Source organism: Camelus bactrianus, chromosome 26, assembly GCF_048773025.1.
Source record: "Camelus bactrianus isolate YW-2024 breed Bactrian camel chromosome 26, ASM4877302v1, whole genome shotgun sequence".
Taxonomy (NCBI): Eukaryota; Metazoa; Chordata; class Mammalia; order Artiodactyla; family Camelidae; genus Camelus; species Camelus bactrianus.
Window position 1 is genome coordinate 23700080 of NC_133564.1, and position 144179 is coordinate 23844258.

General features: G+C 42.7%; 3 long non-coding RNA genes across 5 annotated transcripts; 2 read left to right on the forward strand and 1 right to left on the reverse strand.

Annotated features, from left to right (window-relative positions):
• Positions 1–10277: 10277 nt before the first annotated feature.
• LOC141575108 (uncharacterized) lies at positions 10278–38447 on the reverse strand. Of its 3 annotated transcripts, XR_012502462.1 has the most exons (6): positions 38236–38447; positions 19880–20006; positions 19221–19329; positions 17337–17493; positions 16616–16683; positions 10278–16022 (listed from the first exon to the last, which is right to left on the reverse strand). It is a non-coding gene; the product is annotated as an uncharacterized LOC141575108 (long non-coding RNA). The 3 variants fall into 3 exon arrangements; XR_012502460.1 differs by having other exon boundaries at positions 10278–10759; positions 10869–17493; XR_012502461.1 differs by lacking the exon at positions 10278–16022 and having other exon boundaries at positions 16051–16683.
• Positions 30417–97398, forward strand: LOC141575109 (uncharacterized). Its single transcript, XR_012502463.1, has 5 exons — positions 30417–30490; positions 31210–31371; positions 70026–70177; positions 92367–92433; positions 97215–97398. It is a non-coding gene; the product is annotated as an uncharacterized LOC141575109 (long non-coding RNA).
• On the forward strand, positions 72629–75202 carry LOC141575133 (uncharacterized). The gene is made up of 3 exons (XR_012502490.1): positions 72629–72704; positions 73472–73657; positions 74156–75202. It is a non-coding gene; the product is annotated as an uncharacterized LOC141575133 (long non-coding RNA).
• Positions 97399–144179: the final 46781 nt, after the last annotated feature.

Below are 144179 nucleotides of genomic sequence, written 5' to 3' on the forward strand. Positions count from 1 at the left end.
ATGTTTACACTATACTGTAGTCTGTTAGTGTATGATAGCACTGTATCTTAAAAAATGTGTATACCTTAATTAAAAATACCTTATTGCTGAAAAATGCTAACCATCATCTGAACCTTCCGCAAGTCATAATCTTTTCACTGGCAGAGGGTTGAAATATTGAAACAATTACCAAAATATGACATAGAGACACAAAATGAGAAAATGCTATTGGAAAATGGCACTGATAGATTTCCTTGATGCAAGTTCAATTTATAAAAGTACAGTATCTGTGAAGTACAATAAAATAAAGCGTGATAAAACAAGTAACGCCTCTAGAACATTCAACCTTGATTCTCATGGGACAGACCTACAACCAACTTGCAGCTTGTGCAGAGCCATAGTCTGGAGCTAACCCACAGCTGATGCATAACACATGTGAGAAACAATTCTTTGTTATTGTAATCTACCAATTCACACTCATGTTTCTCCTCATGCTTGTGTGAAACTTTCTCTTACTAAATGTTATTGTAATGTACCAAGATTTAGAGCCTAGGGTTGTTTGTAATCATAGTATAATCTAGCAAAATCTTACTAGTAAAATACCGAAATAATTATCCTTCTGTATTGGGAAGGATTACTTCCCTTCTCTGAGCCTCCTCTCATTACATGTGAAGTTGATTGGTTGGGCCACATGATATCTTAGGTTCTTTCTAGTTCTAATCTGCTAGAATTCTACATCAATATGACCAGGGTCCACAGGATTCATCCATGAGGCATCTGCTCACCTCTTGCCCTCTACTTGCCCTCTTCTCTACTACAATCTTCGTTCTAACCCTGATATATATGACACAGCAGGGAGCCAGCATTGCAGTGTAGAAAGAACTGTGGTTTAGGACACATGCAGACTCAGTTCTAATCCCAGTAACCAATTCCTATCTGTTTGACTGTCAGTAAGAGTTAAGTTTACCTAAACTCTGAGCTTTCATTTTCCCATCTGTAAAATGGGAATAATGATAGGATCATGAACAAGAAATAGGATAACACATGTAAAGTTTCTAATACAGAACTTGTCAGACGTTAGGTATGAGTAATTGTTAATTCCCTTCTTTAAGGGTTTTCTTCACCCAAGAAGATTTGCAACTTAATGTAAATCAAGTCTAAGAAAAAAGGGAGAAATTCTGAAAATTCATTTCAGATATCAGCTGTAGACAGAGGAGGTGATATTAGGAACTCCTTTTTCCCACACATTAAACATATGGAAGGATGGAGCCTCTGTCGTTTCACTTACTTTCCATGGTCAAGCTTGTTGTAACTAGGGCGAGGAGATAGAGTTCTCTCACAGGGATAAGTAGTGAACACTTGGAATAATGGTACACCTACCTCAAGGGGTCCACACCTCTTTCTTAAGGAAGCCTAGGGAACAAACCCAAGAAATAGAGGGTGGTAAGCTAGATCCAATGCTGCTGAGAGGCTGAATGAGAGGAGGTCAGAGAAGTGACCACTGGGTTTGGAAATACAGTGGTCTTTTGTTTCATCAGTAAGTCATTCTTCTAAGCTGACGTATTAAGTACTTACTATTGTGTACTTTCTGTGCTAGAAGCACATGATGGTAATACTCTTGTCATCACTACTTCTGTACTCTGAAAATAGAGCTGATTAAGGGTCAGTGATACCCTGGAGCAGCTTGTGGGTCCAATAATCAAAGGTATTTGACCACAAAAGTAGAAAGTGTTAATAAGAGAAGAAGGCCATTAGACAGAGGTGGTTTTAATACCTTAGCAGCCTGTGTAAGCAAACCAGAACCTGACCCTGCAAATGCCACAAGTTATCCAACTACAAACAGCCAACTAGGCTTTTCCACAGAAGACACACAGTTAAGCTACAGCCAATCAAACAATTTCCTCCCTTTGCTTCCACCTTTTCTCGATAGAAGTCTTGCCCCCTACCTTGTTATCATGGAGTGCTCAGGACACTTCTTCTTTGGCATTGTCGATTTCAGTAGATGTTTGCTCAAAAAAACTCTTAAAATTTTAATACGCCTGTTTATCTTTTAACAAAGATAACCTGAATTTTGATTTGTTCATAGTTACGTGCATTTTTGGAGAGGAATCTTTGGCTAAACAAACAGCAACTAGTATACCTTCTGACCAAATTAGCTTAAGGGGTTTTTCTGAAGACAGAAGAAAGCACTGACCAATAAGTTTGCGTTTCCTGGAAGATTCTCTACAATCCTTCTTATTAGTTAGATGTGCCTGGCTCATCCCTCACATTTCCCCCAGACCTAACTCTCTGCTTGTTGGAGAGGAATCTGCAGGAGTTTACAGAGTTGGGGGTGGGGACTGTGTTGGTGAAGCAATAGCAGTGATGTGGGACTGAAATGCTGACTCTATGTGTTTTTCTCCTCAACCTGCTTGTGGTTGAACACAACCCCTGCTGTCATTTTGATATTTGGCAAGGGCCTGAAAAACCTGAAATTTCGCCATGTGATCTGTATCTACTTTGACATTTTAAAAGAATTGCTTTTTTAAAATGTAAATCCTAACTCTGTGATTTTTTTCCTTTAATAGTTGAGAATATTATGGTTGGTAAAGAGATCTCCAAGTTTTGAGGCTTAAACTATTAAAAAAAAAAAAAGTGAGAATCTCTACAACCCTGACAAATTTAGCCTCTCCTCTGTGTATATCTGGAGATGAGGGAGCTCATTGTCTCACTACCCAAGGGACAAAACCAATTTTCAACTAATGGGATTCTAATTTTGAGGAAATCGTTTCTGATGCTTAATTAAAACTTGCCTCCTTGTAATTTCCATCAAGTAATTTATGCTGGGGATAATGTAAGTGTGCATATTAGTCAAGCTTTTCTATAAACTGAAACAATAGGATATATATAGATATATATGTAAGAGAAGATTTATTATAGGAACTACCTCGTACAATTTTGGAGGCTGAGAAGTACCCCCATCTACCTTCTGCAAATTGGAAAACCAGGAAAGCCAGTGGTTTAATTCAGTCCATGTCCAAAGGTCTGAGAACCAGGAGTCTGCTGGTGTAAGTCCCAGAGTCTAAAGCCTCAAGAACAGGAGCTCTGATATCTGAGGGCCAGAGAGGATGGACTTCCCTGATCAAGAAGATAGAGTGAGAATTCTCCATTCCTCCACCTTTTTATTCTGTTTGGGTCCTTGATGGATTGGATAATGCCAGCCCACAATGGTGAGGGTGGATCTTCTTTACTCAGTCTACTGATTCAAATAATTCTCTTCTAGAAACATCCTCATAGACACACCCAGAAATAATATTTTACCAGCAACCTGAGCATCCCATAGCCCAGTCAGATGGACACATAAAATTAACCATGACAGCATGGTACAATAAGAAATATATTTGTTGTGGGAGGGTATAGCTCAGTGGTAGAGTGCATGCCTAGCATGTATGAGGTCCTGGGTTCAAGCTCCAGTACCTCCATTAAATAAATAGATGAATAAACCTAATTACCTCCCCCACCAACACCCCTCAAAAAAAGAAATATATTTGGCCTTTGGACCTGGTACCCAGGTACAGAGCTCCAGAAACTCCTGGAATTTCCTGATTGATAGGAGTGTCTTTTGTTATTCATAATGAGCCCCTTCTGTCACACCTGAGTTTATGCTAATCAGGTGACTTAAGGTGGGACCTCTGGATAGCTTCAGGATGGGGGTCAGTCAAAAACCAAGCCAACATTAGAGGGTTGGACTTTCGGCTCTACCACCCTGGCCTCTGAGGAAGGGAGAGTGGATGGAGATTGAGTTCAGTCACCAAAGGCCAATGATTAATTAATCATGCCAAGTAATGAAACCTCTATAAACACCCATAAATGACAGGGGTTGGGGAGATACCAAGTAGATAAGCACATCCATGTGCTGGGAGGCTGGGGCAACCCAACTCCACAGAGACAGAGGCTTCTGCACTCAGGACAATTTCAGACATCACCCTATGTACCTCTTCATCCAGCTATTCAACTGTGTCCTTTATAATAAGTTGTTATAGTACGTATAGCATTTCCCTGGGTTCTGTGAATCATTCTAGCAAATTATGGAGTCTGAGGCTGGGTAGGTGTGGGAACTTCTGAATTTTCAACCAAGTCAGAAATGCGGGTCTGATATTGGTGTCTGAAGTGAGTGAGGAATGTTTTGTGGGAACTGAAATCCTTTAACTTGTAGGAGAATCTAACTCCTGGTAGTTAGTATGAAAATTGGACTGAATTGTTGGACACCCAATTGGTATCCAGAGAATGAGAGAATAAGACAAATCTACTCCATCTTTTATATAAAAATCCTTTGGCTATTCCTTAGTCTTCTCTTATGTCAAACATCTTTAATTCTTCAAACTCTCGCATGAGGTAACTGACCAACTGCTCATCACCCATGTCAACCTTCTCTACTACTCATCAGAAACTCTAGTTTGTAAAAGTCCATCTTACAATGCTATACTTAAACTTCAGCACGCTTCTCTAGACATGGCCTTAAGAGGACATCACAGGTGCCCTAGGCAAGTTAATAATTTTATGCCCTTTCAAATGGACATGCCCCAAATACGCGTCTATTATTTGGAGTGGGGCTAGGAGGGTTGGCCAGCAGAAATCCTGGACCTCTTTATTGTCCTGACCAGTTCAGGTTTTGCCCAATCACAAGCACCCTACCCAGCAAACACCAGTTTTAAAGATAACAAAACCCATCTCCTTGAAAACCCATTAGTAACCCTCAGCTATAACTCGGACGTGTCTTCAGAGAACTCATCTCTAATGCCAGTGAGCTTATCAGAAAGTATCAAGTTCAACCAAGAAATCTAGGAAATGACATTTTCTCCATCTTCTTACACATCCTATGATACTGAGCATCTTATAGTTTGGAACCCTGGACACCAGCATGGCTGACATGCTCCTTAATTCAGCACTAGATGTGACCAATTATTTCCTGTATTCTGGGTTACTATGTTGACTGTATCAACATTTAAAAAATCCTATGACAGTACAGCTTTTAGGAGATTGTGGCTAACTTTAAAAGGAGTTTTTCTTTTCTTACATGAATTGCCAAGCCAGTCTCCTCCTCCTATATTTATATGTTTGACTTTTACAAGCCTGAATATAGAATTTTACATGTAGCCTGGTTGATATTCACTTTGTAAGATTCAGTGAACCATTTTAATTTGTCAAAAACATTTTTAATTTTATTCAGATATGTCAGTATGGGATATTTTAGGCAATTGGATTGTCTCATTAACAAAAATTTGGAGATGAAAATTTGATCACTAAATTAGGGAAATTTTTTTCTTTATATTCTAGAGATGTGCTATCTTAACAGTAGTCACTACCCTCATATGACTTTTGAACTCTTGAAATGTGTGCAAATTGAGTTGTGCTCTAAGTGTAAAATGCACACCAGATTTCAAAGGCTGAGTATTAAAAAATGAAATATTTCATTAACAATTTTTTAAAATGTCGATTACGTGTAGAAATGATATTTGGGTATATTGAATTAAATAAAATGTTATTAGTTTTTTTGCCTATTTCTTTTAACATGTTAAAATGTGGCTAGTTGAAAATTTAAAGTTACATTTGTGACTTGCATTTGTGGCTCGCATAATATTTCTACTAGATAGTGTTACTCTAGAGGTTGAAGTGACTTCTAGCTTCCCTCTCCTAGAATTAGATAATTCGAGCAAACTTGAGTTGGGCAGTGGAAACTTGGACAGAAGGCAGTGGAAATTTTGATGCAAGTACCAATGTGTTGGTATGTGAGTGGAGGTAGTAGTATCGGGCAGTCAGAGAGCAGCATGTATGTATGTGGTGTGTAAGTAGGAGGCTTGAAAAGGGGCAGGAGATGAGAGACAGTGTCTAGCAAGGCAGGGAGAAGACACCCAAACTGACCAGCAATTTTCTACAATTCCCATGTAATATATCATCCCTGCTGATGTCTTGGTTGTATGAGAGTTTATCCATATGGCTCACCCCACAGCCTTTCCCCCAGTCCACCCAATCAGGGAAGTCTAGGCTGCTCAGTCTAGCCTGGTACCTCTTTAACTAAGCCCATCCATGTTTTGCCAGCAGAGGAAGAGAAGAAGTGGAGATTCATACCCTGCTATATTTCCTCCTCTCCATCCACGCAGAGCAGACAGTCACCATCTGTGAGCCCAACGTGTGGAGACCATGCTGTCTCTTGTATAAACACAAAATGCAAAGCCAAGCTAGCTAACACCAGTCCATGTAGCTAACAGCAGTACCCACACCTCTGTGTTGAATTTTTGAATTATGAAGGCAACTGGGTAGGCCTTCATACTGAATGCTCCACATGTTCCCATTAACTGTCAATTCCTATGTAAACAGGAGGTACTAGTCCCATCCAAGATGGTAGAAGTCTCACATTGGCAGCCTGAAGTCTGAACATTGCCCTCAGATATATTTTGTTTGGCTTACACAAGGTTTTAAAAAGTTGAACCAACTTTGGAAAATCAAAACATCTCCCATTAAACTCTAGAGTTTGAGCTTCCCTTGAAAATTCCTAAGAGAATATTGGGTCAGTGTTCCCACAGAGTAGAAGTGGGCTGGAGTAGAGTAACAGTAACCTCATTACCCCAGGCCTGTGATCACCCTGCCAGGATCCCTGGGCACGTGCACAGACACCGCCAAATCTACACAGTGGAGTTGTCCAGCCAGTCCATGGATTCATCTGTGTTCACTCCCCTTTGGTCTTCCTGATCGGAGAGCCAGAAAGAAAATGCCATCAAGAAAGTGGCATGACGCAGTTTTATCGTGATGGTTTTATTGCCAGGGAGGTGTAAGAGTTAGGTGAAGGTGGAGGTTCTAGAAGGGAGAGATTAGGAGCCTGGATACGGCTTCTAACTGGATGTGTTTCCAGTAGAGTGGGAACAAGGAAGTCTAGTTAGCCACTAGCCAAAACCCATGCAACTGTTTCTGCTTCCTTACACTAGTGGACTTACATTTAGAAGGGTAGCTTTTCCCTCCTAATAAAAGGAAAAGACAGTGTAGCAATTGCATGGGGTCCATGTGGGTGGAACAGATTGCATAATGGTTTGCTGGCCTAGCCAGCTGGATGGAGGAACACCCTGCTCTCCGAGTGATAAAGGGCCGTGTGCTCACACTTCTGAGGTCCAAAGAGCAGGTCAGTCCCATGCCCCTGTGTGGAGGCTGGGACAGAGGGTCGAGAAAAAAGGCTGCCTTGTTTAAAACAGTCGTCTCCTGTGATATTCCACATACTAGGTTTTTATTTTAAAGTAACAGAATTAAAAAAATAAAAACAAAAACAGAAAAGGGATGGTAACCCAAACACAACAGCACCTTTTTTTTTTTTTAAAGCATATTGGATAGAAAGATATTGCTTAAGAAAGACCTGAGTTTCTTTCACATTCCTGAGGTGAATCTAGATAGCTTTTATAAACTTAAGTCCACTCTGCTTGCTGATTTTGGCCTCATTTCCTTTTAGAGAAAGAAAAGACTTTTGACAAGCCCTCAACCCATGGTGTGTTTTCACTCCTTAGTGATGTCTAATTCAGGAGGCCAATTTTAGCCACATTGGGCAGCTTCCTGAAGGAGGGTCAGGTCTCACATGTTCTGTAGTGACCAGTTTATATTGAGGACCAAACTGGCCTCTTTTAAATGACCGTGCCCTTAGCCAAGATCTAGTTTCCTACTGACAGTGATCGTAGTGTGAGCTGGTCATTAAGTCATATGTTTGTTTGCCTATTTGTTTGGAGTAGGGATGGGGCTGAAAGAAAGACCTGTTAGAAGCTGAGAGATTGACTGAAATTTGACTTGCATTTTATTATAAATGTGTTCAGTGATTTTCTCCTGAATCCAGTTCTGATCCATGCAATCTAACACAAACCAGTAAAAAAACAAACAAAAATGGCTACTCCACTTTATCCCTACTCTTGTATTCTCAAAGTTTCTTCTATTTTCCTTACTCTGAGTCCAGCCTACCAGGATAGCTCTGAATTCACATCTCTTACTGCAGCCTTTAGTTTTTAAAGGATTGGATTTTTTTTCCTTTATAGCACTACAGGTACATTTATAAATCATCACCCTATGATAGCCTTTGCATTACTCCGTAAGTTTCATGGTGTTGTTTATCTTTGAACTTCTGTATGCATTGTCTGCTCAACTAAACTATGAGCTCATTGACAGTAGTGTAAGTATCTTGTACCTTTTTGTGTTGGTCCTGGCTCTCTGGAGAGTGCTATGTGCAGGATAGGTTCTCAGAAACAATTTGCTGAAGAAATGGCACCCTGATTGATTTGGAGCATAGAATTTGCACAAAATGGTGATTATCTTTGCTCTTAGTTGTAGGTAAAGTCAAGAGATTGGGAGATTCATTCAAACAGGGACTCAGAATCAGAATATCACCTGTCTAGGGGCAGGTATTCTAACTCCACACCCTAGTGGATGGTCTCCTCCATGATGGTGCCAAGGTTTACATTTGGCTTTTCTGGGTTTTATGTTCCCTTATCTGTGCACCCCTCACACACCACACACACACACACACACACACACACACACACACGCACACACACACACACACATGCAGAGACATCACACACCACATGTACCTCTCTGTTTTGCTTCTGCATTCTTCCTCATCTTCTATTCTCTAGAAATATTCAATTTTTTAAAAGCTACACTGAGTGCCTAAGGTAAAACCCATTGAGGTGGTATTTCTCAGGAACCACAAATTTAGGGAATGGATTATTAAGATCAAAAATTATTTTTTAGAATTTTAACTAAACCAGTCCAGAATTCAAGAGCACCATGGCTTCATGCGTTGTATAGATTGCTTTACCTTTTATCCAAATATAAATTTTATCAGCATTTGAAGAGCTAAGAAAGGAGAGACCTCTTGGGAAGGGAAAGTCTATTATAGCACGCTCTTACACCACCCTAGGCTGTCTGGGCCATTCTGAACAATGCAGGCAATTGAAGAATTCAAATGAGTAGGTGATCCTTTCCATCTTTACAAGGCATCTCTGGAATACCCCAGCACTGGGGTTTCAGTGGATCCTGAGACTTCCTTCCTCTGGCACAATCTTCCTATCATGATGGGCCATGTTTCAAGGTCTTTATATTACACATGCCCAGGCAACTTTTGAGTTTATTCTAAACGTCTTTTTTTTTTTAATTAACTTGTTTTAAAAAGGAATTTTTCATCCCCTCCGACCAAAAAAAGAAAAATCTACTTCACTTCAAAGTGCCTGTTATGGGCTGAATTGTGTCTGCCCCAACCCCCACCCCACCCCAACCACCAAATTCATATGTTCAGATTCTAACCCCACTACTTCAGAAGGTGACTGTATTCGGAGATAGGGTCTAATGAGATAATTAAGGTAAAATAAGGTTATATGAGTGGACCCTAATCCAATATGACTGGTGTCCTTACAAGAAGAGAAGATTGAGACACAGAGATGTATACAGGGAAGAGCATGTGAAGACACAAGCCAAGGAGAGAGGCCCCAGAAGAAACTGAAACTTCTGACACCTTGACCTTGGACTTCCAGCCTCCAGAACTATAAGAAAACAAATTTCTGTTATTTAAGCTACGCAGTCTGTGGTGCTTTGTTATGGCAACCTGGGCAGACTAATACAGTGCCCCAGCTCATTTTCTCAACAGCGCTGAGAAAAATTCATTTTGAGGATAAAAATTACCCCATGAAGGAATCTGTCCAAAGCCATGAAGCTAAACAGGATCGTAACAATCAGGTTTTTCAAAGCCCTATATACCTTTTTTTTTTTTTTTTCCAGTCTACGGTTTTAAAAACAGTTATCCTAAACAATAAGCTTGATTCCTGTGGAAGAGCAGTTCTCACCCCAGCTTCACACCACAATGAACTAGAGAGATTTGAAGGAAAATTACCCATCTCTGGGCTCTACCTCCAGAGTTTCTGGATGGTTGGTTTGCAGTCAGCACTAATACCCCACCCCAGTTGATTTTAATGTGTAGCAAGGGATGAGAAAAACTGCTCTAAAAACCAGTTGATTAGAAAACCCCTGAAAATTTCCATCACTCTATTTCTGCCTTTTAAAAGACTCAGATTTCAAAAATTCATTGTATATTGTTCCACCAATGTAAAATAGATTTTTTTCCTCCAAATATCTCTCCATCCTTTCAGTCCCCAAATCATTTTAGAGTTGATATTGCACCATTTAGTGAGAACAAACTATTTAGTAATTTCCTCACCACTGATCAATGCAAGTTACAAAATGGCAGCTAGCCTTTTAGGGAGCATTTTTAAATCCTCAAGTTTCAGCAAGCGTTTATGTCTAGAAGAAACTCCATTTGGATAGGGGTGCTCTGTATCACCCTAATTAGCAGCACAGCAACGCAAGCCCTGTAGAGAACTGGCCTAATTTGGTGGAACTGGGTTGAGAGCCAGGTTTCTGGAACTTGGCAGCGAGTGAAAGCACTACGGGCACCAATTAGCCAGCGTTGCCTTCAACCCCTAGCTGCTTAGTGGCAGCCTTTTAATGTTTGTTGGTTTTTCATTAAAGATTGATCTGACTCTGCGGATTTCTAATGTCCTTTTATTTGGTAAGTCAATGCCAGTCTGGCAGTAGCACATACACAAGATGTTAAAAAAAAAAAAAAAGTCTTGGCAGAAACTGACTTTCAAAGTTCAGCTCTATAATTCCAGAAGAAAAGAGATGAAAAAAAAAAAAATGGTGGTGGAGTGAGATGCAAGCCCCTCCCTCAAGGCAGTGGGACATCTAAGGGGCTGAGAGGCACAGCTGCTCCTGGGCCCTGGAGTTGGGGGGAGTGGAGAGGAGTGAGAGGTTATCTTGAGCAGTTTTTCCCAAAGGATAAAAATCTTAATGCTGTCTGTTTCCTACAATAGCTTTCAGGTTATTACCTTGGGTCTTAAGAAAGGAAAGTAGGTAAGTAAGAGGTTAGTTTGGCCTGTGGGAGAAAGAAAAAGAAGTTTTAATAGTACATTCAAGCTTCATTGCCAGAAGCCATTGCAGCGGCCAGGGTAGACAAAATTGCTTCAATACTGAATTTTCTGCCTCTTGAATATACTGATTGGCTGGGTGATGTAACCTGCCTAACCAATCAGATCGAGCCTCTCTGGGGCAACTCCAGACTAGCTGGAAACTGAACCTCATAATTGGCAAGATTCCCATCGCCAATTTATCTTGCATCTAACGAAGTATCCTGACTATAATTTCTGGCAGGAGCTCATGATGAGAGTACTTGTTAACAGCCTCATTGATAATTTGCCCTAAGTGGTTAGGACCACTGTTGTTTCTGCTGTGGCAAACTGGGCTTTCCTAGGGTTGGTGGTCTAAGGAGTTGTGTCACCTGCAATATGGCCAAGGGCACAGAAGAGTTTAAGACTGGTAGTCTTATCCTCTAAGGGCTGGCTAGAGCTTTGTTTAATATGGCTTATGTTCTTACAGCTTGAAAAGTCCTGCTTCCAGGGGTTCAACAATAGTGTCTGTTGATGCCAGCCTATCATATCATATCATATCATATCATATCATATCATATCATATCATATATGATATATATCTTGATATATACCTATACACTCATATATATATACTTCAGAAGTTAACAACAGTGTCTGTTAATGCCAGCCTTACTATATATATATTATATGTAATAAGCCAGACTTTTCCAGTTAATATATTTCAGCTGGAAAATTCCTGTTTCCAGGGGTTTAACAACAATGTCTGTTAATGCCATTATTAACAGGGTCTTTGCTTGCTGTTCTCTCTGCCTGAAATGTGTTTTCCCAGATCTCTGTATGCTTCACTCACTGACCTCTTCAGGGCTTCACTCAAAAATCACCTTTTCCTTGACCATACAATTTAAAATTTCAAAGCTTCCCCCACTGCCCACATTTCATATGTTGTCATTTTTTCTCCTTAGCTCACACTTTCTAAGGTACTATATATTTTATTTATTTGTCTTTTATTGCCTGCCTTCCCCCACTAGGCTGTACACTCCACGAGGGCAGAGATTGTGTAGAAGTGACACATAATGAGCAGTTAATAAATATTTGCTCAATGAATAAAATAGTCATATTTATTGAGAGTACACTGAGTTCAAGGCCCCATGCTCTTTGCTATGGAGGATACAAAACCATCTAAGACAGCCTGTGTCTTCCAGGAGGTCACCAACCAGTTGGCAAGGAAATGAGAGCTAACAGTATAAAACACTATGGTAAGTGCCAAATGAATGATCTGGATAATAATATGAGCAGATGTCAGAGGAGGGAGAGACCAGAAAGGGACCATGTGGTCAGGGTGGGCCCTATGGGTAAGGTGAGCCTTGAACATGACCTTAGAAGAGGAAGGCATTGGGTAAGTGTAGAAGAAGGGAGAGGGTGTTGTAGGTGGAGGCTTTGCCTCCTTCAGTGACTTTGCTGATAAGACACTTAGCCCTGGTAGTGCAAAAGCCACAAGGGATGCTCTGATTCGCACCTTAGCCTCCACCTTGGTCTTGTTGCCATCTGGACATCCTCAGATAAAAATGCTCAGGCACCTTCCAAGTGATCTGGTCACCTCTAGGCTGGGCAAGCTGTAGGACTGCTTCCTTGAGCTAATGACCCTAATTACCTAAACTCCCCTAATGAATAAGGGGAACACTCATGCTTCCCTAGCACTGGCTTCTTGGAACTTATAACTTACTTGTCTTATAACCGGAAGTTTATATCTTTTGGTCACCTTCATACATTTTTGCCCACCTGCCCCCCGCCCCTGGCAACCACCAATCTGTTCTCTGTATATATCAGTTTATTTTTTTAAATCATACAATATTTGTCTTTCTCTGTCTGACTTACTTCATTTAGCATAATGCCCTCAAGATCCATCCATGTTGTTGCAAAAGGCAGGACTTCCTTCTTTTTTATGGCTGAATAATATTCCTGTGTGTGTGTGTGTGTGTGTGTGTGTGTGTGTGTGTGTGTGTGTGTGTGTGTGTATCATATCTTCTTTATCCACTCATCTGCCAGTGGATACTTAGATTTTTTCCACATCTTGGCTATTGTAAATAATGCTGCAGTAAATATGAGCGTGCAGGTATCTTTTCAAGATAGTGTTTTGTTTTCTTCAGATGAATACCCAGAAGTAATCTTTCTAGATTATATGATAGTTCTCTTTTTGATGTTTTGAGGAACCTCCATACTGGCTGTACAATTTACATTCCCACCAGCAGTGCACAAATTTTGCTCATTCTCCACAACTCCATCAACAGTTGTTATTTCTCATCTTTTTGATCATAGCCATTCTGACAGGTGTGAGGTGATATCTCATTGTGGCTTTGATTTGCATTTCCTTGATGATTCGTGATGTATCTGTTTGCCATCTGTATGTCTTGCCTGGAAAAATTTCTACTCATTTTCTCTGCCCACTTGTAAATAGGATTTTTTTTTCCTATTGCGCTGTATGAGTTTCTTATATATTTTGGATATTAACCCTGTATCAGATATGTGCTGCAAACATTTCTTCCATTATGTAGGTTTTCTTTTCATTTTGTTGGTGGTTCCTTTGTTGTGCAGAAGCTTTTTAGTTTGATGGGGTCCCCTTTGTTTATTTTTATTTTGTTGCCTAGTTTTTATTTTTTATTGCCTGCTTTCACCACATTGTAACTGGCTCTTCTTTTGTCCAAAAGACAGGACACTAGCTGGTTAATTATGAAAGTAAGAGCCACAACACAAACCCAGCAGAAAGTCTGTGGGGAAAACTATTTCAGTTTAAGTTTAGACCCACCAGTTAACACTTCTCTTCACTTGCAACTAAACGCACATTAATGTTTTGATGGATATTTAAAAAGGGTATGATGATAGTTGGAGATTCCTTCCATACAAACCCAGTCTCCCCTGGATTTGGAATCTCAATTAGAAAAATAGACTTCAAAAAAAATAGTTTACCAAAAACATTTAAATTCTTAGGCAAAAGAGGCTTTCTTACTCTTTCCTTTTTTTCTAGACTCTGACCCTGTGGAAGAAAAGATATCCTATTTGGAGACAGTCCTATAGCCCAAAAGAGTCTCTCTTTTCTTTGGTGGGCTCTCAGAAACCACTGGGTTACTTGAATCTCAAATTAACCCATGTGTAACATGAAATCAATCAGGGAGATTTTTTCCATGGAAATTATACAATTTTGTAGGAGTTAGTTTACGCTTTTTTCCTTTCTAATCCAATACAATTCAATAGCTCCACTCAGTCCTCTTCTAACACACACACTCACAAATAGGAGGTTCCAAATCATTTGCCATTTAGCAAGTGTTTCCTCCTATCCTTTGATTTACTTCTTTTACATTTAAAGTAGACACTGCACTTGGTTGGAAGGTATGACTCTAATTCAAACTCAGCCCTCCTGGCCTGTTCACAAGGGAAGTTTTGCTGTAAAAGATGAATTGCGAAGTACTAGCTGAGTAGAACGAAAACAGTCAATGCAATTGGCCTTTGGTGCATTTTGGAGCTAATGATACTGAAGTCAATATGACTGGAAAAGAAAAATAAATGTCAATCCAAATACCAAAAAAGGAATAATCTACTGCAAGACTGCAAGAATCCTAAGCAGTTCCCAGTGCTCTAAGACTGCTCTGAGAACCATATCAATACACTAGACTCACGGTAATTAAAAAATCTAAAAAGCCGATACTTATTTTGTCCAAGGCTCAAGTGGAAATCCAACCTGGACTATGAACAAATTAACACAAAGTTCTGATCGTGCTTAAGCTGGGGCAGTTAGAAATTATTCTTGAAAGAGTATTTCTATCAAGAACTTTTCTTCTAAAGCTCAAAATACTAGATAATCATAAAAGTTGGAAGGGACTTAAGAAACTATCTACTTGCTTCATTTCATCGATTTGGAAGCTGTGTCTCAGAAAGCCAGACAGAGAGTGACACGTGATGAAGTCAGAAAGGTGGGCTGCGTCCAGAACCCTGCAAGCTATGACAATGAGTTTGAGTTTTATTTCATGTGCCATCAGGAGACTTTGGAGGGCATTAAACAGTATAGTCACCAGATCCAATACGTGTTTTCAAAGGGTAACTCTGGCTGTTGTGTGGAGAATATATGTGGAGCAGAGAGCATTAAGGAGACCAGTTAGGCTGGTGGGAGGGTGCAGGAGAAGGGGTTGGTGGCATGGACATCGGACGTGGGAGGCAGAAATGGAGGTGGAGGTAGATGGAAGGATTTAGGGTATATGTTAGAAGTGGCACCCACAGGACCTGCTGATGGGGTGTGAAGGAAAAAGAGAAATCAAGGAAGCCAGCAGCTGCAAAGACTGGCAGCAAACAGGTGTTTTAGCTGGAAATGACAAGTTGAGTTTTAAATATAGGACATTTAGGTTGCTTGTGAGACACATATTTCTTTAAACATTCTCTGATTTAGTCTAACGTTTGCCCCTATGTGCCTGAATTAAATGAGCTTCCTGTGTCATGCTCTAGAAACTTCACTCAAGTTCTTGCCTCTGGTTCTTGGACAAGAGTCAGTTGTTCTTCAATGACAACAATGATGTCATAGACTTGAGAAGATGTCCTAATTTCCCATCTAGAGATGCCCCTCCTGGTTTCTTGTTGTGTTCAGCTTTTCTTTCCCTTTATAGACTGCCCTGGGGCATCTGCATTGCGGGTGGGAGAGGCAGTGGGGCAGGTAGACCAAGGAGACCCAGAAGGCAGAGAGACAACTGGGTCATAGGCACCACCAGGTGACCCTCAGTAGCCCTGGATTGAGTGGTTGGCATTTCTGTTTAGGTTGGGGCAAACAGTGGGTAGTCGAAGAAAATGAAATTGTATAGAAGATGTTTAGTTTGGAGAAAACTGAAATGAGGAAAGGAAGCCAGCAACTTGTCAAGGGAGAGGAGAGGGGACCAGAATTGCCTGTGTATCCGATGGAAAGAACCCAGAGGAGGGTCTTGATGAACCAAATAGATGAGCTCATTTCCTCAGGGACCAGGAATCTGGAGAGGGGATGCATTCCAAGTTGCGTTGATGGAAGATACTGTGAAGAGAAGTGAGCTTCCCAGATAAACAGGTAGCAGAAGACCTGGGCTGAGGGTAGAGGACAGGTTTCAAGGACTAAACAAAGCAGTCTAGCTTTATTTGCTTTTAGGGTTTTTAGTTTGTTTGTTTGTTTTCTGGGGTATTTTTTAGTGCAAACTAAGGCAATCTGATCTGAATGCTCAAGATTATATATATGATTTTCCCCCCAAGGGTTTTTATATACCTAGTATTCCTACTATCATCATGTAGTTGAAATTTACTATCTGCTCACTAATTTCAGTTTGTAAAATGGTAAAAGACCATGGGCACTGGAGACAGAGCCTGGGTTTGAATCTTGACCCTACCATCTACTAGCTATGAAATTGGACATGTTACTTAAATCCTCTGTGTCTCAACTACCTCATCTTTAAAATGGGAGCAATGACAGTCCCCACCCAGTAGGGCTGTTGTGAGGATAAAAGGAGCTAATAACTGTTATGCCCTTGAAGTAGTTCCTGGCACATATTAAGCCCACTAAAATACCATTTCCTAGAGGGAAAAGAACAGAGGAGAAAACGGGGCAACAATTGTAGCTTCTTAGTCCCCCAAGTTTTTGTGAGATTAAGGAGAAGGCCAAAGTGAACACAGGTGACTTTTATCACCTCATCTTGGTATGCTGGCATAAGCGATCTTCTCTGCAAAGACAGAGAGCCACTGGGTCATCTCTTTCCTACAATAGAGGAAAAGGAGGGTGACTACATGAGTCAATTACACAGCATGTGGAAAATATAAAAACAGCAGCACAATGTCTGAATGTGCCTCCTAAAAGCATTGCTAAGTGATTCACCAAGCCTGAGACATAGGCAGATGGTGAGATCCCTTGAAATGCCACAGGGAAACATCTGGAGGCTTTACAGATTAATAGCATTAGAAAGATGCTATTAGGAATATCCTGCATTAGAAACATCCAACGCCTGACTTTTGCCACTATCCCCTTTGGTTTATGCCATTTCTCTCCTGAGGAAACAAACTTTTAAAAATTATTTTTCAATGTTAAAGGAAGAATTATCAATCCATTCAGGAAAACAAAATCATTCTAATTTACCACCTTTCATGGGAAGACAGCCTTTTGCTGCAGGGCTAGATAAATGGCAATCCAAAGCTACAGAAATGGAGCCAGCAACATGGTCAGGTTCAATTATTTCGTCTTCACTCAGCCAAGTAATTGATATCTGATTATTTTGCCTGATGGGTGTTGATGGAGAGGGAGTGATTTCTCCCCAGGCTGGACCAGCATCATGAGCAGCTTCTGGACTGCTGCTCGAGGAACAAAAGAATGTACAGGGCAGGCTCACTGGGGTCTGTGTCCCCAGACCAACCCACCTGGAGAATGGAGACCGGGCAGCAACCTCCCTGAGTTCAGAGCAGAGACCATCCCCAGTCACCTGTCCATCTTCTTGCTGGGAGTTTTTACCCCAAATCAGCCTCTTTGACAGTAAAACCTGTCGGTTCTAGATCCAGAACATGCTGAAGCAACTTTCTGCTTGGCAAAGAGAAGTGAAGTGGTGAATTTTTCCCCCTCCTGTTAACAGAAGTTGTTATGACAATGACAATGAACATGAACATTGCTTTTTTAAAAAAAAAATGAATAAATAAAGTCTATCTTTACATGAGTGCTTCATTTCATTCTGTTTCATAACCTTGGTAGCAAAATGGCTATTTAATGAAGGATTTGTAAGAATCAGGGGAAAGCATCCTTCAGATGCCCATCTCAAGCGTGAAGTGGAGATATTCTGAACAGCGGTTTGAATCATTAGGGAATCTCATCACAGTCCAGGGACGTGGGATTTCAGCACTAACCTGAACAAAGAAGTGAATTAAGCAGCTAATTATCATCACACAGGCAAACAAATTCTAGCCATTCAAATTGACTTCCTTCAAAATTGCTGTTTGTTTAACTTAAATAATGCTGTAAGACTTACTAATATAAACATCCCTATTTGCCAGAAAAGCCTTCATAGAAACAAAGCTCCAAGATTCAAGCCAAGATTGAGACTAAGAAACATCAAAGAAACACCTCATCATATCAAATATTTTCGTGGAGCCTTGCTGGACACCTGGCAACTACGAGGCTGTCTGGCTTTGATGACAGTTCAGCGGGCAGAACTCTTAGATACCTGCCATATCAGCAAACTGTTTTCTCCAAAGAGATAATACCATATATTGGTCAATAGGACCCATACTGTTAGGATGAAAAACAGACTCTTGGGTTTTTTTAGAGTAAAAGGTGATGACCTTCTGGTCCAGCCCAGAGAGGTTAAGGCCCTGTGTGGCCTAGAGCACACAGTGAGTTAGGGGCAGACCCAGGATATGAAGCCATGTTTTCTGGACTGCCAAGTCAGGGCTCTTTCCACTTCAGTGAGCTGCCTCTTAGGGAGCACATTTGAATCACTGGAGTTAAAAAAAATTCAACAGAAATACTCAACTTACTTTACACTTGAGAGAGACAGCTCTCAAGTGCACAGGAAAAAAGCTCCATCTCTCAGAGCCCACCTTGCCCCAGTTCAGATGGAACTGCTGTTTCTGGAGGGGGGTGAGGTAGGTGAAGGGGGCAGGCAGTGATTTTTGGCAAGTCTGAAGGCAAGCTGGACATGGCTCTAAAAGGTCCTAGTGTTCATGACAGTCTCAGGAAGTACTATGCGCTTGTAGCCCACAGACTGCAGGAGCTGAGTGATGAGGAGACATTCTGTTTAGAAGGGACAAGATGGGGGGATATGTTCTCTTCAGGAGGGGAAATTCACAGAAAAGTGAACTCTGTGGGTATGTTTGTTTAACTACATCTTTACTATGAGTCCTTACTATGTGGAACACATTGTACCTTTTCATGAAATTATTATAAAAGGAGATGTGGGTAGATGGAAGTGGGGATTGAAGATTTTGTTGAGAAATGAACTAGTGAATTGGTGAAAGAATGATTAGTCATCTCTCATTTATCTGGACTCTTTGGGGGAATTGGGTTAGATGGTTTTTCCAGTTACTAAGACTTCCTACTATAGATGTGAAGTCACCTGATTTTAACCGTGTTACATGGACATATTTTTTGTGCATGAGCATATTTTATGGAACACAATTTTACCTTTTCACTGATTGTTTTACTATATACAACTGTGACTTTGGGGCTTTGGAAATGTGAGCTATCTGTCCCCACCCCACAGTAATTTTTTTTTTTTTTAATCAGAGCTTCTTCTAGCTCCTTCCTTACCTTACCTATCATCACAAGCGTGTATTACTGTGAGCATGACATCCTCTGGGTACCGGGAAACAACAGTGAACAAGACAGATATGGTTGCTTCCTTTACGGAGTTTCCAGTCTAATCTGGAATTCAAACAAACCAAGCAAATAATTACAATCTGAAGTAAATTCTATGAAGATAACTGCTAAGATAGAGAGTAATGTTAGAAAAGAAGTGAGTATTCCTGTGTGGTGATTCCTGAAGAGCTTGCTGTGAAGGTGATAGTTAAACCACATCCAGAAGGAGGAGGCAAGCCTGGCGTAGGGAGAACTCTTTCCATCCCACTTTCCCCTCCATCTCGTTGCTAAAGTCTGCCAGCAAATATCAAAAACACATGTCTGTTAAATCATTAATCTTATGTTTGCAGAAAAATAGAGATGTTGCTCTTAAGGGGATTTCCGCCTTTCCTTAGGTGAAAATATATAAAGTTTATGACAGCTATTTTATTCACTTTTCATCTCACTTTGGAAAGATGTGCAAAGCACTGAGCCCCAGGGGAATAAAAAATGAATCATGCATGGTCGCTTCTACCTTAGGAATTGTATTAGTCAAGGTAAGCGAGGCTATGTTGCAATAACAAGTAATCCCCAAATCTTGGTGGCTTAATGTACTAGTAGTATATTTCTCACTCACACAATTTCCAAAGTGGGTCAGCAGCTCTTCTGGCTAGTTCTCCTTCAAGTCATTACTCAGAGATCCAGGCTTCTTTCATCTTGTGATGCTGGCCTCTTTCCGCAGAAAGTGAAGAGTGGGCTGGAGGCTTATCAAATATTTTTAAAGACTAGTTTTACAAGTTGCTTACATTACTTCCACCCCATTCCATCGATTAGAACCCAAGCACATAGCCTCACACTAACTGCAAGAAAGACTGAAAAACGGGGTTTTCTTATGTTCCCAGAAAGAAGAAGTAGGATAGATGAAGATATAGCTGGCCTCCATCACAGAAAGCTCTTAATTTAGTCCAGAAAGTCCAGCAGTCACTACAGTATCTTTATTAGGGGCAACTGTTAAAAAGCATTAAACAGAAATGGAAACAATGATGGGAGTCCACAGAGATGAGATTGATTAATTCTGATTAATCAATAAGGGATAGCTGAGAAGGGAAGTCTGCTAGAGGAACTGGGTTTGATTGGGGTCTTAAAGGATGAATAGGTATTTAAATGGTAGAAATAAAGGAGTGAAGTTAGACAACAGTGCAGAAATGTGAAAGTTCATACCAGCCAGAAGCGGTGAGGGATCTGGGAAGACTGGAGGAAACATGAGTGGGAAAAAAAAGGGACCAGATTCCCAAGGGTCTTAGATGTGAAGTGAAATAGTTTGGATTTTGTTCTGTAGGAAATAGGACATCATGAAAGCTTTTTGAATAGGTGGTTATATCATCAGATCTCTGTTTTAAAAAGATACTTTATTTTCCATGTATTTGATTGTTGGCTGAGGTCAGAGGAGAGCTTAATGACTAATAATCAGGGGTGTCGTTTGTTCGTAACAGGTAGTTTTTCTCTTCCAAGAATTGAAAACACTTTGTATGTGCTGGAGAAGCTCATGGATCCTCAGTTTCTTCAAGAGTAGCGCAGATGAATCAAATATCCTTATATGACCTACACACTTTACTGAACTGAGAAAACCTTGTACTGGTGGCACAAATGACATGTGAAAAATGTTACAGGTTGCATCATTGTAGAGAATTCTGTCCAAATGCTTTTGGGAGAAACAGAATCATGTGCCAACTCCCCAGTGGTGCTAAGAATACTGACACTAAAGTTGAGGGATTTTTGGCAACCTTTTGGGTCTGTTGTCATCAGTACCTTTGGGTTCCAGTTTTCAGCTTGTTTCTGATCAGCTAATAACAGGCATATCTTAAACTTTAACCTGAAAGGTAAATATCAGTCTCTTCATAGATTCTCAGTCCTACTGCTCCTTTGTAGTGTTGATCGTTAAATATATTTCTCCATTACTGCATTTGTCTAGATGCTTGGAAATTTAGTTTAAGTCCTAACATAGTTGAAGTTTCTTTAGTTTCCTCATAGCTCCTCAACCAAAGTCCCAAATTAACCCTTTTCATTCCCACATCCCCAGTCTGGAGAATAGTTGAAAATACAGAAACATAAAAACCTTGATGCTATGTGCTCTTTCTTCAGAGAAACTTAGCACACTTCACTAGAGTAGAAGTCACTGTTGGTTCTCCACCCAATGGTTAGTTGTTTCTTTACTCCCTGCTCTCAAAGCCCCAATTTTTTCCAGATGTCCTTGGCTTTTTCCTAACCTGTCTCAGGAATGAACCCAAATTAGTCTAACCTAATCACAGCAATCTTGTGCCCCTTGTCAGTGATGGATTTAGGAGTGACCCAGTCTGGACAATGGTGCAGTACAGGCCTGCTTGGAGGTTTCTTAGAAACATTGCCTTGATTTTGAAGAGCTCTGATGCCAGTGTTCATTTCTACTCTTCCACTGGATGATGTTGTGTCAAGATATGGTGGCTGGAACAGCAGGGGCCACCTGGTAGCCCTGGAGGAACCCAGCTGGAGCAATGCCAGCACCCTGAGGATGACGGAGTAGGAAGACGAGAGGATCCGAAGGTTCTGGTGGCATTGCAAAGTCACCAGCTTAACCAAGCCCAGAGATGTGCTCCATCAGGACCTATTTTATGTGAGACAGTTCATTTTCCTTACTTTCCTAAGCTGATCAACATGGAGTTTTCTGCTACTTGCCGCAGAAGTGCTGTAACTGGTAACAATGGTAATTCACCTCATTTCTCACCATCCTAGTGAGGAAGGCAGATGGTCAAAGCAAGAGTGTTCACGTTATATCACTGTAGGCTATAACGTGATCAGTGCCCTTGAGGTTGCACAAAGCAGGTTCCAGAAAGCAGGCGGTGAGCAAATGGCTTGATCTGAGTCACAGAGGGGATCAGGAAGAAAGCCAGAAAGAATGCAGCCAAGATAGCGGCTTCCTTCTCAAAGGCTAGCTAGAGCGTGGAACCAGGCACACCCAGCTCTGATTCCTTTTGCCCATAGACTTGGGCCACTTTACTCAGCATCTTGAAGCTTCAGCTTTTCTCATCTGTAAAATCTGTCTCACAGGTTGTTCTGAGAATACAAAATAATGCATGACAATTCACCTAACGTAGTGCTTAGAGCCCATGCAATCTAGGCACTCAGTAAAGGCAACTTTTATTTCAGCTGGGAGATGATGCCCAGGCTCCCAACCATAACATTAGCTGACACCTCCATCACATCATATAATTACTACTTCTTTTTTGTGGTGGGAACATTTAAGATCTAGTCTCTTAGTAACTTTCAAATATATAATACAGCAGTATTTAACTATAATCACTGTGCTATATATTAGATCCCCAGAACTTATTCAACTTCTAACTAGAAGTTTGTATCCTTTAACCAACATCTCTCCATTTTCCCCACCCCTTGGCCCCTGGTAACCGCCATTCTAATCTCTGCTCCTATGAGTTCAGCTTTTTTAGATTCCACATTTGAATGATACCATATAGTATTGTTCTTTCTTTGACTTATTTCACTTGGTGTGATGGTCTCAGGGACTGCCTATGTTGTTAAAAATGGCAGGATTTCCTCCTATTTTATGACTGAATATATGTCTTATCTGTTCATCCATTGATGGACACTTAAGTTGTTTCCATACCTTGGCTATTGTGAATTAACATGCAGTATAAATACCTCTTTGAGATTCTTTTTTCATTTCTTTTGGATATACACCTAGAAGTGAAAGTTCTGGGTCATATGGTAGCTCTATTTTTAATTTTTTAAGGAACCTTCATACTGTTTTCTGTAGTGGTTATACCAATTTACATTCTCACCAATAGAGCACAAATGTCCTCAAAACCCATTTTCTTAAGCTGTATTGTCACCTACGAACAGGAAAACTGGGTTTGTAAGAGGCATTTCGACTGACTGCCATGCTACTTACACAGACGCTGCAATAATTTTTCACAACTACTTGTTAGCTTCTAGTTTGAGAGAAAGAGAACTTAAAAAAAACCTGGAAGATTCTTGCTTAGAATAATTGCTCATTAGAACCCCATTTCATTATAATTGTACAATTCATCATGCTGAGCACTTCATTAGACATATTGTAAAAATCCTGACAACTTGAATATGCTACATTGAATACTGAAATGAATCTGATTTAGAGCTTTACTGTTTCTTGAGGGCATTTTCTATTAATGCATGTCTGAAAAGCCAGAAAAGTGAGGGTCTCCATATTTCCTTCTGGAGGTCATTACTGGAGATGTGTTTTTAAAAAAATTATCTTGAAATAGGAAACTTTCTTTAGCACAGAAGGAAAAAAATAGTCCATAAACCTGAAATAGTCACAGTGAGGCCACATCTGTCTTTACAAATACAAATAGCTCAGAATTATCTGCAATTAATACTTAACCAAATCTTTTTATAGTGCTGTTAGGGACTTTGGGGTGAAGAGAGCAGATTGAACATTTTCATTTATCTCTTTCTCTTTTTGAAAGCCTACTAAAATGACAGCAACGGGGGCTTCAGAAGGGTTTAAACCCACCAAGACAGGAAAAATGAAGGGGGTGAGCAGAGCAACACAGTCCCAGAAGCTGGAGGCAGATGGACAAGGACTGTTGACTTTCCAGACCCAAGAACCAGAATCCCAGGCCAATGGAGTGGAAAGTAAGATGCAAATTCACTGCACCTCAGTATCCCCCAGATACTCAGGAGTCTGCTTGGGAAGCATTTGGATCCCCAGATCTCTTTCCTCACACTGCCCAGTCTCCACTGGCACAAGTCGAGAGGTTTTTACCTCTGGAGAGAGTGGAACAAAGGGTCTCTAGACTGGAGGACTCTAGAAATAGTTGAGGGCAAGTCTACTGTAATACAACAAGGGGATCAAAGGAACATTTCCACACCCACAGGAGACATCTCACCAAGCCCTCTCAGGCTAGGAAAATGCTGGCGGCCGGGTCTAGACCCTAAACACGAGATTGGAAGTTACTTCTTTGAGGAAGGTGGCCATCCTAAGGAGAAATACCAAAAGATATCTATCTTGAAGAGTCCCCAAGGAAACAGCCGGTCAGAGGGGTGGTTCTCAAAGTGTGGTCTCCAAATCCGCAGTAGCAGCATCACCTAGAGAGTTGCTGAAAATACAGATTTTTGCACCCTGCTCCAGACCTGCAGAAGCAGAACCACTGAGGTTGGGGCTCTGAGATCTACTATAAGAAGCACCTCCCCTCCCGCCAAGTGTATACTAAAGTTGAGAACTACTGCTCTTCAGCAAAGTTTAATGTGGCCATAAAATTTCCCTTCCTTGTAAATATGAGCAGACAGTCAAGGATGAGCCGATATCAAAAGAAAAATGGAAGACCAACTAAACTGAAATAAAAAACAATCTTAGGGGGAAACGAGACTATTAGGGAAAAAAAGAATTAAACTTTGAAAACAGCTAACATCAATACCCTCAGAGAGGTGAGAAAAAATACCCATGAAACAAGAGGTTCTGATTTTTTTTAAAAGAAGGGATCCTTTAGAAAACAATAAAAATGAGTTTTTGAAAATTTTAAAATATGATAGTAGAAATGAAGACTTCAACAAAAAACTAAAAAGTGAAGCAAAAAAACAAAAAGATAGAAAACAGTGGGGAAAACGAGGGTAATCTGAGGATTAGTCTAGGAGAGTGATTCAGAACCAGTCTAAGAGGATGAACATCCAAATAATAAGAGATCCAGACAAAAGAAGCAGAGAGGAGGAAATAATGAAATAATTGAGAACAGTTTCTCGGCACTTAAGAACATACAGCCCCAGATTGACAGGACCCACCCCATGTCCAGCCAGTGGATGAACATAGATTCATATCCAGACAAGTCACTGTCAGATTTCAGAATGCAGGAATAAAGAGAAGATCCCGCAAGTTTCCAGAAAGAAAAGGTTAAATTTTGTAATAAGAATTGGATAGTGGTCACTATCAAAGTATCAAGTTCTGATTCTTGGGGACACTTAGCAGAGAGGTACCTAAACCAGGGACTTGTGATGACAACTGTTTCGTCCTCTGCATCTGCTCTCGCCTTTCTTCCATCTGGGCTTCACCTGTGACCAGAAAGTTCTCTCTCCTGAAGACTTGTCTCTCCAGCCTGCGCCTCTATCCTTACCTTACTAAGCAAATCCTTTTGTTCTCAGTGAGGCTTCATCTTACCTCAGCTCTAGAATTTCAGTCTAGAGGGCTTGGGGTAGAAATCTGGGTGGGGGGAGTAGGAGGCCAGCCCTGGGGTCTTGTCTTCAAGCTGCATTCTTAAATAACTTAGATTTCATATCACTTTAAATAACATGTGTCAAGGTGATTTTATTTACTCCAAATGTAAGGTTAAGAAAATATTGCTTGCCCCTATCAAGTGTTATTGTTACTGTTTTTATTTGGGGTGGATTGAAGGACTGATGGAGATTGAGGCCTTGGGCCCAAGGCCCTCCCTCAGCCATCCTTGGCCCTACGTCCTGGGATGACAACAGGAGCAGTCATTCTTCTCAGGAGCTAACTTGGAGGCTGTTTGGATGTGCCTTCTTGTTCCTAGGAATGAATCACCTCAGGTCTGTCCCATTCGAAGTTTCTCTCAGTGAACCTCGCTCTTAGAAGCCGCTCCCATAAGCTGCCCAGCTGGGCTCTTTAGAGCTGTCTTGCTGCAATACTGCTTTCTCAGAGAACTACTCTTAAAGGGATTTATTCAAAAACCCCTACCCAGATTTGCCAGGGGAGGTATTCTGGGTAAGAGAACAAGGATACACTCCTACTTTCTCAGCTTCATTGGGCCGAGCCTTAAGGCAGGACCCAGATCCACTGACTTTTTGAGTAACTTTTTGTTTAGTATGGTGGTTTAAAGCCTGTCTCGGGGTAAGATAAGAATGAATTCAAATCCTGGTTCTGCAAACTCCCTGGAGAATGGGACAAATTAACCTTACTCAACCAATGGTGGCGAGGATTAAACGAGATAATGTATGCAGGGATTAAGCACATTAAATCCTCAATCAGTGATAGTTCATTAGCAACATTAACCAGAACTCTCTTAAGTTTCCTCCGAGGAAAAAGCATGGCAGGAATAGTCCCCTGAGCTTAAGTATCTAGGAAATGAGGCAAAATCCCTATGTCCCTTTATTTATATTCTCCCCTTCTCTTTTCCTTGACACCCCCCCCCCCATACTGGACTAAGTCCAGTCTCAGCACTAGCTCTGAATACCCCACTAACCTGAAATACAGAAAAACAGACATACTAGGTGGTTAAAGAAAATGTAGAAGACAAAATGAAACACAATATACAGTTTTCCTCCCCCACTTTTTTTCTAGAAGTGTGTCTCTGTTTGTCCCTAACTTTTACCAGTGGGTAGAGTGATAATAAAGATAGTTGTCATTCTCAAGTACTCACTATGTGCCAGAGTCTTTTCCTAGCGTTTTTGCTAAGATTATCTTATTCAAGCCTGAAGCCTCATGGGAGTCCTAGGAGATAGGTACCTTTGTTATTCTGTTTTGGCAGATAAGAAACCTGGGGCTTAGAGATGACAGCTAACTTCTGGGGAGGCAGATAGCAGCTCAGTGTGTGGAAGAATACCCTAACAGTTTGGGTTCTCGAAAACATGGTGGTCGGCCTCATACACTAGGGACTTCATGGACTCCACCCATCTTGTCTTTTATGGCTTCTAGGAAAAGTGTACAAATGGTTAGTTTTCTTCTTGGTCCCATGTAGCTGGTAGGAAATTTTCTGTATGCCCAGGGATACGTCTCTGTTCTCTGCCTCAATGTTTAGAGCTATGCAGCACTTAGAGATAGTCCGTGAGAACTTTGAGGCAGGGACTGTCATGCTCAGTAGGACTCACTGACTTGACTTTATTCGTTTCCCCACCCTCCAAGCCCTTCAGAGGCAAGGACTGGGTCTCAGACACTCTTCCCTTCCCCAAAGGGACTGCATAACAAAAGCAACTCTTCTAGCTTTGCTACTCTACATTTATTCACTTTTTTCCCCCAAATCCTTCAGTTCCCTCTTGGTAAAGCTATTCCCAACTGATACATCAGGAGGAAACCTTGGCTAAATGATCTGCAGAGTTTCAACAACTCTGAAATTCTGTGATTCTGTTGTTATATAACTTAGTGTTATATAAAAGATGGAGGTATGCATCACAGGTTTTAAGGGAGTCCAGAAATGTCACTGGATGTTAATGCTTTCTTGGACTCTCTTTTAGGCGTTGACAGCTAGGGTCACATTTCCACTAGGCTGAGGAGAAATCCAAGGGGAAGTGACCTCGAGCTGGTCTCATGCAGGCCACTCTGTGGCCGACTGAGAGCTCCCTTTTGACCACTGCATCCAGCCCAGCCCTGCAGGGTCCGTGAAGAGCGACTGAGGATAGACCACTCTCAGAGGGGATGTCATGGGTAGAGCGTGAGCTTGGATAGCAAACCCTTTGGGGTCCGACTCTCAGCTCTGCTACTGACTTGCAGTGTCATCCTAACACTCAGGGTATTTTCTTTCAGTTTTCTCCTCTGAAAAATGAGAGTGTGGCACCCTCTTCATAGGGCTGTTGTGGGGAATGAAATGATCCACGTACGTGCCAACCCCCGGCATCATGCCCATCTCATGGTTCAGCACTGCACCACTGGTAACTGTTGGTATTAGCATCGCTAACAAAGTCAAGTTGCCCTTCCTGTTTTAAAGGCTCACAGCGTATCATGCAGGGCTTGGGGCTGGTCTCCTAGACATTGGGACTTTGAGTCTCATGACCACTGATTTGCAAGAACTAAACCAGGAATAGTTATGGCCATCCTTACTGTCACTTTTTAAAATCAGATTTAATTTTATAAATTTGAATGTATTATTAATTTGGGCTCTCCATTATTATCAGTGACAAAGAATTTTCTGACTGGTAAAGTTAACCAAAGATGGACTGGCCTCTTCAGTGGTGGGAGGGCTCCTCACCATGGCAGGGGTGGCTTAAGGGTAAGGCAGAGGACCACTTGGTCAAAATGTATTAGAGGACATCGAAGGACTGGTAATGGTTTGTGTTGATGACTTAAAGTTTTCTGTGATTCCAAATGTGCCTCAGAGCTCTCTGAGCAGCCCTGGTAATTTGTCGTTTTTGTTTCAAGTTTCTTTGGTCTTACAGACTACCCATCAAGGAATAGAGAATCTATAAATAAATGTTAGAAGCAAGCCCGTAATTGATCAACTTTCAGGTTTTCCTTGGTGAATTTTCTTGAAACTCATTTCCTGTGTACAGTTTTATTTGTGCATCTCCAGGGGAAAGATCTCTCCCCTGATCTTTGAGGAGGGGTGCAGATGCCTCCTAAACTCAGCCCTGTGGCTACAACGTCAAGGCAAGGAGGCAGCAGTGCTACTTGTAGATAAGAACCAGCACTGGCTGAGCCAACGGCCAAACCTGTGAAATGAATACAGATTCCATGCCAGTAGGAAGGAGGAGGGCAAATGACTGCCAGGCCTGTGCATCAACCAAATCAGCGCCAGTCCCAGGCCACGGAGCACTGTGCTTAGATGCTTCAGTTGGATTGCTTGAGTATTGACATAGCCTTGTAAACTGAGACCCTTCAAAGGAGTGAAAAGAAAAAATAGGTTTAGAGGAACGTTTACATAGAAGTTTCCCTTGGGTTCCAGCTGCCCAACTGAATTAGCATCAAACCGTTGCCCTGGAACAGGGTCATAAGAGTTGGTTTTCCTGGCCTCACACAATGAGTTCAGTCAATATGGAAGCTGTCTGGTTTTCATTTGGAAGAAATTTACATTTGATCCCACCCTCACCCCCATGCTTCTACCCTCCTGTCTGTTTCACTCTATCATTCTGAGGCCCATATATTCGCAAAAATGCCTCCATTGCTCTTTCCCCTGGTGACATGGCTATAGAATTTCTCTCCCTCAGTCTTTCCTCCATCCCAAGCAAAACTTCCGTTTGTGAGATCAGACTGGTATGAATAAGGAGTTTGGAGGGAAAACACTGAGTGAACTAATTCACATTAAAAAGCAAATAGCTGATAAATTCTTAGAGCAGTCCTAACACTTTTTATGAATTCAGTTATCTCAGTTATACAGTGTTTGGCTTTAAAAGTTAATCTCCTGAATGGTAGCATTTCATTCACTAAGACCAAGGGCAAAAAGTTTTAACATTGTAAGAGTTACCTCCTTTCCTCTGTGTTGCTTCATCTGATAATAAGGAAGTGTTGCACCTGGGAATAGCCAAGGATATTGGTAGTCCCCCGATATTCAGAGATCCACAATCAGGATAGATGAGAGTCGTGGAAGCCTCCCTGGACATACAAGAGAGGAACTGCAGCCCCACACAGGGTCCTCTCATTCCTGCTCGCCATCCGGGGGCCTCCTGAGAGAGAGGTTCTCGGGGATGGGCCTCCCACCCCTGTTAGTTCTTCCTTCCCCTTTCCTCCCTACTCGTAGTGCCAAAAAAGGAGTGTCTTTGTCCTTTCAGAGTGCAGAGGGAAGGAGCACCCCCTTGATTTTGGAGTTTTGACATTTGAATAATAAATGTTAAATTTTACCAGTGGCTTACTAGGTGTCGCTACTGTTCTAAATGCTTTAATTCATCCATTCCACAAATATTTACTGAGAGCCTCTTGTGTGCCAGGCACTGATCTAGGCTCTGCATTGGGGAGCCAACCAGAGCCTCTGCCTTTATGGAGATAATATTCTCTTGAGGGTTGCCAGGCAGTGCACACATAAACAAGACAACATACAGTGGATCAGGTGACATTAAGTCCTACAGAGAAAAAAAATCAGTTGAGGGGAGCAGACAGTACACGTGGTAAATGTTGCTATATTTAGGTCTCATTGATGAGGTGGCATTTGAGCAGAGACCTGAAGGCAGTGAAGGAGCAAACATGACAAAATCAGTCAGAGGAAACATCAGTACAGAGACCCTGAGGTGGGAGCATGCTTGGCCCACCTGAGAAAAATCAAGGAAGGAGGGGGTGATGTGAAAAAGAGGGAGAGGGGCGTACGAGGTCAGAGGAGAGAAGCTCCACAGGGCCTCCCTGGGCTCTGGAAGGACACAGGCTTTTGCTCCGAGTTGGATGGAGAACACACTTGAGAGCTTTGACCCTGGGAATGACTTGTTTTAAAAGCATCCTCCAGCTGCTGTGCTAAAAATAGACTATAAAACATCAGGGTGAAAATGGGGGGGCCAATTAAGTGGCTAGTGTAGCAACCCAGGCTGGAGGGGATGGTGGCTGTGGGCTGGGGCAGTGACAGCAGAAGAGGTGAGCCGTGGTCAGTCACTGGTTTTATCTGAAGGTAGAGCCTACAGGATTCGCTGATGGATTGGATATGGTCTGTGAAGGGAAGTAGGAAGCCAAAGACAGTCCCAAGGATTTTGTCCTGAGCAACTTCAAGGACAGAATTGACATTTATTGAGATGGGGGAGCTGTTTAGGGGAAGAGCTGGAATGGGGAGTTCAGTCTGGGATATTATTAAGTTTGAGATGCTCATGACAATCTTAAGTAAAGAACTTGAGGCAGGCATTTCGGTGTTAGTTTGACTTTCGAGGGAGGAGTCTAGGAAAAGAATATAAAAGTGGGCAGACACGGCCTTGAAACTGACAGACAGGTGAACTGAGTGTGGGTGAGTTAGATGGAAGTCCCAGCACTGAGGTCCAGGGCACTCCAGTGTCTAGAAAAGGAGGAGGACCTCAGACCTGAGAGAAAGATGTAACCAGTCAAGTGGAAGGAAAACCAGACTCAACAGATACTCTGGAAGCCAAGCAAGGAGGTACTCAAGAAAGAGGGAAGTGTCAACCACGTCAAGGGCACCGGATAAGTCAAATCAGATGAGTTGTAACCAATACCCATTGGGAAGGTCCCAGAAGTGCTAACCAGAGCTGTTCAGAGGAGTGACGAAGAGGGACGCCCCATCAGGGCATTACAGGTCTTTAGGTGTTTAAGTCCATGAGGGATAGTCTGTTATTATTTCTGTCTTGCAGATGAGAGGACTGAGGCACAAGAGAGGGCTGAACACAGCTGGATTGGAAGCCAGGCAGTCTAGCTCCAGAGGACATGCCCTTCAAAGCTTTGAACCTGAATGCTCTCAAATCACCAGTGGCCATGGACAGTGGGGAGAAGCATCTCAGGACAACAATCACAAGGTAAAGGGGACAGTGGAAGGACAGGGAATATCACCTCACCACCCTCCTCAAATCCATCTTCGCTTTAGGAGAGAAATGCTGGCTGAGATGGGCTGGGCAAGAAAGTTACCCTTTACTTTCTCAATGGTATTTTTAAGGTTCTTAGAAATTAATTTAGAGCATGCTAAATATTCTGATATTTAGAAGATATGGCATTAAATTGCCATTGGTAGAGAAGACGACTGTGGGTAGGGGTTGGTGCTAGCAGAGATGTCTTCTGTGCACTCCGCGCTCACCAAAATCTATCCAAGAACTCACTGCAGTCTCTGTGTGATGAGCAGCAGCAAACTTAACGTTTTCGGTTTTGTTCTGTTTTACTAGATTAATGTTCTTGTTAGCTGTTGTTTCATGTGGTGAACAGAATTCGGGGGCCTCTGAGATAGACCTGCTCCAAGGAGGAAGGGAGTAGGGCAGGTTACTACAGGGGAGCTGAGCTGGAAGGTCAGTGCTCTGAAGGGACTTTGTGGTCACTCCCAGGGTGGAGCAGAGGGACGTACTCCCCTCTGCTTCTTGTTGCTCCGACTTCATAGCTTCTTTCCCTGGGACCTGGCAGGGTGTTTCCAGCAGTCGGTCTGTAAACTGTTATCAGTGAAATTTCACTTACCGTTTACTTGGGATTGAGTTGTGGTGGGGTTGGTGAAGGTAGCCTGGATTCTTGTCCTTAAAGTAAGGAAGACAACTAGGTGGCTGATAGGGGCACCTGGAGGGGGTGTTGAGAGGCAGATGAGAAAGCCCCAAAGACGTGCACCCCAGTTTCACAAGTTCCAGAGAGTTATGCACTTTGCTTCTTTGGAGCCAGGGGAAAGCAGGACCACCCAGCACACAGGTGGCCATTTACCCTTTCCAGGCTTGGAGAAAAATCAGTTGAACGGAGGCCCTAGGCTCTCAGGTCTCATGAGCTGACATTCTGGAATCAGTGAGTTCTCTTTGGTGCTGGACTTTCAGTCTGAGCATTTTGAGCAATTTCAAAAGGGTCTCCCAGTGGTTACAGGGGTTTCTCTTTGCAACTATTTGTTCTACTGTACTCGGTTTTCGATACATGTGTACACACACACACACACACACACACACAAATAAAGTATCTCTCTTTCTGCCTCCTCTTGTCTTCTTCAAGAGAAAACTTCTTTGAAAGGGGCCACAGTTTTCAAAATGAATTATTCAAAGCTGAGTGCGCAGACCATCCTTGTGGTAAGGTCTGTATAAACCCAGGAGCTTCATTTTAGCCAGTAGAGCACTTCTGCCAAGGTTTCCCTTCCTTGTCCTTATCTGCAAAGTCAAAGTATTACCATCCTGCTGAGGAGGGTCTCAACCCCCTTCCAAGCACTTTAACATCCCTAATGTATAAGAAAAAATCACAGTTTTTCTACTAATCCTGTAGCCGTGACACTGAGCTGTAAGTCCAGCCCCTCTATTGGCAAAGAAAGAAGTCAAGGCTCAGAGAGGTAGCATGACTTTCTCTCTATCACACAGCTACTTTGAGGAAAAACCAGTTCTCCTCACTCTAAGAAATTTACTCTTGTGACCATGCCCACCAAGTAATGTCTGACTGTTCCTATGTACTAATTCAAGTGATAGAATTAATGGAAGGGCCAAAGTTCAAGCCACCAACATCAAAGGGATGAGAGCTGACATGTACATCCAGGAAATCTGATATGACCAAGGTCATGTGAAGATTCAGTTTCTGGGGATTGAGAGAACTGAAACGCTTGTTTAAATTATTAAGAAAAATGTGAATCTAATCTTTATCTGCAGTAAGCAGGGTTGGGAGCTAGGGAGCAGAGCCCCAGGATAGGCTCAGTGGTCTGTTTCGGGACAGTGCTCCCCTGACAAAGTGATGCTTGGAGAGAAATCTGCTGCAAGTATGGAATATGTTCCCTCAGTCTAGAATTCCTTGATTATTTCTTCTAAAAGATACGGGTTCTGTGGTAGGTCATACATATTTGGAACTCAGGACATAAATATTCGTTGCTTATGCCATGCCCAGAGTCTCGGAGTCACTCAAGTTCTTGTTGAATGAATGCGAATGATTCGTGCTAGATAAATACACTGATGATACATTTACATTTTTTAAAACTGTTAACCTATGTATTAATCGATAAGTTAGAATATATCAGGAATGAATGTAGAGCCATGTATTCAGTTTCAAATAAATCAACAGGGACAAGAGGGAGGATATTTGTTTCAACAGCAGTTCAAATGAAGTGGATGTGAGAGCTTTAGTTTGGAACTCAGTAAGAGCCAAAGGTCTGAAGCACATACTGAGGAGTTGATTAGACTGTTTTCATAGAAGAGTGGTTTCTAGATCCAGGCTGGACATCTCTACACTGTGCTCTTAGGTGATTAAACCTTACCTGGAGTATTGGAGTTGATAAACAACTGTCACATCTTAAGAGGGACATTGATAAACTTAGACCATGTTCAGAGGACAGAAGGTAAGGGAGGCAAAAAGTCCAAATGCCATGACTTAGATGTATTGAAAGAACTCAAGAAACAACCAAAATTGACACCAAGGTTGATTAGATGATATGTTAAAGTTCATAAAAATGTTACGACTATGAAACAGCATCTATAATTTACCACCAAAGGACCTGGGATAGTTAAAGGTTGCATCCCCAGCATGGAAGTCCCAGCTCCCATCACCCAAAAACTATTTCGGGTATAAATTTAAATGCTGTTAAAAATAAAACCATTGTTCTCTATAAACAAGGGGCTTAATTATCCTTACTCAGAAATAAAGACCATACATATGTCATTTACCCAAATAACCATAGTCTCGTCTGAAAATGTTAGATCATTCCACCAAAAGATTTTTTCTATTGCTTCAAATTATTAATAAGAATTTTGACTGCAATAAAAGCAGTAAAATAAATCAATCCTTAATAAATAATAAAGTGCTCCTCCTCTTTTGACAATGATTTATTAATATCCTCTCATAGAACTGCTTATTCTCTTTCAGTACAGGTTTTTAATCATGTATGAATTTACCAAACCATATTTTATTCAATTAATATATTTCTATCTGTTTTAAGGAACTTATCAAATGCTTTACTCTGTCTCTGATTCCCCTTATGTACTATGAAAAATAATGAGGTTAGTATTGCACGACTGCTTTTGTGAACTCTTAAATCTTTATTTTCTAAGAAGCCTCAGTTCTTCTGTTGAAGTTTCAATGGTTTAATTGTGTCAGGAAACAGCAATTCTCCTGCTCTCACTTTGGAAGTTCACCTTTTTGAAATTTGGAAGATCCTGTTCCCCAAAGGACACCTTATAATGATGACCAGGGTTCTGGGATCCACCTCTAAGTTCTTTCCAGACTGTGAGATCCCATCTGGACTGGGAAGGGGGAAACTAATGGAAAGAGGCAGCTGCATGGGGGCAGACAAGCTCAGTTGGTGGTGATGCCTGAGGCATCGTGCTGGCAGGATTCTTAAACCTTGTCCAGGCTCAGCGGAAAATGGTGTCATCACACTGTAACAGTGCCAGTCATTGGCCCCAGTGAGAAGAGTGGTTGTGTAGGAACTCGGTGTTTCTGATCTAGAGCTAAGTGTTTTCTTAAGATTCCTTTACCAACCTGAGCTTTATTTTCCTTTGATGCATTTTTGTTTCACTTTTTTTCACTTTGAAGACTTTTCCCATTAAGAGATAAAATTGAAGAAACATTGGAGATAATTAGTTCTGTTGTTTATTAGTTGTTGTCACTTTGGACAGGTAGCTCAACCCTACTTTATAGTGTTTGATTTAATTCTTTCTTAGGTTAATTTTATGTAGCTGTGACTATCTATACCATCTTGGTCTTCTTAAGTTGTCTTTCTGTCCATGAATTCAATCAAAGGTACTTACTACCCTTTAAAAAATTTTTTTATTGCCATAGCTTATTTTTTCCCAGTTTTATTGAGATATAATTGACATAAATGTTACATTACAAGGTGTAAAACATAATGATACGATATATGTATATATTGTTGCAACATGATTACCACAATAAGTTTAGTTAACATCAGTCACCTCACATAGATAATGAGTGTTGATGAGGACGTAGAGAAATGGGAACCCTGTGCAGTGTTGGTGAGAACGTAAGTTGGTGCACCTGCTGTGGAAATCAGTATGGAGGTTCCTCAGAAAACTAAAAATAGAACTACCATATGATCCAGCAATTCCACTCCTGGGTATTGATCCAAAGGAAATGAAATCACTATCCCAAAGAGATATTTGCACCCCACTGTATATGGCAGCATTATTCACAATAGCCAAGACGTGGAAACAACCTAGGTATCCATCAGCAGATGAATAGATGCCCCTCAGTTTTTAATTTTAAGGTTTCATTCCTTTAAAAACTTCTCCAGACTCACTTACTCTCACAATCTCATGCGGCCAACCTTTTATTGCAGATCAGATTTTTGCCCCCACCTCACCCTTTGGACTGCAGACCTTAGGTTGTCCTGTGGTTCCCTTGACAGCTTTTGCCAGGAACATGGCTGGGAGCTCCCTGTGCTTTCTGCCGACAGCCTCAGGCCAACCACTGTTCACTCCTGTCCTGACGCTCCCACACCCACACCCACCCAGGCTGGACAACACAGCTTCCTAGAGTGGGAAGATCAGAGGGTGACATTCAACTTGCCATCACTCAACTGAAAAACCTATAAAACCTCAAAACAGCTCTATCAATACAAAATATTCTCAATCCTAAGATGCAGGATATTTGAAGACAGCATCAATTCAAAAAAGTTTTTCAGGGAAAAAAAGTACGAGATATGCACTTGGATTTACAAGGGATTGGATATCAGAAATGTAAGTCTGTCTTAGGATCAGGGAAACGCGGTGTTATTTGTTAGAATTCCACCCCTGCCACCACTTCCTTGTGTGACTGGTTCCTGAACAGGCTGGAAAGAAATCAGGAAAGAGCTTTGTGTTTCCCTCTCCACAGCCGCCCTCAAACCCATCCAGTCAGCTCTCCTACCCCAATGGCTTGGTGTTTGTCTTCGATGTTCTGGTCACTTTCAAGGCTCAGAAAGTCCAGTATCATCCAAATCAAAACTTAACTCCTTCATCCAACAGAAGCTTCTCCCTTCTCCCTCACCCCCCACCTCAGCTCCCGTCAGACCTACTCCTTCTTTCTGCCCCTCCCCTGCTCTCTCTGCTGCTTCTGGTCCCCCTGGGGCCAGTGCCGGGGCAGAGAAGGGGCCTTGTGCTGTAGAACATTCCCTCTCATTGCTGCCGTGCACATATTGGAAAATTCCTCTGGGATCCTTTTGTAGGTTTGTTATGTGAACCTGCCCTCCATCATCACCTGACCTTCACTTGCAACACACAGTCTTCCAGACTCAGGCACGTCGATTCTGCACAAGGACACCAGTCTCCAGCAGGGGCAATGCACTTGGAGATGCCCTCCTCGGAGGCCCCTCAACTCTTCCCCCCTGCACTTTGCTATTCGGCTCCCTTCCCCCAAGCTGGCAGCCCTCTTGGCTGTGGTCTTTTCCAAACTGGGGACTTGCCGGCTTTCCTCCCTCTGCCCTCCCCGCTCTCCCAGTGGGGACTTCAGCCAGCCTCGGTGGAGAGTCAGGCCCCAAATCTCATGACTAGCAAACCCAAGGGCTACATTTCAAGCTTTCCCAGAAACCCTCCTGTTCCTGTCCAGCCACAGCAAGGGGAAAGCCTGAGAGTCTGGGTGGGTCAGCCAGCGAATGGTGTGTCAGTCCCCCTTCCTGAAAACGATTCAAATCTCCACCAGTGGTTCTTTAAGGTCCCTCTTCACTTATCCCAGGAGGCAGTGGGCTGTTGGCTGGAGGGAGGCAGGGAAGCCACAAGGGTCTCTGGTCTCTGGAAATCTTTCTTCTCCCGTAAGAGCCACAAGCCTCCTCATCACATTGGAGGTTGCTGGGTCGCTTGGCCTCCTTTGTCTAAGTTCAGAATGGATGTGGTCCACCCCTCCCTTTAGAACGTGGACTGTACTTATCACCCCTCATCCCTGGTTTGGAAACTTTGGCAAAAATAGGACACAGGAGGGGTCTTGTTCTCTCTGTTACTCTTCCATTCAATTCAACAAACCTGGAGTGTATGTCGCTTGCCAGGCATCGAACTAAATGCTGGGATTACAATGGGAGCAGAATGTAATCCACCCTGAAAGGATCAGAGCTCGCATGGAGCTCAAAGTGGAGGCAGTGGGTGGGGCTTCAGGGCACAGTCTCAGCAGCCAAGGTGCCTGGGTTTGAGTCCTTAATGAGCTGCCCATTCGTTTCCCCACCTGTAAAATGGGGCTAATCATAGTGTAGTTATCATGGTGATCAAGCTAGTTCAAATACAAGTACCGTTGACTCTTCCCCTCCACAGAGCCTAGCACATACATAGTGGAGATATTTGCATTAAACACAGAAGCTTGTGCTGTCCTCACTGTGTCACAAGCTTCAGCTCATGCAGGCCTTTCACTCTCCTTCCACTTGCCTTCCAGGTTCAGGCTACTCCTTTGCATGAGTCTCTGGGCCTGGTCTTCTCCTCCTAGCTCATGGTCGTGTCCTTCTAGCACCTGACTTGACTGCAGCCACACTACGGTCACGTTATAACTCCACGGTGAGCCATGTATCTCACCATGGCTACATTTGAAATACGCACTTCCCCCTTTGAAATCTCCTTTCTAAAAATATAAGGAGCACATCTAATTATGCCTGGCGTTCCCTTCAAAACATGCGTACTAAGTTCAGAGCACTAGTTCTTGTGTTGCTTCCTTGCTCTCCTGAGAAATAAATTCAGGAGTGAAAACAAGTCAACATTTAGCACAATTTGATCTCTAGACACTCTCTAACAAAAAATGACTTTTCAGTGCACTCTTACCTTTATGACGGTTTCCTAAGTAGTAACTGTAATGGGGTATGCACTTGATACTCCTCCGGTATGGAAATTTGGATGAGGCCCCAAAGCTGAGAACTACCGTAAGAGGGTGTTAGGTCATCCGTGTAGGGCTGGCACAGGGGTGGTCCAAAACCTGTTCCGTTACCCATCTCAAGAGTTTAAAAAAGGAAGCTAGGAATTTATTAGGAGGTTGAAGCCGCCAGCAGCAAGGATTAGTTTGAAGAGAGTTGGCAGAAGCTGAGCATTCCCACCACTCCTGCCCCCACCCCACCCACCCTGCTTGGGAGGAAGGGAGTGGATATTTCCCCTCCTCTTAAGCAAAGCGAGAGAGACTTTAGAAACCACTCAGACAGAGCTTTACCCGTGAGGCCCAGAATTGGGTGAGTGCAGACTGGTAGCTGGTCTCCATCTGTAAGTCCAAAGAGAAGATGTGATTGCAGCTGTTGCTGCCAGGGAGAAGAGTAAAGAGGGCTTGGGAGGGAAGATACCCTGACCTATGGGTGTACCAGGGGCTATGGGAACAGGGGGTGAGTGGCCAGCTGGTTACAATTTGGGCTTCTTTAAAAGAGCTGCAGGGGTGGGTATAGCTCAGTGGTAGAGCACATGCTTAGCATGCATTAGGTCCTGGGTTCAATCCCCAGTACCTCCATTAAAAAAAGAAAAAAAAGTTAACTACACGTTGGAGACCACCATGGTATTAGGCGAAGCACCAAGGGAAGACCCCCAAAGAACCCGTGACAGTGCTACAGAGGAGAAAGAAGCAGCCTGCCACCAGATTGCCATGGTCACAGCCAAGTGAACCCTTTCTTGCTCCTGCCCTTTCCTTCACTCTTCTCCAGTTCTGGGAGAGCTTGAATCGAGTTTAAATAGTGATGAAGCCAACTGGCTCCTACATTACCGCCAGCTCCTCATCTTGTATCAGGTGCAACCTGGCAGGAAGAGAGGAGTCTAAATTGTATGACAAATTTGAATTCTGGATTGAACTGGGCATTTTTATTATCCAAAAAATGAGGCTATTTGTTAATTCCATAGGACCTGCCTGAGATTTCATCCAAGAGCAAAGAAGAAGCATTCAGCTTAGCACAGAAAAAAATTATATAATTGTTTTCTGCTTGCCCAGCTCATTTAATGAAATGGTTACTCAGTAATAAGAAAGCAGAAGCCATATCCCTAGATGGTCTGTAGACAGAGAATGATTTGTTTGCAGTCTTGGAAGTATGATCTTCATGTTAAGAAGTTCCTATACATTAGGAACCCACCCCCAGAGTTATGGCCTTTTAATCTGCTCTCCTTTGTTTCATTCATATGCTTTGATCACCCACATCATGAATAAAATATGCTAAGAATCAGGGTGAATTCCTCTTGCCATCCTTAGGAAAGAGCTGAGCACATGGACATAGACAGACATGAGAAATATTTGGCAAGAGACTGGACCCAAGGAATGAGAGGAAAGCTTAGCCATCCAAGGCTGGAATTGGGGCCCTACAGTGAGGGGCACCCTGTCCACAAGTTCTGCACTTCAGGCTGGGTAAGTGTGGGTGGGGGCCACAGAGGCAAGGAGGTGAGCAAGAATGCAGAGGGTATGGGACTCCAGGAAAGTTGAGGATGAAGAGAGGGAGGGAGGACTGGGCAGAGGTGGAGGTCTCAGAACGATAGAAGGGCTCTGGTAGAGGTTTGCCAGACTTAGCAAATGAAAATACAAGGCACCCAGTGCTTTGTTTTATCCGGCCATTCTACTTTAGACGGTGATAGACCAGGGCAGTGAGGATCAATATCTTTAGCATTTGCTTCTGTGGCCAATGGAGTGACCCAAAATTAAAGAGAGTGAAACAGTGTGGAAACAGATTGTTCTCCATATGAATCAGAGACAGAGCAAAGGTTAGAAAAACTAAAATATATCAACTATCATCACCAGAAAACAGAGTTATATGGAAGAAATATTGCTTGCTTTGGCAATACAAAAGACACTAGAGATAGCAAATTTACATTACCTGCTTTAAAGAAATACATCCTAGATATAAATGTCTCTAAGGGAAGTCATATAACAATGTAAGACATATTAAAAAGTAAGTATGTACAGTCTTTAATTTAATCTTGAGTCAAATAATCAGGTTAAATTTATTCCTTGTGTGACACATCATTTTAATCTTTTATTATGCATTTCTGACAATTCAGTTTAAATTGTGAGAGTGTGTTTGGCACAATTAATTTTAATGATATTTACTATCTGCTGGATATTCCTAAAAGGCAGAACATCTTGAAAAATGTGTTCAAGTTATTTAGATCCTTGTTAGCAAGCAAAAGTCGAGCTCTCCTTAACAGTGGCTTTTGGAAAACTGACAGACACAAGTGCTGATCTGCTCACAGTATCAGAAACGTGATTTTCATATCAGCAAATTCCTGTGCCAGAGGAGGTTGCTGGTGCCACCTAAAGTGTCCCCAACACAGGACTTCCTGGCTTTAGTAGCGTGATGATGCCCAGCATCAGACATGTTCTTAGAGCGAAATAAAGCTGCCCTACCTCCCCAGTGTTTGAAAGTCTAAAGCTCTGGGTGATGGAGCAAAAAGTGCCTCCCTTTCTCCTGCCCTCCTTTGACTTACCTCTCAGATGAGCCGTGAGTGTCTTGAGAAGTGATGCTGAATGTACTTTAGGATAACAGATAGCAGGGCACTGATAAATAAATCAAGACACCCTTCAGAATGCAAATAGATGCTGCTAGAATTAAGGAGAGAGCTGAAATGTATCTTGCAGGTCTAAAGGGAAACTTGAAGCCCACATGGGTGAAGTGATTTGCTCAAGATCACCTAGACAGGGCCGGGGGGCATTCCTGAGACCTGGACTTTATTCAGTTTACTCTTAACATCCACTTCCAAAGTCCAGGTTTGGTTGGTTTTTTTAATTGGGTTTTCTTAAACTGAAGTTCACCTATATTTGTGTTGCCATCAGCATTTTAACTCATAAGTTCCTGTGTGAAAAATATTGTGATTTCTCTAGAAATTTCTCTCACTGGGAGTTCCCAAACTGTTTGCTCCTCATAGTCCCAAAGCTGTCCTTCTGTGGGGCTAAGTGTGGGAGTAAGTGACTCAACAGCTCCAGCAGTTGGGGATGCCTAATCTTTGACTTCCAGGCTGCAACAGCCTCTGAAGGTTTACAAGGATTTAGGGAAGGCCGAGGATTGTCACTCGACATGATTGCCTTCGAGTACTCCAATTGTGGGTGTTGACAAGGTGCTGCTAGGACATTTTTGAAGGTTTGGATTATGATGAATTGCTCTGTAAACCCAGGTACATGGTAATAATACTAAGAGCAGTAGAGATTAGCCTACACTGGGGTCTTACTCTGCTTCCAACACTATTTTAAGTAATTTACAGGTTAGAAGCTATTTAATTTCAACTACTTAAGGGGTGAATATACCATTACTATCCCCCTTTTATAGATGAGGAAACCTAAGTACTGAGATGAGGTACTGAGGGTAAGAGGCTTTCTCGGTGTTACAGAACTTGTTCATGGTGGAGCCAGGATGAAAACCCCAGCAGTCCCGTCAGAGCCCACCTTCCTAACCACTAGGTGCCACTGCCTCTCCCTAGCTGCACTGGGCGAGTGTTTGGGTGAGCATGATGCCAGGCCTGGAAACCCAAGGCTCACTGTTCCAGAGACAGAGTCCTGGAAATCAGGGACAGATGGACAGTAGGGTGTGCATGGCCTGCCCTTGACACCCTGAGGCAGCCACTGTCCATAAATAACAATTTGGGGAGTTTAATTAACAGCCCACTGGCAAGGATGCTAAGGACAACGGGAACTCCACGGGTGAATGACTTGGGGGTGAAAATCAGAATTGAGGAGCTGTCTTTGCCATCTTTCAAGCTGCTATGGATAGCAACAGGCAGAGCTGAGCTTGCCTGGCTTTGGCAGGAGCCTGGTCTAGTTGAATTACACAGATGGATCAATTTCCTCAGAAAAAGCCAGCGAATGGTTTGATGGAGTAACTTCTGCAACCATAAAATCGGGAGATATATGTCTGTCTCTTTGTTAAATGGGGCCCAAAAGAGATTAACCTCACATACAAAGTAAAAATGAGATGCATGAATTTCACCAGGTGGGGGGAACTCCTCTTGGTACTTGATTTCACTCCAAGGATGCTGGATTCAAATGTCAAACAATAGAAAAGTTGTCTTGAGAGATGGCCTGGGGGCTGTAGCAGAAGTGCTGGATTTGGATATGCAGAAGACTATAATTGATGTTAGTGCCTTGAAGAAATCCCTGAATACATAAGCTTTAAGGAGGGGGTGGGGTTGGGGGTTATGTTTATTTTATAGTCAAGATATATATTCAAAGCAAACGCAATTCAATGCCATCGACCCAGCTGTAGGCTTTGTGACCTTCTTCCTCTTTCAGGGGAGGGTGAGAGTGAGGCCAGTTGGGGAGGGTAGGCCAGGCTGCTGTCCCCTGGGTCAGCACCCCTTACCGCCTCATCAGCCATCCTCGCTGGTCCTACTTGTGGGCTGCGTTCCTGCAGCCTGCGTGGTGACCACTTTAGACAGGCAGCTGCAGGGAATCGGGACGAGCACAGCATTTTGAGTATGAAGACAGGTGTTCAAATCATAGCTCTGCTACTGGGTGATGATACGATGTTGGGTGAGTCAACATCTTTGAGCCTTAATTTATTTGTCAGTGAAATGGGATAATAATCCTAGGCAAAAATATTGCAAGGATCGAGATAGTGACTTACAGGAGCATCTGTGAGCTGCAAGCACTATAAAATGCTAGCTTCTGTAGTTAGCAGGATTTTGAGGCCTGATTTACCTTCTTCTACCTCTAGTCTTTCAGATTCCCCTTTTTGTTTGTTTTGTTTTTCTATTTTTTTTGTTGCACTAAAACATGCACACATAAAATTTACCACTGTAGCCATGTTTAAGTGTACAATTCAAGGGTATTAAATACATTCACAGTGTTGTACTACCACCACCATTATCCATTTCCAGAACTATTTCATCATCCCAGACTGAGACCCTGTACCCATTAAATAATAATTCCCCCTTCTCTCCTCTCCTCAGCCCCTGGTAACCTCTGTTCTACTTTCTGTCTCTATGAATTTGCCTATTCTACATATTTCATATAAATGGAATCATACAGTATTTATCTTTGGGACCTTAGTCACTTGACAGTTCTGTCCATCTGTTCATTTATTCATCCTTTCATTTTTTCACTCATTCATTTATTCCATAACTATTTATTGAATGCCTGTTTTGTAGGGAGCAGGGAGGAATTGTGCCAAATGCAGTGGCCATTGGATTTTAAAATCCACAGCACCAAGAATTGGAAAGGACCTTAAGAATCTCTTGTCCAAATATTTACTCCATTCAGCAGTTTTCCCTAAAACTAGAGAGACAGGAATAGGGCTCAGGTTTCCAAGTCAGTGTTCAGCCAGGAAGGATGTAGCCCAAGCTGTGAGACAAAATTCCTCCAACTTGCAGGAGAATGGGTTTAAAACTAGGGCAAGCATTTGTAAGGAAGCTCTTTTCTTACAGCTCACTAAACAGTCCAGTCACTTGATAAGCTGGTGGGATTTGAACTCAGTAAAACAAGTGTCAAGAAAACCTGATTAGATAAGGCTTGAGTACTCACACAGTCCTTATATTGTTGATAACCTTCCCCCAAAGTGTCACATACAGGCTGTGTGCAATGGGAGATACTGCTGACTTGGAATTTCAAAGCCAGGCAGGAGTGTGAGTTTTTGATTTCAATCTGGGAAAATTCCAGAGGACTGAATTCAGGGGATTTATGAACACCATCATAGCCAAACAACTGGATTTCACTGACAAATGCAGACTTATTTTCTAGCTCAAACTGAGATATTTCAACTGTATTAAAGGGCAGAGAGAAAGAGATGGAAACAGTGGTTAGAAAGCAACTCACAGATAGTTTCCACATACATGTTTATTTTACTCTGGTTAATGTTTAAGCCTCAGGAGTCCCAAAATAAACTGGACTCACACCATTTCCTAAAGTCACATGCTCTTCTATATCCTGTACACCCTCCAAAACCACACAAAAGTGCAAGATGGACCTCATCTACTTGTATCAGGGAGAGAGCCACATTCTTTTTTTTTTTTTAAATACTTAATTTTTTAGAGCAGTTTCAGATTCACAGCAGAATTTAGCAAAAAATACAGAGTTTGCACATAGCCTTCCCCACCACACATGTATACTCCCCTATCCTCAACATCCCTCATCAGTGTGGCATATTTGGTACAATCGATGAGCCAACATAGACACGTTATTATCAACCAAAGTCCATAGTTTACATTAGGGTTCATTCCTGATGTTGTACATTCTATGCGTTTTGACAAATGCATAATGACATGTAGCCACCACTATAGTATCATACAGAATAATTTCATTGCCCTAAAAATCCCTTGTGCTTCATCTATTCATTCCTTCCTCCCTCTCCCCAAACCCCTGGAAACCACTGTCTTTTTATTGTTTCTGTAGCTGTGCCTTTTCCAGAATGTCATTTGGTTGGAATCGTACAGTTTGTAGCCTTTTCAGACTGGCTTCTTTCATTTAGTAATATGTCTTTTAAGTTTCTTCCATGTCTTTCATGGCTTGATAGCTCATTCCTTTTTTTTTTTTACTGCACGGATATTTTAAAATTTACGTATATGTACTGTGCATTGTTTCTAAGAATGTTTAGAACTTTAGCTTTTTAAACTTACATAGTTATCAAAGGAATAAAGCCAACCACAAAATAAGAATTAATTCAAATAGCGTCCTGCTATTAACAGCAACATTATTTGTAATTGCCAAGGTATGGAAGCATCCTAAGCGCACATCAATAGTTGAATAGATAGTGAAGATGCAGCATATATATATATGTAATGGAATACAACTCACCCATAGAAAGGATATTTTGCCATTTGTGGCCCTTCATTCACTTTTTTTTCACCTCAAAAACCAGAATTTTATAACCAGCATAAACATTTCCATTACATCAAAAACAATAAAATACCTAGAAATAAACTTAACCAAGGAGGTTACCTATACTCTGAAAACCAAAATGACACAAAGAAATGGAAAGATTTCTTGTGGAGAGCAGCATTCTTTCAGAGCTGGGTGGAGCTTTGCAGAAAGGGTTTCCCAATTTTCGTGGCTATGACCACAAGCTCCAAGATGATGGCTAGAAAATAAGATTAAATATCATTACACCACACTTACCATAACTTGGATGCCAGTAAGTTTAGTTTGCATCCTATCTGTATTCTTGGTGCTCTATATCATTTAATATTTTACTACCATTTCTATACACACAGAAATAATTAACATCTTAAATATATATAAGGTCTTACCACGTAGGACTCTTAGGTTCAGAATTACTCTGTTGAGAGCTGTAAGGCCCTTAGTTGTGTCCAGGTTCCTGTGCTTATACAACAAGGTGCCGGGATCTTTTATCACCCTGCAACCTGGTACGTGAAGAGGATTCAACTGGTGCTTGAGTCATCTTTGATCCCTGGCTGCCCTGACTGACTTCTATTCTTGCCTCAAGACCCTAATGGGAAGCTTCCCAACTCTAATCTCTTCTCTTCTTGCCCCTGGCTAACACCTTGAGCTGGTCCTCTGCATTCTCGACCTGGCTTCCTGCTGCAACCCCCACCAGCTTCTAAATATTCAACCCTATCCCATTAGCCTGGTCCTGTCTCAGATTGATCCCACTGCAGTGGTTCTGCAAGGAAAGCCTAAATTCCTTCAACATATTTTAAAAAGATTTGTAATGTCACAAGCATTTTAAAAGAAGGAGCAAGGCATCAGTTAAGTTTAATATGAAATTAAACATAATCTTGCCACAGAACATCCAGATGATTAAGATTACAGGATTGAGTGCAGTTACTAAAGGAGATTATGGAGAATAGATGCTACGGAAACACCTATCTTAAAGGGATTAGTGAGGAATTTTTTTTTTTTAATTGAGGTCCTGGGGATTGAACCTAGGACCTTCTGCATGCTAAGCATGTGCTCTGCTACTGGGCTATTCCCCACCCCAGGAAATTTTTTTTCCAGTTTTATTGAGAAACAATTGACATATAACATTGTATTAATTTCAGGTGTACAACATACTGATTTGATATATGTGTATATTAAAAATGATTACCACATAAGTCTAGTTAACATCTATCACCTCAAAGTGTTACAGTTTTTTCTCGTGATGAGAACTTTTAAGGTCTACTCTCCTAGCAGCTGTCTTTGTCAGGCCTGTCCTCCTTTCCATTCGAGATTCCTTGAGTCATTTGCCTCAACCTTGACACGGAGAGCCCAGCTTTGCCCAACAGGTTTAGCCAGTCATTTTATAAAACAAAAGCTGCTTCTGGCAGGAAACTAACCACCAAGGAAACAAGACTGTCTTCACAATCAGGTCAATGTCAGGTCAGATGAGCACAGCCTGGAATTTTCAAGTATCTACAGGAGCTGACCCCACAATCTTGTCTTTCTCGTGTGCAAGGTTGGAGACACTGATGAGTTTCTGACAGTTGCCAGAACCTGGGGCTCTGTTAGAGATAGGAGGTGAATGCCGAGTATTTCCCCCCAGGATGGTGGTAAAGGAGAATTCATGCTCCATTAATGTGTGGTTCCTGAAGCCAGTGACTGCACTCACTCAGTTGCCAGAGACCAAGGGGGCCCAGAAAGGAGCTCAGACTTAGCCCTCCTAGCGCTCTAGCAATGAGAATTGCTGGGGACTTTCCGAATATATGTATTAAAGTTTAAATGGGGGTCACACAGGGTTGCCTGGGGCACTTGTGCAGGGGTGTGGGTGATGACACCCCTGGAGTTGTGCAATGCCCAACCAGAGAGACATGCGACAGCCTTGGGGTCATGCAGAGACAAGAATGTCCCCACCGAAAGGACTTATGGGGCAAGTTTGCCACAGTCTGGGCTGGATTATCTGTTTCAGAGAATTGGCCACTTCATTTATGAGGGGAATAGAGGCATCCCTCAGGGAAGGAATCACTTTAGCCACATTCACAGAGGCTGCTGTGATTAAAAATGAGAAGCACACAACATGGGGAATATAGTCAATATTTTATAATACCTATAAATAAGTTTTAAAAATTTTGAATCACTATGTTGTACACTTGTAACTTTATGTAATATTGTACAGCAACTATACTTCAATTTTTTGAAAAAGAGAGAAATACACCAGCCACTCAGAGTGGACAACCTGGATTGGGACACATTCTCCCTGGACAGTGCTGTGATAGGCAGGGTGGACAGTCACCCCTGATGTTCTGAGCTCTGGGGTCGACTAGCCCTTTTTCTGAGGGCCATATTCCTTCTTTAGAGATGGAGAAATAGATAAGTCCCCATTGTTACTGTGTCCTGCAGAGCTTGGGGAAGTCTCTTTTAGATGATTTTATACCTCTTGCTTTGATCTGCCCCATGCAAGTTTAATAGTTTAACTTATAAGGTAGCAACCTCAATTCCAAATTATTTGGGTTACTTTGAGACACATGGTTTATCCCAGCCCCCAAATATGGAGATGCTACTGAAGCTGGCCAGCATCCCCAAATGCTTCGTTGCTCACCAGCCCATGAACACACCATGTTTTCTCCCCATTCCGTACATTTACTCATGTAATACTCTGCATCCGACCTCTGCATCCTTGAAGGCACAGCTCAAGTCCCACCTCCTACAGGAAGCCTTACTTAACCTTCTGTCCCCATGCTGATCTCTCATCCTCTGAAACTCTATACTACTTGGAGATAATGGAACATAATTTAGCCCTTAATTGGATATTGGCTAGTATTGATCACTGTCATTTCCTCTGTGTTCTATTGCTCTAACCAGACTCTAAGCCATTTAAGACTAGAAAATGTATTTCATATATCTTCAGGCCCCCTAGCACATTGAGAACATTTGGAGGCATTGGGTTAAAAGGTGCATATTAAATAATTCTTTGCTGCTCCAAATACCACCATGTATTTTCTACACATCTCAAATCCCCTTCCTCCAGGAGACCTTCCACAACCACTCTGGCTCACACTGATTTCTTGTCTTTCCCTGACCACTCGTTATTATCTGAGCCATGCATTTTGCCACTCAATTCTGTTCTGTCTGAGTGCATACTCTGGCTATGGGTATGGGATGGTCCTATCTGCACAACTACAGCCAGCACTGGGTGATACTAGCTCCAGGCTGAGGTGGCATGAGGCAAGACCCTGTGTCAGAGTCTGACCCTCATGGTTCTTAGCCAATGTTTGCTGTTACCCTGAAGGTCACCACCCGCCCAGCCTCGAGGGGCAGGCTTTAGCATCAGGTAGATCTGGGCATGAGTCCTGGAGTCGTCCCTTACAAAGTGTTCCTCCAGGCAGGGCCTCATTTAAGCTCTCTAGACCTCTGTTTATTCATCTATAAAATGGAGGCATGGTGGTGTAACACCACCCACCATACAGAGCTATTATGAGTCTTAAGTGCCATCACGCACTGAAAACATTAGGCATGGAGAACAGGAGTTAAGAGCACAATCTTTGGAATCAAACCACATGACCTCGACCAAGAGACTTAATTCCCTAAACTTCTGTGTAATAGAGATTATCATATGAACCTCATGGGCTTCTTGTGGGGATTATACCAGATGATCGTAGGTACTGGTATGTTACTGTTCCTATCGGTGGTAGTGGTAGTAGTTGTAGTAAAAAACCTGTTAACACAGCAGCTGGCACATGGAAAGCTGTATCTCCACCATGCCGCCGGCTTGTGGTCTCCTGTTTATCCTCCAGGTATCAGGCTAGGTCCGCTGGCCCCCTTTTCCACATCTGCCATCAGCACAGCTGAAAGCCTCATCCAGTCTCTACGCTCCCCACCACTGCAGTCCTGGGAAAGCAGAGGTTCAGCAAATATAGCCCCATAGCCCCCACCCCCCAAGTTATCCCATATCTTGAACTCCTCCATCCTGCAGAAGAGCTGTAATAAATTCTTACTGGAGGGTGGCATGTAACAATTTGTAGTGTAATAAAATCTGCACAATTCTTCCCGTAGCAAAATTTTGACGACAGCTCTTTTCCCAAAGGACAGCGCAGAGGATGCCTGCTCTAAGGGAAAATAAGCTCTCCGGGGAGAAAATCTGCTCTCCGCCCCACAGTGCAGCATTTTCAGGAGCTTGGCTCAGCATTTTGAATCCTGCGGCTGCAAACTGTTTGATGTGTGGGCTGTCAGCCTACCTCGTTTGTGGGGGATGACCCAGGTAATTCCTCAGAGGGCAGCAGTCTTCCACCCTTTGGTCCTGGACTAATGCTAGAAGGCTCTCTGAGCTCTCAGTCCTTTACCATGTGCAGCCAATCCTGGTATCTCCAAATGAAGGCTCTACACTTGGAGTCCTGGCCAAATTGAGACCTTTGGTGCAGATAACTCCTGAAATTCTTCCTTTGGTTTCTGTTGCTTATGGCCTGTTACTTAATCACTGTCTGTAATTAGGTAGTAATTTTAATGCAGTTAAACAGGTATCATAATTTACTCCTCTTAGGGCGCTGCTTTTCTGTAATGATGAAGAGATCCACTGTATTCCTGCTTAATCATGTTAGCTTACATTTGTGGGCTGCGCAGGTGAAAGGAGAAAGACGTAAAGATGCAGCGTGGCTGTTGTTCATTTTTACAGTAGCTCATTCTCGCCCATTATTGGATTTCAGGAAATTGAGACTGTTTAATTGTGTCAAGGGCACAGCAGGAAAACTGCAAAGAGGCTGTAGTGACTTAGGGGGAAGAAACAAGTCCAGATGTAACAAGGGATGATTCTAGAAGCTTCACTATTGCTAAGCATGATGTTGCTGCAAATCCCGAAGGAAGAGCTAATGAAGAAAAGCAACACAGATGTAATTAAAGCCATAGTTAGTGGTAGAAATAAGGAGAAATAAAAAGAATTTTTAAACCAATGATAAGTCTAAAATGCACTTATATTTGCCTATGAGATACAGTCATGCCCAGAAATTCATACCTTGGTCCCCAGAGTCACAGGATAACATTGGTGGCTCCAGAAGGCTTCCTGCCATCCAGTAATACATCTCTGACCCAGAATGGGTCTTGGTTAGAGTGTGGAGGGGACTGATTCAAGAGGTTTGGAATGGGGGCCCCATTCCTAATTTAACAGATACCCCCAGGAGGTTCTGATGCAGGTGGTTAATAGACCACACTTTGGGAAACTCTGGAGTAGATGACTCGAGGATTTTTCAGCTGTATGTAATATACACACAATCTCTAAACATTCGATTCTTTGTGTATCTTACACACTCACAGACGCTGTGTACATAGGCAGGGAGAGACTATACACATCTGTCTCTCTGCTGCACATATGGATTCCACGTGTGCCTCATTTATAATAGAACAACTGAATTGTATAAGTTTTTGGTAAAATCAAATAAATACAGCATGTGAATGAGTATTTTCTTCCCTTACTTGGCCCAGGAGAAGAATTTAATTTGTAAAGGGTGACCAGAATCACAAACAAAACTCCACATCTCTGAGAAGTAAATACAGAAGTGTCTGTGTGCTTGATGTTAGGAACCACGCCGAACAAACCTGGGCGTCCCGTCTTTGCTGTTCGGACAGCTTCTCTAGCCTTTCAGCCTCAAGCCTGGGGTTTGACCTCCAAAGTCAGGTGGCTAATGGAGGCTCTGGCTCTGGGAAGTTATTAGCTGGGTCCTGCCCCTCCCTGCCCAAGTGGAAATGAATTTTTTTTCTCTTGTGTTGATCATTCACCTTTAGGAATGGCAAATAGACTTCAACTCGTGGGCTGATGGTGAGCATTTTGTAGAGACCAAGCGAAAGAGTAAGTGCAGGAGGATTCTGAGGCTCTCTGTGCGCTCCCAGTGACCCGAGTTCTTATGGGGGAGGATGGGCTCGCTTTTGTATCATCTATTTATTAGTCCATCCCTGGGTTTTCTCTTTTCAAGGCCTACTCTTTGTATACATAATTTTAGAACCGGAAGATAATGTAGAGATTTGATATCTCAGAGATAGAACTTCCATCTCCTAACTCCAAATTTCACATTCTTCCCAATAACTCAGTTCACAAAACATTAGCCTTACTAGTGGGGCGTGGGTGGGACTGTTGGAGGCTGCAAAATGTCCTCCCCCTGAGTTCTGTCCTCCCAGGTTGCCTGTTCATATTTGTAGTAGAGGCCTGTTCTGTCTAATCCAGACAAGCTTTGCTAACAGTAGTGATTTGGGGTTGAATATGAGAAAATAGTCATCCCACACTAGGTTGTCAGGGGTTCTTGAGGAAGACATGCCTCAACCACCCCAGTACCCTTATTTCCAGGTGGCATTTTCAAGCCTTCGGTAGCTTATCAACGATGCCCTGCATTTACTGGATTCCCCCACTTCCTTTTATTTTTTCTCATGGCTTTATTGAAATATATTTGACAAATAGAATTGCAGATATTTGAAATGTACAACGTGATGATTTTAAATTTATACATTGTGAAATATCTCCACAATCAAGTTACCATATCCATCACTCCGTAGTTAACTTTTTTTTGTGTACGTGATAAGATCATTTAAGATTTACTCTTTTAGCAAATTTCAAGTATACTCTATAGTACTATCAACTGCAATCACTATGCTGCACATTAGAGCTTCAGGAGCTGTTCATCTTATAACTGGAAGTTTGTACCCTTGACCAACATCTCCCAATCTCCCCTTCCCCTCAGCACCACTCTACTCTCTGGTTCTACGCCTTGACCTTTTCTCTCTTCTGTAAGATTCCACATGACAAGTGATACCATACAGTATTTGTCCTTTCCCTGTTTTACTTATTTCACTTAATATAATGTATTGTAGGTTCATTCATGTGTCACAAATGGTGGGGTTTCCTTCCTTTTTAAGGCTGAATAATATCCCATTACATATACACATATATGTGTATATATGTGTGTGTGTGTGTATGTGTGTATATACACACCACATTTTCTTTATCCATTCATTCATAGATACTTATATCTTGGCCTTTGTAAATAAGGTTGCAATGAACATGAGAGTGCAGTTATCTCTTCAAGACGGTAATCTCTGTCTTCTTGGATATATACCCAGAAGTGGGGCGGCTGAATCATGCAAAAGTTTTATTTCTAATTTTTGAGGAACCTCCATACTGTTTTCCATAATGACTGAGCCAATTTGCATTCTCAACAATAGTGTACGAGAGTTTCCTTTTCTCCACGTCCTCGCCAACATTAATTATCTCTTGTATTTTTTATAGTAGCCATCTAGACAGGTGTGAGGTGATACCTCATTTAGGTTTTGATTTGCATTCCCCTAATGATAAATATGATTGAGGACCTTTCCATGTACCTGTTGGCCATTTGTAAATCTTCTGTGGAAAAATGTCTACTCAGGATCTTTGCCCACTTAAAACTCAGATATTTATTTTTTGTTTGCTTTTGAGTTGTATGTGCTCCTTATGTGTTTTAGATATTAACCCATTATCAGATATATGGTTTGTGGATATTTTCTCCCATTCCTTAGGTTGCCTTTTCACTTTATTGATTGTTTTCTTAGCTGTGCAGATGCTTTTTAGTTTAATGTAGTTCCATTTGTTTATTTTTTGCTCTTGTTGCCTATACTTTTGGTATCATGTTAAAAAAATCATTGCCAAGACCAGTGTCAAGGAGCTTTTCCCTTATGTTTTCTTCTAGGCGTATGATGAGGTCCTTTTTTCAGATCTTGTATTTAAGTCTTGAATCCACTTCAGGTTCATTTTTGTGAATAACGTAAATGATATTCTCAAGCCTTTGGTAGCTTATCAGAGATTTCTGCTCTAGTTGGAGTCTTCCACGTCCTAACTGAATGTATAGATTTGTCAAGTCTGCTGATTCCAAGGCTATATACGTTCATGAACAGACACACAACAAACAGCCTTTACCCCCTGTGAAGTGTATACCTCTTCTTCCAATAGGGAGGAATCCTAACGGACACAGTTTTCTAAAGAGTTCTTGTTGCACGCTGTTATGATTCATTGGCTTTCTTTATAATTTTTTTTTTTTGGCAGGGGATGAAAGAGAAATTGAGTTAAATGGAAATAAATATTATGCACACCCAGCATGTAACTTCTTTGATTTCAGACAGGCTGATTTAGTTGGTCGGAATCTAGGTGATAGGGGTGGAGGGTAGCAGGACAGACAGAAAGGAAGGGAAGCTAGTTTTCAATGAATGAAGCTGAAAGAAGCAATGACTTGTAGGGTAGTACTATGGTTCTCATAGCATTTCTGTTGCACTGTTTTACGGTAAAGAAGAATCAATAAAAAGATGATGCTCACGGTTTTTAATTTAGTAAATCTCATCTAGGACCAAATACATCTAAACATAGCCTGACTTTTTAAAATGCAAACACTGAGCTCAGATTTATTAATTTTTATGTTATGAATATTTAAATAGGCCTATCCCAATAGAATCATTTTACACAGAGCTAATGCACTTACATTTTTAATGAAATGAGTAGTCAACCATTAAAAATAAAATATTGATATGAATTGTTAGACTAATTGATTGGGGAAGAAAGTTATTGTGCAAGCAATCAGAGATTTAAGAAAAATGAATAGAAATCAAATGACCCAATTATTGTCAGCCCTTGGCCATAAGGAAGACTCTGTCCAATATATCTGTTTTCTTTATGAACAATCACTTTTCAAAATGTCTAAAGAAAATTATCATTGCAAATCAAGCCTCAAGTAGGAAATATGAGTCAGAAAGTAATATGATCTTCAGCAGCAGGGCTTAACTGCTGAGTTCCTGCTACAAAATACGGGGGTGGGGAATTGAGGTAATTTTCTTTGTAATTCAGCCTCCCAAACGTGCTTTTTCCTGGATTCCACATACAATACAGCAACTCAAAGTGAACATATCTCCCCTGAAGTTCAAGGCACCTGTGCTCCTATCAAGATGTGAACAAATGTAATTTTTAAAGTCACTTTAAAAATTACTAGATTAAAGACCTTTTGAAGTCTTTTATTTTGAGTGGAAGAATTATGGTTTAAAGCAAACCCTAGCATTCCTTCTTCTAAGTACGATTCTCTGTGTTTGATCGTCTTAAAGTGAGGCCTACCTTTCTTTGAGATGAAGGTTTAGGCTTAACTTATGAAGACTGCTTATTTCTCAAATTCCTCTTAGCAGCTGAGCCTATAAATGGAAGAGCCCAGATTTCCCTGCCACCTCACATTTTTGTGGGCCAATGAATTCTTAATTTTTGTTCAGTTAGGATTGAGTTGATAAACAGGAAAGGCAAAAAGAGCAATAACCCATTCAAGAGAAGCTGGGACTCATATTTCTGGCTGAGTACCTCTGATGTAGCTGTTTGATGGGCAAGATGCATGTTGATCCAACAAAACAGGAGGCCCTGCTTTGTACCTGTAGTGTGAAAGGTGCCGGGGGCTCAAAGAACAAGAAAAGAATGGAGGAAGTAAATTTTTGGCATTTTGTAGATGGGAAAGAGAGACTAGAGGAGTGAGAGAATTGAGGATATTGGAAAGAAAATAGTTAAAGTGATGCACTTGTGGGTGGAGAGCAGAGGGGGGGGATGTGGGGGAGAGCCAGATATGGGGAAGCAGAAACAGAGAGCAAGTGAGGAAGTAAAGCTCAAGAACTTGGCAATGAGTGTCATTTAGTGCAGTGCTTCTCACACATGCAGACCCCCTAGGGATCTTTTTAAAATGCAGATTCTGAGTCAGTACGTCTGGGGCAGGCCTGTGATTCTGCATTTCTACCAAGTTCCCAGAAGGTGCCAAGGCTGCTGGTCCAGACCACACTTTGAGTTGCAAGATTAGAGATCCCAGTTTCATCTGTTGGAACGTGAAGAATGCCCGTACCCATGAACAAATTATTTATTAAGTGCCTGTTCGGTACCTAGCAATCTGCTAAGTGCTCTGAAGAGTTGGAAAGGAGATAAGAACCCCCTTGGGCAGGAGTTTAGAGTCTTAGAGAGGAGATAAGACATGCAAACACAAAACCGCAGGAGTGAAAGAGGGGAAACAGCGAGGACTGTGTATTAGAGAGCCTAGTGTGGCCGGAAGGCTGGGGGAAAAGAGGGATCTGTCTAGGTGCGGTGGGCCGAGACAGGCAGAAAGGCGGGGGAGTGGCTGACACTGAAATGAGCACAGAGGGGAGAGTGCGGAAGGCGCGGCTACGAACGGCCGAGACCTGTGAGGCCTCCGTACTTACCCCACCCTGGGCTTGAGAAAGCTAAGTGTTGGGGCTGGGTCTGAGTTCTGCCAAAAAGGTCGGTGTGTTTACTGAGTTCCCAGGACATTACTGGACGCAGTAACAGTCGTTTAGTAAGTGATTGACTCGAGGTCAGAGCACCTTGTGGACCACAGAACACCTACCGCTCATCTACTGATGGGCATTAGTACTCAAGGCACTGGGGTTCCAAAGACGAAAAAAATGGATTCCCATTGTAACCAGAGGATTAAAACATTAATAAGGATTGTGGCAGAACAATCTATTGAAGATATTCATTTTTTATTTGCTTTTGCTGCTGCTGATTGGAATGCAAATATTAGATTACATTTTCCTCTTAGAAGAACAACTGTGAGTTTTGTATTAGGACACAGACTGTCTGAGGTTCAAAGCCTTGCAGAAGCAAACCTCACCGAATTTTGGGAGGATTTGACCCACTCTAGGTTATGCTGGAGCTGCCAGAGGAAGAGGACTTCCCAGATCCACCTGTCCCGGAGCTAAATCGCATGGGTTGCATATTGTAACGCAGTGATAAACATGGCCATCTTGGTAACTCAGCCAGGGTCAGGAGCGATGAGTGTATCTGATGAATGTATCTGGGAAAGAGGGGAAGGCTTCACCCAGGAGGGACGGACACTTGGGTTCAGCCTTAAAGGGTGAGGAGGAAGCCACCCACAGCTCCAGCGGAGCTGTGCTGAAATCCCTGTGCTACAAGAATGATGTGCTGTGGATTTTAATTACCAGGACCCACGAGGGGCTGTGACTGGAGGTGAACGTGGGCAGGCAGCTGAGGACAAGATGAGAGAGATTTTCAGCAGCAAGCAGGAGAGTTTAGACCTTATCCTTGTTGGAAAGTGGTATCAGTCACAACTTTCACACCTTGCTTGGATAAGATATGATTGCACACACGTAATACTGGCAGTTGGCTTTGAACCATGCTTAGGAAAACAATGATATATTTGCCTAAACTTCCATCAGAAATCTTTGTCTTCACTCAGCTATTTCCTGAATCATGTGGCAATAAAAGAATGAAATAGAACAAGTGAGGCACAGGTGAATTGCTCTGCAACTTTTGTCAAGGGGCAACGTCCCTGAGCCTCAGTCTCCCCTGCTGCATGAGGAATAACGCTCCTTTTGGGACCACAAACTTAGTGGTTCTCGCAATGATAGTCCCGAGTGCTTCTTGTGAGCCTGACACATGCCTTATCCACCTGATCCCCAACCACCCCATGAGATGGGCTCTGTTCTCAGTCCTTTTAGTTAGAGAAGCTAAAGCTCGAAGTGTTTAAGTAATTTAAAAGACACACGTGGCTGATAATCGCAGAGCTTATCCCAGATCTGTCTGCTTCCAAATTCTTAACCTATGCCCAATTTTGCAACACCCTGCACCCCTAAAATGGTCATTTTTAACCATCGCCCTCTCAAAGAAAATCTCAAACTCAAAATTGTTTCAAAGGATGTTTAGAACGCTACTGGAAAGGAAGATAAAATCATCTGATGCTGGACTGGGGAGGACCTGATAAATCACTGGGTTCACTTTTGTCTCTATACAAGAGGGGACTGGTGGCAGTCCAGGAGGTAGAACTCAGCCACAGTCACACAGCTTGTCCTAGGAAGGGCTGGACAATGTGTTTTCAAGTGCAGTGTATTGAAGACAGGCTCTGATAAATACAGATTGGGATTTTTTGCATTCACTCATTTTCTACTCCTTAGAGTGGAGACCCATTCTCTTGGCTTCCTTTATAATCCCCCATTTCACAGTGACACTGAAAATAAGTATCCTGGGGCCTTAGGGGAGGACTGGGGTCAGACAGTTGTTTTTGAAGCAGACTGACAGTTCCAGACAAAGATCTGGATTCTGATGTTTCCTGGGAGGTTTGGTTAGGGGTTGCTTCAGGAAAAGTACTGGAAAACTTGACGTTTTTTCAAGATTAAAATAGATTTGATACTTTTAAAGATAAAAAATGGTAATATTAAGTCATAAATATGCTTGAAATATTAAGACCAAAACAGCATCAAGAGTCTTAAAACTATTCTTACTCTTTGACTTAGTAACTCATTTCTAAGAGTGTATTTTAAGGAAATAATCTGAAATTCATAGAGATACGTCACATAGATGTTCATCTCAGTATTACTAATAAAATTTTTTTTAAAAAGAATATAACTAGGAACAACCTAACTGGTCAACCTCAGGGCAATGCCCATAACATAAAATACTATGAAACTATTAAAATATGATTTATAAATGACTTCAATAACATGAGAAAATATTTTTTATACATTCTTAACTGGGGGAAAAAAGATGAAATAATATAAATAGCATGATCCCAGCAATGTAAAAAATGCATAGAAAGTAGAGAACACAGCAAAATGCTAACCATTTCCCTATGGGAGGGGTAGAATTATAGGATTAAGAGTAGTTTTACCTATGGTTACCAGGTGGGGAAGGGGATGGAAAGGGATAAATTGGGAGTCTGAGATTTGCAGATACTACTATATATAAAATTTTAAGACAAACAACAAGTTTATACTGAATAGCATGGGGAACTCTATTCAATATCTGTAGTAACCTATAATGAAAAAGAATATGAAAACAAACAAAAAAAATAGTTTTACCTTTTCTCTGAGCTTATCATAGTTTCCTAAATTTTATACAGGAGAATGAGTTCCTTGTACAAGTAAGGAAAAAGACGTTAAAAAAAGAAACATAGAATATCTTGTATAAATAGCAAAGATGATCTTTCATGATAGCCCTGTTTTATTTTCCACTCGGAGCTATTATTCCCCATTAACATAAAGCTCAGAATGGACGAGATAGTTTCAGCAACACTGGGAACTGGCTGTGAAGGTCCTTTCCAGACTTGTGGCTCAGTAAAGGAACCCACCTTCTGAGCTGAAAATCTGGGGTCTGAGTTCATGGGACTGAAAAAGCAGCTTTACAATACTGAGGGATGGGATGGGAGAGAGGGCAGCTCTCTTGTTTTAAGACAGAAGTGATTCTCCCTGGAGAAATAAAAGACCTCAAAGAATCACAGCATTTGATCTGAGAGGAACTTCACAGATGAACTAATCAACCCCATCATTTTTCCCCAGCTTTACTGAGATATAATTGACATATAACACTGTATAAGTATAAGCAGTACAACGTGTGAATTTGATACACTTACATATTGCAAAATGATTACCACCATAGCATTAGCTAACACTTTGTGATATTGTGATATATATATCTAGTGATATATGTGATATATATATAGTGATTTGGTCATGTGAATGATCAAATGTATATCTCTCATATATAGTTGCTCTTCATCCACAGTTCCTGGCTCACAGCTTTCAGGACCCTTAGAATTTTCTGCCATCATAATTGGGTTTCTATTAATGAAGGTAGCTTTTGGATCCCACCCTAGAGTGGAGGCTGCTTTCCAGGAGAACCAACCACATAATTAGAGGGTTGGAACTTACAGTCCCATCCTCTGATTTCTGAGGTCGAAGATTGAATCAGCTGTCATTGGCCAGTGATTTAGTCAGTTATGACTGTGTAAGGAAGACCACAAAACCCCCAAGGACAGCCTTTTGATTCTTTTTCGGAGAGCTTCAACATTGGGGAACCAGGATGTCACCTGGGCCCCACACTCCATGAGAACAGAAGCTCCTTTGTTCAGGACCTCGCTCTATATATCTCTTCATGTGACTGTTGATTCGTGCCCTTTAATGTCTTTTTTAATGAATGGATAATCTGGTGAGCCCAAGGGTTTTCCTGAGTTCTGTGAACCATTCTAGCAAATTAAACAAGCACAAGGAGTGAGTTGTGGAAACCTTCAATTTACATTCAGTAGATAGAAGTACAGGTAACAGCCTGGACATGTGGTTGGCATCCCGAGTCGGAGGGGGTTCATCAGAACCTCCAGTTTGTAGCCAGTTGCTCAGAAGTACAGGTGGCAGCCCGGGTTTGTGACTGGCATCTGAAGTGGAGGGAAGTCTTGTGGGACTGAGCCTTTTACCTATGGAATCTGATTCCATTGCCAGGAAGCTAATATCAAAGTTGATTTGAATTCTTGGGCACCCTGCTGGTATCTGAAAGTTGCTTGTTGGTGCTGGGAGACCTGCACACACACACATTGAAACTGGATCTAGGACCCCTTTGTCAATCTCCATCCCAGCCCCTGGTCCAGTGTGTTTTCACCGTCCAGTGCTGCCTCCCTAGCTTTGAAATAAATGTCTGCGTGCTTCCCACAGGCATCTGCAGTTGATTATTATAATGGAAACTGTGAATCTCCTCTGTTCCTCTGCATGATCCCAGCAGCAAGCCCAGTGCCAGTGGAAATCACACTCCTGACTCTTGGCCAATGTATTTCTGAAATGTTTAGATCCCAGACCAAAAGGGCAGCAACTCCAGAAGTTGGGCCCCTGGCAGAGTGTCTGTCCAGGAGCTGTGGTGGTAATCTGCGTTTCTGGAATTCATGAAAAAGTGCAAGGGAGAAGAGTGTCCAATGAATTGCCATTTTCAGAAACTGGGCTCAGCACCCTGGTGTAGTAGGAATATTCTTAGCCCGCTTTGGGGAAATTGCTCAACTGTTTCCTGGCCTTGGGAATAAACCACAAGGGGATGGTGGCCCTTGGAAGGAGAGCAATGAGGAGAAGTTGGGATCCATGATGAGAGCAAGGAGCCCAATAAGCAGAACAGACCTCTAAACACAATGCAGAGAATCCTATTGGGATGGAAACGCTGGATGTGGCAATCATGGGGAAAAATGCGCTGGGGATGGAATCTAGCTGGGGACCAAGGGAAACCCTCTCTGACAGGCAGAAATGGGAACCCACCTTACTCATTCCAGGAAGCAGAGGTGCCTTAAGCTTTCAAGCTGAGGCTATAACTGGGTCTGGGGCTCTCAACATCAGACTCTTACACTTTCTTCACTGAACCCTACCCAGCACCTGTGTTGTCCCTGGATCTATCCGCATCATTCTAGTTCTGTTGGTACCTAGGATCCCAAAGCAACAGGGGCGACTCCTGGACACAATGCCATTTTGGTGGAGACAGCAACACAGGTGTGTTGATAGCAACCAGAAGGATAAACTATCAGGGATGAGGGAGGAGCCTCTTCCAAGGTTTGACATACAGAATGACCTGTTGATGACAATAGAGGTCATCAATGTTTTCAGCCACCACCAGGAAAATTTGCCAGTTTCCCTGGGTTCTGTCTGAGGAAGGGAAAGGAACAGAGACACTCAGGATCACGATAGTTATACTAGAGAATACTTACAATACCACCTAACAGGGATTTGTAAGAATTCAATAAAGTGAAAAACAAAACAAAACAATGATTCAGTGTGTATTACATGGCACATAGTATAAGAGCTACATGCTGGAGGATTCAGGGTCATATAAAAGATATTGTTTCTGCCCTTATGGGGCTTTCAGTCCTCAATCCAAAGAAAGACGGTGTGTGAACCATTATTTACAAGCCCAGCATGTAGCACCGCAGGGGAGTACAAGCCACTCTGAAGTCACATCAACAGTATATCATATAGAACTTAGGGGAGGATCCAGATTAAATCAGATATGATGCATAAAGGTCTTAGCATGACCCCTAGCACATGGTAAATGCTCAGTACCTTGTAGCTGTTATTTTTGTTACTTCTGCTGGCCTGAAAAACATGCTTCAAGGGGGCAGCACACTTTTTTGGACTTGTGACTTGGGAAGGAAACGCTATGATTCACATGCCATTCATTCATTCATTTGTTCATTCAGTATACCTTTTTTTAAGCATATATGTTTAAGGGGATGTACTTAGTGATAGAGGTACAAAAATGCAGAGTCCCTACCCTGAAAGGGCTCCAACTCAAAGGACATAAACACGTAATTGCAAAATGATACAATGGGACACACATTCTATAATACAAAAACCAATGAGTTCAATTCTGCCTCACAGGGTCCAAGAAGTCTTCACTGAATAAAGGGTGGGAGTTGAGTCTAGAAGTTCAACTTGTTTTATCACCAGTTCTTTCCTGGGTGTGGGGAGCTAGGCAAGGTGACTTTTATTCTTGTGTTCTTTCTGTATTTGATCTCTCATTTCAATCACTTAATGCATTGCAAAAAAAAAAAAAAAAAGTTGGAAAGGGTTCCTTGCCAGGCTATAGCTACAGAATTTGGAGCCATCAGAACAAACTCAGAATAGGCACATTTCTTATAGGGGAATTTGCTTCCAAAATCACCATGAGGGGTCAGGGGTATAGCTCAATGGTGGAGTGCATACTTCACGTGCACAGTGCCTGGGTTCAATCCCCAGTACCTCTATTAAGGGAGGGGAAAAAATCATGAAACTGTCTCCATGAAGACCAGGACTCTGGAAAGTTTGTGATTTGATTAAAGTCTCAACGACTGTTATCTGTGTGTTAAAGAAGGTGAGAGATTTCTGCCTCTGCATCCCTCTGACAGTCATCAGATGGTTGCAGGAGAATGAAGCCTGGACTCACGGGGCCATTTTCCAAGCTGTCACCCTTAGGCGGAGCCCTGCCCTCCACACTGTCACTGCCTGGGCACCACAGCAGCCTGGTGACAGAGATTGTCTAAAATATCTCACAAGGGGAGAAGGAAAATAAGAATGAATGCTTAAAGCAGGTTCCAAAGTCCTCCTCTGAAAAGGAATGTGATGATTTGGTCGCTTCTCTGTGGCTGAGTGACAGAGCCCATCTCCACTCCACAGCCTCCAGTCTGCCAAGCCATTGGGCTAAGTCAGGAGTAAGGGCCAGACTCAGCGTGTTGACTGATGGCCCAGAGAAGCACAGGGCCATCTGCTGCCTTCACGCGGGCGCCTATGAGGATCCTGCAGGAGAGGACTAGCGGAACTGAGTCTGCCAGGACCATGGCCTTGGAGAGCGTTCTCGTCCCTGACCCTGGGGGCCACCCCCACACAGCAGAAGCCGAGTTAGTTCCTGCGAGCTCTGGCTGCTGCAGCCATCCACTGGAGAAAAGCCCAACTTGTCTCTTTTCTAATCCATGTTCAAAACAAGCAAGCAGGCAAACATGACTCTAGCAAAACAGGAAAAGAGAAAGAGCTTCTTCCTCAAGGGAGGAAGGCTGGAGAGGAACACTGTCCCCATGCCCTCTCCCTTCCATCCCAGGACCTGTACCTGCAGAGAGAAGCCCCATTCACCAGTAAAAGGAGATGAGATAATGTTTGGGTTTTGTCGGGGGAGAGATTTGTTTGTTTGTTTTAAGATTGCAAGAAGACTCAGGAGCCTGATCTAACTGTGAAATGTGAATTCCATAAACCAATCAGTCTAATTTTTCATATGCCCACACTCCAATCCAGAGAAAGAAGAATCCAAAAGAATCCACCCTAGAAAGTCTGTCCCTGCAAAAAAAAAAAACAAAAACAAACAAACAAAAAAACCTTGGATGTTTAGGGGATGCAATGTCTCGATAATAAGATGCTCGGAAAGTTAGAAGCAGGAGAAGCAGAGAAGGAGGGAACGATCCTGGGTAAAAGTCACCTACCCAGACTATTCTGTTTTCAGTAAAGCCCTGAATTGTTGCTGTAACCTGAAAAATAGTGCATTTCCTCTTTTACTGTTTGTTCCTACCTTTGGCTGAATGGATCCCCAAGGAGTGAAGACATAGAGATATAAGTTCAGACAAAGTCCGTCTGGGAAATTCCACACTGAGGAGGGAAAGATGGTGGATTCCGGAAGGATTTTCATCAAGATGATAACAGTGGTTATCTCCAAGTTGCAGAATTTTACAGAGTTTTCCTTTGCTTTTTATATTTCTCTGGATTGTTTGGAATTTTTCTTTACAATAAAGCTGAACTCTGTTATTATCAGGAATGAAATACAATATACATATGACTGTGGTTTTCTCCTTCTTCCAGGGATCTCAGTAAAATAAAAACATGAGAATAAACTCAACAGTCAAGATAATTGGAGGAAACAGTGGAGGAGACACCCCCAGTACATTTTCGGAAGAAGTAAAGAGAATAAAAGCCCATCAATGGGTGATCAGATCATGGAAGCCAGAATGGTGATGGGGGTAGAGGGGTGGGGTTGCAGAGGAGATAATTCCAATTGTCTGCAAATGCACTGGCCAGTTGGTGGCTTCCCACACTCTCCTCACTCACACCTGAGTTTGGAGACTTGGCAGCTAAATTCCAGGCAAAAACCAGGGCTCCTGTCTCTACGTCATTGACATCTTTCTGAGAATTAGAGCTTCTAACCCTTGTGTAACCATTCCCTAGCTTTTGACATCTGAGAGCTTCCAAGCCAGACTCCTCTTTCAGCTCAACCAAGTGAAGCCTGTCTATCAACAAGCCCCATAAACCGATGGCAAGTGGATACCACTGAAGGGTAATGAATGGAATCTGCTTGAACTGAAGGCGCAGCACGTGCTTCATGACATTGGGCCCGTAGTCTAATCCCACCTCAATGCCTGCCTCAGTGTCTGTGGAAAGAATTGATTAATGTATTAATGATTTCAGGTTATATTAACATAAAGTTTATTGGTTTCCAACCTTGAGAATCAGCCTAATAGATCTCAGAAGACTTAAATATGGTTATAGGAAAAAAGATGTAATATGATCAACCTTGACAGTGTAAAAACAAATTCCAGCTGTCAGAAAGTGAGAAGAGTATGGGGAGAAGAAGGGTGGAGCCCCCATGTCTTAATCTAATTTAGTTGAGACCCAAAAGGCATTTTCTATGTCAGTTGTTGCAGCCGTTATGGAAAATAGTATGGAGGTTCCTCAAAAAATTAAAAATAGAACTACCATATGATCCAGCAATCCCACATCTGGGTATATATCCAAAGGAAATGAAGACAGGATTTTAAAGAGATATCTACACTCCTGTACTCATGGCAGCATTATTCACAATAGCAAAGATATGGAAACAAGCTAAGTGTCCATCAGTGGATGAATGGCTCAAGAAGCTGTGGTATATATATATATACACCACATACATACACACACATACACAATGAAACAGGTTACAGGCTATGATCTGTGATCTGATCAGTGTTAATGTCAGGAAAAACTAGTAAGGCAACATTTATAAACACAGAATGTATGTGTTCACTATATTATTCACCAGCAATTGCTTAGTAGCAAAAGGTTAGGACTGGAAAATGTCAGGTATGTAGTAATCAACACAGCACTGGATATACTTCTGTGGCTTGAACTGCTGATAGTACAATGACTGTGAGAGCCTTTTAAAGCACAGGTACCATGTGCTGCTCTATTTCATGGAGTTTTGGGGGGATTAGTTTAGGTGGTTTTGGGTTGGAAAGAGTGTTTGGAATTGTTGAAAGAAATTGACTTGTTCATATGAGCCAAGGAAAAATCTCCATGCCAACTCACCAAAACTAGACCATTGAAACACTTGGAATCTTTCTTTTCAAGGGTGTTCATGAGTTACGTATCGATACACTGAAGTTTTAAAATGTAAGACTTAATTTACTTATTTATGAAGAAATTATCTCTAAGAAACTTATTTTGTGGGGAGTAGTTTGGCTCACTTAACTACACTGGAATGAGTTTTCCAGAAATGAAAGTGATAGCCTGAACTTCATTCTCAAAATTGTAGGTTTGAAGACTGGACTCCAAAAAGTGTATTTCAAATGTAATGAAAAGGAAGTAACACCACTGAGTTTGCTTTTCTAAATTAATCCTAATCGGATAAAGGAAGCACTATAAATTGATATTACTAAATTGTAGGGCAAAGTCATACCGAGAATTAAACATGGTGGTGTGGAAGTACCAGAATTCTAACAGTGCAGATATTCCACTCATGTTCAGAACACAAAATGAAAAATGAGACATTAACATTTTGGTACCAAATAAACAGTGGCAGGTTCTCAGTTTCATTGAAAAGAAGAAATAAACTATAAAAAGAAAACATTGATGTATTATTAAACGTTTTTGTTTTCCATTTGCATTTTTATAAATATAAAATGTAATCAATATTACACATATATGTATATAACCTGTTTATATCAAAATTCAATAAAAATATGACCAGTGTCCTGATTTTTTTTAAACCCGGCCCACTTCACTTATTTCTGCTGTCTGCCTGCTGTGTAGGTAAGCATCTTTGCACCCCTGACCCGTAAGTCCCTGAACCTGAAGGAAGACTGGTGTCTGCACAGCACGTGGCTGTTGGGGGAGATTGAATATCTGAACTCAGGAGCAGAGCGCCGCTTGGCCTGGGTGGAAACTCAGGGCATCACAACTTCATGAGCAAGTACCTGTGGACTGTGCCACGGGACTACTGTGTGGCTGGGACGTGTAGAGACTGGAGTTGGTGGCTAAAAGTTTTCAGTTCCCATGTGTCCGGTCTTGAAAGTGGGCCTAAGCATTAGCACCTTTGGCCTGAGCTAGCCCTGACACATATGAAGATCTTTTGAATGGGAAATGGATGCCTTCTGAGAGAGAGCCTTGACTACTTGACTTCCTATTAATAGGACAAGGCGCGTCCTAAGTGATTGATTAAAACAATGAAAGATTAATTTATATTTTTGTCTCTGCTAGATCTCGTGTACACAGATTAATCATAACTCTTGATTTGTTGGGGTTTTTTTGTTTATATATTTTTTTATTGAAGTATAGTCAGTTTATAATGTGTCAGTTTCTGGTGTACAGCATAATGCTTCAGTTATAAATGAACATATATATATTCATTTTCATATTCTTTTTCACCATAAGAGAACGCTTGATTTGTGACACACTCATCACTAGCCCATGCATGGTCTTCTTTTAGTCCCTGGGTGAATGCATTTACTTCCTTTTTCAGTGCCGTGAATGTGTTCATATTCCAAGTTCCATACTGAAGAGTACTGAACATCATAATGAACCCTCCTCTGGGATCTCAGGAAGGGAGTGCAGACAGGAAAACCAAGTTTATTGAGCATCTGTCTACTTCTTTCCAGGCACTGTACTGGGCCCTTTGTAAACACTATCTATTTAATCTTCCCAAAGGTGTCCCTGGCAAGCGGAGGCGAGCCAGTAACTCCTCACCTTTCCTGCCTGTGGTTCTTTCCCAGTCCTGTAAACAGGCCGGGCGGGAGTAGAATCCCCACAAGTGGCAAGAACATTTCAGTGCAATGTTCTCAGGTGGTTGGGTGGTTTGATGCATGGTGATTTCCAATTTTCACTGCTGAACTTTCAAATCTCATCAAAACAGCTCTTTGTTGCTATTTGCTGAGTTAAATCAGCAATGATTTGGCAAATAAGCCGACATAGCAGGTTCCTTATGGACAGATACAATCAGGGACCTACCAAGTATCCGACTGATAAAGAAAAATGTGGTTTCAGACTGAAAGCATTGTGAGCGCCTTTGTCAGGATTGTTGCCTGTAAATAATAACTGATCTTTTTCTGTCAATGACTTTGAAAGAAAAAGAAGGCTCTTTCGTCTTCCCCTGTCGATGGCAGTGTTTGCATTGGCAGGAAGAGTATGGGACGGGTGGATTGCTAAGAAGTTTGGAAATATCTGTTAGTGTCTGATGCAAGCTGGTGTCTTGAATAACGTTAATTTGAAAAAAAAAAAAGTTCTGGACTAGAAAGTATCTCTCTTAGATTTCGAGCTGCCCTAAGTCCCCTAGCTGGCCCTTGCCTTAGGATTTTAAAAGTTTTCTTAGCATCTGGCCGGACTAATCATGAGGAAATACTGCAGGGGCCTGTTTTCACTGCATGTCTCCTAAGGGCCAGGGACTGTGCTTGGTGCTGCTGAGTCAGTCTCTCCCTCAAGTGGCTCTCAGTCTAATGATGTTTTGAAATAGGACAGAGCTCTGAAAACTGTAATTCTAGGTCCAAAGAAAGAAGGGCCGTATGAAATACAAGGGCAGGATAAGTCTTGGCGGAAGGAGCTGAAGATCAATGTGCTCTTTCGCATAAGACTTGCAGACTTGCAGCTCGGATGTGTCAAAGGGCCTCTGTGACAGTGCTGGATAGAGGATGGGCAGCCGCTGGGCTGAGATGGGAAGATAATGACTCGTATGAGGATGCTTCCATAGGTTTTCTTAAGTTTGAGCCACTGTGAAAAGAGAAACTCTGAGGAAAAGTCAAAGAGATAGATAAGGAGAGCCAGACATCACCCTGCCAGCCCCCTTAGTGCTGCGGCCTCCCCTCCCTGCCGTTGACCCCTTCCTTTGATCTTCTTGTACATCCTGAGTGCTCTCAGGTGCTGATTTAATCAGCAGGCCTGGCCCTGACTGTCTTCATCCTCCTCCCCACTCTGTCCTCCCTCTCGAGAAGCTAGGTCTCAGCACAGCAAGGACTAAATCACTAAATGGCCCTAATGGCTAAGTTCGTAATGACTGAACAGATATGCCTCTCCTTGGCCTGTCTCTAAGCGTAGCGCTCAGTTACACCACAAGAGGCTGGCAGGAAGAGGACTTGAAATTGTACATTCTCAGAAGAGCCCCTAACGGCACCCAGTCCAGCCTCCTTTGTATGCACACTTCCTAAACCATCCTCTGCGGGCAGACAGGCCTGTGTCTTGGCAGCCCCGACCCCTCCAGCCTGTGGGTGACTCAGAGACCAATCACATGCATGTCTTTATTTCGGGTCTCTCCCTTGGTAGCATTCAAGAGGATTAAGGTCTGAATTAAGGGCACAAAGCCCCTCTTCAACCCTCAGGCATCAGGGGAGGGGGAGTCTCAGTGTCAGTGAGATCTGGCCCAGGCACAGCAGAGAGAACAAGCCGCTACTCAGGCCGGCCGGCTGTTTACACCGGGGACACAGGCTCCACACCAGCTGCCTGGGCTCTGTGGCTGCCGACAGGCGCGGTGGATAATGTGAGCATTCATCCTTCCAGCTGCTCGCACCACGTGCGCTCGTGGGTGCGGAGGGGAGCTGGTGAATGGGAGGGGGAAGCAGAAAGGAGAAGGCAGCGTTTGGGAACCACAAAAGCTGAGCAGTAGGCGGCAGGGTGGTGTGAGCTTCTGTTGCCTGACCTGCCAAAATCTATAATGAGGCTAAACATAGCCAGCATTTCCAAATCCTCTTCTTGATATGGTCCCCCAATGAGCTGCCTGCTAAAAAGGGCGGAGAGACCCAGTACCCTCAAACCAAGTTGGATGCAATTCAACCCTTCCCCCACAACCCCGCCCCCGTGGAGGTGAGCTGGGTCAGTGATTCTCTCTGTAATCTACTGATAAGAGTCCTGGATGGGAAGTTAGGAGAACTCAGAGATCTTCCCAGCCTCACCACCGTGTCTGTGACCTCGGAGTAGTTATGTAACTGTTCCGGGCTTCTATGTCCTCACCTTTAAAATGGACATGATAACAGCTGTCCTACCTACTTCACGGGGTGGCTGTAAAGATGACATGAAAGTACAACCATAAATCACATTATACACGACAGGCCAATAATGCCTCGAGACCAGGGGTGGGCAAGCTTTTCTGCAAAGAACCAGGTGGTAAATATTTTGGACTGTGTATCACATTCATTGCACTTTCTTCTTTGTGCGTGTGTGTTTTTACAACCCTTAAAAAATGTAAAAATCATTCTCAGCTCCTGGGCCGCACAAAAACAAGTCCTAGTTTGCCAACTTCTGCTTTAGACAAATTGCAGGTGAGGGCTGGAGGTAGGGTCAGCCCTCCACTGGTAGTGATAAATATAAATATAAATAAGGATTAATAGATAAATAGTAATGAATAGCCTATGACTATAAATAAATATACATATCCGTGGTATTTTCTGACTCGTGGGCCTTATTAGTGAAATAGCTTGAACCCCAGCCCAAGGGCCATCTTGTTCAAGAGCTCCAAGACTAGCTTGCCATTTACTGAGCTCTTGAGTGTCTAGATTAGAGCATCCATGCTGACTGGCTTAGTTGTCTTGAACTGGAGGCCAGCCTGCAGGCTCAACTCGGCCTCAGAGATTCACTGGGTCATCATATTAATGCGACCCGGAGCAGACCCTCCTGCCCCGCTAGCCAGTGCTGCCTGGGCAGAGCTCCTGCAGGAAGAATGGGTTAAGACCTTAATTTGGGGACCACTACTGCCCACGTAAGAAGCAAGTAACATTACTTGTGACAGCACACAAGCAGTACTTTATTGACAACAGGTTTTTAAGTTGTATCGTTATTTCTCCCAGAATGCCCTAATGAGGTTAGCTGGCTTTGCCACTGTCATCTGCCAAGAGGGGAATATTGAAACACAGTACTTGAGACACTAAAGTCAACTTTTAGGATTGGGTGGGGCAATGGTTTCTGGTTCCTTCTGACTCTGAAGTCACAGTCCTGCTTCTCCTTGTATGTCTTTTTTTTCTTTCCTTGTCCTCACTCCTTGTTTGAAGGTATTAGAAGAGCCCTGGAATGAAGCCTTGGTGAGAAAAACAGAGAGCAAAGAATGTTGGTTTCCTTCTCTTCCCTGCCAAACTATTTCAAAGGGCAAATCAGAACCCTGATCTAGATTAGAATAATGAAAGCAACCAGGGTCAGGTACCCCCACCCAAGAAGCAGTGCTGACCTGATAAATCTTGCTTTCGTTGATACTGTGTGGAAATATGATGAAATAAATGCAGCACTTTAGAACTAGGTACTTACCTTCTTTTGACAGGGAGTGAGAGAGAGCCAGAGAGGGTGTGAGCTTTTGGCTGGTGTTTGGAGCTAAGGCTAGCACTGCAGGCTGAGTCTGGACCAGCCCATTGTCTCCTGCATCCTGCGGTTTCCGAGGGTCTCACCTGCCTGGATGGCTGCATCTCTGCAGAGGTACCTTTTATGTTTTTGTCATTTCATTGCTGTAATTTCAAGAAGTCTTCTCCCACTCCAGGAGAAAATCTCTATCATTTCTAATTTTGATACAATGCTTTCCCTCTGAATGATTATTTCATTTTGTTAGCCCTTGGAGCTAAAAGCTCAGCACTACAGTTCCAGTGCTGCACAGAGTACAGCTCTGTTCTGCAGAAAATAGTTCTAGTCTTTGAACACAAACCACTTCAAACATGGACCAAGGATCTTATAAATACCTGGCTCTGGTCACAAGAGGGAGAGTGTGGATGGCTCAGGCTAAGTCTAGAATCCCCCTGGAAAAAACACCCCAAAGGACCCTTTGTAGAGACGGTGATCATCTGTGCCATTTTCACGTGTGAAAGAAAATACTTCAGAAATGAAAACTAGCCAAGGACAATGCCTGGCAGTCATCAGATATGCAATACAGGTTGATTGAATGAATGAAAACTCTATCAAGATTTTGATGATAAAGTTTCTTAGGAGAGAATTGGACATACTAGTGAACCTAACAGATGAAAGGCTTATCTGGGAACACTGTATAAATCCCAATTTGTTAATAAAGAGAGTGGGTAGATGGCAATGGCTCTCACCCAGAAAACCATGGAGATAAAGAAATGAAAGAATCTTACTTTTCAGTTTTGGTTCCATCACACTATCTGCATCTGTCATCGTTTTATATTTCAAACTTTTGTTTTTTACCAAAGTTTGGGTTAATTGACTCGTGAGAGTGTGTGAGAGACGTGTCCTCATCTCTTCATGAAGTCTTCCCAATAACCATTAATCCCGAAGTGGAGTGTGAGTCCCTTTTAGTTTTTGTCCTAACACTGGACATTCCTGAACTTGCCTTTAGACTTTGGGGAAGGGCGCATCCTGCTCACTGGAGGCTGTGATCTGTGTTGTAAGGCCTGCAGAGCAGCACAGGCCATCAGCCTCATAGACCCCCTGAGGTGGGACAGACACTATGGGTGGAGCATTCAGGGGAGGGAGGGTGTGTCAGGCCTGCCCTGAGGAACTGCTGATTTTATTTGTTCTACTTCATATTCTCTACTTCTCTGGGGAAAACAGGTAAAAAACACATTTAGAGGAGAGTATAGTTTGTCAAAAAATCCCATGACTCCCACTAACTTCAGGACAAAATCCAAACTTACTTGTGTGGCAGACAAAGTTGTCCATGATTTGACCTCAACCTTCCTTTCCAATCCTCATCTTCTGTCACTTCCCATGTACTCCACCAGCCTCTGTGAACTACTTGTCCCTCCTTAAATTACTATATTCTGTTTTACCTTTGTGCTTTTGCCTATGCTCTGTGCCTGGAAGGGCCTTTTTCCTTTTTGTGACTTGGTGAACTCCTACTCATCCTTCAAGGCCCAGTTCAAATTGTCCTTGTGAAGCCTTTCTTGAGTCTCACAGGCAAAGTTATTTCTCTTCTCTGTTCTCCCTTAAGGTCTTGTGCAAACATCAGTGATGATACATATGTCTCTCCAAGAGTTATTTATTTATGTGTTTATCTTCTCCACTCGCCTGTAAGCTCCTGATCTATTGGGCCGTGACTAATTATTATCCCCCGAGCCTAGTGTCATGCCTGGCCATAGAAGTCACTAAGAAATGTTGAGTGAATGAATGACCTGGAACTAGGTCTTAGAAGGCTTTGGTGACCCAGCAAAATGATTCAATCTCAGCCATCCTCAGTAGTGTCTACTATGGGGTATTCAAAATGACCCATTGGAGTACAGGGAGAAAATATTAGAACTCCTATTTATATTTATGTTTGTCAAAAATTAACAGTGAAAGTAAGCTTTCTAATATTTTATGTGAATCTATTGTAGCACATGTATTTAATTTATAAATAAATATATATGTTAAGATGAAAGGTATGCATGGAATACACTGTAGTCCACTGTTACATGCAAAAAGAAGTCACTGAAAAATTCTGTACAGAGAGAAACCCTAAAAAAAATAAGTGTGTAGGAGAGGGCCGGCCATCAGTCGGTATGGAAAACAGGACAGTGGTCCATGCACAAGAGATCAGAGATTAGGCAAGTAGAAAGGCCATAGGAACAGGGCGGGGAGGGTGGGGCAAGGAAGACCTACTGGAAAACTACTATCATTATCTTCATTATTATCATTGCCTCAGAGGGACAGAGTTTCATATTGGTTAACAATAAACAGAAAGAGTCATGGACCCTAAAATGCAGTCAGAACCCTGGGGGAGCAGAAGGAACTCAAAGGGAGAGATAGAATACTTTGCCCCAGGCTTGGATTCTTATACGGGACACTTTAAAAATTTTTTCTTCACTTGTTAGAAGGGGCAGCAAATACGGGCCACCCATCAGGCCTGTTCCATCCCCGATGCAGCTTCTTAGTAAAGACTATTTATAGCCTCAGGTTGTTGCAGCAACATTGTGCAACTGCTGTGTGGGTGGGGAGGACGGCGAGGCTGAGCCCCGGCTGGGTGAGTGACCGTCTTCTGGCTGCTTTCTGTTGGCCCAGGAAAGAGCAGAAGAAGGTGGGTTTGTTTGTCAGTTGAGCAACCAGCCGTTGCTTTCCCTGACTGTCCTTTTAAACATTAACCATCTCTTAAAACATCTGTGTTTTGTGCCCAAGGCCAGAGAAAGGAGAGGAGGAAAGGGGAGGAGAGGAGAGGGAGGGAGAGAGGGTTTGCTACATCCACACTTGATTCAGTCCACACACCGTGACCCATGCAGTGCCTAAGACTCAAGGTTCGAGAACTGAGCCGAAAGTGATCCTCATCCAGAGACTCACAGTCTAGCAAGTAAACTTAAGATCACAGGGAAGGGATAAGCCCTGGACTGTCACTTGTGCCTTTTCATCACCTCCATTTACCAAAGAAGGTTCAACGGGAAAGTTCAGAGATCTGAACATTTCCAGGGTCTTTGTCCCCAGGGCAGTGGTTCTTAACCTGTTGTGAGTAAAATGTGACCTGGTAGAGCTGTTTAAAATCCAGCTCCCAGCTCAGCAAGACTGTGTCAGTGGGTCTGGAGCAGGGCCCAGGACCTTGTAGGGCCAAAGTCTGGGCCTGGCGCTGCAGGCCCTGGAGCAAGTCTACCAGAGGCTGATGAAAGAAACTGGAATAAAAGGAAAGGGAGCATTAGAGACAGTTAAGGGAAGAAACTGGAGAAAGAGAAAATCCAGTTTTTGAGAGAGAAAAGGAATGTATCTCTAAGAAGTGAATATTACCAGGGGCTCTGGGACTGCTCACCTGACCAGTGTCCATACGTTCGCCATGATTTTTGGTCTTTATCTTTTAAACAGGATTACTTCTCTAAGAAAGCACAAAGCAGTGAAAAAGGTAGCCAACTCTGCTAGAGCCTTGGGCATGCACAGCACCTGTGGAACCCAGCCTTTTCTTTGCCACACCTCTTGCTTTCCTCCAGACCTGTCTACAGCAGGACTTTGCTTATCTTCAAACGCTGAGGCTGAATAAAGCCATGAGCTATGGTAAGGGGGCCCATCCTAGAGAAGGTGCACTAACTTGCCACTGTCTTCAGTAACTTGTCTGGCTCTTGGCAGCTCTATCTGGTGGCACCCCCGACCTCCACAACCCCTCAGGCTAGTCTACCCCAGAGCAGTGTCCAGCTTGCTGTCTGCAGAAGCTGCTGTGGACCAAGCGACAAGGAGACTGAGTGCTGATGGCCACGAGCAGTTTCCACCTGTGGCTACAGATCTTACTCCTCATCCTGATTGTATCAAGATTGTTCTTCTGAAACTGGTTTCAGGCCCAAAGCTGAGCCCCTAGGTTGCGGTTGGTGTGATCCTAGCACCATTGGGTTCTTCTTCGGCACCAAGTGAGATGCCTCTGTTTATCCTGACATGGTCCCCAAAGCGCATTTTCCTCGCCTCTCTCCAGTTAGAGGTCTCCTCCCTCATTCTTTAGCTCCTGCTATAATATTATCTTTCCTGTGACTCTTCCTTAACTATCCTCTTTCCCATTTTCAGTCTTTATCATCTGGACTCTTTGTTCCTGAGTGCCCCACCCATCTGACTGCACATTCCAGGGATCTTGTCTCCTGGGAGTCACCAGAGCATGATGGTTAGGAACCCCGCTGACCTGAATCAGAAACTCAGCTCCGTCACTTATCAGCTATGGAACCTCCGGTAGCTTACTTCCCCATCCTAAGTTTCAGTTTCCTTACCTATAAAATGGGCAAACAATTATGCTTACAATTAAGTTTAAATGAGCTAATACTTGGCCCAATGCCTAAAACATTGCAGCCCTCAGTAAATGCTTTTTCTCCTCATTGTTCTTATATATATATCCTTACTTTCACCCTAATCCCCAAAGACTTAGTACATTGTAGATACTCAGTGATGTTTATTGAAATGCTAGTTAAGATATGTAAATTTATCATTGGATCTGTTCATTAGTATGTTTTAAGAAGGAGTGGGTAAGTCAGTGTTTTCCTTTAATTCACCTATATTTTATGGTATTTACTCGAGGACTTGTTTAGAGTGGAATTAATTCGAATCAGCTCAGGCAGCCTCTTCTTAATCACTCTTCTTTTGTGTCCATTGATTCGGTGTGTTTTTTCACTTCTGTTCCCATCCTCACATGTGCTCTCCTGCTTCTGAAGGAGTAAATCAGAAAATGGTAGCCATTTAGAAGGACTTTAAACTGAGCCTAAGTTCTCTCAAGGAAAAGAGCTACAGAATTCTCTTTAGTCTGTTAGAAAGTTTGAATTGCACTTCTCTCACTGTCCCTTTCCACCTTGTGAAATGAAAGGGGAGATCTAAGTAAACTCCAAAGTCCGTCTTTTTTTTTTTTTTAACATTTTTTTAAATTAAAAACAATTTTTTTTTAATTGAAGTACAGTCAGTTACAATGTGTCAGTCTCTGTTGCTATACTCTAAAGTCCCTCTTAATTGCAGTGGTCTCTGATCCCCTTTTGTGCACAGCTGGATTTTTAGGCTCAACATGATAAAGCAACTTCTGTGAACAATTTAACGACTAGTTCTGACTGCCTGATACAGATGATCTCAGAAAGAAGGGTGGGCTGAGCTTAGAATGAACTAAGCTCTTCTTAACGATCTTAATCAAATAATCGAAGGTTAAATATACAAATAAAAGTAAATGAAAAACTGGTAACAAATAATTTATTAGCTTTCCTTCCCCGCCAGGAGATGCTGACTCTGAGCCTCATCTCTGCCAGGGAGGCCAAGGATGGGGAGTCCACCCAGCCTAATCACAGCTGGGAGGCCCCTGGGTCAAGGAGAGCCCTCACAGTGCTGAAGGAGCACTGCTTATCCCAGCTGGTGGGCCTGGGGGCAGTCCTTTGCCCTGTCTCTTCCTCCCTCTCTTATCCAGTGTGGCTCACTTTGGATGCAATCTTGGGCCACTGTTTCTCATCCTCTTTTCATCCATTCTCCTTTTGAAAAATTTCATAGATACCTCTTTCCTCAGAGAATGTGATAGGCGCCCACTGGGCCCAGGCTTGCCCCACCCCCCAACTTGGTGTAGCCAGTGCCAGCTCTGGCTCCTCCCTCTCGCCACTCTCCGTTGATTGCTGGTGATTATTGGTTATCGGTACCCTTTTTTGTCTCGATGTTGCATCCAGACTTTCTGCAGTAAAAGACAGTGCCTAAATGAATTACTCACTCAAAGAATGTTTCATAAGCATCATCTCTGTGCCATTAGGCACTACATGAGGGCCAAGTGGTGCCGTGATGGATAAAACCCAGGCCCTGCTTTCCAGAACTCCCGAAAACACGTGGAAAATTCCAAAAGGATTGGTGCAGTCTCAAACTAGGTACAGAGGACTGGGGAACCCTGAGGAAGAAGTGACCAGCTGTGCCTCGGGGCGCTGGGAAGGTTTTGCAGGCAGAGCAAGGAAAGGACAGTCAGGAACAGAAGGTGGAGTGAGTGTGTAGAGGGGCAGGGGTTGGAGGAAGCAAGACCTATTTGGGAAATGGCTGATGGCTGTGGGGAGCAGGAACACAGTGCAATAGGGCGGGAAAGTGATCAGATGGTGTTGGAAAGCTGGGTTGCTGTCAAATGTGAAGGGAAGCTAAGGTACTTGGACTTGATCCTGCTGGCAACAGAACAGTCATCAGATAACTCAGCAAGGAACTGAAAAATGATACGAGTTTTAGGTCTCCCAATATGAAATTACCTGTTCAGCCCGCATCCTCATCAAGTAATTAGAGGTTAAACTTGAGAAGGGATCAGTGGGGAAGCACCTCCAAGGCAGTAAGTGGGTGCACTCCTGACTGGTGGGAGCTGATGTATAAAGTAGGGATATAATTATTCTAAATCTTTAGCTTTCTGATTTAACTCCTCCACAAACCACACTTGTTTTGCTGCACTCCTAGAAGGGCATCTGCTCAGCATCCTATCTGCCATGGCTGTATTATAGTAAGAGATGATAAGTAATAAGATTTCTGTCAAAGTAGTTTGTAACACACAGGATGTTCTACAAATACATCAATAATTAGCATCACCATTTTCCATGGGGATGCTCAGAAGTTCCAGCTGAGATACATACTGACTCAGATAATATCTTTGGAGAAAGTCATAACCTTCAAATTTAACAGGTAACTTGAAGGCAGAAACATATTACAGTGAGAAGGGATGGGCACAGCCAATCAGATCTGCCAACTCAAATTTGCTAGCCATGAATAGTATTGTTCTTATTATTCAGAGTAATAACCTTAAGGCAGCAAAGATAAAGCATGTTTTCACAACACTATAAATCAACCATACTTCAATTAAAAACACAATGAGAAAAATAAATAATTTTTTAAAAAAAGATAAAGCATGTTTTATAAATCTCTACCTTTTGACAGGTTTTAGGGGTAAATGAAACTGGTTTCTTTAACAGCGGGACTTCTCAGAGCCTTGGATATGCTAATGAGCTTGTGAATTCAAAGGAGGTTTGGGACACAGTCTCTCAAGTTCCTTTGACTACCAAATCCCCTCTTATTTCCTGATCCACAGTGCCTGGAGACCCTCCAAGAACTTCAAGAAATATTAGAGTCCACTCTGTCCGTGCTGTGTTTCAAGAGGAAAATGCCACCTGGAGGTGACCTGAGAGGCAGGAACTAATGGAGAGGCCCAGCACTCTGGCTGTTAGTGCTCATCTCAGCTGTAGCCTTTGGGTCTGACCAGGGGCTTCCCCTCATGTTCTTGGCCAAGACCCACCCTGTTCCCTTCATCTTACCCCACGTGCCCATCTCCTGCTGACCAGCGCTGGCTGCCAGCCTCATCTCTAACTCCTGACTGTTCCCACTCCTTGATATTTTTAGTCCTGGCCCAGAGCTTATTACAAGAACTCAGCAAGAGGGGCCCAAGGCTGCATCATGAATATTCTCTCATTGCTGTGACATTGGCTTAGGAAATGTTACTATCTTTCTTTACATTTTTAAGTTGCTATTTGGTTCTTTGGGGTTGTGGGGGTGGGGGAGGTCATCTTCTAGGACTCCTTTTGTTCTGTATTTGACCTCACATGGTTAGTAATTATTTTTGTTGGTTTTGTGTATGTTCTCTAGGGTTTAATCTGTTTCCTGATCTTTCTGTATTGTCTTGTTTTCATCTCTGTTTCTTTGGTTTTCTTTACTTGGAGGCAAGAGGAGATCATAACTTGGTTTCATCATGTTTAGTATGAATAACGTGATTTTTTTTTAAGTATGATGTTTCCAAGGTTACATGCACAATGTGATCTTCACAGGCGGTCATTGTGAGGACTGCTGTGTTGAGCAGGAGGCCTTGTCCCCTTTTCACTGGGGAGAACTATACTCTCCTGATTTGGCCCTTTGGGGGTTGTCATCCCTGTGTCCCTGCTCCTCTAAAGATACTTCTGAGTTCTTGAAACAGAGCAAGACCCTGTGAGGTCCTCCCAGGTACAAATCCTTTCCATGTCCCCTGTTCTTGTTTGTAGGAAATAGGCTTCATTCAGCCTCCTTGACCTTCCCTGAGTTCCAAAGGGCATATTCAAACAGTTGTAATCAGGGAAGGGAGGGAGTGTAGAAAGAAAGGAGAAACAGTCAAGAAACAATAGTGCAGCCTTGGGACAGGGTCCTGTTTCCTCCTCAGGGAATAGACACAATAGTATCTTTGAGTTCTTCTGCTGCAACTAAGGCCCCCATCCAGGTGGAGGATGGTAACTTCAGGCTGAGCACAAGATTCCTAGAACACTGCCCCATTACCTCACCACCAACCAATCAGAAGAAAGTCACACACTCTGCAGCCCTCACCCCAAATTTTGCCTATAAAAATGTTTCCCCCCCAAACCACTGTGGAGTTCTGGTTTTTCAAGCACAAGCCACCCATTCTCCTTGCTTGGCCCTGCGATAAACCTTTCTTTGCTCCAAATGCCAACGTTTGAGTTTGTTTGGCCCCACTGTGCATCAGGCACATGGACTTTCGTTCAGTAACATTCTCTTTGTAAAGCAGAAAGACAGCTGATTTCTGAAACCTCATGTTCCACTTCAAAAATTAAATCCCAGCCTTTACATTTGAATAAGAAATTGCCGCCAGCTTCAAGCTTTACCTTAATCAGTCTTAGTTTTATTCGAGTTAAAAACGTCCTCCTGGTGCCAACTGACATCTTTCAAAGTCCAATGACCCCCAGTCCTGGGCTGCACTAACAGATGTCTGCCTGTGAGTCTTCAAAAGATAAAGTACATTCTTAGTGGGCATTTTTGCCCTAACAAGCTAATACTCCTAGGTAATGCATAATCTCACAATAGCTCCGGCTGGCTTGTTTCACCCTGATGCAGGAAAACAGATGTGGGGCATGAGGAGGGCTGTGTCCCAGGTCTCGGTTGAACCCCTGGGATGTGCCCCGCCAAGTGTGGGTCCTTGGCTTTGTGCAGGAAAGAATTCAAGAGCGATCCACAGTTGAGTGAAGGTAGATTTATTCAGAGAGATACATTGAAAGGCAAGAGAAAGGCCACGAGGTGTGGGGGTTGGGTGCTCAGATTAAAAGTAGGTACACACTCCATAGACAGAATGTGGGCCGTCTCCGAAGAGGGAGAGAGGGGCGGCCTCGAAGTGCCATGTTGCTAGCTTTTATGGGCTTGGTGGCTTTGTATGCTAATAAGTGGAAGGACCAGTCTAAGTAGCCTGGGGATGGGGCTAGGGTTCCCAGGAAGTTGGCCATTTCCCACTTTGACCTTTTGTGGCTAGCCTTGGGACTGCCATGGTGCCTATGGGCGTGTTATTCACCATGTAGTATATTACAGTGAGCATATAATGGAGCTCAAGATCTACTAGAAGTTAAATCTCTCATCATCCTGAGCCTCAAGGCCTACTGGGGATTGAATCTTTCACCATTTTGATGTTAATTGCTGTAGCATTCCTTGAATGGCTGTGCCCTGCCCACTTCCATCCTGTCTCAAGCCCACCTTATCAAACCACCCTTCAGGAACCCTAAACCTCTTACCTCACCTACCACCAGTCAGAGACTTGTACACAAGCTAATCAGACACCTTGTGACCCAACCTTATAAAAGACCCCAATAACCGGCCCTCGGGGCACACACAGGAACCTCTCGTCTGTTGCCTATGGCAGCGTAACCTAATAAACTCCTTTACTTTTCTCCTACTTCACCTCTGGAAAATTCTTTTACTAACTCGCGTCACTGTGTCACCAGCCCACCACTGTGTTGTGACCCACAACACTCCCCTTTCACTAAAATTCTTGGTTACTTTCAGAGCCTCATTTGACTCAGTACAAGTTCTTCCCTTCTCTATGCTCTAGGCCTATAATTCCATCTGTTTATGGAGGGGGAAAGCCTCTCTCTGGAGGGCCTGTGAGCTTGTTAAATTCTGCCTGTCCTGAGATAAAGCTCACTGCCCTCCCCAACCTGCCCCTTCCTTGATGTTCTTAGTGAAGACATCTGACAGCTTCCACCCAGCCCAACAAGCTTAGATTTCCCCATCCTCCTGGCATCTTCCTTCTTCCCCGTTCCATCCATCTAATCTGATCTAATTTCCGTGTTTTCAATTCTGAATCAGTAAGATCTTTTGCAGAATCTCCTTCTCTTCTCCCTTTCTACCATTGCCAGCTCTTGTCCTCGCCTTTCTGGACAGCTCAATAACCTCCTTGACGATCTTCTTATGAGGACTTCCCCTCCTCTGAATCCACCCTCAACTCTTCAGCGAGAAAGTCTTAATCAGCAATGAATATTCCTCACCACCTGCCCCCAGTACCCAGAAACCTCTGCCAGGATCCAGCATCAGGTCCTCAGCAGTAGATCAAGGAGCAGTTGCATCAGCTCACGCCTCCAAGAGAATGGTTGTTGGTCATTGTGCATCTGAACCGAGAGACTCTAACTGCTCCTTCACCTGCTCACCCAAGACTGCAGGGCCCTTCTACAAAGGACCCGAGATCCCATGGATCTGAGATTCCCCCAGGCTCTCGTGCTGGCCTGGTTTCCCCACTTTATATTCTATGCTTTACATCAGGATCTTTCTGCTCACCTATCTCCCAACTAGTTGTGGCCTAGCTGGACTCTGATGAGTTTTGGAGGTTGATTATTGGCTCACCCTAAGTATCATGGTCTACTAGCCATAGGCAATACCTACATCCCAGTGGCTGGGATGCTGCAAACCAGCCAAGGTCCAACACCATGGACTTCCACTGGTTGAGCAGGGGGTCCAGATGGGACTCCCAGTGACAGTGCCCAAGACTATTAGGTTTGAGAGATGAAGTTCACTAGCAACCTCTTAGAGTCCAAAACAAAGATTCTACTTTGTTCATTCATTGATTCATTTAACAAATATTTATAGAGAGAGCCTCCCAAGTGCCAGATACATTACACAGTGTTGCTGATGCGGCATCGAGGGTCAGACTAGGTCCCTGCTCATGGAGTCTCTATTCTGGTGTTGGAGGGACAGAGAAATACACGTCAGCTCATACAGAGCACCAGTAATGATCAATGATTTCCAAAGTCTGAGGGCAAGTTATACAATATGTAAGTGACTGAGTGGGAAGGGTTACTCTAGATAGGATCCTCAAGGAATTAACTTCTGAGAATGACATGTAAGCAAAGTTCTGAATGATAAGAAGGAGCTGACATGCCAGTTTGGGTGGGCAGAGTGAACTAGATAGGGGACCTAAAATGGGCATGAACTTGGATAAATCTGAGGAACAGAAAGGAAAGCAGTGTGGCCGGGCTTGATGAGCAAAGAGGTGAGTGAGAGGAGATGAGGTCAAACAGGAAGACACAGACTGGGTAGCATGAGGTCTTGGTAAGTCTGCATAAATGTTTGCATTTTTCTATGACAGCAAAGGGGAGTTACGTTCTTTACCCCCAAGAAGGGCGATACTAGAGACCATGGTGCCTCAGCATCTCCCTAGATTCCTGCTGGTGACACAAGGAGTGGAGAATCACAAGGAAGTGAGTGACTGTCCACGGTCGGGGGATGGTATCTTGATGGAACACCTGACTTTTGGGGCTAGTGATGAATTCAAAGAAGAAAGAGCCAAACTGATTGAAGAGGGAGCAAGCAGAGACCTCATGTTCTTTCAGTAAAGTTCCTAGAGGATAGAGGGTCCCAGGAAGCAGGGAAGCTGGAGATGTGAGCTCTAAGATGATGCTGTTGCAGCCCCAAGACAGTTGCAGGGTTATGGGCTGCAACAGTGGAGCCATGCTGGAGAAGCAAAAATACTCACACTTAACCCTAGCCAGTCCTGCACATACCAGCCCTGCACATACCATGCTATTCATTCTCAGCTCTGCTCTCTGGCACAGTGGACGCCCTGAAACAACACACACAAGTCTGTAAAAACACATGCAAAAATGGCACTCTGATATTTATGCAGAAGTGTCCAGTATACTAATTGCATAAATTCCAACTCCAGGCAAAATGACCTCCTTGACCTGTTTAATGGCCTAATCAGTAGATCTCCCTTGAGAAGGGCCTCCTCCTTTCATGATTGTCCTTTTTCTTGCATAGTTGTTTTACCTTTACTAATATGCAAAAAAAAAAAAAAAAAGAAAAGAAAAGAAAAAAGAAAAAACAGAAAAAGGAAAAAAGCAACCCTACTAAATAGAGAGCACTTTGAAAGCGCTAGGACCGCTCCGTTCTCTGACAAGCCCTGCTGCCCTGGCCAGCAGTGAGGCTTTGGGATAAAGTTAGGCCTGTATGAAGGATGAATGGGTCCAGTCTGTCTCCTGTAAAGCTCTGCTGTGTGGATGGGGCCAGAGTCGTCACTTGGTTCATAAGCTTTAATAGAGCTTCTTTCATTCAAAGATCCCAGGACACTTCACAGCTGCTAAAATGATCCTAAGCAAATATTTGTAGCCACACAGTACAGGTGGGACGATGGAGGCACCAAGAAGAAAAAAGGACTGACCAAGGGCCCCAAGAGTCAACTGCAGGAGTAGGACCAGAATCCAAGACTTGAGCCAGTTCGGACCTGTATCTACAGGATCAGACCATTGGGACTTTGTGACTGAGATGAGACAAGATTATATAAACTTAAGATCCACAATAACAGCCAGTGGTGAGCCCGCTGCTTCCTAATCCTATGCCACTCAGGCCCGTGTGTGGTGACTTGGTCACCTGCTGCTCTAAGTGGTTGGGAGCTTTAATAATTAAAGCCTTCCAATTAGATTGACAGTATCTGTCAGAGTGAGCATATGTGGTCGAGTGTGTTCTGTGTTCCTGACAAATGCACGTTATATCTTCAATTAAACTCATTTCCTGTGTGCTGAGGCCAAAAAGGACAATGTATAAGACAACCACATGGCCACATTGCTGGGATAAGGGCAGATACAATACAATCCACCTGTGTAGGCTGCAGGCTGGGGTCCGAGTCAGGAGGGCAGAATAAAGATGGAGTGCTATGGTCTGAAAGTTTGCATCTCCCTCAAATTTATATGTTGAGATCCTAACCCCTAAAGATGATGGTATTAGGAGATGGGGCCTTAGTAGGAGGTGATGAGGTCATGAGGGCGGAACCCTCATGAATGGAATTAGTGGCCTTATAAAAGAGACCCCAGGAAGCCCCCTTGCTCTTCTGCCAAGTAAGGACACAAAGAGAAGTCTGTGACCAGGAAGAGGATCCCCACCCGATATGCTGGGACCATGACCTTGGACTTCCAGCCTCTAGAACTATGAGCAATAAATTTCTGCTATTTATAAGCCACCCAGTCTGTGGTATTTTGATACAGATGCTGGAACGGACTAGGCAAAGAGTGTATTTTGATATGGTCCTTCAGGATGGACGCTGCCACATTCTTGCTGTTGCTGACCTGAAAGCAGACAAAACCCCAAGACGATATAGAGCCATGACCTGGGTTAGTCAGGTCTTCCCTCTCTCCATTGATGACACTGGAGTTGATTAGCTGAGTGACAGGCAAGGCAGGTTGGGTTTGGAAGGAAGGATAGGAAAGAGAGGAAAGAACAAGGACTCCAAGACTCATGATGGGCTGCCACCAACAGTACTCCTCCCTCCGTTTGCTCCCCAGAGATTAGTTTGTCCGGGGGCTTATTCCAACCATCAGTCTCAGATCTCCCTGGATTACAGGAAGTCAGTGGAGCTTCAGAACCCATAGGAAAGGTCCAGCATTGCTGTGGGAGGCCAGGATCCATTTTGGCACAACTGACTGTTGGTCATGAATTCAAACTCGGACTCCTCCATTACAAGCTGTGGGATCTCAGGCAAGTCACTCTTTTGTGCCTCATTTTTCTGGGCACAGGTAGTATGTACTTGACAGGCCTATGAAGGAAGAAGTTGGTAGAGTGAAGCACTTAGAACAGAGCTTGGTCTGCAGTGAGAACTTGTGGATACGCATCAGCCATTATTCTTACTATCACATAGCAAACTCAGGGTACCCCAGAACCTTGTTAGATTCCTGGTTCCTCTTCAGCACAGATCCAGTTCACTCTTGGGTCCAGTTTAAGTTGGGAGTGACACAGAAGACTTAATTTCCAGATTAAAGGGCTTTAGCAGAAAGACCACATTTGTTGGCACGTGAGGAAGGAAGCCAGGCTGTGCTGAGTCGTCCCCCTATCACTGGTATTTTCCTCAGCATCAGCCAAGGCTGGCCCTGGGTCAAACTGAGAAACAAGCCAAATTTGCTTACATGGAGCTGCTCCCCTCTGGCGCCCACCTTCCCAGGCCCACCCATGATCTATGACTCAGAAACGCCTGGGGCAGGGGCATGGGTGGCAGCCTCCCAGCATCAATCAATGGGAAGCAAGGGCCAGCTCCAGCGGGGAGACCCAGGGCTCAAGGCCATGGTGAGGGGGGGCCAGGGAGAGAGCCCCAGCAGAAAGGGTGGACTTCAGTGCTAGGATTCGTCTCAGCAGATCTTGGGCACTGGAAAAGGATTTTGAATACATAGAGGACCACCCAGATTTAAGGGGCGTTATTATATAACTGTTAGTACTTTTCATTCAAAAGCCACTTGTTCAGTATCTACGCAGCAGGCAACACAGCAGAGAAAGCCCAAGGGCTCTGGGTGCTCACCGCCCTGTGGCTGACACACGTGTGACCCCAGGCAAGTCCCATCACCCTCCTTCCAGAGCCTGACTTGCCCCTCTGTGAGGTCCCAGGAGAACAGGGGCTTTGATGGACTGACGGTGACAATGTAAAGTGTCTGTCCCATAGCAGAGTCAACCAAGGTTGCTGTTCCCTCTCTCTGGTGAAGACACAAGGTACTTTTTTCACGTGGAAATGTAACTTCCTAAAACTTGAAAACAAGATTCTGGCCCCAGGGAAGGCTTCAGTAGTGTATTATTTTCATAGCATCTTCTCTCTCCTCAAAGACCACGCAGAGAGGAACGACCTATTTCAGTGTGGTTCAGACTTCAGCCGGAGTTGCTCACAAAAAGTGGCACCTGGGGAGATTTTCCATATGCGGAGCTCTTTTGTTGACGAGTCCTGTCTCTATGGACTCCACCCCGCAGGAGCCTCTAGGTGTGTGTAGAAAGGGTAGAAGAAACTTGCCAAGGAAGCTGAGGGCTGCAGCAGACTCTGCTCCAGTCTTTGTGTGTTGGCTGGAATGCGTCCCCAGAGATCAGGGATCACAGAAAAAAACAACCCCCACTGGCCAGGGAACGTGGAGGAGTGTCCAGGCACCGAGAGACCACTGCATGCAAGTCTCCTTGGCACAGCCAGCACCCCTCATGGCTTCTCAAGTGTCCCCTTGCCTGGGCTGCCTCCAAGCCCCTTCTCAGGCTGATGTAGGAGCTGAGAAGCTCTGTTTGTGAAACCTCCTACACCCAGAAGGCCCATGCCAGTCGTCTGTCAGACGTGGAGATGGGAGTTAGTGGAGGCAGCATGGATTTATTATCCCACCGTCGATCTGATTGGCTCCTCACCTGGCCTTGACCTTATTCCCTCTTGCTTCAGTTATACTAACACCACCACCTCATGGACAGACCTACTTACTACAGATAACATGGATTTTTTTTTTTTTTTTCTGGTCTCTGGGAAAATGAACTCTTCTTCTGACAGCCACTTCAACCTCCTAGGCCTGTGGGGGTGCCAGGAAAGCTGAGAGCTCCAGGAGACTCGGCCTCAGCCTTTGTGTGTTGGCTGGAAAGCTTCCTGAGGCAATCAGGGTCCACAGAAGGCAACTCGAGAAAGAACCTGAGGAGTAGCTCAAGGAAGAACTTTTCTTTTATCCAAGAAAAATATCCATAGGTGTGAGCAGATTAGACCCACAGTCCCAGAGGTTATTTGTGTGTGTGTATATATGTACATATATGTTATTTATATATGAATATGTGTGAGATATGAGATATAGGTAGGTACATATATATGAGATTTGTGCACTGTGTTTATGTGTGTATGAGCTTCAGCTAATCTACATTCAACATATCTGCTTTCATTTACTTAAAATAAATAGAATATTTAAATAAAGATTTAAATAAATAAATAATTATTTCCTTGACTATACAATACAAATCTATATTGATTCCCAGGCCATCTCTGGGTCAACCTTGAGATGCTCCTTTATGCCTTTCCTATACTTCTCCATGCTTTATGATTTCTTCTCTGGCCCTGATATATATTTTGAGTTGACTTCAGCGGGATAAAAATTACTCAGTTTCTGGGCCTCAGGATTGGTATCAGTAAAAAAAAGCCTTGTGGCGGGCACTAATAAGAGATGTGGAACACCTCGCCCGGGCTGGGCACGTCAAGGTGTTTAATAAATGGTGTGGGTAGAGGTGGGTGATGAGGCTCTGATTATTCTTGTGGCTCTATGTGATCAGGGAGGTCTGTGTGCCTTAAGTCAAGGACATTCAGGAAGACCCCACATTCTTTGCCTCCGGGAGCAGCTTGGTTAACATCTCTGCCCTCCTGCTCCTCAGTCAGTTGAATAAGTTAACTAATCAGAGCCTGAGGAGCTCTATTCCTGAGCGTCTCTACTGCTGATGGTTCTTTGGCATTGTGAAAACACAGAAGATGGAGAGGCGAAACCACCTCTGAAGTTGGGTTATTTCTCAAAGAATGAAATTAAGCTGAAGGCAGTGGGCCTCTCATTGTTTCTGGATGTCTCCAGAATTCTCCCCCTTGCACAGGTCCCTTGTGCATGGGATAGTTTGCAGACACCTTAAGTAGTGTTTGTGTTATGACAGTAAGGACAAATAATAAGGACTTCCATTTCCTTCATTCTCCTCTCCCAGTCTGCATCCGAGAAGAGCTTAGAAGGTAGGATAGAGCAGAAGAAATTTCGTTCAGTTTCTAGTCCTCTCAGTTTGGTTAGAAGGTGAGAAGTTACCAGGCCAGACACCTTGTGCAACATCCTAACCAGCCCAGGGTAGCACGAATCAGTGTGCTGTGTCTAGAACACACGGGACCAAAAGTGTAGGTGAACTTGCCTGAGTCCGTGACCTGACTGTGAGGTGGTTTCCTCATCTGTCAAGTGAGGAGGTTGATCTCATGATCCTGAAGTTCCCTTTCAGGGTCAGCATCCTCTAACCCTCAACTTTAAAACTATACAGTGTTTGGATTGACTGATGACAATGACATATCCTCATAGAGTTGTTAGAACAATGACAATGGAGAATCCAAAACAGCAGAAAATCAAGAAGACAATTTTGTTTGCTTCAGAAATTCAGGTGGACCATCCTATGCGTCATATCACAATATTGATTGTTTTGCAGAGAATTAAGTGGGTCTGGGGAGATGAATAATTAATGTTAATAGTAGTTTGCTTTCTATGACAATGAATGGTAGTCAGCCACAGAGGATGGAGTGTGTGCCTGAGAGATAAGGAACCATTCACTGGTTTGACAATTAGCTATTGAGGGTCTGCACTCAGCCCTAACCCATGGGAGCATCTTAAGGTGCAGATTGTGATTCAGTAGGTCTAGGGTGGAGCCCAAGAGTCTGCATTTCTAAAAGGCCCCCAGGGTAAGTCAGCTATGTGTGTGCAGAATGAGGTTTTCTGCTGGTTGTTGAACAAGGGGTCCAGATTTTAAATGCAGCGCAGTTCCTAGGATGGGGACAGTCCAAACGTTAGAGAGAAAGGTATAGCTTTCTTAGAAGAGGAGGGTTGAACCGTCTGAGAATAGAATGTTGCTGTGATTAAATGCTTGTGGATAATTGAGAATTAACTGTGATGGGAAAGGGAGGGAGAGAAAAAGGAGTTTTATAGGCGGCCGGAACTGAGCATTCTGATGACTGCAGGGATGTTAAAATGCAGATGGTTCTGAGACACAGAGACCCTCAGCTCAAGGCTCTGGCTTTTCTGTCCTTCAGATTGAGGTTTGCCTTTGACTTAATGGAACAATTTTCTTCTGGTGCCACAGCAGCCGTTTCATTCCAAGATGGATTGCAGTGTGAACGGATCTTTTTCCATTTCATGTCCCAAACCGCAGCACAATTAGTTTCTAAATAAATGTCAACAGCCTCTGGGGGAGGCTCTGTTGGCAAGGCTGGAATAACAGGGGCCAGGCCACAAGGTGTGTCCACGCCGGCTGCTCCCCTTAAAGGGCTCAGCGGTTCTGATGCACTCATCACACTTACACGCCCTGTATTTCCTGAGACATATCAACACTGATGAGCCCTTACTGGACATTTTTAATGCCAAGTAGTTCAGAAGACAGTGAGAAGGGGGAGAGTTTGCTTTGAAAGTCAACATGTTTTAAGGTAAACACAGATCACCTTTGCAACAAAGCAGTTGTGCCCGCTTCCATGAATTCTCGATCCTTTGTCTGGACAGACTCCAGTCACACATAGAGATGACTCCCCACCCCACCCTTTGACGGGAGTGAGGACAGATGTTATGGGTTGAATTGTGTCCCTACCCCTCCAAATTCATTTGTTGAAGTCTAACCCCTGGTACCTCAGAGTATGAACTTGTTTAGAAATAGGGCCATTGCAGATGTAGTAAGTTGAGATCATACTAGAGTAGGGTGGACCCCTAATCTTCTATGACTAATAATAGCCTTGAAAAGGGGGAAATCTGAGCACAGACACACACATAGGGAGAAGGCCATGTGAAGGTGGAGGCAGACGTTAAGATGATGCATCATCTATAAGGAACCCCAAAGATGGCCAGCAAAATCCCAGGAGGTGGGAGAGTGGCATGGAACAGAGTCTTCCTCACAACCCCCCAAAGGAACCAACCCTGCCCCACACCTTGATCTCAGGCTTCTAGTCTCCAGGACTGTGAGACAATACATTTCTGTCATTGAAGCCACTCGGTTTGTGGCACTCTGTCACAGCAGCCCTCGGACACTAGTACAACAGGTTGATAATAGAGTTGGGGAGCCATACGATTAAGTATTTATGTATAGGGCCTTGGAAAACATCTTTTAATCTCTGTAAAATGAGGAAGTTGGAGCAAGTGGTTAATGAAATCTCTGCTGTTCTGTGAAGGTAGAACATGCTGTGATGCTGGGAGATTCTGCTATATTGATCACCCTAGTACCATTCTGTGGATAACCCGGGGCAAGTGAGGGCTAAGAAAACACAGTTGTATCTGTAGAAGGCCACGGACAGGTGGAGGAGACGGAGCTCAGACAGACCAAGTAGCCAGGCAGCACCTGGACCATGTGGCTCCTCAGATGCTCAACAGAGATAGGACCCTGCCTCGGAGAGCAGGGCCCCGGGGAACAGAGGGACTCTGGCAGGAAGCTGGGATGACCCAGGTGGGGCTGGCCCCAGGCTCCTCCTCCTACAGATGGGGCAGTTCGGAAGCAACAGGAAGGAGTCCGGCTAAGACTGGGGCCTGAGGTTCTGTCCCCCGAGTGAGCAGTTAGCCAAGGGCAGGGAGGACCAATTTACAAACCAAGGTAGGCAACCTCATCACCCTGTTCAGGAATATTTGTTGAGGGAGACCCTTGGGAAGCTGGCAGGTAGGAACCCAGAGTCATCGTAATATCGTAATTTGGGTATGAAAGAAAATGTGACTTAACGTTGTGGTCACTAGTGGGTGGCCTGTGGTCATTTGGGTGACACGTCCTGTGAACGGGACAGAGCGGGGGCCGTTTCTTGCTGTTCATTACTGATTCCCCTCGTCAGTGCCCTGCACATTGTAAACCCTCAATTTTGTTGCATGAAGGAGGAACAATGAAGCACGAATTTGTTCCAGGAATATGGGAGACAATTAGGCAACTTAGTAATTAGGGCCATGTTACCCTTCCTTACTCAACTTTAATTAGCTGCTTGTTTGAATTAATGAATTAATCATCGCATTGATTATATTACTTAATGCCTGTGATGAAGTATAATGTGTGTGACCACAAAGGTTAGCTTAGCAGTTCAAGGATTTGAATTGGAGAGGTAAAGTTAAACTTTCCCATGTCATCAGTCAGCAAACATTAACTGACTCTCTGATGCGTGCAAAGCACTGTCCTGGACACTTGTAAGTGCAGGATCACATGTAAAGTGGTCAATTCTTCCAAGTAGTACTGTAAGCAGAATCCCCTGTTCCCTGAACAGCCTCTGTTTTCTCTGTTTTTGTACTCCGGCTCTTCCAGGCATGCCCTACCTTACCAAATGGCTCTCATCCTTCAAGGCTTAGCTCTCCAATTACTGTATCTACCCACTTCCTCCAGATCTGCTGAATGGGAATATTCCCTCCTTTGTATACCTATAACTCATCCCAATTCAAAATTAGTTTTTGTTCTCATACATGGAAGCTCAAGAGTGTCCACAGGAGTACTTCTCAATGTGTAACTCACAGACAAGCAGTGGTCTCTGAGGGTTTTCCAGATGACCAAGGACTGATTCCTCACAGGCTAGTGAGACTGGCTTATCACTCGCATCTTCAAATGCTTTCTTACTCACCCCATTGACATGTACATCTGACTTGACATAGCTTATCTTAAAAACAAAACAAACGTTCCCTTGACCTACATTCCCACCCAACCATGGCTGATCTCTCTGCTTCTCCTTGTAGTGAAACTCTTCAAACCTTACGGGCTATCACTGTCTCTGTTTTCTCACCTCTTAAGAGAGAACTTCCCAACCTCAGTTTAAAGTAGCTCCCAAACCTAGTCATTCTCTGTCTCATTATACTGTTTTCCTACATGTCAATGAATGCTTTTTACTTGAAATTATCTTTTTATTTGTTTATGGTTTATTTTTGTCTCCCTACACTAGACCATATGACAGCAATGTCAGCTGTCTGGCTCAACCCTATATCCCTAACTTATACTGAAGCCTGCTTCATATCATACACTCAATAAATACTTTTTGTGTGAGTAAATGCTCCCATTATGATAAGTTCTCTGATGCATTTCTGTTTCTGGTATGAAGCAACATGGCTTCTAAATCTGGCAGCACAGAAGAATTATCTAGACATATTTTTAATAATTCTGACTCTTGCCCCCCATCTCAGGGTTTACTGGTGTACCGCTGAAGGTGTCCTGACCTTCCCATTCACTCTGATGAAAAGTCTAGAAGTGGCAAAAGTAGAGGGGAGAGGGTTAGCGTTCGGGATAATGGAATATGAGTTAAGGGGTCTTCTGAGTCCTTTGTTCTACCAGAGTAAAAAGTTTCGGAAACCACAAGATTGCAGTTGGGGGTGGGGGTGAGGGTGGAGAAAGATGAGAAATTGGACTCTGTCATGGGCCCATCTGGCTGTTGAGAGCCAAGTTTCAGTTTTACCCACTAAGTGCTTTTGTGAATTCCCAGGGCACCTGTTCATTCAAGAAAAACTCTTTACCTCATGATGTGTTTCAGCTTCATGCCTGAGAACTCTGCTATCCAATACAGTAGCCACGATTTAAAGTTGAATTAAATAAAATTAAGGTATTTGAGTTTGAATTAAATTTATTAAAAGTAAAATAAGATCAAAGGTTTAGTCTCACTGGCCACATTTCAAGTACTCCCTAACCACATGGGCCAGAGGCTACAGTGCCAACAGCACATTCCTATCAGTGTAGAAGGTTCCCATTGGACAGAGCTGGTCTGGAAAGTGGGCTCCTGGGACAGTTAGGGCATTCACCTGGTGTTATTACTGCTTTAATGCCCGCCTTGTCAGCCCTGCATGGAACTAAGTTCTATTCTGGTTAAGCAATGGGTCTCGTGAGGCCTGGGAGTTTCAGTGGAGCAGGTGAGAAGCTGATGAAAACAGCTTGTAGAAACATGTGCCAGCAGACTTGCCCACACACAGAGGAGATGCACGTTTTCACAGAAATAGACCTTTATTGCCTCTGCAGACGTGGAGAAAGCACATCTCTGGGCCACAGAGGGCAATTTTCTTAGCTTGTTCTCTTTGAACTCTGAATCCAAGGTCACTCATGGGACTATTACTGGGATTTGTTAGGTAACTGTTTTGGGGGCTTATGTGTTACATCACTGGTGAGATGATCAGTCACTCTAAAGCAGGGGAGATTCATCTTATGCTCTCATATTATTTCCTCCTCGGCATTTCACATAGAGATGATGAACACTAGTACTTAGTCTAATTTGCATTATAATGAGCTCTGTACATGCCTCTCTTTGTTTGCTCATGAGGTTCTCAAGGGCAAGGATTATATCTTATTCCCTTCCCTGCAGCAGCTGGTACTCTGCATGGTACATAATTGTTTCTATACAAATGTTTTTAAGTTGGATGAATAGGTGGATGGATGGATAGATGGATGGATGGATAGGTGAATTGATGGATAGATGGATGAATGGATGGTTGAGTGAATGGACGGATAGATGGATGGATGGACTCAGAGCAACACTGATAGAAGATGCCATGTTTCGATGATATTACCATTTCTAGTGACACATGATTTCTCATCTCAGGACTTCAGAGGAATTCAGCTTTATCCTCTCTTTTGAAGATGAGGAGACATAATCTTCCAAGTCAACAGTGAGTAGATGAATGAGGAAAAGCTTTGCCAATGTCTTCAGAGCATTTATGAGAAAAGCTGTTTTCTTTTTTCTCTCTCTGGTAGAAAGCCCAACTAGGGAAAGAATAAATTTAGCTCAAAAGGAGAACATGGTAAAAGGAAGATTTCGTAAAAAATGTGTATGTGTCTTGTGAAACATTCAGGTTCCCAGAGCATTTTTGGTTACTCTTTTAAGAACCCAATCTTGAGTGCTTGTTACATAGATTTTTGGATCTCCTGTCCCCACATCTTGTCTCAGAGAAAGAGGAGAATGAGCCTGCACGTTGTAGAGCAGGGAGGCATATGAGATCACACCCAAGGCACAGGCCAGCTCTGAGCCACCTGGCAAAGGAGGCAAGTTTGTTGAGGACACATTCCTTATCACATGTATGCTCATGACCATGAGGTTGGGATGCTTATGGGAAATCCACTAATGCTTATTTAGGACAACATGAGCAGCCTGTTCCCCCACCAGCACACTTTTTCATGTTAAATTATTAATTCTATAAGTATCACTTTCTTCTTTTTTTGTAATTCTTTTCTGACCACAAAAATAATCCACATTCATTACAGAAATATAGAAAAGTATAAAGGAACTATAGAAAGGTGTAAAGAAAACTAAAAATGCTTGTAACCCTACTATCCTGAATTCCTGCTGCATATATTTTAGTGTATTTCCCTTTCATCCTTTTTCTGTGCATATACAATGTAGAATGGTATAGTTGTATCTTTTTTTGAGTCATTAGAATCATGTTCATACTTTGTTACTTGATTTTTGTATTTAGCAGTGTATTATTATGAGTTATCTCCATGCCATTCAATATTTTTCAAAGCAAAGTGTATACATTAAAAAAAAAAATTCCTTCTCCCCTCCTGCAAGATGTATAGGTTATACATAAAGTATTATTTAGAGAAAATTTTATAGTTTTAAATTCTTATATTAGGAAAGAAGAAAGGCTAAAAATTCATGAGTTAAACATCTAATTTAAGAAATTAAAAAAGGAGTACAGAATTAACAACATTCCAAACAATATATTAAATTAAAATCATGAATGCAGGAATGATTTAGATCTGTCTATTATATCTTTTTACACTCTGTACTTTGAACTTTTTGCTCCTTCTGTTTTAGATGTGTCTCTTCTAAAAGAGCATTTAACTAGATATTTTAAATCCCATATGACATCTTTGACTTTTAACTGAGGCATCCAGTCTATTTTTATTTAAATGGAATCGCTGAAATGTTTTACCTAGGTCTGTTTTGCGTTTTTTAACTATCCTACTTTCTCTATATCGCTTCTCCTCTTTTTACCTCTTTTTGACTGATTTCCTTTTATTTCTCTCTACTATTTGGAAAATTACGTATCTAATTCTCTTCTCCTAGATCTTATCCTAGAATGTTAACAAGCAAACTTAACTTATATTCTATAACATTACAAAAACCTTAAAACTTTAATTCTATTACCTCTTCCAGTTTATATTGCTGTATAGTGTGTATTTCATTTTTATCTTTCTTTTGCCCATAGAAGTTTACTGTCATTGTTTTATACAGTGTTTTTTGGATTTACTCGTATATTTGCCACTTTCTTGGCCTATTATGTCATCTTTCATGTCAGTATTTCTACATGAGATTACGTCCCTCTGCTTAAGACAAGCATTAGAATCCTTTAATCATGGTCTATTTTTTCCTTATCTCAAAATGTCTTCACTCTTACTTTTGAAAGACATCTTCACTGCATATATGGTTTTAGGTTGAGCATTATTTTCTCGCGGCATGTTAGAAGTACTTTTCCACTATCATCTGGCTTCTATGACAGCTTTTAAGACGTCAGTTGTAAATGAATTACCCCTTTGTAAGTAACCTGTCTCCTTTGCCTACTTTTTCCATCCTCTCTGGCTTTAGTGTTTAGAAGTTTTATTATTTTGTATCTGGGTGTGCATTCCTTTCTTTCTTTTTCTTTTTTCTTCTTTTTAAAATCCTGTTTGGGTGCCTTGGGACAGCTGAATCTGCGGATGGCAGTCTTTCATCAGTCCTGATACTTCTCTTTCTCTCTCTGGACTGTGTAAAAACAAACAAATAAACAAAAAACTGCCAGTCTGACTTCCAGTTTTCTAATTCTTTCTTCAGCTGTGCTAATCTCTTAAACCACCCACTGAGGCTTACGAAACACTTAGTTATAATATTTTTCATTTTTAGAAGTTCTAATTGGATCTTTTCCCACATCTGCTTGATAACTTTTACATTTTTTTGGTTCCTCTCTTACATTTATATAACCTGTTACGGGCTGAATTGTGTCCCCTCAAAATTCATATGTTGAAGTCCTAAATCCCAGAATGTGACTGTATTTGGAAGGAGGGCTTTTAAAGAGGTAATTAAGGTTGAAGGGGTCATTGGGAGGGGCCCTAATCCAATATGACTGGTGTCCTTATAAGAAGAGATTAAGACACAGACACACAAAGGAAAGACCATGTGAAGACAAAGAGATAAGTCACCCATCTACAAGCCAAGGAGAGACGCCTCAGAAGAAATCAGCTCTGCGGACACCTTGAACTTGGCCTTGGACTTAGAGCCTCTCGCACTGTGAGAAAATGAATCTATTATTTAAGCCACACAGTCTGTGGTACATAGTTACGGCTGTGCTAGCAAACTGACACAGATCTTGCTATTTTTTTCCCCTTAGAATTGATTTTAAAATACTTGCTTTATATTCCTTGGCTGATAATCCAATATTGGATGCCTTTTGAAAGCTGAATCCCCTGTTTTTTCAGCTGTGTTATGCTTCTGGAACCTGCTATCTTTGTGAGTTTTGTGATCTGTGCTGATGAGCTCATATTTTTTAAAGTTTTATCTATGGCAATTCTTTGAGGCAAATCTGAGAGGATTCGCTTTTCCCTTGTGCCATGGGCTTAGGACCACTTCCAACCCAGCAAGCAGCATTCTACATTAATTCTCCACTTGAATTTTTTGGGACTACCCAGATAATGGGTAGAAGTTGGAAAGTTATACAATGACCTTGTGTTTATGAACAATCAAGGCAGCGATTTTGTTCCTTTACCCAAGTACGAAGGTTGGCGAAAAGCAATTTGCCTTGATGTCTGGGTAGTAGTGTGGAGGAACAGCATATGTCCCATTCATACCCACGCTGAGGGTATAACCTGCTGGGATCTCTTCACTGTGTGAAGATTTTTTACCAGATTCTGTATTTTGTGAGGTCTTGAGGCTTTTTGCTCATGTGGCCCAGCCACCGGAGTTTGACATCCTGACAAAAGCCCTCAGGATGAGAGTCAAATTTAGTGTCTCAAAGATAGTTCTAGAAGGAGAAGTCATTTTTAGCCCAGAGCCTCTGATGGTTCTCCAGGAGGGTTAGGCTGGCCTGTGCTGGGACAAGTTTTAATACAGCCATTAACTCTGTCTGCTACCTTCTTGACCAGCTCAATGAATCTTGCATCTTATGAGAGGTCCAGAAGGAAAGCATGTTCTGGTGGTCAGTTCTAGATCTCCCAGCAATTTCTGTAAAGTCCTTATCCTTGCATTGACTGTCTCGTGCTTGAGCCCTCACCCACCCGATCACAGGGTGCTTTAGAGATCACGTATTCCCGCTAATCGCTTTTCTCCATTTCCTACCCGCTCCTTTGAAAAACTAAATAGAAGAGCCATCTGTCTTGGAAGATACCCTGTGATACTCTCTTCTTTCAGAAAGGGCTAGAAATAGAGGCTAAATTCAAAGACACTACATCACCCAAAGCTACATAGAGACAGGGCCAAAGCCTTTGCATCTGCCACATCCCCTCAAGGAGCGCCTGCCAACTCATTGCAGGAGGATTTTTTTTTTTTTTTTAAAGCCTGAGCCAGTGTATAAAGTAGGTCTCTGGCTTGAAGGCATTTTGAAGCATCATAACACAAAGCAGGTGGCTGAAAAGTGTCTACACACTCACCTGGCATTGCCTTTGATTTCCCTGAGTGCGGAGTTCGACACAGTCTCCAAGCTCTCTCTGGAAGTCCATTGCATCCAGCACAGGATGAGGGAGGCCATCAACACTGAGTGAAAATCTGCCTGAGAGACACTCTGCTCCATTTGATTATTCTCTAGTTTTGTGTAAAGCCTCCAGTGTGATTTATGATTAGTTTTTTATCTCTTTCTTCGGAGTTGGTCTTTCCAGGGGAGCCCTAGGAGCTGCGTGACCCAAGGATGAGTGGTCTGTCTTACTCAGGCTCACTGTTGACCGAAGCAATTTGTGTAGGTTTGAAAGAAAAACAAAAAAGTTCAGACAATGGGCCTATTGACACACCTACTAACCTTCCTCATTAGCTGTTGTTGCCAGGCCCCCGTAGACAGCCTCAGGCAATAACAAGAGAAGCTAAGCACATTTTCAAATTCAGAGTCAGGTCTGCAAAGGGCTGGGAGTCTGGACTTTCTCCTTGGATGAGGGCAGGAGTCAGCCCTCTTTCATTATCAGCCCTGCCTCATGTTTTCAACAGGATAAATCAGGCCAATAAACTCTGCTGCTTGACAGAAGGTAAAAGGCATAAAGATGAATATTATTTAGGAGATGAAAGATCAGTTAATGCTTGGGAAATGCTTAAGTCAAGAGAATTCTTTTTCTATTCGTGAAGGCGGTCACTTGGAAATTAAGCTTACGTTTACTAAGAGTCCCATGGGTCTAAAAACTTTTCAAGTATTTGTCAACAAATTAACTACTAACAAAACTGATCACAGATGATGGAATAAAATGCTGTCTGTCTCTTTCTCTTTCTGGAACACAGAGAAAATAGTATCTATAACCCCCAAACCATTCTGAAGAATATTTGGCACTGATTGTACAAGAGTAGCAAGAACAAGAGATACCGACAACCAGACCAGCACTCGATACTTGATGACTGTTTGCTGAATGCAGGAATGAAGCATCCACTCGCAATGAAGCATCCACTCGAGATCTAAAGCAGGATGCTAACATCTCTGGAAGTATGTGAAAGAATTCTATAAAACCCAACCTGGGGGCGGGGCTCTATACTTGAAACAGTTAAGTCTAAATTCCTGGAGAGGACACAGGAGAAAGAAGGACGGTTTCCATAGTGGTATTCTAAAGTTTGTCATTTCAGAATGGTGGGATGTGTGGACGGCATGGAATAGAACCCAGGGATCAGCTATCTGTGTGTTCCGAGACCCCACCCACCCACCACCAGCCCTCCTCATTGCAAAAGAGGGGAAAGCCAAAAACTTAAAGTTGATCGATATTTGGAGTAGAGAGCCCAGCACATTTGAGCAGAAAACCTAGACAATAATAACTATGAATAAATTTAAAAACTATGCTGTGTAACCTAAGGATATGGTTAAAGAGGGCTTAGAGGAAAATTATTAGGTTTAAGCACTTTTTTAATAAGTAAAAAATAATCAAAATAGCTTATTAATTATTCAACTCAAGAAGTTTGAAAGAGAATGCAAGGTAATTACAGAAAGCAAAAGGAAGAAAAAATGTTGAGTCAAAACGAATAGTTTTATAAATAGATATTTAGCAGAAACATATAAATGAATCCAAAATTGACTTTTAAATGAAACAGATACACCTTTAATACTCCCCCATCCCCAAATGAGGGACAAAATACAAACTTGTAAAACTAAAAAGGAGAATGGGGACATAACACAAAGATGGAGGAAATTTTGAAAAAACTTTATGCTCAGCTCTAAGCAAGCAAATGTAAAAACCTAAGGAATTACCATATATGAAGTTGAGAAGTTGTCTAGATGCCAGACCCAGATAATTTCACAAATGAATTATTTTAAATCTTTAAGAAATAGATCATTCTAACACTTTAAAAACTTTTCTAGAGTAAAGAAAAATAAATGCCTCCAATGTCATCATATAAAGACAGTATAACACTGCTGCCAAAACCTGACAGTGATGGTATATCGTGTATACACAGAACTCGCAAACAGCAAACCAGGTTTACTAATAAATCTAATGCAAAAATCTTAAATAAAATATTTATACATTAGTTAGGATTTTCTTTGTTGCAGCAGACACACTTTCTAACAGCTCCTTGACCAGAGAATAAAAGGTAGCTCTATTAGAAAAGGAAGTATTTAAATCTTTCAACGATACTAAAGGCTGTTATGAGGAGACTGACTTTTGATCATGATCTTTGACTCGAGGTCAGCATTAGAACCAACAGGTAAAAGAATATTAAATCTGAATCAAGAGGTAGACTGTAGGTAAATGGGCAGAGACTGCTCACAAACCCAGACTTTCATTCTGCTTTCTCCAATCAGAAGTTTCTTTTGAAAAAAGTGAATGTTCTGTTTGGGTAAGTTCTTCCAAAATTATGTGAGCCTGTGACTGCAGTTACACTTCCTGTTCAGAATTCTAGGAGGCTCTGATGCGCAGCCTGGTGGATGAGAGACGCAGGGTGAGAATGGGAGAGGAGGGAGAAGGGTCCATCCTTCTGAAGAATAAAAATGGAGTTTATGAAGGGGAAGTAAAAGCGACAGCAAAGAAACAGATGGTCTGTGACATCCTCGGAGTGGCATAGATTAGTAACGGCAGCCGTAAAGAAGGCCAGTCGTGACTGGCGGGTGCTGATGGTGCCCTCACTAGCAAGAGATTAGAGCTGAAGTCATTTCACTGTCTCTGGGAAAGCTCAGCTGACTGTGCTCTATTTAATCCTCTTAGGCAAACAAGTCCTTCTCTCCGGGCCTGGACAGAGGCTCAGGCTGATTTTGGCCTGCAAAGCCAGTCAGCTTTGGAAATTAGACCAGTTATTCTGGAACACTGAGAGTGTGGACATGAGCTGGTTTGTGAGGTATGGAGAGCCAGCCTGCTAATGGCACCAGGCTTCCGGACAACTCCAGCCAAGCACAGAGCTTCTCTCAAGTTTGGTGCCAGTTACTGGTACCAGGTGGGTTTTACAAAGCTCTCTCCTCTTTTCAAATTCTGGTTAACTAACAGCTTGGCCACCCAACCAGACAAATCAAAACTAATCCCCGAAGGCTCGACAAAACAGATTCCACAGGACCAATGGGGCCAACCCAAATTTACATACTGTCTCTTACAGTGTTTGCAAGGTCTCCATTCTGCCCAGATTTAGGGGGACAACAAGGTAAGGAAGGAATGAAACTGACGCTCCGGCAGATCTCTGTAGCTTTACTTAAGGATACCTGTGCACACTAACCAGAACCAGAGCCGGTAGCAGGACTGGTTCAGACACATCACTCTTACCACTCCTGGAAGGAGGTTTAGCCTAACCCTCCACAGTTTAGGGATGCAGTTTTTTTAAAGCGCCTCCACCCTTTGCCTGCAGCCAGCCCCCACCCTGTCCCCATCCCTGAGGAACGGCAGCTGCCCCCGGAGCCAGCTGTCTCTGCTACCTGGTCTGCGTATTCTTCCCGCCACGGCCTCCTGCTCATCCTCCAGACCTGCTTCTCCCCAGGCACTAATCCCTGGTTCAACACTGCAGCTTTTCAAACCTATATCCACATCCCTTCAGGTGCTCTTGTGTGGTTCTCTGATCTTAACTTCTTGCTCAACAATGCCTTCCTGATCCTGCAGTCTCTTAAGGGTGGGAGGAAGTTCCTCTCCACCACAAGGACCCTGAAGAGCCCTCACCAGCCAGGAGGGCCCAGGCCTTCCCTGCCTCCCCTCCCCACTCCCTGGCAGTAGAGAGCCATCCAGGTGCAGCGAAGTCCAAGGCGAGCCCCTTGGTCCTGGGGAAGCCCCTGGTAGAGGAGCCAAGTATGGGTCTCACAGCCTGGCACTCATCAAGGGCCAACTGTCCATCTTATTCTGTCTCCATCTCAAGCCTCCTTGAGCTCATTGACTTGTCCATATCTGAGCGAATTTCAGAATGCTCAACTTCTATATCGGCCAGTTCTCAAAAGTCAGTGCCGAAAACTTGTTGATGTCAACTTCCTTCCTTCCTTCCTTCCTTCCTTCCTTCCTTCCTTCCTTCCTTCCTTCCTTCCTTCCTTCCTTCCTTCCTTCCTTCCTTCTTCCTTTCTTCCTTTTTTTCTTCTTTTCTTTCTTTCAATGTTGATATTGCACAAACCCATGCAACACAATTTTTCTCTTGGTGGGAGATGGATGCTATATCACATCACTGTGTGATGACTTCTTCTGCAACTTATGTCCCCCTCCTTGATCCTGAAACATTGATGGGAATAAATGCTTCCCAGAAGATTTTCAACTATTACTCAAATGGCCTTTTCTCTGTAGTAATTTTCCTATTTTCTGATATCAAAAGCTCTACTGCTTTTGAATTCAAAGGGTTTTACCTGGACAGAGACCTGTAACACAGCCTGGAAAGTGTATTTAATTCTTTTTTTCCCCTCTTTTTGAGGGCTACATTAATACAGAATATTTGGTCCACTGAAAGGGGGTCCAAGTTAACAGTGAGCTGGTTAGCTCCAGAAGTAACTGGTACCCTCTTTCTAACCCATGAGGGGAGAGACAGCTGGTTCTCTTTGCGGGTTGTTCCATGGCACTGCTGGAGGGCAGCTTGATGTGATGAGACTGTGCCCTGTGCTTTCTGGTAGCAGTTGTGTGCTCCACCTTGTACCATGATGTGCAGCAAGTGGCTTTTTCATATTTGGCTCAGATGCTCACCCATTAGGAAAATAAGAAGGGGGGGGCACACAAAACTCACTTGGCAGATCTTGTCAGCAGCCCTTTGAGTACAAGCCAAAGCCAACCAACCCTCAAGCAGAAAGTAAGTGCAGACACTAAAGTAGAATTAATTCTACCCAGCCAAGTCAGGGCTTCGCAGGTGTTAGAAAGGGCCCTTCCGATCATCTGCTGTGTTCACCACACCCTGGGATATGTCTTGCTGTTGGGTCACTCCGGAGGTGAGGGATTGAGAGAGACTGATAAGTGCACAGGTAGCAGTGGGGTTGTTCAGATACACCTGTACTTTCTAGGGTGTGAGTTCTCTAAGGATTTCCTGAGCATACGCTTCAAGGGAAGGTAAGGAGTTCTATTACCTGTGTTCCCTAAAAATCCACTGGTTTTGGTATCATCAGTTTTTGCTCAGACCCAGCTAAAGAAATATTAAAAATAGAAAACCTGAGACATTTCTATTGTTCTGAATCAGATGATCACCGACACTGAAGTGTCCCAGCTTTCCACTAGGGGGAGATTTTAACTAACGCAGTCCAGGTGTCAGGAGGAGCAGTTATGGGAGAGACTGAACTGAAAAGGGATTGGATTTTTGTGTGTGGGTCTTCTAACTGGAAACACAATTCTTTTCTATGGCACTGATCATGAGGCTGGAATAACAATGGCCAGGCCACAAGGTGTGTCGACGTTGGCTGCTCCCCTGAAAGGGCTCAGAGGTTCTAATGCACCCATCACGCTTACACACCCTGCATTTCCTGAGAGTTTATATGGCTTTATGGTTAGATTTAATTTGGGTGCTGTCAGAGTGTATGTTCCAGTCTCTTTTTTGGTGTAATTTTAAAAGCTTAAACACTTTCTCTGCAGCACAGGGCTCTTTTCTTTTCTTTTCTTTTCTTTTCTTTTCTTTCTTTTCCTCCCTTCCTTCCTTCCTTCCTTCCTTCCGTCTTTCTTTTTGTTTTGCCTCTCTCTCTTTTTTATCAAACACTACATATAATTGACCCTTCTTTCTGGCTGAGCTGGGTACCACACATAGTCAAATGAATGAGTGGGCCCCTTCCTCATTAGTGTTGGCTAGCTCGGTGTCAGCCTCACCAGAGCCCAGCGTCCGCCAGGCCTCTCTAGAAACTGAACTTTCTCACTCGATCTGGCCAGCAGTGTACAGCCAAGCCTACTCAATGCCAAGTCTACTTAGTATATTTATCACCTTTCCTGTGTTAAATATGGTTAAGAAGAAATGCAGTCATCCTCACTTTTTGAATAAATTTTTTTTAACTGATTGAAAACCAGTGAGTAGAATGTATTAGTTTTAAGGACAGTGACATAGAAATGCTCCGTTCCAATGGTAGGAGGTGCTGGGGTAGTGGGGAGAGCATGACACTAGGGCCAGAGGATGTGTTTGAATCCGTGCAAGGTTCTCAGTCTAACATAACCTCTCAGGCTTCCTTTTCTTTCCATTAAGTGGAGATAAAAATGCCTACATCCTAGGATTTTTAGGAGGATGGAGAAAGAGATGCAGGTAAAAAGACATAGCATGGTGACTGGTGCATACTAGGGGCTCAATCTGTTACTTCTTCCCTGTGGTCATGAAGCCTCTTTACTATCTCATCACTTTTAAAGACAATCTCTCTCTAATGTTATTTTTCCTCATATCATTGAATGACCTGTTCTCTTGATCAATGTGAGAGAAGGATGCTCTTATTCAGAGAAACAGGGAATGGGCAAATCGAAAAGAGAAAGCCATCTGTTAGGAACAGAGAACATGATGTCACTGTAATGGAAATGCATTAAAACCCCTTTCCAAACCAGGTGGCCAACAGCACGCTGCCTCTTTCAGAGCCCCAGCTGCATTCCTTCCCATCTATTGCTCACCCGGGTGTGCTCCAGAACCCGGTGCCACCCCCAACAGGAGCGCCTTCATCCTCTGTTGATTTAGTATCTTCAGCCTCATCCCAAGATGATAGACGTTGCAGTGCTTTGGTAGATGGTATGAACTTGAGGCTCTACTTCCATGGAACTAAATTTTAATTTTACACATTTCTTTGGAAGCTCCCAGGATTTGATAAATGACTCTGTGAGCATCTCCATCCAACATTTCTCCACCCTTGGGGGCCTAGTTTACTGGTACCTGGCTGCAAAATCCCAACAGCAAGATAGATTTCAGTTCAAGATTTATTTCCCTCTGCCTTCTTGGCTTCCCATTTGGTACAAGACCCGCATTCCAGTGGAAACACAATGCCAAGCATGGTTAGGCTGCATATGGCTCTGTTGCCTCAGTTCAGCTACATTTTGGATAAGTATGCTTTTGTGGGCTGGCCTGGGAACTTTGCCATTATGTATAATTTTGTAGCTATGGGAGGTAAGGTCCAAATTCTAAATGACTGGCTTACCAACTTACTTTCAGAATTTACCTTCTTGTAAATTGCGAACAGCCAGTTCTTTTGTAAATGGCTGGAACCAGAACCATGATTCAGATGAATAAGGGCATTTCTAAATGACAGGAGGCCCCACAGGAAATCTGATTGCATGAGGGGCTGATGTGCTTCAGGAAAACAAGCAAGGACACACTTTGGTTTTTAGATCAAGAGTTGAGATCAGAGAGGGAAGGGTACAGCTCAGTGGTAGAGCACATGCTTAGCATGCATGAGGTCCTGGGTTCAATCCCCAGTATCTCCATTAAACGAACAAACAAACAAACCTAAGAGTCAAGGTCAGAGAGCCAGGTGACTCTGAGTAGCCGACACTGTACTTCAGGCCAGCCCATGGACCAACACCTGTGTCTCAGAGTGAAAAACAGGCAAAAACCAGAGAGAAGATACTGACTGCTGTAGTACATAGGAAATGCTCTCTGCATTGGCGGCCGTGCTGGAGCAGGGGCTTTACCAGTATTCCCTGTATCGGCAGAGTGAGAACCAGAAGCGTCAACAGCACACTTTTCACTGGCGTCCATGTGAGGTGTGGCCTGTGAGCTAGAACAGGAGAGAGCAGGGGCATCATTGCTCAAGTCATCAGGAAAGACCGTGGCGTACAGGGCAGCTTGCGGGGACTTCCATAATGATTGGAGAGGGTACGAGGTATCTGAAAATACCAGATAAATGAATTGTCAGGGTTGCTGTGACCCTCGGTTTGATCTCCAAACTAGTAGGGACTAGGAAACATTTTTACATTAAAAAAGATGTTAAGTGTGTTTAAGTATAATTTATAGACGTGTGTTATATATGCTTGTGTATGTTATGTGTGTGTTGTACATGTATGTGTGTATATATACATACGTACTTAGGTGTATGTAAGTACATATACACACATACATGCGTTCTGATGTCTCAGTCCCAGAACTGATCTGCCAAGCAGTGGACAAGCTTGCCCTGAAGTCCTATCTCACAAAGTTGGTTTTATTTGAGAGGGTTTTCTAGAAAAATTGTCTCGGTTTATTTCTAGTTTTTGTCTCCACCTGTGCTATCAAGCTTCTGCCCCAATGTGTGTCAGTCTGTGACAAGTGCCACGCCTGTCTGCAGCACCTGAGGGGATGTGACATGGGTGGCAGGTCAGGATAGTGACCACCCAGAGTCTGGAGGAAACAGATTCATCATTGTAATAATAACCGCCTGCTCTCAGAAGGCATTATAACATGAACAGAATGGATCTGGAAGAAAGAAGTGATTGTTTCTGGTGCTGCTGACCTGCAACCTGTGCACACGTGGGTTGATATTTGCATCTCTAGTGACACATGGCCTAGATCAATGGTCTGTCACCTCACTAAAGTCCCCAGGATCACACCAGACCCCTTTCAACAACTGGGGCCACGTAAGTGAAGAGGCCACATCCAGCACCTCCTCATAGGTCTTTCCATTATAACCCCGGAGACATATAGACTTCTAGAAACGACAGAGGTGTGTCAGGAGCTCTTCAAGGCAGGCACAAAGTTGAGCTGATATGGAGGCCAAAGGTGGGGCATGTAAAAGGACTCTGGGATGTGATATTTTAAGGTGATAGAACTGAGATGCCAAGATTCTTAAGTCTTTGGAGAAGTTTTCCAAGGCTGAGTATCAGAATCCCAAATATAAGGAATCAGGAAATAGAGAAAGACGATATGAATCACATAAATCTACATGTGGACACGAGGAGTGTATATGAGTAATAGCATAGAAATCAAGATAGTAGGAAATATTTCTAATCATAAGTGCTTTGAAAATAAAATTGTACCTGTAGGTATTACAGATTTTATGATGATGCAAAACAATGCAGGGCACTGGACGCTTTCACCATGACCATGGTATTAGTTGGCTCCAGGTGCCATGACAAAACTCCACGAACTGGGTGGCTTCAACAGCAGTAGTTTTTTTTCTCAAAGTTCCAGTGGCTAGAAGTTCGAAATCAAGGTGTCGATGGGTCTGGATCCTTCTGAGGAATGTGAGGTGTTAAAAAACAAAATCTACTAAGTGAATTTTAAAGATCTTATTGCCTTTATTCAGCAGTTCATGGACTGGGCAGCATCCAATCTAGCAGACAGAAGGGAGCTCTGAGGAGCTGTACAAAATGATGCAAGCATTAGGGAGTAGGAACCAGAAAGTTCTCCTAAGCAAAAAATCAGGTTGGTTATTGCAAGGTTACTTTGCTTTAGGGGATGGTAGGGCATTCTCAGGCAGATGACCTACCTAGTGCTGATCAAGTGATTCCTGATTGACTGGCTTAAGATTCCGTTTCTAGGAGAGCCAAAACCGTAATTAAGTCTTAATTTGGTGATGTGATGCTTAGCTTAAGTGACTCTATATTGGGCCTGTTGTCTTGTTTTTAACAGAGGATCAGAGCTCTTCCATGTTTCTCTCCTAGGTCTTAATGGTTTGCTGGCAATCTTTGGCGTTCCTTATAGCTGCCTGACTTTTCCCTGTGTCTTCACATCTTTTCCTCTCTTGATGTGTCTGTCTCTGTGTCCAAATTTCCCCCTTTTTATACTGGATTAGGGGCCCATTCTATTCCAGTATGATCTCCTCTTAACTAATTACATTTGCAAGGACCCTATTTCCAAATAGAGTCACATTCTGAGACACTGGGGGTTAGGACATCAACATATGAATCTGGGAGGGACACAGTTCAATCCATACCAACCATGATTATGTAAAAACACTGTGGCTTTGGTCAAGGGCTGGAACTTGCAAACCTTGCAGTTCTGCATTACTATCACAGAAACACATCTGCCCTTAATTGCCCCACATGCAGCCTCCATCCTGTCCCCACGTGCGGTACCCCACGGAGAGAAACCAACCAGAAATATCTTGTGGCAAGAATCAGTTATATAATTTACATTCCTGTCCCTGTCCCTAGCCATGCCTTCCATGGCTCTTTTCTCCTTTCCATATGTCATACCCTTTGCTGTTCTAAAGCTACAGAGAGAAAGATTTCAGACCAGGCAGCATTTCAGGGTGTCTGTACCATCTGTGAAATCTCTTCCCAAATGAACAGTGAAAGGAAGCACTTTAAAGGTCTTATTTCAATAAGCTTTTCATTCTGAACATAATGAAAGTGGGATTTTTTTTAAAAAAAAATTCTTGCCCTTTACTTGCTTTCATTTTCAATATGAATAAAGAATTTATCCTGACCTCAGGGCAAGATGCTTTCCTTCAGAGTATGGTGGCTAGAAATACAACAGGTAGTCTTAAACCCTTAGTGGAGGTGATAAACAGAAAGTATTCAAGACCTGTGAGGATGAAAATCTTCCACAACCATCAAGTGTTGCTTTTGGTATTCCTGTGCTGGGTCTTGGTGTGAATAATGAAGGAGGCCTTGGAGATGGCCAGCGGGCTCCCTGAGCGAGGCAGGTCTCAGCTTCCACAGGTAGCTTCCAGCTTGAAATTACAAGTAGAAAATGTGAATTGAACTGAAATTTCTCAACTGAAAAACGTCTTCCTGGAATATTAAAATAACCCAATCTGAACCCAATATAGAGACAGCAGAACTATAAGCTTCTGGATTGGTGGAGGAGGCTTTAACACCATGTTTATTCTGAGCCATTTTGAGAGGCTCTTGGAGGAGATAGGGCGAGTAATGGTCACAGAGTGTGACCTTTCTCAAAGACAGAAGCCACACTTGTATGTGACCAAAGGCTGTGGCCACTTGACAGGTATCACACAGGTGGTAAACGGGACATTTCAAGCCTCTTCCAACCATTGTGATTGTATTAGCCTCAGAATTCTGGGTGGTGAAGACATTCATGGCAGAGTGAAGTGAGTCTGGGCCACAGATCCAAAAGCCTTTACCTATTCCAGCTCTGCTCTGAAGTGTTCAGTTCTGGAAGGGAGAGAAAAAGGGAGAGATGGCAATAGCATTCAAAAAAAAAAAAATTGAGAACCTACACTCAATGGTAATCAGTTCTCATTTCCATAGGACAGTCTACCCCACAGACAAGCTCTTAGGTCCATCTTTTGGAGGATAAAAGGCATTCAAGCCATTCTAATTTTTAAGTGTTTAAGTCTTAGGAGTTAGAGAAGCTCCATTTGCTCTCGAATGCCCCTAAATTAGACTGAGCTTAAGTATCTATATGGTTCCTACAACAAGGGGCAGCTTTTGTCACTGCTCCCAGGATAAGTCAACCCTACAGAGGAGACAAAAGGTCACTCAGTCAGTGAGCCAAATGAAATGAGGAACAAGAAGGCAACTGTTAATTACCCCTCTCCCTGTGATTGGACTAGGCTATGAATAAGCCAACCCACTTCCTTAAAAAAATTGTGGTAAAATATACATACCATAAAATTTACCCATAAAATTTAAACCATTTTTAAGTGTATAATTCAGTGGCATTAAGTACATTCAACAATATTGTACAACCATCATCACTACCCATTTCCAAAACTTTGTCATCATCCCAAACAGAAACTCTCCACTCCCTCTTTAATCCAAAAGAAATAATTGTGCAAACTGTCTTTCTCCTCTCTGACTCCAAGCACTGCTTCAGTCCTGTGGTGCCTTCTATGGAGAAACAGCATTACTGAGAACAGGTAGTGACCAGCATAACCGCACAACTGTCCTGGATAAGATTCCATGACCTGTGTGGGACCAGGGACTAGGCTGCACCATGCACACTCTGACTCTTTGCCAGTATTTTTCCAGGAACCCTGCCTCCTCCACATGCCCTGCAAAGTATGTGCTGAGATAAGCACTCAGTTAATTTTAATGATGTCATAAACTCGATAATCGGAAAATGAAATGGACCAGTCTGTTTTCACTCTTAGGGGTTTAATGACAATGGACACACGATAAACAAATAGTGTTAAGGCTGAAAGATGACTCCTTCTTCTTGGTCATCTGTCTGAACTGAGCTCTTAAAGCTCCAGTAGCTTTGTTTATTCAGGAAGTGGCAGTAAATCTCTGGAATTAGAATGAACAGAGCAAGAGGGCCAGGGCATCGAGCACACTGGCCTTAGTTTCCCTCTACTACTTAAGCTTTTCTGCCACAGTCACTTGGAACAGTTCACACCACTTCTGCCTCTGGGATGAGGAAAGAGTTATGGGCAACAAACTTTCTTTTAGTCATCCAGTTTCCTTCTAGAATCCCGGATCAGTTCTGATGAGATAGTGGTTCCATCTGTGCCACTGCCTTCTGGGATCTTCTCCCCTTCCGGTACTCACGGCCACCTGATGACACTTGCATATTTTGTCTTTGGTGACTTCTCTGCTGTGATAATATCCCAAGTCTGTTTCATTCACCTCTGGGGGATAAGTTGAGTGGCTGGGGCTTGTAAGTTACAGCTCTCATTACTAATGGTGAAACTTTAAAATAACCAGTTAGCTAAGCTCCCACATCTTACATTTGGCCGAAGATGCTCCCTTTCCCAGAGGTAGAGCACAGAAGACCAAAACTTAGGACTGACTTTATTAAGAACCAGCAGAGCCAGTAACCTGGGAGCTTGAGACTCTGGAACCAGAAACTGGGCAGAATACTCTGAATAATAGAATTCCAGAACTGGAAACAATAGTGAGGATTTTTTCAGACCAGTGAACCTCAAACAGTTTGTGCTGGTTAAATATAGATCACTAGGCTCTCTCCTAACTTGTTCATTCAGAATTTCTTGGCGGTGGCATCCAGAAATCTGTATTTTTTAACAGCATCCCAGGTTATTCTGGCGCTGTATCATTTCTAAGCAACAGTGGTCCCACTGAACAAACCTCCCACAGAAGATGCGTCTGAAAGAACCAGGAGACAATCCCCTCTCTGTTTTGGACTTGCACCCCTGTAAATGCAGCCTGAGATGACATTAGCATTTTCAGTGACAGAATCGTAATGGAGAATCATTACAGAGTTTGGGGTCAGCAGATATTCCCATGTCCTCTACTCCTGAGTCACCATAATATTTATTCTTGAGTCTCGAAAGGCACAATACAAGGATGAAATCTGAAAAACTGAAAGCATAATTTAAGCCTAGTTAGTTTACTCTCTGCTCTTCTTTTCTCTGTCCCTCTTTCATCATAAAAATCAGTGGTGTTTTCCATCTTATCATGGGTATCAAATTATAATACAAAGAGGAAGTAGTCCTCTGTGTTCTATAGCACAGTTCACATTTAAATTCAATTCAATAGATATCTAATGAGCAAACAATTCAGCAAATTATTAAAGTGCTAGGCACTTAATATGTAAATCTGTAACTCAAATACAAGGTAGAATTGACATTCGCTATAAGAGAGATGCAAAGTGTTATGCGTGTTCAAAGAAGGCAAAGATCACATCCTGTTGAGTGTGAGCTGAGGACACAGAAGGGCCTTCTGAGAGATCCCACTTGAGCTGGAGCTTAAAGTACCATTGATATAAATGGACTAAGGGAGACGTCATGTATAGAAAATCTTGTGAGCCAAGTAAGAAATGTAGAAAGCATGTGTGTTGAGGGTGGGGGTGGTCATAGAATAGTCAATTTTAAGGCTAAAAAAAGTGGATTAGGCTAGTGTATGGAGGGCCTTTGAGCTAAAGAATTTGGATTTTATTTTCCAGAAGTGGAGAGTCAAGGAATGGCCATGGGGGCAAACTGAAACCAGGGAGATTGGAGTCAAGGTTTGCTGTCTAGAGGTAGGAAGTAATAAAATATTTACAAGTCCAAAAATCTGGAAACACCTTATTAGTTTCCTATGGCTGTTATAACAAATTAGCACAAATTTCCTGGCTTAAAACAACAGATGTTTATTCTCTTAGCATTCTGGAAATCAGATGTCCAAAATCTGTTTCTCTGGGCCCAAATCAAGGTAGCGCTCGAGGAGAATTTGTTTGCATGTCTTTTCCAGCTTCTAGAGCTGTGTTCCTTGCATTTTTTGGCTCTTGGCTTCTTCTGAAACAAGCATGTCCCATTTTTGTAATTAAAATAAAGATGAGAGAAGTTAATGAGGGCCAGAAATAGTGCAGTGAAGATGAAAAAGGAGGGACTGATGTGAAGATGAATTACAGAGATGAAGAGCTAGGATTGGCCCACCCATCAGGTATCAGACACAACAGAGAGCAGACTACTCCCAGGCTGCTGGCCGGGACAGCGTGGCTAGGCTGCCCGCAGACATCTGTGCAGGAGGAGCTAGTTTGGGGAAGATGAGGCATCTTCGTGGTGTGTTTGTCCTTGTAGGCAAGCCTGCTGGTACTTGGCTTTTATGTTGTGTGACATGAAACTTCCAGAATTTCCATCTAATCAGTCACTAGGAGGAAATTTCCTTTTAAAGAACCAAGGCCCTTCAGCAGTTCTAAATTTCCACTTCAAAGGCTCCTCTGTTCCTGCATTCACAAAGCTCTAACCTTGGAGCCTGGCTCTAATGAGATGTGGCAATACTTTTGCTCATCAGCCTTGGCGGCCCTGAGATTCCCCTGGGAAGTTCTGGTGGGGTTCTGCTTGGAGGTAGAGTGAGAAGGAATGGTGGGCAGTGGTCTCACAGGGGTGTGGGAAGGTCCGAATTTGTAGCCAAGTCAGACAGAAGAGAGGGTAGCCTGAGGACCCCACCTGTGACTGGTGTCTAAAGCAAGGGCAGTCTTTTGGGGGACTTTGCCTTTTTTTTAATGGAAGTACTGGGGATTGAACCCAGGACCTCGTGCATGCTAAGCATGCACTCTACCACTGAGCTATACTCACCCCCACTCCCACCTCCAGGGATCTTGCCTTTTAACTTGTAAGATGTGACACTAATTTTGGGTAGTTAGTGTCAGAATTCAGTTGAATTGGAGGACACGCAGTTGGTGTCAGAAAATCAGTGTCAGAACTCAGTGCACTATGCAGTTCCTTGGGTTTCTCCATTTGAAAGTCAGTGGCAGAGGAAGTAGCCCCTGATGGAGCAGACAGTAAGGAAGGTGGCAGTGGGAACCAAGCACAGGGAGTCTGGCCATTCAGACTCTAGTACTGCTTCTGCCACTAACCCTAGAGCAATACCTCAGCCTCCCTAGAGTCCTCACCTACAAAGTGAGACAACTTAGATACACGTCAGAATCACCTGAGAAACTTTAAAAATGCAGACTCTCCCAGCCCCACTCTTCAGGACTAGAATCTAAAAAGTGGGAGTAGGATCCAGGGATCAGTGTTTGTTAAAACTCCCCCAAGTGATTCTGTTGCAGAATGAGTAGTTGACCCAGTCAAGGTTTCCCCAAGTTCTCTGATGATGGTAACAGCCTGGGCTTCATTGTTAATCTACAAAATCAGACTTTTTACTGGAGGGATCTGGCAATTAGTATTTTAAAGTGTTTCATGTGGTTCATAGCATCACAGGAGTTTGTGGAGTAAGACCTAGAGCAGCGAAAAGTGTGATGTGGGACCAGAATCACCTGCATCACCTGGGAACTGATTAGAAATGCAAAGTCCCAGGCTTCCTCCCAAACCTACTGTATCAGAAACTCCAGGGGTGAGGTCCAGGGATCTGAGATTGAACAAGCCCTCCAGAGGATTCTGGTACAGTTTGAAAACCATTGACCTCAAGAGCTTCTAAGGGTTCCGACAGCACTAGTAATTTTAGTCTAATCTTGCAAGGAGCTATTACAAAATGGCTCTGTAAAATGGACACAATTATTCCATTCTTTCTGTGAATGCAATAAAAAATAAAACCCTATGGTCAATTCTGTGACCTTATTCTCTACTGAGAGTGACTGTGTAATTCATGCTCTCTGTCCCCAGGTCAGAAGTCATGAAGGAACTCCCTTCTACTATTAATTGAAAAGAACCAGCTTTCTAAAAGAGAGATATTCACTGTCTTCATGGGACTTCTTCATTGCAGAGGCTGCTTGGCACTATACTCTCCTCTAGACAGGTAAAAGTACTTTTAGCCTTACCTGATTTGAGTCAAAGAGACTCTTTAAAGCTCATAGACTCATGATACTGGAAGAGAATGGGATAGAGCATCTAGTCTAATCCCATTTTACTAATTAAGAAATGGAGGGGCCCAGAGCTAGTTGGTAACTTTATATTGTAACTGAAATCGTAACAGTTTGTGAAAAAGTTGGACTCAGACCTTCAGGCTCATTTCACTGACCCACATTGCTTTAGCTTGGAAGTAACAGGGGCCTGGTCTTCTAAACCTGAAACTCTGCAACCTCAGGGTAACTTCTAGGGCCATCCATGCACATTCAGGGAATTCAGGGTCTCCAGGAACAGTGTGGATTTGGATTCCTATTGGCACAGAGGAGGCAAATAAGGGGAACAGAGAGAAGTGATTTTCTAGGCAGAGTTACGTGCCACATTAATAACAGCTCTTGCTACAGAGGTTCCCCCGTGTACCAGGTAGACCTTTTCCTCAAAACGGCTCTGTAAAATGGGCACAACTATCTCAGTTTTACCAATGAGGAAATGATACACAGAGAGGCCAAGGACATGATCAAATCCAAACAGTGGACCAAGAGTAGAGGCAGGATTAAAACCCTCAACTCTGAATCCTGTGCTCTTCCCATGAAGCCATACTGCTGGCTGGTGAATTGCTTTTGAACTGGCAGTGTGATATCTTTCAGTCTCTAAATTGGTGAATCCTAACCCCGACTACAGATTAAAATTGTGGAGACCTTTGAAAAATACTAATAGCTGCTGCCCTCCTCCCCCTCCCTTTAAAACAGAACCTCTGGGACTGGAACCAGGATTATTGGTATTTTTTTAAAGCTAGATAATGAGAATTGCTGAGGGAATGCAAACCACTTCTCTAAATGTTTAATTTGCTTCAAAATAATTCAGCTAGCCAGGAATAGATACTGTTCTTTAAGCAAGTGGTGGAAATTTAATTAATTTAATTACTCAAACCTATGATTGAATTATACTTAGAAGTTAGATAAAGAGAGGAAATGGGGAAAAGGAGGAGAGTTGTGTTTTTGTTGAATAGTTTATTTGTGGGCATGCATGCAAGACTGTCACTGGATATGGGAAGTAACAGCTCATCTCAGGAACCCCTACCTACACCCCACATTCCAAAGTTCCCTGGAACACAGCTATCTTGGAGTTTGAAAATGTATATATGTTTAGAAGTAATGAAAGCAAATTGAAAGTTAATTATTCTGAACATTATTTCACCAAGAGAAAGTTCTCTTTAAATTTAACAAGTTTTCTATTTATAGCATTTTGGGTCATGTTCCTAGGTTAAACGTGGAAGATAGTAATCTCATGGTAAGTCCTTGGGTCTTCTCCAAGAGGCTTTTTAATTAATAGCATATTCATTAATGTTAAAAATAAATCTTTAACAGAGGTCTTTGTTTAAGGAAATCTATACTTCCCACTCTTTAATTAAGGCTTCCTGGTAGGAGACACACTCCCAGAAAGTCTAATCCTTTTGGCCTGATTTTTTTAAAGCTTATATCCACTGAGACTGGGAGCAATCAACCCTCTATTTTTGAGCATAAAGGCTTGGGGCAGTGACAAACCCCTGAAAGCCTCCATCTGCAGCCATCAAGGCCCCCTCACCTCCTTCTTCACACTTGCAGCACATTGATGGGGATGGCAAAACCCAGACACTAACTGCATCCCCAGAAAATTGCCATCTGCTTTCAAGCTCTCAGATTGAACCAAAAATTGGTTTATAGACATACATTGTTACATGTTTTTTCCTGCGTGAAATTTTTTATGCTTTATTTACTCCAACGTTTATTTAATCTTGAAATTTCAGTAATGGAATTTCTTACGACCGTAGTAAATTTTTTTTTCAATAAAGAATTCCTCTATAAGTTTCTGGAATGTTCCCCCACCTCTCCAGGTTAGATGAAAGAGTTCAAAATTCTACAATTTAAAGAGAAAGGTGCTGGGGAAAAAGAAATCTTTGCAACAGACTTAAGTTGGTAGAATTTCTTTGCCTGGAGGAAACTAGCTTCAGGGTAACCCATTAATTGTCTAAATGTATTCAAAGATAGCTTTATGGAAGGTGGTAACCAGCTATTTTGCACATTCACTGAGAAAAGAACAAAGGAAGCCTAGTTAAATTGCCACTGGATGGATTTAAAGGGATCGATAGGAGGAGGACTTTCACTACAGAGCAGATGCAAGAGCAAGGGTTCTCTTTTTAAAGCCTTAAAGAAAAAGCAACATAACTCCCTTGTATTGACTGGCATTAGTTATTCTTGAAGGGAGGAGAATTAGTCGAGACCTTTTCGCTGTACAGCGACAGAAATCCAACAACTAGCTCCTTTTTAAAAGACGAATTCAGTGTTTCACATAAATGAAAGTCCAAGAGATGAACCCCAGGCATTGCTGAATTCAGGGGTCTGAACAGTAAGATGCGCACTCTGTCCCTTTCCCTCTCTCACTGTGCTTAGCTTTGTGCTCTGAAAGACTTTCTCCTTGTGACAGCAAGATGGCTGCAGGCCGCTCTTAGCTCATGCTTCTCTTAGAGCTCCTCTCCCAATATCTCCATCGGTCAAGGATTCTGATTAGTCTTAACTCTGCCCCTGGACCACTCACTGGTTCCGGAATAATTGAATCAGTCAGACTGGGTTGCTCTGCTTGTCCTCATGTCAGAGGCAGTAAGAATCCTCAATTGGCAGAACTCACAGATCATATGGAGTGCAGGAAAGAGTTTCAAAAGGAAAAGAGGCAGGACGAACAAAGAAATAACATGTTTACTGCAGAGGATACATTTGGGAAGAATTCTTTTTCTCCATGATGAGAACTGTGAACTAAGATTTTAACAGACTACACTGATGTCCCAAACCCCAAAGCTAAACGCTAATTTTTTTTTGGCTGAACTTTAAGGTAGGAGTATCTTTCATTATTTTTGTGCTCTGGTTTTGGCTTTTTTATGGAGTAGGGGCGGTAGTGGTGGTGGCTTAAAGCAAAATAATAAGCTCCTGAAAAGCTAGTTAGAATAGGAAGCCTTGTAACTTTTCCCATTAATTGGATCATTATTAACCGATCTGAACTTGATTTGGTCTAAGTCCTTTGGCCATGACCTTCCACCTGTCACTGTATCATAGGGGCCAGATAACTACCCACCAATGGGACCCTGACCCTCTTTCTCAGAGTCTAGACTGCAAACTTTCCCTGGCTCCAGAGTAGAGGAAGTCCAAATCTCCCAACACCTGAAGCCCCAAGGCTACTGATAAGTGACCTTGCTGCCAGGGCCCAGAGAAGACAATCACAATTGTTGACAGTACATTTGCCAAAGTTTGGGTTATTTGGTTTCTACTAAAATCCTGGCTATCATTTAGGGTTCTGGGAGGATACAGATTCATCTCAGGTGAATTGAATGAGTGATTTAATGAAGAACTGTCTACAGATGTATGAGCAGGATTGAGGAAACAAACCAGAGAACAAAGATATCCAGAGACTAGCAATGTTGGAAGCCGTTTTCACCCCTAAGGCAGAGAGACAAGGAGGTTGAGTTACCAGAGCTGGGTGAGACATAAAGGTGGGGACAGGGCCTGCTGGCAGGAAGAGAAGTCATGGAGCGGGTTAGCCATTTGTCCCCTTGGTCCCCTCTGTGATGCCCTGACACTGTCCCCCTGGACCAAGTCCACCTGCAACCAGTCAGCAAATGCCCCTAGGGATTCACCCCATGGGGGTCAGTGTCCCAGAGCATAGAGCAGGGCAGAGAAAGTAGACAATGGACTGGAAAAACTAGGTCTGATTTCCCAACAAAGGAAGTGACACCTAAGAAAACTCGAGGAAGAGGAGGCAACATTGATCAAGTCTATCTCCTAAAATTCTAGAGAAATTATAGCTCTAATCCCATGATGCACTGAGTCTCTCAGTGACCCTAAGGAACTTTTGTTCTCAAAGCTTTGAGATTTGTTTTTTCCAAATTTTATCCCAGGCTGGCATACGGTGACATCCATAATAGGAAACTGCAACCCATTACACCTTGACTTCCCTGAGAATTAGTGCTTGGGAACAAATTCAAATTAATTATCTGGCTACATGATGGCAGGATTAACCTTTAAAGTGGATGCGATGACCATGATTTACATAATCTATTTAATCATTTTTCAATAGAGTTAATATTTAGAATGCAAGTAGGGAGAAATACATTATATCTTATAGCTTTTTGCAAACGCTAGGCTCAGCTCACAAAAGAATAAAATTAGCATTATCTAAAGTATAGAACATATCAGGTGCCCAGAGCAATAAATTAGATTACAGGGATAATTAACAACCCTTTCAGTATTTTCTTATAATATGAGTTCATCCAGAAAGCAAATAAACAGTGACACACACAAGGAACAGATTTCATCCATCACTCTTCTCTTGGGATCTAAACAGAGATAGCCTGATCTGATAAGACTTTATGAGATATTTGACAGCCCTCCGTTCTTGTTGCTTAGACCTACAATAAACCTTTCTCTGGTCCAAACTATGGCATTTCACTTTGTTTGGCCTCACTATGTGTGGGGCGTATGAACTTGAGTTTGGTAACCATTTTGGTGAAGCTAGTCTGGGAAGTCTGTGCCTGTGACTGGTTGACTCTGACCCCTTCTTGGATCTCCAGCAGCTGCCAGAGCTCATTTCGCTTTGGGGAACCAGGAAGGACCCTCCCTGACGGGCTCCGACCGCCCCATGGCACAAGGCTGTTCGGAGTTGAGAACTGTCCAGAGCTGCGGTCCACAGTGTCCCTTGGTGAGTGACTCCAGCTTGCACAGGCTGGGAATTCTCTCCACTGCATCTGGGCTCAGTCCCACCGGGAAGTGAACTGCTCTCGACTCGTTGGGAGCTACTCTGGGTCTGTTCTCTTTTGGGAGGTAGGCAATTCTGGAAGCCTCTGTCAGGGAGGAGAAGTGGAATTTTGGGACTATACCTTGTCTGATCTTTTGTCTGTGGGGCTATGTTTGTGGTTTGTATGTGTGTGTATCAGTACTTGCAATGGCCTGTTGAGTCATCTATGGTGAGTAACGGGGCTCACGGGCGACAACACCAGGGTATCCTTCCCTATTGCGTTGGCTTCACCTTTGGTAGAGCCTTGGCAGGACTTTCCGTTTCTAGCCTTGGTCTTTCATTCAGTTTCATTTCTGATGGGTCGTGGGTTGGTGTTCTCCCCTTTTGGACTGACGGGGCGTTGGTTGGGAGTCTCCTTTCTATGGCTAGGGAACTGTGACCCTGAGAGACCATTTTGTGTTGCGTTTGTTTGCTTGACAACACCAGCCATGAATAATTATTATGGGTAATCAGAGCTCTGTTCCATCTTATAGTTCCACCCTGGGGTATTTTTGCAATACTGAGGGGTCTTTAGCTATGCTCCTATAAATGAAAGAAAGTAATTGGCTTTTACCTTAGAGGGTGGAGTGTGTGTATGAGTGTCTCAGTACCTGAGTCCAAATCATGTTCTCTCCTCTTGGTTTTGCTGAAAGTGAGGCATGTGAATGTGAGTGAATGATATATATGTGTTATTACCTATTACCGTTATTTCTTTAAACTTAAGTGGAACTGAAAAAAAAAACTCTGAAAATAACAAAGATGGTTGGGTTTTTGTAAAAGCAGTTAGAGGAGGAATTTGCATTTCTCTTCCTGTGCCTTTGAGATGTAAATGACCTGGGCTCTCAAGGAAAACAAAAGATTTTTTTTTAATTGCAAGTGGAAAAACTATGAGATCTTTGGTTGTCTTTATATAAAAATTAACTTGTAATTGAGCTCTACTTAATTGACTTAAAAGTAAGTGCTTACAAACTAAATACTTTTAAGTATAAAAGAAGATAGAGCAAATTTCAGGTTCACGTGATCTAGGAAATATTCTATATTAAATTGATATCTGATATTAAAGCTAGCTTAAGCTTGTGGTATAATCAATACAGACATGTCTTTTACTGTACCTAGGTTTACTGAAGGTCAATAAGTTAGTTATTACTATTGCAGAGTTTGTCAGCAGAAAGAAAAAAATTAATTTGGTGTGGTATTCTTATAAGTAAGTTAAATGCAAATGAGATAAGAGTTTTTGGGTGAACTCTTTGGAAATAATTATGTTTTAGGAATGTCTACTTAAAAATGATCTCTCCAGATATTTGGTAACTTGAAATTTTAGAGTTGTGCCAAATTAAGTTACATGATGGAAGTTTATTGAATAGTTGAATAGCTAGGTTATTCCCAAACAAAATAAGATACTGAAACAATTTACTGAACATTGGTTTCCCTTTAGAAAGAAGCTAACGGTGTTTAAGGACTTTTATTAACTATGTTTGGTGCCACATTTAGAGTTTCTGTAGAAAGCACATGTTTTTAGAGATTATTGTTGGTGTTTGTGTTTGCCAATCTGTGGAATGCTAATGTAAAAGACAATTCATGATTGCTTGCTTCTTGGTTTTTACTAGAAATTAAGATTTTTAAGGATTCTAATTTAAATATGTAATTAAAACTACTAAAGATAATGAAGGAAACATTTCTGTATACAGTAGGTAAGTAGGATATGTTTTGAATAATAATAAAAAAAAAAGCTATGAGGAATGGAATTACATTTTGTTAACGGAAAATAAAGTGATTTGGTCCTTGAGCTGGTTGTTTCTAGGTGGGGAAAAAATAAAGGACAAACTAATATGGATACAGAAAGTTGTGGGAAGTTTGTAAAAAGGGAGCCCTAAAAAAAGGAATTCTGTGCATGGTTGAGCTGAGATTTAAGCAGATTAAACTTAATTAAGTAAATGGGGTTTGTTACTAAAAGTAGGCTTGTGCAGGAATAGATTTGGTTCCTCTCTGTTAAGAGAACAAGTTTACTTAGAATGCTTCTGATAACATACTGTGTGAAACTTTTTGGTACTTTTTAACAAAATTTCTACCAGATTCTAATTACAGTTCTTTTGACTTCAGCTGACTTTGGCATGTTTCAGGGGGCCACTGAGGCATCTCAGAGAAAAGTATTAAACTAGGATTGGTTGCTATGTTAAATTGCACGGGAAACATTGTCAATGAGTGATAAGCCTCCTCGGATTGTGCAGTATGGATAGATGTTGTTGGTGTAGACATTCTGGAAATTGTGTGGGGTTTCTGAAGTTTGGATGTGTCCTGTGTAGAGCTGTCAGTCTTGGTTCTGGTTGTTAAATCTTGAAGTGTTGTATGTGACAGCAACTTGATTAAGCCTCTTGGTCAAGAATGTTAAACTATATTCACTGTCTTGTAATAATCTTTAATGAAAAAGAATATGAAAATGAATATATGTACATGTATGCATGACTGGGACATTGTGCTGTATACCAGAAATTGATACATTGTAACTGACTGTATTTCAATTAAAAAAAATAACATTGTGGTTGGATCTTATACCTTGCCTTTTAGGGTCTTTTGCCATTCATGAACAGTTAAGCTGATGCTTTGCAGGGCTGCTTCCTCTTCAAGAGGATTCATGAAAGGGACTTTTTAACAAGTTCAGGTTTCTTTTGAATCATGCTGCTAAGCTGGGTAGGATATTTGAAAAGTCTAATGAAAACTCTGATTTCATGGAACTGTTGGTAGAAGGGATTGATTGCATGGGATTGGGTGGACTGATGAACGTGGTTGTAGTGTTTTGGTTTTGTCTGAAATATTGCTGGCTTTTAATCTACATTTTTTAAATTGAACTGTTTACCAATATTTGTCTCCCTATTAATATTGAAAGTTACTGTTTTACTTCTCAGATGTTAGCAGAAAAAAGGAAGCGTTTAGTGAAGGAAACATTTAGTGGCCAATAGCTCTTGTTTTATATATATATTTATATATATATAAATACCACATCAAAAGCTAAAACCAACTTAGATAAAGGTAGACAACTGGCTACCTGGCTACAAGTCTCCCTCAAAGTGCCAGATTCAGACTGGTTTTCAGGCTTATTCTCCTGAATTCCTCAGGAAATGAGATCTTAATCATACAAGACTTGGACCCAGGACTTGGAACTCCAGACTATTCCCAAATCAAGGTAGGACTAAGCCCTGTTTCAGCAGGAAGTAGCCAAAGCAGTTGTCACCCCCTTTCCTTGAAAGATTTGAGGAAACAGGATTGGAGATTGAAACCAAGTTCCTCTGCTGAGTTTATGATTAACCTCTCTATCTAAAACATTACTCTGCTTCTTGTCCAACACCTGTTCTCCTCAAGATTGAGGAGTATTAAAGAAAAGGGGGAGAACCGTAACTGAGCAGGACCCTATGGGGCTCCTTGGGACAGAACCCTCCCCCATACCCTCTGCTGTGGCTCCTCTCTGTAGGACCTGGATAACAGTATCTCGTGCATCTTTCCTGAGTTTTTCAGATATTAAAAACCACCACCAAAGGGAAGAAATTAACTTCTTGATGATTATGAGCATGTAGCCCCCAGACCTTGAACCTAAGGATAGATCACCAGGTACCCAGCTTATCCCAGACCCTGGGATGCCCCTCTCTTAGCTTGTCTTTAACAAATACTCAGCTGAAAGCCTTCTGGGAGTTCAGATTTTCCTGAGCATGAGCCCCCTCTTACCTCAACCTCGTTCTCTTTGCTTGGCCCTATAATAAACCTTTTCTATGCTCCAAATGCCAAAAAAAAAAAAAAAAAAAAAAAAAAAAAAAGACCTAAGAACTGAGCAGCTAGAAAGAATGGTCTGTTCTCTGGTCCTAAGGAACCTGGTGCCTCAGAGCCATTCTTTGAGGAATCCAGAACAGTTCTTGGGAAATGTGTTTAGGGGGAGATGCCTTATTCAAAGTGAACTCCCTGCAGAGAAAGACGAGTACTGTATGATATCACTTATATGTAGAATTTTAAAAATACAACAAACTAGTGAATATAACAAAAGAAGCAGACTCACAGACATAGAGAACAAACTAGTGGTTACCAGCGGGGAGGAGGGGAGGAGCAATACAGAGGTGGGGGAGTGGGAGGTACAAACTATTGCATGTAAGACAGGCTCAAGGATGTGTTGTACAGCACAGGGAACAGAGCCAATATTTTGTAATAACTGAAAGTGGAAAGTAACCTTTAAAAAATGTATAAATTAAAAAAAAAGTGAACTTCCTGAATCTAAAAATTCTGAAAATTTAGATTGTCCCAAGAGAATGAGACTGGGAGAAGAGGAATAGAAAAACAGAAACTGTCAATTTAAAAGGAAGTTGACATAAAAAAAATTAATTTTCAATTAAAGCGCTCACTGTGAATTTTGCAAACAGAGGAATACAAGGAGAGTTCCAAATGGATACAGGAGCTCTACCTCTTGGCAGAACATGAGAGGTAGAACCAAGTATACAGTAAAGGAGGCAGGGGCTTGGGAGTCGAAAGAACCAGGTTCCAGCTCTGCCCACCACTAACTAGATGGTTCTGAGCAAACTCCCATGACTCCTCTGGGTGTCCAGGATCCTTCGCTGAAACGCAAATACCATAATGCTTATGAGTTAAGTGTGGATATGGACTCAGTCCAACCTGTGTTTGAGTTTAAGCCCTGCTAGCTGCATGACTCTGGGCAAGACATTTAAATTGTTAGCCTCAGTTTCCTCATCTGAAAAATGGAGAGACTAGTAGAACCTACCTTGTAGGATTATTGAGATGACTAAGTAAAATAAATGTATAAAGCACTTAGCACACAGAGCCTAGCACAAGTAAGGGTTTGATAAAAAATTGGTTCTCATTACATGTAATATAGATCTAAAATCTCTCTAGCTGTATAGTTCTATAATTCTAGTTTTACAACACAGAGAGGCAAAAACCCCAGCTGAACAGTGTTACAAATGATGAGTCTGTAAGCCGTGTCAGTTCATGAATACATGATACACCATCATCGTGAGCAGAAGAAGGAAGTTGGGAATAGGTGTCCTCAGTGTAGATGTGCTGGTAAAAACAAGGGGAATATTGGTAAGCAATGGAAGGAAATCATCATTCAAACAGTTGAAATGTCATATCCCTTTTTTCTAAAGCTGTTTAAGAGTTCAGTACAGAGCTAGTAAGAAGCTGAAGCTCTACGAAAAGTGATTTTGCTTCTCTTCTTTTCCCGTGAAATTGACCCAGATACATAGAGGCTACCACTTAGGGCTACAGTTAGTGCTCAAGGGCCCTTGGATAACTGTCCTGCCAAGGTGATGGATCTAGTTGGTTTGCGGCTCCTCTGTAGCTCCTTACAAAAAGCTTTTCAAAAGATAAAGATGGTCCACTCTCTTCTAGTAAAGCCTGCTGAACGTTTCTCCTCAGAAAATTTTCCTATTAGCTTTTCTCCAACTCAGCCTCGAGCATTTTAAAAAGCCCATAAAGGTAGCCTCCTCCTTAAATTACACAGAAACACTCTTCATCCAACTTGGACTTTTTGCTTCTTGAACTTTAGTGGGAAGAGAGGATTTAAATAGCTTTGGAGGATGAGAAATCACAGGTGAAATACTCCCCAGAAGGTCTCTGGGTTACTCGGACAGTTATAACAACCACAGAAGCTCAATTACTGAGTGTTTTCTAGATGCCAGGTGCCATGCTGAGCACTTCACACGCTCGTATCATTTGATTCTCACAACAGCTCTATGAACTAAGCGAGTAATGTCGTCTCCAGTTTACAGATGAAGACATGGAGGCTTAGAAAATTTCAGTAACTCATTCAAGGTCACAGTGTTAGTAAACATCAGAGATAGGATGAGAATTGCCTTCAACTTAGTTCCAAAGCTCATGGCCTGAAAAGTCATTCCGTAAGGGCTGCCTGTTTGATTGAGTGATCACTCATCACCACCGTTAAGGAACGGTCTTCCCCAAACTACCGTGGTGCCACCGCTGTAAAAATAAGACATCTTACTACACGTGGCTTTGGGAGAGCTTTCCCCAGAGTGGGTACCTCAGTTAGCCAATAGTTTGCTGGTCTTATGACCAGCATTGTGCTAAGATTAAAAAAAAAAAAAAAAAAAAAGAAGCCTTGTCATTTTCTAAGCAGAAGGTATTTGAGGAGTGTTAATAGAAAGATGAGGTTGTAAAAAGTTAAAAGTCCATCCTTAAGTAAGAGACTCCTTTAAAAGTAAGCTAGAGGGCAAAGAAATTCTAAACCAGAATGTGTGTGTGTGCGCGTGTGTGTCTGCATAAGGAAAATCGAAGAAAAATGTTGCCCATTTATTCCACAAAATGCCAAATAGAACAGATGAGCAAGCTCAAGGCAAGGGGAGACTATAGCTATTTATTCCCCCGAAGAAGAGCGTTTGAAGAGATTCATCAGCATGACGTTAGTAATCCTCCCAAACGTTTATACATGAATTCTCGAAGACAAGAAAAGGACGAATCAATCAGGCGCTCAGCATCTGAAACTCTCACAGTATACAGTTCTGCAGTAAGTCATCGACTGTGGATAGTCACTTGCATCCCCTCCACCTGGCTTCCTTCTCTTCCACCTCCACATATGAAAATACAGCTGAGAATTTGCCAGATCAGCGTAACTACACTACACATGTGCTTCTTGGAGTCTGTGAGCAGGGAAACGAGATGGGAAAAGCCACTTTTAGATCAACAGAGTCATTCTTTCAAGAGAAAGCTTCATCCATTCCTATATGTAGCTACAGCACCCCTCAGAGAAGGATGAGGGCTGATTTCTGTCTTTTCAAGGGTTAATTCTCCTGTTGTCATTCACAGAACAGAACAGAACAGCAAGTTGGAGGAAAGATCCTTTTGTTTCTCTATGTCAGTAATAGATGTTTCTTTCAGATCAAGGAGCTGAAGGGAGGAAAATGAATTCACCAATTAAACACGAGGGAGGAATAAATTTAGTCTCATGCAACCCTACAGTGAGCTACTCAACATTCCAGAGTTATGTCTCTGCCAGCTTCTTCAGGAATAATCCTGACCTTCAGATTAGCTCTGCTGGAGCCAAGAAAGTGCTCCTTTTCATATAGAAAGTGACTTATTCACATAGTTCTGAAAGACACCAGTTCTTGGGCTGAAAGTCCTGTTCCCCCCAGCACTGTGTGAGGTAACACAGTTTGGCTCTATGATCTTAAACTCTGCAGATGTGCAGGCCTGAATTCAAGCCCTCAATTTCTTCTCTGCTTCAAGATCTACTGTGACTCAGGGAGAAAGAATAGAGGTGTCAAGTTCAGAACTACTTGTTTACATGATAAATTATAGATCTTTGGGGACAGTTGTCAAGGTTTGAGGGAAAGAAGAGGATTCTCATATCACTCTTTTAAAGGCTTTATTATATATTTTGAGATGTGACAGGGAAATTCACCAAATTCCTCTGAAATACTGTCTCTTCTTTTGTGAAGTGGAAATAACCTCTTCGGCTGGTACCACATAAGAACAGTCTCCTAGAAGAGGAGTTTCTTAAGCACAAGGACAGTGTCCCCTGAAAGTTTTATCTCAAATTTTTGAGCAGTGCCTGACACAGAGAAAACACACAAAAATATCATTGTTGAGTGAATGAGTAAATGAAAGAAAGAGTACATCAATGGACTGATAGTAATAAAACATGAAAATTTTATACTAGTTGTAAGTACTCTTCTCCAAATGAAATAAACTATTGGCACGTCCTTTGGCATGGTTCAGAGTCTATAAAGCATCTCAACCTTTGATTTGGAGCTCTTTGAATTATTGTTTTTTAAAAATTCTGTTTTATCTTTGGCAAGCCAATGCTAATGCAAACATGGCTTTTCCTCTAAAGACTGTGCGACTCATCAAATAGCCTTCACCTGAGCTCTGTCTAATCTCCTGACTGGTCTCCAGCTAGCCAGAGGTATTTTCATTTGTGACAGCTCAGTGGTGGCAAATATTAATGAAATGTGAGATCCCAGCCTCAGGCGTGGTTTCCCCAGAAGGCAGGTGGCAGGGTCTATCTGGGTCCTCACGTTTGACACATGCTGGCTGGGTTCGTGCTCTTTGTCACATCATTAGAGGAGGTGTCAGCCACCAACCAGTTCTGACAATGGACCAGGCCCACACAAGGCCCTGTGGGTAAGCCGAGGTATGTTGTACCCACATCCTCTTGAGAGACATACATGAACACATATTAAAAGCTATCTAGTAATCCAAGCCAGCCCACCTTAAGGCCCACCTGAGTGAGCTAGAGTTGCCAAGACCCAGAGAGCCACAGGGCCAGGGCCTTCAGGGAGGATTTCGTGGAGAAAGTGGGACTTGCATCAGGAAGAGGCGGAATCTGCACTGGCCTTGCATGGAGCGGGTAGGAGTCTCCTCCCAGAGAGAAGTCAGCTGGCTGCAGGAACCCTGGGTTTTCCTTTCTTGACAACATCTTCTTCCTCATACTGTCCTTGGAAGGATCAAATTAAATAGTGGATGTGAAAGTTACTTGAAAATTCTAAACTACTGTTATCATTGTTATTGAGGAAAAAAAGGGCCCGGAAAGCAGGTCGGGCACAGATCAGGAAGGACATTAAATGTCTGCCTCAGGAGCCGCTCTGGTTAAAATTGAACTTTATCAGCAAGGTAGGGCAACAAACAGCCCTGGGAAGGCCCCTGGCTCCTCTCTCCCTCAGGCATCCTCCTCCCTCCCCTACCTCCAGCAGCCTACCGCAGCCTCCATCTCTCTCACAGGCCTAGTGAGGAAATGAAAGCTTATCTCTAAGAGTATTAATGAAGCGTTCACTCAACCCATTTCAGCTCCACCTTCCCTCTCAAACAAAACTAAAAGTGAGCAAATCAATGAACATGGTCTCTTTCAGAATTTCAGCAAACTCTGAACATCAGTGTCGGTGGTGCGATATCATGTACACATACGCACCGTATGCGGAGAGAGCTGATGGCTACTCTGTTTATTGATTCTTGTAAAAGGGTTTATATAGGACATGCATGATGCCTCACATACCATCTAAGTTATAACAATATTAACAATCTTAAGCCATTTAGGTTCCCAGGCTCCAGGTTCCCAGGCTCTTGCAGTAAGCACAGGATGTTACATGATCAAGGACAGATTGTTTCAAAGTTCGTCACAAAACTTCATTAAGTAGGCCATCTTCTATCCAGCCGGTTGTGCCTGTCTTAGGTTGTCCTCCTCTGAGGATCTTACCCGTCGTTGGCTATCCAGCCATCCATACTGGATACATTAAATAAGCCATCTCTTATCCAGCCGGCTACATTACATTTCTCACGGCTTGCTTATCAGTTCAGCCCATGGCTTATTCTCTAGAGCCTTTAGGCGGGGGCCTACAATCTGAGGCATTGCTGCCTAGCAACTGGGAGGATGTTGGGCTGGCCTGAGCTCTGATTCAGGATGTCCCACAGCTTAGTTGCTTAACTTTGGCTTGACTTGACTTTCCTTGTCTGAACCTCAGTTTCCTTTTCTGTGAAATAGGGGGCTCCCATGTTCCCTAAGGATCTCTTAAATCCTCTTTGGGGATGTTTCTGTCCTGGAGGACAGGGCAATGGAGAAGCTCCAGGGAGGGCTCCGGGGGCTCTAGGGAAAGCAAATACACCATATGGAAGACACCCTGCCAACCACATATCCTGTTTGGAGCCAGGCTGACACTGGTCTATTCATCCAACAGAGATGTGTCAAGTAGATGAGTGACACAGAGCTTCTGTCATCACGGAGCCCACAAGCTAGTGGCAAAATCAGATAAATAAACAGACCGTTCCTCTGTAGCATGGCAAGTGTTGGAGTAGTGCTGGGAACCAAGGGAGCCAGAGGATGGACCACTCCACCAGGCTGGTGTTTTCCAACGTTCCTGTCCTGTGCTCCCTACAATGCTGTCTTGGTCTGTTTCCTGAATAGCTTCACCAATTAAGAAGACTTGGATACATTTGATGTTCTATTTTTCAGGAACATGACAGTGACATTAAGTATATCGAATTTGCCCAACTCTCAGGTGTGGATCAGAAATTACCTAAGGACCTTTCCTGTGCCAGCGTCCCACGACTCCCTATCTTGGTCTATGCCAGCTGTTTCCACATGGCATTTATAGAACTCACTCCCAGAACCCTGCCCCTCCTTTTCCTTTCTCTGTCCCTGCCGCTTGGCTGTGTTACAGCTATCACCGGATGTCCAAATTTTGTTGGGCAAATTCCCTATGTCCTAGAGGAGATACCAGGGTACACACTCAGCACTGACAGAGAGACAAATTATTAACCACCTGCTTGGATTTAATCAGGAGAGTGCATGTCCAAAGCCAATGCTAGTCTATGAGGTGGTGATTAGTGGTGTTTAGCAACTGTCCATGAGTTTCCTAAGGTCACTGTTCACTGTAAAAATTAATGCTTTACTTCTTTTTTCCAAAAATGACTTTTATAAACCCTCAAGGGTGTGATCTCCAAGAATCTTGTGATCACATGCATGTTCTCCATACCTACCCTTCCCCTGTTTCAGAGATCTGTCCCCTCCCTTCTTTGCCTCTGCCCCTTTGGACTGAAGATCCCAGTATTTCCTTCCTGCCCAGGCCTCCAACTTTCTGATCACTTCACTGGCCCATCCCTGGGCCTTCTCCTGTTCTGCTGTGGCTTTCTTAAAGTGCAGGGAGGAGAAGCACACATAGCATCCCTCAAGTAAAGGTAAGGGTTAGTTATTTGTTTTCAGAGCTCTTCCTGGGGATGCCAGTCTCATGCTGGCCATTGTGGCCACATCAACCCTTGTCAGCGGATGAGCCAAAAGTCTGTCTCAGGGACGAACTCTCTAAGGCACTCTGTAAATGACCCCTCACCAGGCAAGAGCAATTTCTCCTTGCAGAGCTGCTATTTTCTGCCACAGGTAAGAGTCAGTAAGAAGTGAAAACCATTTTGCAGCTGGGAGAATTCTAATCCTGAATTAAGCGTGTTCACAACCCACATGCTTGCAGGGCACAGATTCTGACAGATAACACAGCCACAGTTGTGGAAACAGAGCAGTTCAGAATCTGCCAGCCTCCCCCTGGAGCAGTGGGAGACGTGCTCCATCAATGCCAGGCCCTTGGCTACACCCTAACGCACAGCCATGGAGTGCAGTCTCCTTCCAAACGGCGCCAGTCTGAATCCATGGGAAACAAACTAGACTGTGTTCATCAGAATAGCTTCTGCAGAGGTGTGAGCCTTTTCATTTCTTAGGTCCCTATACAAGATTTTTCTAGGTTTTGACTCAAAATTTTAACCTAGGATTTACCTTTTTGCTCCCAGAGACACACTAGTTGTGTGTGTGTGTGTGTGTGTGTGTGTGTGTGTGTGTGTGTGTTTGTAGACATTTACAAGGAGCTTCACTCACGTACCCCACCTCCTCTTCCCCTCTCTGGTCTAGCTCTCCATCTTTCTATTTGCTTCTCTTTTTATACATTTGAGTATCTCCTTCCTTTCCTCCTGCCATCCTTCCCCTCCCCCCTCTTCTCCTCCCCCCTTTCCCCTTACCCTCTTTCCCCCTCCTTCCTCTCCTCCTCCTTTTCTTCTTCAGCTTCTTCTCCTCCTCCTCCTCTTCTTTCTCTCTCCCTCTTCCTTCCTCTCTCCCCCTTCTCTATTTCCCCTTTCCTTCCCCTCCCTCCCTTCCTCCCCCACCCTCCTCCCTCCTCCTTTCCCTCATCTTCTCACTCTGTCTATATGTGCCTGAGTTTTCTTAATTCTGCTAATTCCCCTAATGCCTAAAACTGCGCAAACAAAAGAGTTCACCCCACTTTCTGAAACCATAAACTGCTGGCTTTGTGAGGGCAGTGTCATCTACTCAGTCCCTCTCACTGTGTTCCAGCGTCTCACTCTAATGATTTCCTTTAATACGTACTTGATAAGCACCAACATAAAAAATGCAGAAGAAAAAAGCAGTAAAAACCTAACTGTACTGAGCTTAACTCTTCTGCGCTCATTAAAACTTGTTGATACCATGGATTCTATGAGGCTGACCTTTCACAGCTACAGCATGTCGTGATTTTTATTATGCCAGTGCAGAGTCCCGAAGTGCTTTCTAAAATATGGAAGATAAAATGATCAGGGTTTGGGGTATTTGGAAAGGGTATTATATTACACTTTGAGTTTTAGAAAATTGGTAATTTGTGTATGGTATAATTTACATACTAACTTACAATTAGCCAGAACGTTTGATGGACCTAAACTCTTTCTTCCCTAAACGTGCCGCGTGGCAGAGAGGCACCATGGAAATAGCTGTACAAATCTCTTCTGTAACATATTGAGAGATAGTACAGAAATGTGTGTAAATGTCCCAGAGTATATTGGACCGTGATCCAGAAGTGTGTGTAAATATCAGCAGACCTCAGATAGCACTCATGTCAATCCTTGCAGTTCCGATGGCAGTAGCAGCTGCCTCTGGCAAAGCCTGACTATGAATCTGTCCCTACTGACCCACGCCTTCTGATGGCTTTGCTCTGGGAAAGTCACTCCTGTTGGCTTGATCTACCTGGCCTCTCAGCCTCAGCGCTGTCAGGTCTCAGCCTCTAACTGCGAATGTTTGTCATTTCAGCTTCCCTGAGTGTAGGTGATGCCTAAACAACTCTGTCCTGAATGCATTTGGAGTGAAAACATATTTTGTACTAGTCCCAGTGGTCATGAATTACAGAATCATAAATCTGAAAGGAGCCTCAGAGTTGTCTACTCCAAGCTCTCATTTGACTAATGAGTAGGGTGACCGGTTTGTCCGGACAGTTTCAATTTATGCCTCTTGTCCTGACATAGTTATTAATAGCTCCCTCTTTTACTCTCAGATGTATCCTGATGTGGACGATAAATCATACAGTCTCCCTACTAACAAGAGAAGCAACGTAGCTGAGGCCAGAATCTACACCCACGTATCCAGAGTTTTTATTTTTTAATAATTATTACTGTGCTGCCTCTTTCATCTTAGAGATGTTCCTTTAGAGCAAGGCTTCTTGACCAAAATTACCTGGAGAGCTATTCCAAAACACAAATGCTTTGGAATAAACTCTCAGACACAACATTGTAAATCAACTATACTTCAATTTAAAAAAATTAAAAATAATAACATAAATAAATCCCATAAGAAAAAAAATCTATCAGGGTGGGGGCTGGACATACATTTTATGACAGAATTCTTAAGAATTCTGATGTACATCCCTGATCCAGAACAACTGCTTAGAGAAAAGGGATGGTTAAGAGAGGTTGCCATACCCCCAAAACCACATTTGACCAACCATTAGCCAGACTCTAAGGTTTCGTCAGTGATCACTCCATTTTGTTTTTTCATATGCCATATGTCTTTGAAATTGGGCTAAACAAGGAGCCAAAAAGCCTGAAGGTGACTTCTCTCTTGGGTCCAACTCTAGGAAGCATACAGAAAGATTCTTTACCCATAGAGGTTTCCTTCAGTTTGAGTTTCTGCTTCCTTTTGACCACGCCGTGCAATCAGACAGCCAGACAAGGATAGATTTTCTTCATGCCATAACAGATGAAAATTTTAGCCTAAGGGAGGCTTTGAGATAAGCCAAAAGGCTATGCCAACCACCAGCAATGTGGAGCTGATGACCAGAAGAGATTTAGTGAAAAGACAGGAGTGCTGCTCACATTTTGCCAGGAAAAAAAGAAACCAGCAGAAATGACTCCATGCCAGGAAGGAGAAGTGAACCACAGCTGGAAACGTAAGTAAAGGAAGAGCGGTGATTAATCAGTGTTTAAAAGCCATCTGCTTTCCTTGGCTGTGGAGTTCAGACTAGCAGCCCCAGGGGCAGATGCTTGAAAGTGGACTGGGTGCTGGAGAAGGGACAGTGTTTTCCTGTTCAGTGAAGGTGTGAAGATTCATCCTCTGCAAGAGTGGAGCTGTGAAAGGGCATGCTCCTTTGGGGCAATACTGGTGGGTCCCCCTCACCTCCCACCCCCCGCCTGTCTGGTTGACTTTCTTTTGTTTCAAGTTTTTGTTTGTTTGTTTTGTAGGTTTTGTTTCATAAGTTGGAATCCTGTACCTGGACTTACTGTCATACGTGGAGAAATGAACAAACATTTTTCCCTTCCAAAACTCCAATTTAAAAACTAGTAAATAAATTGGAAAAAGGTATCAACTTATAAGCAAAGAGAATGGAAATGGAAAAGGGGAAATCAGAAGCTAAAAGGTTTCTATAAGTTGGGGGAAACAGGAAGGAGTGAATTGTGCCCCTTTAAAATTTATATGTTGAAGCATAACTCCCAATGTAATGGCCTTTGGAGAAGGAGCCATTGGGAAGTAATGAAGGTAAAATGAGGTCGTAAGGGTGAGGCTCTGATCTAATAGGATTAAAACCATTGAGCATATAATAATTTAATAAAATTAAATTTTATTTAGGGAAAGAAAGTCTCACATTAAATCTCAAAGTCTTTGAGTGACATTGGTGAAGGTGTGGATGGCAGTAAACTACAGCCCTGCTAAAAGGAGAGGAATAGTCCCTTGGGAGCTGAGGTGCAACCAGTTTCCAAAGCCAGGAGAGTGAGCCTGGGGGTCTTGGGGGTGCAGAGGGAGCGGCTCCTGGGTGGCTGGTTGTGGAGAGCACACTTATAAAAGGAGCCATCCTTGACCACAGTCTCTTGCGGTTCAATGGTCTTGCCTCTTCATTAAAGTCCTAACCACCATCATGCCAACATACCACCCAAAAAAGAAGCAAAGGAAACTTTCTGGGAAGATCCCACTTTTGGAGAACTTGCTGAATTGGTTCACTGAGTTGGGAAACCTGGGTTCAAGCCCCCTCTGCCACTCTTGAGCCCTGAGGCCCTAGCACAGTCATTCAGCCCCAAGGTTCTTCTCTTCCCTCATCTATAAAATAGGGCCACTTCACATGGTGCCTTTTAAGTTGCTGAGTGCTGTGCAGCTATGAGTCTCCCTCCCCCCGCCACTCTGGCAGCTCTACCTCCACCTCATCCCAGCACGTTGACTAGGGAAGGATAGTGCAGCTTTTCTGGACTATGAAGAAAAATGACCCATTGCTACCATGACCTAGAAAATCTTCTTAATAGTCAGAATTACCTGAGAAAATTGTGGAGAACTGGGACACTGCCCCTGCCATGGTCAAATGAGGCCAACATATTGAGGGCTGAGAGAACTGATAAATGAAGGCATTAGAGCCCAGGCTGTCTTCATGCGACAATTTAAGTACCTGCCCTCACCTCGCCTCCCCTTCACCACTTTTCCACGTAGCGCTGGGTGATACAGGCTTTTACCTTTACTTGCCTTAGATTCTTTCTGCTACACTCCCAGGGTGGAAGGGGTGGTTATCTTCCCTCTGCCTTATTTTGTACAACATAAAATGATTAGAGACTAAGGGCAAACTCCATGATTCTCATCTTTGGAAGCTCTTCACATGAAAGGTTGAAATGTCCTGAGTAGAGTGCATCCATGCACGAGGTCCTTGGTTCAATCCCCAGTACCTCCGTTAAAAAACAAAAACAAAAAACAAAAAACGCTTTAAAAAGGATTGAAATGTCCTGAGATGACCACACTGACTTGTGCATGTATGTGCAGCCTGCCAGCACAAATGTCTTTGTGGGCAGAAGGGTAGGAAGATGACGACAGACATGGAACCCTGAAATATCTGGTGTTTCCTGCGAGGTAGGATGGCAATAAGACTTTCTTGAATTTGTTTAGCATTGAGCGCCTTCTCCATTCCTATAGCTCACGCTGGCATTGCTACCTCACAGCAGATGTCTAATGTTGCCTGCAGTCATACTTCGGGGCAAAACTTGGCAGGAATCATCAGAGGTGCTTTCACCATCTCATTGCCAAAACAGGGAGAGGACCACGCCAAAAGAACCCACAAATTAGCCTATTTGCATATGGGCACAGGGTGACAGCCTTCTAGTGTTTCCCAAATTTATCCTTGAAATCTTTCTCAGGAACATTTATAAGCATGAAGAAGGACCTGCACTATAATCCTTAGAGCTGGAAGGCCATCAGCAATTCTGCACCTGCTACTGTACACAGCCTGCATTTTTATAGCACAGATGCCTGGTGACTTGTAGGGAGAAAAATCCCTTTCATTATGTCTCAGAACACAAACAGCCACATGTGTAGGGCTGTCAGCTGCTCTCAGGAAAGGTGGAAATCTACATACTCTCCCCCATCTGTGCAATGTTCTGGATTGTTTTAGAAGTTCTCTAGAGGACAAATCTAAGACCACCATTCTGAACGGTACACTCATCTATACTAATCAATGAGGCAAGGAAGAAAATTAGCTAAAACAAACATAACTTCTCAGGGATTAAAAAAAACAACAACTACTACAGGTCATTGAATTACATCAGGTGACTACTCTTTTTTTTTTTGCAGCTTTCCTATTGTTTCATGAAAGTATGGCTTATAAATTCATTTAAACATTACAGAATTACATTCTATATTTGTAAATTACAGAAACATTTATAATGCAGAGACTGGTCTTGGGTCGAAAAAGGGAGAGAATGATGGTGTTTTGGGACAAAAATGTTTTCATTAGTGATTCATCCGTTTAAGCAATCAATATTTTAAGAGCCTGCTAGGTTCTAGGATACAGAGATGGTTAAAGCTATGTAAAATGGTACAGTCTCTCCTCTCAGGTTTACAGGAGAGAAAGACAAAGAAGGAAATGGGAAGGCATGGAATGATGGAGAGACAGAGAGGTAGAGGTAGACAGACAATCAAAGGCAGAGTAGACGGATATCTTTTGGCACCAAGCATATACCTGGGAGAGAAATGTAAGCCACTGACTGTTGCCGTGGGATGTTTGTGAACTCATTCAATTCTTCTAGACTTATGCTTTCCCATCTGCTAAAAGCTATGTTTTTTTAATGGATCAGAAGAATTATATGATTATATTAATTCTTTCAAGTTCTATACACATGAAAGTTTGATATGCATATAAGGGGTATTTGTTCACTCAACAAACATGTACAGCTGTCAAGACCGTGTGCCCTATATATTGTGTACAATTGTAAGAACAAAATCCATACCACCTCTGATTTTACAGAGCTCATGATATCATGAAAGTCTTCAAACATGGGCTAGGATCACCTGGTGGGATTTTTGTAAGAGAAATTTAAATGCGTAGTAGCCTGTAGTAATGCTGTATTCTTATTCAAAGAGTCTGATCTGCATCCTAATTCCATCCACCACTTAACAGCCTTGAGACTTTGGAGCATTTACTCCCCTAAACCTTAATTTCCTCATCTGAAGCCTGGAGCTACTAATAACTGACTTGGTAGGGCTGTTTTGAGAAGTAAGTGAGATAATGCATGGGGAGGGCTTTCCACAGTGACTGGCACATAGTAAGCACTCACTAGATGGGAGCTCTAGTAATCATCTTTTAAAATCCCCCCAGTTCTGAAATTTCTGGATCTAGTGTATTTCATTCTCAAAGATCTAAGTAGAAATGCCTTATAAAGAGAAGAGACAATAGCACAGATCCACCTGATCGTCTGTGGAGGGCCTCTTTGGCACGTGCCTCTGGTATGGACTTGAAAATTATTGTTTACTCCATTCAAGCCCTGTACAGGAACTATAAGATATATAAATGCTTAAAATTCACATTTCTACATGTTAGTAGCTTATTTCCTTCTTAGTTGATTAGAGCAAGGGTATGAATCAATGAGGAATGAGATCTGTTGTAACTGCTTTTATTCTCTCCCTATCTGAGCAAATGTATACTTGGATTCCATCATTTCTTACTCTGTGAACTCTGACAATCCAACATTTTATTGACTTAACCTTCAAAAAGAACAATTTCTTTTCTAATATAGTATTTTGCTTGAAAAATAAATTTGGATGGTTCATTATAACTAATAACATATTTTAGCTGAAATAAGAACTTTCACAAATAACCAAGAAAACACATAGGCAGGATATATCAAAGAGAAGCAGTTTTTAGTGTGAAAAATTTACCTAAATCCTATGTTTATACTATTTTCCTTTAAATTATGAAATTAAAAAATTTCCCATAGATTTGCTCAGAAAGATTTTCTTAAGCATAATCTGCTCAGACTAAAAGGATTTTTTTAAAGATTAACTTTTAAGGCGCTCTTGAGATTTGCATAAATCTTCCTTAATGACAAATTCCTATTCAGCTATTCTGCTTCCCTCTATAGTATTTAGAGCCATTCCCCTCTTTAATATCTTTCGTCTTTCTATTCGTTTTTACAGAGGGTTAGGTAATAAAATCACAAAGAACTTATTCCATTGAAATTTTCCTGAAACATTTGCCATTCTCCAAATGGATCGTTTTATGAGCATATTTTATCCACTTGTATAAAACAAGACAAATTTTCCTTCAAAAAGGAAATAGGTTGCATGCATCTTTAACTTTTGCATTCCAATTAGAATAAGCAATAACATGCTTTCAAAACACTAGACAGATAGCCCAGTGTGCTGTTTATTTCATTTTCATCATTTAATTGTGCCTAATATATGGACTTCTATTGATGTGTGTATCCACTCAACATGTATTGGTACCTACTTGTGCCAAGCCCCATGCTCATGTTACAGAGCTCCAATGAGGTTAGGAGGACACTGTCTCTGCCCCAAAGAGGTCACCCGTGGTCAAGAAGATAGAAAAGGATTCAGAAGAGGGAATACCACTTAAGCTGAGCTTTAAAAGAAGAGAAGGTTACCAGGTAGAGGAGAAATGAAGTGACATTCCAAGCACTGGAATAGCCTTTTCAAAGATACTAAGGTGCAGAATTGCATGATAGTTTCAAGAAATGATGTAGTCAGTACTTATAACAAGAGGGCAGTTGTCTTTCTTTGAACAAAGGTATGACTTTACTTGCAAACTGGTAAAAGCATGGATGGTAGATGCACCTTTCGGCCCGTTTCCTAATCCTACATCATAGGCCACTTGACTCCAGATCACCTGGCTCTTCAGCACCAGGTGACTGGCTCTGATCACCATCCCCTAGACCCCTGGGGTCACTTTCTTCCAAAAATTTCCCATGCTTATAAAATGGTGGTGATTTACCCACTCTGTAGGCAGTGAGAGCAGGATAATTCAGTGGTGAACAGCACTCACTCTAGTCAGTTCTGCCACTTCTGTGTGACCTTCAGTAATTGACAACCTCTTTTGCCTCAATTTTCACATCTGTAATATAAAGATGAAAAGGTACAACCTCATAAGGTCATTGCAAGGATTAAATGTGATAAGGTGAATAATGATTTAGACAAGTGCTCAGCACATAGTAAGTGCTCAGTCATTTTAGCTGTTGTTTAATAATACTACTTCCCCCCAATTCTTCATTGTCTGTAAAAATAAGATTCTATTAACAGTTCCCTTTTTGCCTTCACCCACTCCTAAGGAAGGTCAAAAGCCTGTTGTATCTGCTGCCTTCAACCTCCTGAGGAACTTCCACATCCTGGGAGTTAACGTCCTCCTGTTCTCCGCATGCTCCCATGATTATCCTTATTATATCTGGCATTTGCTAAAATTGACACAATAACCTTTTTTCATCTAATCATGTGACATAAAGAAACCTCCAGTAATACTGTCCTGAGTCTCTCTCCTGTGACCTCTTCCCACAGGTTCTTCACAAGTTTCCTTGGGCTTGTGGTTCCCTGGCAGGTAAACATTTCCCCACACGTAGGCCACCTCCCTTTCTCATAAACTGGTTACCTTTGAAAAAGGCATCTTCATCCCTTCCCCACAGTAAAATTTTGAGTTCCACCTCACAGGTCGAGGCAATCAACTCCAGAGATTGTATTTTTATGTCATATCCACTTAATTCCAAGGTTCTGCATGTTGGTATAGAGATAGCAAACGCTCCTGAGTCTGCTTCTGCCTCACCGCCCCCCTCCGTCAGGTTTTCCCACGTGAACTTCCTGACCAAGCCCCTTCTTCCTCTGTAGTTGGGAACTTGAGCTCATCCTCCTATAGATTCAATTCAAACTCTTCTTAAACTAACTGGTTATTCTCTAGGCAAACAGGCTCTTCCCTTTCTTCGTGAGATACAACCTGTGCCTACCCAAAGGGTCACTAACATGTCTTGAACTAGGCTTCATAAATCAGATTTTGAATTTTCACAACCCTTGCAGAGCCAACCTTCTTTTCACCTCTAAAATCCCAATAGGAAAATACTACCCGTATTTCGAAGCCCTTTACTGTTCTCTTCCTATAGCAATCATAATGGTAACAGGTAACAACAGGTAACGTATATTGGCCCTGCTTTATGTCAGCAACTAATATAAGCACTTAGCAAACATAAGTTTGCCTAATATTAATAAGAATTCTGTGAGATAGGCAAAATCATTGTTCTCATTGTGCAAATAAAGGAAACAGTGCTTGGAGGTTAAGTAATTTGCCTGAAATCACACAAATAGGAAGTGTCAGAATAAGGATTCAAGCCCCAGACTTTCTTAATGTCAGACACATGCTATTAACCATTCGATTCTACTGTCTTGCCTGAAGAGACTTAAGAATTTACAGTCCTCTTACATATTCTGCATCTTATGTGTAGTAGATTAAGTGATGATGCATTTCCACCTCTCCCTCTGTCCACACTCCTGCCATGGCCTCATGATGGTTCAGCATGTTCTGGCTGCCGCTTGATTTGGGGTTTGCCGTGTGACCCACTTTGGCCATGAAATGTGAGCAGGAGTGACAGACTTGGGCCTTGTGTTAGTTTCTTGGGGTGGCCATAACAAATTACTACAAACGTGGTGGCTCAAAGCAACAGAAATTCACTCTCTCCCAGGTCTGGAGGTCAGAAGTCCAAAATCAAGGTGTGGTCAGGGTTGGTTCCTTCTTGCCAGCTCGAAGGGAAAATGTGTTCCAGGTTCCTGTCTGAGCTTCTGGAGATTTCTGGCAATCTTTGGAGTTTCTTACTTGTATCAATGTAACGCCAGTCTCTGCCTCCATCATCACACTGCCTTCTCTTCTCTCTGTGTGTCAGTGTCCACATTTCTCTCCTCTTATAAGGATGCTAGTCATTGGATTTGAGCCACCCTGACCCCGTTTGACCTCATCTTAACTTGATTACATCTGCAAAGACCTTACTTCCAAATGAGGTCACATTCACAGGTAGAGCGGGGGTAGATTAGGACTTCAACATATCTTTTGGGGGCTTAAGTCAAACCACAATAGGCCTTAAAAAGCATTTGTTTTTTCTGCTCAGTACCTAGTACTTCTGCCATCACCCTGGGCCCAAGTGAACACCTGTGGAGTAGGAGCTGCTCCAGCTACTTGGGCCGGCAGCTCAAAGCAGAGCTGCTGGGCTGAGTCGAGCCAGTGTGAGCCACCCCCTTCTGACCCACAGACTGCAAGGAAACGGGACTGTCATTGTAATCAACAATGTCTTGAGGTGGTTTGGTAGGCAGCACTTTTGCAGTAACATCTAATCAATGCAATAAGTCTTTTACTCATTAGAAATAACTTCTTAAAAGATACCATGTGAGAAAAAAACCCATTTACAATAGCAACAAATGTCACAAAACACCTTGGTACATTACCCTTCAGCAGATCTTGGTCCTATGAACTCAAACTTTATACTATTCCTAGAAGACTATCTCCTAATTAAAAAATCATTGGAGACCAACCTAGAGATTCCTTCAGAAAACAATGTGAACCTATCTGTGGCTAGTAAGGAGGAGTGAGGAGGAGGAAAAAAGGTGCTAAAGATGTAAACCGAAATATCCCTGCCGTCAAGTTGCCCCCCCCCCCATCAGACGAGTGTGAGAACCTCTGTGGGTGAGCGGGATAAACAATACCCTAGTACAGTCACATCTAGATACTTACTTCTTGCCCCTCGAAGGCATTTCTGATAAAGAAGAGCAGCTGCGGAGGAGCCCAGCCATTTCACTAGGAAGAAAGGCAAGCACACGTGCCCCTAACAGCTATACGTGTTGCCAGGCTTTTCTTTTCTGTGGGCCACAGGGGTTCAAGCTGCCTGTTATATTGTCCAGCTAAAGTCACTCTCCGATCTGCCCACCTCATTCAGCTCGTTCCTCTTGTCACGTGTTTCCCAGTCCTGACCGAACCCAAGCATCTCCAAGGAGGAGTTTTTTCATGCTGATAATTAGAGCTGATGTATTCAAGGGGCTGTATTTTCCCATCAGTTCATCCCTTCTGAGGCCAACATTCCTTTTGAAGTCTGGAGAGTCTGAAGCTTAGAGGAGCTGAACAGCTCCCAGAGAACAGAGCCTCCGGGAATAAAACTTTAGAATGGTCTTAAGATCATTAGCACTCCTTTCCCTCTGTGCTCAAAGAGTATCTCTTTGGAAAATCTTCAGTGGTGAAAGTTATTAATGATCATATATAAAACTCTAATTAATCAAAGTATGAATCCAATTCTGGATGAACTATTTTTATCTCCATCAGATTTGGGGTTTGCAGAAATCTGGACTACTTTAGCCCATAACAAAAAGTGGTCACTCCACAACGCCATGGTCACTTGAGCTACCTTTTCATTGCATCCGATTCCTGGTGACCTGACATGAGTCATTGTTCAACACTGAGGATTTCAAATTCAGTCAACAAAAAGTAATAGATTGTTCATCTTTGACTACCAATTTCTCAATTTGAAAATGACGTGTACCCTCAGTATTCAATTTGTTCTCTTAAAGGAGCTAGAAAAGTTACATTATGCCAGATGCAATCTTACTGTTCCTCTGGCAGAGAGCTTCCTAGGAAATGCACTCTGTACTGTTGTTTATTACCTGAGAATCTGCTGTTGTAGAAGCACAGGCACATTTACAACACCACTGAGGGATGGATGGAAATGAAGAAGGGTATAGAAATGAACTCTATGATTTTAGGTTATTTATTAAAGCATTCTAAGCATCCGTTTCTTCCTCTGTATAATGAAAATATGTCCTGCCCATCTTACAGGATGATTATGGAAATTAGTTGAAGTTAATAAATGTATGTGCAGTATTTACTATGTTCAACACTGTGATAGCTATTTCTGAAAATATAAAGATACTACTTCTTGACTCAATGGTTTTTTAATGAAACAATAAAATAATTTATATAAATGGTTAAAATCCCTATAAATACAAGGTAGTAGTAGAGGTTGTAGTAGTGAACCCAGAAACTCAACATTGGAAGGGAAGTTAGAGATTCTGCAGTCTCTCCCTCTTACTTTAAACAGACTGAGTCCCAGGGAGGTAAATGACTTATGCAAGTATGGACAACTAGTAGGATCAAATATTTGCTGTTAAAATATTCCAATTTTTAAGCCAATTCCTGGAAACTCAGTAAGAGCTGGTCTAGTCTACTAAAATTTAAACAGTTTTATGGGAAGAGCTGAATATATTTAGAAAAACCACTTACTCTGTTGAACACTGCAGGTAAAAGGACAAGCGCAGGAATCAGACTGATGGGTTTTAGATTCTGGCTCTGCCACTTATTAACTAGTGACCTTGGGCAAGTTACTTTTCTGTCTCATTTCTTCATCTGTAATGTGAAGATAATAACGGTCCCAAACTCCACAAGATTGCTGTAGAGTCAATGAATTCACATGTAAAAGGCTTAGAACAGAGTCTGGCAAATGACAAGCTCTCAGTAACTGTTATCTATTAATATATTTAAGTAAAGTGGAGGCTCACTTGGGTCATTCTTTTGGTAAGAGAGGTGCCTAAGGAAGGGATGATTGGGGCAGACAGTAATGTTAGACCAAAGGGCAGCGCCCAAAGCAGTGAATGCAGTGAATGTCTCTTTCCCCTCAAACCAACCCAGAGCTGTTACCTTTAGGCTATTTCTTTCCTTTTATAAAGGTGTCAGCTAACATCCTGAGCATTTCAGATGTTATGAATGAGGACGGAGGCAGAGCCTGAGTCTGTAATTCTGGGATCGCGGCACTGCTCTCTCATCAGCTCGGCTCCCAGCAGCAGCTCACTCTGGGTTCAATTCAGGCAGCCAGTAGCTTATAGAGAAGAGGCAGCCCCTGTTCTGAGACGAAGGCATTGATCGCCCATCATTAACAACTCCTTAGCCTCCTCTGCCTGGCTGGAACTGGCCTGGAGGTTGACAGGCAAAGCCTGGAGGGGTTGTTTGGTTTATACGCTGATCACACGTGATTATATAACACTTCCCAACCTCAGCAGGACGTGACTGGCACTGCTGACCCTGAGTGAGGGTCACTGTGGGACGGTTGTCCATTTTCCAGCCTCACAAGGTGGGCAGGGGGTGAAAGCAAAATCAAAGAAGACAGAGAAAGGGGCTGTAACCTCGTCAGTGAAACTGACATAGCTGGAGAATGAACATTTCAGCCCAGAGGTGTGGCCAGCACGGGGCAAAGCAGTGTCCACGACTCCCAGGGAGCTGGGAACGCCCAGGTCTGTGCTTGGAGCCCTGACCTGGCGGGAGGATTCGGTCAGGCTGATCCCCTCTAGGTAAATCCCTTTAGTGGAGAGAGAAGCATTCGACTTCCTTTAACATTCCAATGAGCCAGCCAGCTCCCTCTTTCTTGATTCCAGGCTGCCTGGCTGTCTTCTGATGATGATTTGACTTCCCACATAGATTTCACCACAGGGAGAGAATGTGCTTGAAACGGAATGTGTGTCTGATCTCCTGGCTGACTCTACTTGTCGCTGTAAATTAATAAAATGGCATTTTGATTTACACATCTGTCTCTTGTGAACTTGGTTAGGATGACTGAGGGCCCGATAATCTGATCTTACCTCAGTGTGCTGACAAAACCAATTTTCTCAGTTTTTGAACCTGAAAAACTAAGGGCCAGACCCTGGACTGTGTGGTTAAATCACCAAGGTAAATTCCCCTTTGAAGTACCTGGCAGCGGGACAACCAGCCTTCCCCCTACTTCTCATCAAACACAGTTCTCTCCTGGACTTTAATCTTTCAAGGTGAACGCTCTGTGTTCAAGGCTCATGCAAATGATTGATCCCCTGGTGATAAATGTAGGAAGTGGGAAGTTTGCCCCTACCCTGAGCTACCCAATCAATGTTTTGACAAGTCTACAAAAGCACCTAATCAAAATATAATTCTAACGAGCATGTGATTTTTAGTGTTTTACACATGTCCCCTCTTCAAAACTATCAAGTTATTATTCATTTATAACCCGAGTTTTCCTACTGTACTTAGACAGTACAAATTCAGTTATGTTATCTTTAAACCCAGCAGTGCTGGCTGGATGGCACCCAGCCTCTTCTGCTGAATCCCCAGTCTGCTCCGGGACTTGTCTGAGGACATCTCACCTGTGCTCACAGCCCTCTCCTCCAGACTCTTTTAAAATGTTGGCTGCCCACAAGTCACTTCTGGTGCTGCAGCTATCCAGGTTTCGTCCTCCAAGTGCCCTGCTTCTGAGAGTCTGAGTCTGCAAAGATACTTTTTGAAGTTAAGCCCATCTACAGCAAATATGCATTTTCCACCTTCTTTTTCAAGTCAGACCAGGCAGTCTTGCATCTCAGCATCAGTCTCTGGTCTTGACACATCTATTACCTCTGTTCAAGGGAAATTTGGTCTAATAGCACATCTAAATGGCAGGAAAAATTCATGCATCTGAAGTATTCAAATCCTGTTGACAGAGCAACAACAGCTATGTCAAAATCTCCAATATTTCCGAAGACCAAGACTGTTGATACTTACGAGCCCTTGGAAGAGGAAGATAGTGAAGGATAGAAGATCTTTCTTAAAGGCAACCCGCCAGCCACTTGACAAGGAGCTGCAATCTTTAGGATCAGAATGGCGCCTCCCAAGCCCAGATGCTATCACTGTTCTGTGTTTTAGTCCAGTAATAGCATGGAAGGGACTTGAAAGCTTATTAGGAAATGAAGGCGATCGTGCAACAACAGGGGCAGGCTTTATGGCTCATCATTCACTTGTGTTTTGGAAACCAATGAGATATTTTAGACATCTGGACTTGCCCAGTAATTACCTGGATTGATTCTGTTTTCTGAGCATTGAAACAAATATTCAAAGAATCTCTACCCTTGTAGTCTGAGGATGCGAACTATGTTTTAACACAGGTGTTACGGGCATTATGAAATCGCACCAGGATGCAAAACCACTCTTGCATACCCCCGCACCCAAAAGTATGCACTGGCCCCGTTATTGCAAAGAAATGATAATTCATTTAACCAGGAACTATTGAAAAGTATGGTGAGAAACATTAAAATGAATATTTATGAACCAATGAGTCAGATCTTAGAGACACTAAATATCCACATTTTAATAGACAACAGAATACATTAAGAAATACTATTTCTCTCATTTGTCATATAGGGTACAAGGGTGATGGATGGGATGTGGAAAAACCTTCGTGTGTGTGTGTGTGCTTTTGATATGTATTATATAGTCAGGTGTAAAATAACACTTCTGTTTAAAAAATACAAGAAAAAACTAAAGCCGTAACAATAACTAACCATCATGTATCAAAGAAAACAGCAACAGAAGACCTGGAGCAAAAACCATTAGAATGAAAAGAGGTATTGCAGAAGCACAATTTTTATAAGCAGTGTCCGTCTATGGCAGAACAAGCAGATTCCTCACAAATTTAATAACATATTTGAGCAACGTAACTCAAAAATAATATTTTACATATTTCCATAAATGTGTGTGTGTATATATGTATATATATATGCATATATACACATGTATATATGTATATTTTTATTGAAGTATAATCAGTTATAATGTGTCAATTTCTGAAGTACAGCATAATGGTCCCAGTCATGCATATACAGGAATGTACATATTTTTAATCTTTCCAGAGGTGAGATCCTGCGTATGCTCCTGTACTAGCTCTTTGGTTCACTTAAGGAGGGAAATGCTTCATCTTGCTGAGCCTCAGCTTCCTCAGCGGTGAAATGGGATGATAATGAGAGCTGACTGTGATGATGCTTATAAAGTACTGGGCACAGTGTCTGCTCCAGTCACCTGCAGCATTATCATCCCGCCCTTGCCATCCTCTGCCAGTGAGCAGTGCTCAGGCCTCTTCCCTGACAGAGGAGGGGAGTGGCCTCACGAACATTCATCCCAGTGTTATAAAACTTCACTGATTTCTGGAACTTATGTTTCTGCCCTGTTGTAGCACTGACA